We start from the raw sequence: 121,896 nt of genomic DNA on the forward strand, positions 1-121,896 counted from the left end.
TAAAGATGTATGAAAGACATACCGAAAAAATATGTCTTTCAGTGTTTAACTGGCTGTCTTTGGATTATGCATGCCTGAATAATGGCCATTCTTACTCCTCATCTCTCTGTTCACTGCTTGCTAATTTACATAGCAGGGGTCCCAGCAGGAGGGGGCGGGGTTGTAACACGACTCCTTCAGCAGAGCCAGGCTGAGAGAGGCTTTGACATGTAAGATGTTAGATGTTAGAATGCCAGATGTTAGAATGACCAGTTCATTTTATATCTATGAAAATATTCAGGTAGCTATGGGACATGTTTAGCTATAGGTCTGTGAAAATTGGTGTCGATTGTTGAAACATAAGTTACCATAAAAAAATGTTTGTTTGGAGTCTAGACAGATTTAACACAGGTTTTTGGATGAAAAAGGATTTTTTATAAATCATCTGTTACACTTTTAAGTCTGAAAAAAATATGGAAGGCAGCAAACACAGATCCCTACCGTTTTTAATTTTTTTGTGCTGATATTTGAAAGATAAGTTATGCAAAAAAATAGGTGTTTGCAGTTTTGCCTAAAAAGACGTTTTCGGACCTTTTTGGATGAAATGATGTCTAAAAGTTCACCTGTAACTTCAATCATTCTGAATTTTTTTAGGAAGCAGTAGCAAATAAATGCCTATGAAAGTTGAATTCTTGGTGCTGATAACCTAAACAGAATTTATGCTAAAAATCTTTGTTCAGTCCAAAATTGTATAGGAAAAAAAGAGGTATGAAGTTTCTCATAGACCCTATTGTGTTACATATCAAAGCTGGAGGTTATTAAAGGCATCTAATTCTGAAATCTCAGCTTCCTGAGACAAACGGCTGATTTATAATAAATTTCTATTATTTGGGTGCACATAATCGACCACTTCCTGTTACGCAGGCACCGTCAGGTGTACACCCATGAAACTTCAGATTATGAGAGAGGACCCTTCTGAGTATCTCCAGTTTTAATTTCATGCACATCGGACAAAGCAAAGAGAAAATACAGGGCAGAATGTGCCCCATACAATAACTAGGTGGCGCTATAGAGCTCGTCCAAAGTTGTCATATCCATGGGTTCAGAATGGAAGCTTCATCATATCCATTGAAATTCAGTGAGATTGGACAAGGAATGGGCACATGAGAGCAACATTTGTGTGCATGGCGAGACGCCCAACTTTGCCGCTCTGTCAAGACCACACCCCTGCGTTGAAAGATATGTTTTTTATCAGAGTAAACTTCAATGGTTTTTCAACAGGTGGACGTCATTTTGAGGTGTGTCGGCTCATCCTACTTGGAGCAGTGATGCTCCAAGTAAAACATGTCATTTCCTGTTGTCAGCAGGTGGCGCTACACCTTTTCCGTATTCTTCCACTCCAGATGTGTTCAGAGTCAGACTACAATCATGCATACCAATTTGGGATCAAATTGGATTATGCATGGCTGAGTAATGGCCATTTTTCTTTTCATGGCGTGATTTCGAAACGCCTTCGAATTTTGACGTGCCGCCACGGTCACAAACGACCATAAAAACTTAAAAGCTTCGCAATTTAACATCAGACATGTGTCTAGTTTACAAAACCAAAGTTTGGAGTCATTGTTCACAAATCTCTAGGAGGAGTTCGTTCTAGAACGAGGCCTGCAAATGACCAAAACACAGCAAAAATGACATATTGACATCAATATAGCAGACTTCCTGTGCAACTGACAGCTTGGTCCCAAGAGACTTTTTTGTAGGTTTCCATCTGATGAACATGTCCTGTAAATATCAAGCTTGTATGTTAAAGAACATGGCGGGGCTCGCGAAAACAAACATTGTAGGTGGCGCTATTGAGTCATTTTTGTGCACCCATGCGAGAGCTGTATATCTAAGGTGGAGATATGTAAGAGACATCTCATTCTGAAATCTCAGCCTCGTGATACAAACGGTTGATTTTTTATGAATTTTTAATTATCTGACTGCAACGCAATCAACCACTTCCTGTTTGGCGGTGGCTTGCGCAAGCACCGTCAGGTGTACGCCCATGAAACTTTAAACAATGAGAGAAGACCCTTGTGAGTATCTCCTGTTGTAATTTTATGAACGTCTGACAAAGCACAGAGAAAAGATAGGTCAAAATGTGACAAAAAATGTATTTGTTTATATCTAGGTGGCGCTATGGAGCTCGTCCAAGATTGTCATATCCATGGTTTCAGAATGGAAGCATCATCATCTCCATTGAATTTAAGTGAGATCGGACAAGGAATGTGCACGTGAGAGCAACTTTTGTGTGCATGGCGAGACGCCCAACTTCGCCGCTCTGTCACGACCACACCCCCGCATTGAAAGTTATGGCTTTTTGTCAGAGTAAACTTCAATGGCTTTTTAACAGGTGGATATCATTTTGAGGTGTGTCGGCTCATCCTACTTGGAGCAGTGATGCTCCAAGTCAAACATGTCATTTCCTCTTGCCAGCAGGTGGCGCTACACCTGTTCCGGATTCTTCCACTGCAGATGTGTTCAGAGTCAGACTGCAATCATGCACATAAATTTTGGATCAAATTGGATTATGCATGGCTGAATAATGGCCATTTTTCTTTTCATGGCGTGTTTTCAAAATGACCTCGAATTTTGACGCGCCGCCACGGTCACAAACAACCGTAAAAACTTAAAAGCTTCGCAATTTAACATCGGACATGGGTCTAGTTTACAAAACCAAAGTTTGGAGTCATTATTCATAAATCTCTAGGAGGAGTTCGTTCTAGAACGAGACCTGCAAATGTCCAAAATGCAGCAAAAATGACATATTGACATCAATATAGCAGACTTCCTGTGCAACTGACAGCTTGGTCCCAGGAGACGTTTTTGTAGGTTTCCATCTGATGGACATTCCTTGAAAAAATCAAGCTTGTATGTCAAAGCATGTGGCGGGGCTCGCCAAAACAAATTTTGTAGGTGGCGCTATCGAGCCATTTTTGTGCACCCATGTCAGTCTCCCATAAAATATAAAATTTTTCGCGACTCCTGATGTGTGTGCGAAATTTGGTGAGTTTTGGGGTATGTTAAAGGCCTCAAAAAGGCGACTGTTCCGTCGGAAGAAAAATAATAATAATAATAATCCGAGTAAATACAATAGGGTCCTTGCACTACGTGCTCGGGCCCTAATAATAAACATTCGAATTACAATAGGGTCCTTGCACTCCGTGCTCGGGCCCTAATTAGAGGAAAAGCTCATACCGCAGGGAAAGACCCTGTTTTCTGCCTGCAGCTTCAATTATAAACATGCATCTCAATGAATCAGAGAATCACCAAAGGTTTGTTTGCATCAAAGTAAACCAGTAAACATTTTGTTTATTTTAATAATTTATATCATGCAGACTGATGTATCATTTCTTTCATTTTTTAATGATAACTTTTAGAAAATTAATCAAAAACAAACTAAAATGAATGCCTAAAAAATAATAGTTAAAAACTGAAGGCTAGGGGTGACACAGATGTTAGAAAATGGCTCTGAAGATCCCTGTGCCTAGAACTCCTCATCCATCTGGAATTGTTGGCAACAATCAAACAGAACAGGTCATGGCTAAAGAAGCTGGCTGTTCACAGAGTGCTGCACCCAAGACCAAACAATGAAAAGCTGAATGGAAACAAGTAACAGATACACCCACAGCCTTAAGAGGATTTAGAAACACAAACCAGAATCACAGCTCTGGAGTTAGAGCGTCAGGAGCCTTCTTACACAGATGACTGAATGCAGGACGTGGAATGTTGGACCAGTGACATCGAAGGGATGACATAGGATAAGTACAAAGTGGATTGGACTATATTTTATTCTTAATTTAGGAATTATAAAAAAGAAGGTTTCAAATTCTGGAAGACAAAGGAAAGGACATGGAGTTTAAGTCTCAAAATCCAGAATAACTTTTTCTAGTCAATGGGGGTTTAGTACATTGTTTCATAAGATCCAAGTTCAGAGTAGTATTACAGAAGACATCTGCTTTTGTCACATGCACCTATATGAGGGGTTGACCCACACAGCTACTGTGAGTTTTTGGGTTGTTTGGGCCGGTGGAGAGTTGTAGGTGTATGGAAGCGTTTCTGTAGCACAATTAAAAATAAAAGTCAAAACAAGAAATGCTTTTTCATTTTTAAAATGAAGCTGCATTTTTTGACTTTAAAAAGCAATCCACCAAAATGCTTTTTCTTTTTCTTCTTCAACATCGCTTATTCTGTCACTTAATTAAAATGATAAAGAAAATGGTATTTAACATTTCATTTTCAAAAAGTTTTCTGGTAAATGTGTAGCAAAATTTATTTAGAAATATCTAATTTGACAATTAAATGGATTAACAAAAATGCTTTTTCATTTTAAAAATGGAACTGACATCAAATGACTCAAAATAAAAATAAAAATTCAATCCTTCAAAGTGCTTTTTCATTTCTACTTAAAAAACGCTTATTCTGTGTCATAATTAAAATGAAAATGCAAAGAGGGGATCGCATTTTCATTTTAACATCCACCCTGCGCTTCCCCGTGAACCGCCACCTTAACGTGGTGGGGGAGTTTGAGAGCTCGGGTGATCCCAGGAGCTAAGCTGTCTGGGGCTTAAGCCCCTGGTAGGGTCTCCCATGGCAGACAGGTCCTGGGTGACGAGCCAGACAAAGAGCGGTTCAGAAACCCCTGATGAAAAGAAACAACGAGGACCCGATTACGTCGCCCGGATTGGCGTCACCGGGGCCCCACTCTGGAGCCAGGCCCAGGGTTGGGGCTCGCAGGCGAGCGCCTGGTGGCCGGGGCTCTTCCCACGGGCCCCGGTCGGGCACAGCCCGAAGGAGCGACGTGGGACCACTCTCCCATGGGCCCACCACCCGTAGGAGACCTCAAAAGGGGCCGGTGCAATGTGGTTTGGGTGGCAGTCGAGGGCGGGTGCCTCGGCGGCCCAAACCCCGATCATGGAACCTGGCTTTTGGGACATGGAATGTCACCTCTCTGGGAGGGAAGGAGCCTGAGCTGGTGCGAGAGGTTGAGAGATACCGTCTAGATATAGTCGGGCTCACCTCCACACATAGCCTGGGCTCTGAAACTCAGTCCTTAGAGAGGGGTTGGACTCTCTACCACTCTGGAGTTGCCCAAGGTGAGAGGCGGCGGGCTGGCGTGGGCTTACTCGTGAGCCCCCAGCTCAGCCGCCAAGTGTTGGAGTTCACCCCGGTGGACGAGAGGGTCATGTCCCTCCGCCTCCGGGTGGGGGACAGGTCTCTAACTGTGGTTTCGGCTTACGGGCCGAACAGCAGTTCGGAGTACCAGGCCTTCTTGGTGTCTCTCGAAGGGGTACTGGAAAGTGCCCCAACGGGGGACTCCATTGTCTTCCTGGGGGACTTCAATGCCCACGTGGGCAATGACAGTGGCACCTGGAGGGGTGTGATTGGTGGAACGCCCCCCCTGATCTGAACCCGAGTGGTGTTTTGTTATTGGACTTCTGTGCTCGTCATAGTTTGTCCATAACGAACACCATGTTCGAGCACAAGGGTGTCCATCAGTACACCTGGCATCAGGACGCCCTAGGCAGGAGGTCAATGATCGACTTTGTAGTTGTTTCAGGTGACCTTCGGCCCTGTGTCTTGGACACTCGGGTGAAGAGAGGGGCGGAGCTGTCCACCGATCACTACCTGGTGGTGAGTTGGATTCGCTGGCGGGGAAGGAGGCCGGAAAGACTTGGAAGACCCAAACGTACTGTGAGGGTCTGCTGGGAACGTCTGGCTGAGCCCTCCGTCAGGGAAGTCTTTAACTCCCACATCCGGGAGAACTTCAAACAGGTACCGGGGGAGGTTGGGGACATTGAGTCCGAGTGGACCATGTTTTCCACCTCCATTGTCTCTGCTGCTGCTCGGAGCTGTGGTCGCAAGGTCTCTGGTGCCTGTCGCGGCGGTAACCCCAGAACCCGGTGGTGGACACCGGAAGTAAGGGATGCCGTCAAGCTGAAGAAGGAGTCCTACCAGGCCTGGCTGGCCTGCGGGACTCCAGAGGCAGCTGACAGGTACCGGCAGTCTAAGCGAGCTGCGGCCCGGACTGTTGCGGAGGCGAAAACTCGGTCCTGGGAGGAGTTCGGTGAGGCCATGGAGAAGGACTATCGGTTGGCCTCAAAGAGATTCTGGCAAACCATCCGACGACTCAGGAGGGGAAAGCAGTTCTCCACAGCACCGTTTTCAGTGCAGGTGGGGAGCTGTTGACTTCGACTGGGGACATTGTCGGGCGGTGGAAGGAGTACTTCGAGGATCTCCTCAATCCCACTGACACGCCTTCTTTTGAAGAAGTGGAGAATGAGGATTTTGGGGTGGGGCTGTCCATTACCCGGGCTGAAGTCACTGAGGTAGTCAACGAGCTCCTCGGTGGCAAGGCCCCGGGGGTGGATGAAGTCCGCCCTGAGCACCTCAAGTCTCTGGATGCTGTGGGAGTGTCTTGGCTGACACGTCTCTGCAGCATCGCGTGGCGGTCGGGAACCGTACCACTGGACTGGCAGACAGGGGTGGTGGTTCCCCTCTTTAAGAAGGGGGACCGGAGGGTGTGTTCCAACCATAGGGGAATTACACTCCTCAGCCTCCCTGGGAAAGTCTATGCCAGGGTACTAGAGAGGAGAGTCCGTCCGATAGTCGAACCTCGGATCCAGGAACAACAGTGTGGTTTCCGTCCTGGTCGTGGAACAGTGGACCAGCTCTACACCCTATCTAGGGTGCTGGAGGGTTTGTGGGAGTTCGCTCATCCAGTCCATATGTGTTTTGTGGATTTGGAGAAGGCGTTCGACCGCGTCCCCCGTGGCATCCTGTGGGGGGTGCTCTGGGAGTATGGGGTCCGGGGAGCCTTACTGAGGGCTGTCCGGTCTCTGTATGACCGGAGTAGGAGCTTGGTCCGCATAGCCGGCAGTAAGTCAGACCTGTTCCCGGTCCACGTTGGACTCCGGCAGGGCTGCCCTCTATCACCGGTTCTGTTCATAGTTTTTATGGACAGAATTTCTAGGCGCAGCCAGGGGCCGGAAGGGATCTGGTTTGGGGACCACAGGATTTCCTCTCTGCTTTTTGCAGATGATGTTGTCCTGTTGGCTTCATCGAACCGGGACCTCCAGCGTGCATTGGGGCGGTTTGCGGCCGAGTGTGAAGCGGCTGGGATGAGGGTCAGCACCGCTAAATCTGAGGCCATGGTCCTTGACCGGAGAAAGGTAGTTTGCCATCTCTCGGTCGGTGGAGTGTCCTTGCCCCAGGTGGAGGAGTTTAAATATCTTGGGGTCTTGTTCACGAGTGAGGGAAGATCGGAGCGTGAGATTGACAGGCGGATCGGAGCAGCGTCCGTAGTTATGCGGTCGCTCTATCGGTCCGTCGTGGTGAAGAGAGAGCTGAGCCGAAAAGCAAAGCTCTCAATTTACCGGTCGATCTACGTTCCAGTACTCACCTATGGTCATGAGCTATGGGTCATGACCGAAAGAACGAGGTCCCGAATACAAGCGGCTGAAATGAGCTTCCTCCGCAGGGTGGCTGGGCGCTCCCTTAGAGATAGGGTGAGAAGCTCGGTCACCCGCGGAGAGCTCGGAGTAGAACCGCTTCTCCTCCACATCGAAAGGAGCCAGTTGAGGTGGCTCGGGCATCTAGTTCGGATGCCTCCTGGACGCCTCCCTGGAGAGGTGTTCCGGGCATGTCCCACTGGGCGGAGGCCCCGGGGAAGACCCAGGACACGCTGGAGAGACTACGTCTCTCGGTTGGCCTGGGAACGTCTCGGGGTCCCCCCAGAGGAGCTGGAGGAAGTGGCTGGGGTGAGGGAAGTCTGGGCATCTCTGCTCAGTCTGCTGCCCCCGCGACCCGGTCCCGGATAAGCGGAGGAAGATGGATGGATGGATGGATGGATGGATGGATGGCATCCACCCTGCGAACAATGTCGCATATTTCAATTTGACTTAGCATTTCCACAGGGGAGGCGGGGCGATGACGTCAGTGCTGTCTCCGTGTGTCCGGCTGTCAACAGACACAGACATGTCTACGATCAGCTTTGTGCTAGTGGCAGGGGAGATGGCTTTGTGACGTTTGTGCTCTCCTGATGATTGTACACAGCCTTTATTTTGTCTTGACACCACTGGAAACACAAATTCATGTTGGTTTAGTTTTCAGGTCTGCGTAGCACTAGCAGCACTTCCGCCTTCGGCGATCCGGCTGCCGGCTTGAAGATAAAGCTAGTCGTCCAGGGGGAAGTTTCGACGAACCGCGGTGCGTCCAAAGGAGGACCACAGAAGGCTGCTACGTAGTCCTGAGAAGCTGTGTACAACCATCAAAACCCTCTTCTCTGCCGCTAACACAAAGCTACACTGCTCCTAGCGTGTCTGTTAGCAGCCAGACACACGGAGAAAGCACTGAGGTCATCGCCCTGCCTCCCCTGCATGATCATATCCACCTGTAGGGCAGTTTTGACAAAGGCATTAGGGGGATTTAGTGTGTGTAATATCTGGTTTAAAGACCCTACTTGATTGGTTGGCTATAAATTTATCCGACTTAAACCTCTAGAACACATGTGTCAAACTCAAGGCCCGCGGGCCAAATGTGGCCCGCCATGTCATTTTATGTGGCCCGCGAGTAGGGCTGTGATGATGACATCATCACCACACTTTATTTTTTTGTTTGTTTTTTTGTTGAAAGATCAGCATATGGTGCTTGATTGAACTATAATGAACACATTAAACACGTTCATCTTTGCTGATAATTTCCTTTTTCTGCTAGTCATGTGTTCCTTCTTTCTTTCAAACTGTTCTCTCCTTTTCTTCCACCGCGCCTGTCACTGTCTCTTGTCGGCGCGCTCTCAATGCCTCTGCTGCACGTGGCGAGCGCCTCCCTTTACACACAGCCGCGCGCTTTCAGAAGGACACATCCTCATTCTACAACAGAAGTTTCCTCTCCTGAGGAAATACAAAAAATTTACTGTGTTTTGATTATTAATTTCCATTGTATTCATTTCCATTACAAGCTGCGTGCGTTCTTAAGTGCGCGACACGGCCGCCCGCCGGAGGATTTTGTGTTGGGGGGGGGGGTTTATTACTGTTCTCAGTCACTCTGTAACACCAAACATGAGCGGGCGCTGTTAGATTTCAATGAATATCACTACATGTTTTGTTTGGGAACTATTTTTTGCAGCGTAACGTTACGTGTCTGAATAAATAAAGGCGGAGCCTCCTGCCCCGCGTTCTTCATGGGTGTCAAGCTTCAGGGCTACCGGAAAGGTGACAGTGTCTGCAGTCTGCTTATTACTGGGCAATAAATAATATTCTGAGAAGATGTTTGTACCAGAGAGCACAGGTGAAACTCGCGTGCAGCTAGAGAGCGGTCCGCTACAAAAGATTCAACACGCACCCCCAACACACGTGTTTGCGCTCCCTCCTCCCAGTCCTACACACTACGCAGTGCGCTCACACACACAGTCAATCTACAACACCTATATAGTTAGTTCATTAGTTAGATAGGTAGTAGTTAGTTGTTACCGTTATTTGTTAATAAAGAATACTACGTTGTAATTGTATTTATTTCTTATGCGGCCGCCGGGGGATTTTGTGTTTTTCTTTTTTTGGGGGGAGGGGGGTCTGCGGTTAACCGCGATACCGCGCCCCCTGGTGGTTCATCACCGCGGTGATAAATAAATCCGACACGTCACAGCTCATATCTAGGGGGAATTGGACTTGAAATATCAGATTGGGCAACTAAACATTAGGACTTAAACACTGTCCATATAACCTAACCTGACAGAATCAAATGTAAACGGATTTATGCTAAAGTAACAAGCAAACATATGTTATCTATGCATCAGTAATTGTCACTTTAAAAAGTTAAAATAAATAAACAATGAGTTATTTAACATTAAGGAGTAGTTACATTTATTTTTCATTACATTTAGTTACATGTAGAACTTATATCTGGCCCTTCGAGGACAGCCACTATGTTGATGTGGCCCTCAGTTAAAATGAGTTTGACACCCCTGCTCTAGAAGAAGCTATGGAACAATATGGACAAGTTTGGTGCATTTTAAAACGGTTTAGATTGGTCCAAGCAAATCAGGGGAACGTTTCTACTCAAAGTTGGACCGTCACGTTGCATGAGGGGTAAAGCTAACAACGACGTATCATCCAGCAGTTCATTTCTTTTCTGCTTGACTTTTGTTTCTTTGTATACACAAGTCATTTAATGTTGCTTAAGAGGAGATTGTAGGTGGCGAAGAAGAATACAGTCTCTTTCTTGGAGTTTTCTTTTGTCGTTATGCCTTCAGCCAATCAATAGGTCACAACATTAGCTCTGCCCTATCAGTCTGTTTTTTTTTTTTTTGGCCTACAAACTGTCATGATCGAACTCTATGGAGACCCAGATGCTGGAACCCGGAAGAAACTCAGGAGACGAGGCAGAGTCAGAAGTTTTAATCTGAGAGGGGATGAGAGTCGTGGACGAAGAGGAGCGCCGAGGACGGCGTACACAGCCTGTGACGAGGTGGAGCGCGGAGGACGGCGAGCACAGCTTTGAGCGAGAGGTGGAGCCGAGGACGGCGTAGAAGGCCTGTGATGAGGTGGACCGCCGAGGACGGCGAGCACAGCTTGGAGCGTGAGGTGGAGCCGAGGACGGCGAAACAGGAACAAGTCGAGGAACCAGCGTGACCAGTGGTGAGAAGACCTGAAGGCATGAGACAAGGGTAAGTACAAGGCTTCGAATTTGCTAGAGCAAAGCAACTAGACCTGAGGCCAGACGTAAGCACCGGAGTGAGTATAACGGACTGGTGTAGTATTCTGTGATGGATCTCCTTAGGAAGGTCTGCCAGGTGATGAGATGATGCAGGTCAGCTGGTTCCAATGAAGGAGCAGGGAGGGGAGGGGTAGCAGCCGGAGGCACCGTGACACAAACAACGAAAAGCCCCAAAATTGTATTATTTGGTCCAGCTTAATTGGTCAATTTTATAATGAAAATCTCAAAATACCGGACTGGACTGGTGGAAACAAAGTATAAAAGAGCTAAAGGTTTCGACAGAGACAACTAATTGGATCCACAGACTGACTGCCAGTAATTCATGCTCAGGGAGGCCTATCAAGGTCCTAGGTTATAGGTCAGACTTTTTAGTTCAGCAACATTTCTGTTTTAAACAACTTTTTAAAACAGAAACATTCATATTTTCTGGAATACACTGTACAGAGTTAAGGATTTTCATTTGTAGGATATGTATGTTTGCCCTTTTTGTTTACTGCTTTTTGCTGCCCATTATTTAAGTCAAAGTGAGGCATACAGCTTTAGCTTTTCAGGGCAAGACTAAAGAAAATGCTATTTTTGCAGAATTTTACAATGATGGAATGTGGTTTAGGGGGTCCCATTACTCACCTAAAGGAGGGAAATGAATCAGGGCATTTAACCTGCGCTTGCTTTGCTCTGCATTGCTGTGGGTGTAGACAGAACAATCCCCTAAAAACAGTCTGATCTTCACCTGGTGACTGTAGGGGTTCTGATGACATCATGCTCCCGCCCAGATGTAAAGCAGGAAGACACCACAGCATTGTCCTTCACTTAGAATGAATCCCCAAAATGTGCTAAGAACACCCCCCCCCCACCCCCATTCTGCTTCTTACGGGAGGCTTTCTCTGTGAACATCGACGATTCTGACACCGAATTGAGTTTATATTGGATCCTTTAGGTTGAGCTGCAGGATTTACGGTTTGGGAAAATCACATCCCTGCTGGTCAGGGGAGGAGGAAGAGGAGGGGGGGGGTCCAGCTGCAAACATCAGCGGTGTCACGGTGTTAAAAGCGCTCTAACTGACGATTCCTCACAATTAATTGGCTGATAATGAGGCTAGTTATGATGTAATCTCTGTCCCTACCTCTCTCCTGCGCGCAGACAGCCCCCTCCCTCTCTTTGCTGTTTCCCCACCTCTTTCTCTGTCTTTCTCTCCTATTCTAACCAACATGGCCGCTAAGTCGGATGGAGCAGCGGTGTCTGTGGAGGATGACAACACGCCCAGGAGCCTCTCGGAGCCGGGGAACCCCGCCGCCCGGCCCCGCTGCAGCGCCACGGGCGGGAAGCCCTACACGCTGCTGGACTGCTGCTGGGTGCTCTGCGCCCTGCTCGTCTTCTTCTCCGACGGCGCCACAGACCTGTGGCTGGCCGCCGACTACTACCTGAGAGGCGACTACTGGTGGTTCGGCTTGACGCTGGTCTTTGTCGTGGTGCCGTCCGCCGTCGTGCAGGTGCTGAGTTTCAGGTGGTTCATGTATGACTACACGGAGCACGGCGCCGCGGACGGATCCGCGAGCGGCAGCGGTGGCTGCGCGGCGGTGGCGGCGGGCGGTTCGGCGACAGCGGGCGACAACGCGTTCAGCACCAAGGACAGCGACCAGCGCGGAGCGAGCGCGGCAGCGGGAAACGCTGCGAATGTTACCCCGGTGTACACGTCCTCCACCCTCCCTGCCACGGCTGGGAGGGTCGGCACCCCCCGGAGGTGCTGCACCATCTGCATGTGGGTGTTTCAAACGGTGCTCCACGTCCTCCAGCTGGGGCAGGTCTGGAGGTAAGAACCGCTGGGGTGGTGAAGGGAACTAGGGGGGCGTGCTTGTGTCTAATTGCGCGTGTGTGCGCACCTGTCGGTTTAAATGAGGTGCACGTGTGAGCGCAACATTCCCAGCGCTGCTTTGCTCTGCTGCTGAGGAAAGCTGCGAGTGCACTGCACGCATGTGCAGGGATCTCCATGTGTGTCTTATGCGCCTTTGCGCAACATGCTTCCAAAAAACTTGCCTTCTCTTATTTTGAAAATATTGACACATGCTTATAAAGACAAGAAGAATCCCCTTTCACAGTAAAACTAGTCAGAGTTTTTGTGGAAACTTTGGAAACATTCCGGTGGATTGAGCTGCGCCTTCTGAGGAAGTCTGGACCATCTGAACTCAGTTCTTGTAATCCTTCTTCTGGGCGCCTCCACATGTCATGCTCCTAAAATGTTGGTGGGAGTTGCTATCATGGCTTCTTTAAGCCTCACTGCTCCTCTCCTTCATCTGCCTGTCAGGTTAGCTGCTTTAAAACTGAGACTATGTGACAACAGTACTTTGGATAAATGAGCTGCAGTTTTAGCAATAAATAAATGCCCGACCAGTTTAAAGTTCTACTTAATTCAAGCATTTTCACTATTTTGTGTTTCCATCCATCCATCCATCCATCCATCCATCTTTTAAACCTGCTATATCTGATTGCATTTTATTTGTTCTAACCTTGCTTTTTTTTCAAATTTCAGTTTTGCAGTGTAACATTTTCTCCATTTACAGACTACTGTTACACTTCGGTGTTGTTTTTTGTTGTTAGATATTAGTTAAAATGCTTTATTCTTTCTCCAACCAGCATTTGGATCATTTGTCTACAAGACATTTTGTTATAGGGAGCCGGTTTAGCTCATGCTGGTTTGCGGCGCCTTCCGTCCGTGAAACCAGGGTTTAAATCCGGGCTGCTCCCTGTTCCCCTCTCTACTTCTGTGCCGGTCCCAAGCCCGGTTGCTTTGAGAAGGTTGCATCAGGAAGGGCATCCGGCGTGAAACAATGCCAAGTTTACCACGCGACTTGTTCGCTGTGGCAACCCCTGATGGGAAAAGCCGAAAGAGAAAGAAGAAGAAGTCTACAAGACATTTTGTTAAAAGTCCTCTGTACAGATATGTGTTGTTCAGACTATTGTTTGAAACAAAACGTGGGGCTCAATTCACGGCTACTTTTATAACAAAGGATGTTTCTGCCACACCTAAAAAATCTCCACCCACCAGCTGATCTGAGCCTCTCAGCATTTATGAGAATAATTAAAGTACTGAAGATCTCTAAAGTGCCTGTAGAGCTAATTAGGTGTAGAGTTATGGAAGATAATTACTGTTTTTAAAATCAATTTATACAAAAGTAACACCAAAAATCTTTCATATATGTATTTACTGCATGTGCATGTGTATATTTTGTGTGTGTTTGTAGTTATGTTAGGCTTCTGGTGTTCTGTGCTGGTGTCATAAAGACAGATCTGCTGGTCTCCAGAATTTGAGTAAACCAAGTCTAGTGATAAATGGCTGAACAAGTTCAGGCTTTTCTGAATAATTTATTTCAGGATTTACCATACCTGAGGATAATTTGAAAGTGTTTTAATAAATAAAAAAAACTTCTGTCTTAAAGTAACAGCACCAAACCAAATACAAGGCATTAAAACAACACTATAATTCTCATTACTGACAGAATTATTATATAGCCTTTGAGTTTGGCCGGAAGCACAGCCCTCTTTTAATTAAACTGGCTGGTATTGCAACAAAATAACAACAAAAAAAGACCTGATTTCAAATATAAATAAATTCTAGATATGATTTATTTGCTTTTTCCCTAAAGCTCTGCTTTCTAGCTTAACATTAACCATGTCATTACCGCACAATCCCACACAATTTGTATGCTTTCTGAAAAAAAAAGAAAGAATTGACCTTTTGTTCAATTTAATATACATGTGTCATTTTTCTGTTTGTTTTTTCCTCATTTTTTGTGGGATTTAGAGAACAAAAACATTTGGAGCAGCGGCTTCATAAAACCAGTGGTTTGGATAACTTAATCTTTTAAAGCCTTACCTGCTGATTGGTTTCTTTAATAAGGTCATCTTGCATTTTTTACGTAAGATTTTGGTCACATTAACTCCTGGCATATGACTTCCTTGATAGATATATTTATAATCTAGTTACAAAATAATTTTTTTAACCAAGTAGAATTTCCTACAGTTTTTTTAGATCATTTTGCTTGTTTGAATTTTAACAGACCAAGTTATTCTTTATTTTTATCTTTTATAGTCAACTATCAGTTGATTTTGTCATACTGGATTCTTTAATGTTTAACTCATGCCCAGCTTTGGCCTGGTTTGATGCTTCATCGTATCAGACATGATCACTTGACCTAATGACCCTGAATGGAATGAAGAAGGTTTAGGAATTGCGTACGGGGACTTAGCAGTTTGGGGGCCCAAATGTGGCCCTTAGTGTTGGGGGCCCCAGGCAATCGCCTACCTTTGCCACCCCTGAGTACAAGAGTGACCATGGAGGTTTGCTGCAGGTGCTGCTGCATTTCTGTGAAAATGGAAGAAAAAACACCAGAGAAATCAAAAGAGGTTTCCATTACGTCACCTCATTCTGATACAGAGAATCACAAGAGTGTAATCACATATAGAGTCAGAAATGAACTGCTTTAATGAGCAACAATAGGCTGCTGAGAGCTGCAGAATGAGCAGCTTTTAATGTGGAACTTTCTGCTGGGAGACTTGGGCTCAGATGCACTCCAGTTTAAATCTGATTACAGTTTCACACAGCTGCTCGGCGTGGAGGTGACCTGAAGAATTCCAATTTATTTCCCTTCGGTGCTGCCCTGAGGTGTGCTCCTGTTAGTTCAGATCAGGAAATGTGGAATGAATTTCAAGTTCTGTGATTGCTCACAGAAAGACGGTTGCATCAACAGTCAATATTTTTAATTGGCTGCACTAAGACAATTTGGTTTCAGCACCAAAACACCAGACTACAACCAATATATACTGACATTACAGAAATGAGTTGAAGAATCATTAGTCCTCAAAGAGTAATGACCGACCTCATGCATTAAAACTAGAAGTAATAATACATGTAAATACCTTGTGACAACTGGCGACCTGTTCAGGGCATCCCCTGCTTTCGCCCACAAGTGGCCGGGATAGGCTCTGCCAGCCCCGTGACCCAGAAAGGGAACAAACGGAAGAAGATGAATGAATGGAATAATAATTGATACTTTATTTATCCCACAATGGGGAAATTCTTCTCCGCATTTTGGCCCATTCCCTGGGGGGAGCGGTGAGCTGCGGACTGGCAGCGCTCGGGGGCGACAGCTGGCTGGGGAGGGCAGGGATCGATCTGCCAACCCTTCAGTTATTGGACGACCTGCTCTACCGCCTGAGCTAAACTGCTGCCCATTAGGTCAATCAAGTTATTCATAAAGTGTTCAGGGTAAATATCTGGAAATTTAAAATCCTTATTTTCTGAAATGGAGACGGTCTTCACATTATATTTGTCTAGAATTTAAAAGTTATACAACTTGAGACTCAGCTTGGACTTGTTATTATAGATTTGAAACTTGACCCAGACTTGTAGCCAGGCATTTGAGATATGGCTTTGTCTAACAATCAGAGACTTGGGACATGATTTAATATTGTAGCCAGGGATTTGAAACTAGACGTGGACTCGTGACCAACAGTTTGAGATTTGATTAGGAATTGTAGCCATGGACTTGAGACCTGACTCTGTCTAACAACCAAAGACTTGAAACTTGACTCAATGTTGTAGCCACAGATTTAAGACTTGATCTGGACGTGCAACCAGTGATTCCAGAGATGACTTGGTCTATCAACCAGAGGTTTAAGACATGACTTGGCTTTGTACCCAGAGACCTGAGACTTGACTTTGACTAGGTACGAGAGATTTTAAATTTAACTTTGACTTGTTAATACAGATTTGAATCGTGACTTGGACTTATAGCAAGTGATTTTCAGATGTGACTTGGACTTGCAGCAAGGGATTTGAAACACAACTTGGACTTGTAGCCAGCGATTTGAGATTTGACTTGGACTTGCAGCCTAGAATTTGAGACACGATTTGAACTTGAAGCCATAGATTTCAGATGTGACTTGGGCATATGGCTATTGACTGTTGAAGAGAATTGGACTGAGCGACTCTTCCCCCTAGCGCTATAAATAGAGAGTACCTGCTGGTTCAAAGAAGCCAAAGTCTGGTAGACTTTTATTGATAAATAAACAGTTATCACTCAGTAATTATATTTGTCAGAGTAAATGTTTTACTCTGATACCTTTTTTTTTAACATGTTCTCACTAATCCTATTTCCCCCCCCCATGATATTACTTCTATATCGCAATTTATTTAGGTTATAAACTGGCCAATAAGATGTCTCCATAAAAGCATTTAATGCCTGCTGACCCCTTCCTTGAACACTTTTAACTTCTGATTGACAGATTCTTCTGAGCCCGCTTTTAGTGGAAGGGTGTGGACTCCAAACTGATTGATGACAGTAGCTGCCATAGAAACGTAGATTCAGACCGAGTCGGACCAATCACTCCTTACTAACTTCACCTGGCTCCAAACGGTGGCGTCTGTATCTTTGAAAAATGGCGACTAAATTGGTTTCATTTTGTTGGAGCCAGAAGACATTTTCTGTGGGTGATGTCACACTCACTCAGTCCAGTTTTCTTATACAGCCAGGGATTTGAGGAGTGACTTGGACTTGTAGACAGGGAATTGACATGTGACCTGGTCTAACAAGAGGCTTAAGACTTGACTGGGACTTTGACCTGATTTGAGACGTGTCTCAGACTGTGGACAGTGGCGTGATACTTGACTTGGACATGAACTTGTCATTTATCTGCCATAACCCCTCATAAAGGGCTGTGCTACATTTGGCTGTGACTGGTATAAAACTTATTATTATTATTAGTTTATTGGGTTAGTGTTCATTTTCTCTAATGACTTGGAACTGCTGTTGCACAAAAACAACACAAACTCCAACAAAAAATATCTGAAATTCGCAGATTCGTGTCAATGCGACCTGCCGCAGCACATTGACATCCAATTTGTGTTCCTAAAATGCCTCTTTTTCCTTTCTTTTGTCTTCAACCAGTCACAATGTGATTTTACGGATCATCAAGTCCTGATGAAGTTCTCCCACATTTTTGATACGTTTGGACTCTCGGAAAGTAAACGAAGAGCAGTTGAAAATAACATTAAAACACTTGAGGCAGGTTTATGACTATTTAGTATAGACATTTTTATAGAGGATTTGGGGCAAATTATTATCCCATTTTATACTCTTTTTGATATTTCACTTCTCATGAGGACACTGTTGTATATCTTCATTCAAAACAAAATAAACTACAATGATTTTGATCTTTGAAGGTCATGAGAATCATCCTAAACATTTCTTATATTAAACAAACTACTTTGCTGCAGATTCATATTCTGGCACACTGAGTGTCTTATGTGGAAGTTCTGCCAGGTACAAGGAACTTTTTTAACTGTACTAACATTCTTGAAGGGACAGTAACCGCTGTGCATGACTAATTTAGTCAAGAGACAATAGTAACATTATTGAAGTAGTTTTTTCGTTGGTTCCATTCTGTGGCAGTTTGAGCTTTTTTAATTGTTGCTGCAGCTTCATGAGTCTCTGAAACTTATAAAAACTTTTTTATTGAAATTTTAAATGAAAGATACCAACTACCTCTTACCAAAAGTATGATGGTATTAGAATACATAAAATATCCTATTGATGAAAATATTTTATGTGGGCAAATTGCAACAGCTATAACCATTTTTTTTTTTGTCATTTGTGTGTGTTTTTCTATCATATGTAGCTGAAGTTGTATCTGCACTTAACCTGACCAAACTTCATAAAGTCTTTCCTACAGTATGAATAAAATGACCCACTGTCATCTGCTTTGATATCTTTTCTGTTTAGACCCGAGTCTCTTCAGTTGCATCTCATTCCTCTCATCCTATGCTGTATCCATCTATTTTCTTAACCCACTATATCCCTTCCGGGGTCATGGGGTAACTGGAGCCTGTCCTGGCTACTGATGGGTGAAGGCAGGGCCACACAAACACTCCCGCACACACACACTCACACATGCACAACTAGGGATGCTTTAGAGTAACTAATCATGAAGCAATCATGAAGACATGAAGCATGTTTTTGGACTGTGGGAGTAACACGGATTGCCAAGAGAACAGAATGAATGGTGAGAACATGCAAACTCCACAGAAAGGTCCCAGCCAGGATATGAACAAGGGCCTTCCCACTGCGCTAACTGCTACACCACCGTGCAGCCCTTCCAACGCTGTATTTCGTATGTAAATGCACATTGATTGTTGTTAATAATAGACTGCAAGATAACCAGGCTGGATCATCTAAGATAGCACAAGGGTTAAAATGAATGAAGTACAAAGTTGCCGTCCAGAAATTCTCGTTAATGTGAGTGCAAACATTAACTTGTGGAAAAACGGCTTAACCCTTGTGCTATCTTAGATGACCCCACCCTTGCATTGATGTGTTCTCCCTACCATGACAAAGGTGGAAAGATTTCATGTTATCCATGGACACCAGTGAAGATCACAAATCATTGAAGAAAAAAGGTTCAGAGCACTGTCTAGTGGGTCTAAATGACCCAACTCCCAATGTTAAAGTGCCTAGGATAGCACAAGGGTTTAGTAGCGAGTGATGCTAAACGTTTCTGATTTATGGTCTACTTTTGGAATCAAGACAATGGAAAAACAAACAAACAAAAAATTAGAGTGTTTTTGTGTGATAAAAAAAATATTTTAAGTATTAAAAATGAGAATACCCCAATATGTTCTGTTTTTTGGCAACAGCAAGGTGTGAAGAAAACAAACCTGTAGGCGTACATTATTGGATATTTCAAAGCAGTGCCAGCCGTTTTTAAAGACCTAGTCCAATAAAAAATTTGTCCTTAACTTGTTCTTGAGGCATTTTTCTAATGATGGAGGACATAAAAAAGAAATGCAATTTTGAGAATATTGCATGAATTCATCATGAATGAAGATCAGAGGAAAAGTGGTTGTAGGTCTGACGTGGATGCCACAATTGGCAGACCACAAGCTCCCCTCCACTGTTATGCATCCACTTGTAGACAAGTAGAGCCATGTACGTCTTTGTTTTCCTCGTCTGAGCTGGAATCTGGATCTAAACTGTACGGCTGGATAGCTCCAATGTTTACAATTTTTGTTGCACCCATAATGTTAGCTTGGGGGGCAGTAAGCTAGCAGGTGAGAGTGTGTGAGGGCATGCTTACTCTGCGGCAACAGCCCCGCCCACAACTCAGAGGTGAATTTTTAATGAACGCCTGTCGCTCTGCATAAAATATGTCCTAGAAAACGACAGAGCTTTTTTTTTATTTTGGCTTAAAAAAGCACAATCATAACTTAAAGACCACTGGAAACACTTTAAAAATAGCTCAAAAGATGATCGGAGTGGGACTTAAACCCTTGTTTTGCTTTATTTGATTTTTCCAATTTTGCTATTATTTGTGGATAGTAATATTATGCCAATGTGGCAAATTTTTTTCCAGATTATAGTTCCATCACATCCTTGCCAAGTAGAACTACATTAAAGAAGTTTGGTTTTGAGCTCTGTTATGTTCTTTTGAATCCCTAAAAAAACAAAACAAAAAATAACAACCTGTGCTCTCAATCAGACTTGGCCTGATTTTGCTTGGGTTTTACATGATTGCAGGTTCCGTTCCTGCCTTTCCCGTCCATGCGTCGAAATGTCTTTGGGCAAGACACTGAACCCCACGTTGCTCCTGATGGTTATAGGTTGGCGCCAGTGTTTGGTAGCAGAGCCATCAACAGTATGTGAATATGTGAGTGAGTGTTTTGGGGATTCTGAGATAGTAGTAAGTTGCTAAGTCCCTAATAAATATTTAAAAATATACAACTTGAATAAGACACAATTGGGCTGAACCTTTTCAAGAAAGACAACGGGCAGACTCATGGATGATGGGCGGCAAACAGACTGGCCAGGTACCACCACTAATCTTGTTATGCGTGCAGTGGTCGGATAACCAGCAAGCTCCATTTTTATTTAGGTAAATCCAATTGGTTCTTGTATGTGGTTGAGCAGATCAATCATGTCTTGCAGAGAAGAGGATTGAATGAGTTCCAAACTGACATTCAGTTCAGGTGGCCAGACTGCTGTCCATGTGTTTCCAGCCAAGGCAAATAATCAGACCGAATGGCGAAATGGCAGCATCAATACGGCTCAATACGCTGAATCATTCAAATGTGTTTATGTGTGTGGGGGAGGGGGGCTTGTCTTTCTGTTCATTCACGAATACAGTGACTCAGAGTAATTATTGTGCTTACTCTTCATTTAGATTTCAGGGTCTGTCAATCAAAAGCAACTCTGCATAATGAGTCATTGGAAGAGTGTCAGAAAAATGAAAGATGCTTGAAAGTCCACCTGTCAGATCGTTTCCTCCAATAATCCATGACCCTGTGTTACACCTTTATGACAGCATGCAGCTAAGCCAGTTTTACACTTGAAATTGAAAAGGCCATGTAGTTTTATACAAGATAAATGTAACTAATGTCTTATAGCATCAGAATAAAACACAGTCAGATGAATGTGCCCTGTTTGACTTTTTACATAAAGAACTCCTGCATTCAGGTTCCCCATCTCAAGTTAAAACCCAACAAGTGTTTGCTGAGAGATTATAAGAACCTTAATTGAATGGAGGCTTTGAAGTTGGGAGAAAGTAAAATCACACTTCTTCATAATTATAAATATGTATTTAACAACATTTGACCATTTTTAGGCCTTGTCACACCCACAATGTGCATTTTGCGATTTTCCCATACATGACATTGTGGTCTTTTGTGTTAGAAATGTGATAAACATAATTCCTTGCGGTTTCCTTGTATCCGTCATTCATCGATGCGCACAGTGTTCTTTGAGGACTTCTGGCCGACGGGTATCTGGATTTGGTTTTGAGGTGTTTCAAATTTTTAGTCAGTTGAGAATTACGCAGTTTATGCATATTTTACGTAATTCTAATTGTGTGGGATTTTGGCGAGGTGCATATACACAAATTTGTGTATTTCCACGTATGTCTAACAGACCTTTGGCGCATGTACAACCAATGTATAACTTTTATATTGTATATACGGCGCACATATCACGTTAAAGATATGTAATTTAAGCACAAATTACTAATGAATTGCATATAAACAGCGCAATAATCACACTTGGTTCATGCAGGATTGAGGTATGGTGTGACGGGCAACTCAACAGATCCTTCATTCCTCAAGCATTAAATCCATTCTATTCATCCTATGAATACACAATTCTGTACAAGATCACAAAGAACACCCAAAGGTGAGAAGTGCTGGTGCTCATTCCTCCCCAGCATGATAACCAAATGGTCCAGCTCCAGCATCTTCTGAATCGGAAGTGGAGAAGACAGAGATTCATCTGGGTAAGGCCATGAATCAAACATAGAGTCAATTGTTCTTTGCGTGGTTTATTCACACTTTGTGGTTTTAAAGTGGTTCATTCGTGATATGTCAGTGAAAGTTTTACGTACAGACCACGACTTTTCTCACTTTTTCCAGGTATATTCACGTCAGACAAATTTTCATCCGTGCATTATGTGCAAAAGGTACATAGTGGCTATGTGACATGGCCTTTATATATGTCATTTTTGTTTAGCAAAATAAAAACTTAGCTTCATGTTTTTCTTTATGTTTACACAAAACCAAACTAGTGTTATTTTCAGAGCTCTACCACACACCAAACTGCAGATGACAGCACTGGTTCTTTAGCTTTAACTGGAGCTGGCATAACATGCTGACAGTAGCATTAGCAAAAAATAAATAAATAAAAGTTTTTCCGTGCAGGGGATCACAGATTTAAGAGACACATTGATTTTCACTGGAACTCAGAGGTTGACTTAGCAGGCAGGTGATTATGTTATACTAAAATTCTATTCTTAAATAGAATTAAATTCTACCATTTTATATGCCTGACACGTTTACAGTTTTGTGTATAGATATGTGAACATTCCAAAAATACAGAGAACAAACAAGTCAACTTTTATTTTATTTAGTTCTAAAGCTGTATCTATGAGATATACTGTATGTAAAACTAATTATGCTTGCTAACATCTGCACATTGTCTGATAAAGCTATTGTATTTGTAATCATGCCTCTGTACTGGCCCACCTTAATCTGCCTAGAGAGCTAAACAAAAAGTATGTTGGTTGGGCCCCCGTCAGCATCAACAAAGATTCATAATCACCAAAACGTTTTAGAAGCCATTAAACATCCACAGAAATATTAAATTCATAAATATGTACTATGTGCATTCTACCCAAATGTAATCAGTCAACTGGAGCCGCAGTGTGATAAAACACAAAGCAGGCCAGGAACAGAATAGTAAATTCTTCTCAGAGGAAGTGTTGTGCTCAATGAAAACAGACAAAAAAATACAGACGCATAGAGTGAGGATACTTTTACAATTGATCAACAGAAAAACAGTGGTCAGCTCTATTAAATGTATCTGTTGTCCATTTTCCATATAAATGTTTACAAGTCCACTTCCATTAAGTTCAATGCAAACCAAGTTCAAAGAGTAATCCAGGCAGGATTCCACAGAACCGACATGCAGAGGTGAAAGTGTATATACCTCCTACCGCCCCAGTCCAAGGTTGCTGAGTCGCAGCTTTTGCAATTTGAGTTGGGCCTTCAGTCAAGGTCTAGCAGCTTGAAACCTGTTAAACCCTGGCCGGTTCCCTGTTGCAAATTACACGCGCTTAGCACAGCCCTGCCGTGCTCATGAAGAGACGTGGCGACTGCTCGCGTGGTTTTCGTAAGCAAAAGTCACTATGCCCCTTAATAAGAAGCGTCACACAGGACAGCTTTTTTTTCTCACAGTAAAAGTGCAGATACTTAATTGAATTGTCTCAGCAACAAAGGCCGGTACTGTATGTCCCCGATGGACCTCCTGCTGTCTGCTTGAAAAGTTACAGCCCACTTCAGCAGGAGATTGAAGGTACAATGGTTTTCCTTCAAGTAGTGGATGGAGAAGTGCAGGATGTCCTTGGCCCTTCAAACCTACTGCTCATTAGTCGTCCTCAACCATCACATAAAGAAATAAATAAAACGGCAGTTAGCTCGAGATTATATCTAAACATTTCTTGCTATAAAGCTTGGTTGTGATTTAGTTTGTGCTATTACCTTCCTGACTACTTTCACCAAGCCAAGCACTTTTTTTTATTGTAATTTACCAAACATATTGACTTATCTATTTTTATACTAATAAGAACAGAAGTATCACCATGTGTGTAAAGTTTAGTATAGTTTAATAGCAAAATCAGCTTCAGCTCCTATGGGAAGGTTTTAGGGTGTGGGAGTTCCTTTATTAAAATGCTCGATGGTTGGTCCAGAAGCCCATTTGTAAGCTTATATTCTGATGTTGTCAAAGGAGGCTGTGTGGCTCACGAGTCTTGAGGTGCCCAGTTGGGTTGATGTCAGGACTCTCTGCAAGCCAAACAATTCATTCCACACCCAACTCCCTATTGTACTTTGTCTTTGCTGAAGCTGAGGCAGTATACTTGACATTTACTTTTTATAAACTATCTATGTTTTGTAAACTTAAAATATTCCAATTTACTCTGAAGAAGTATTCTGTTAGTAGACTTCCTATACTGCATGGTCTATGGTATACTTGCTATACTTATACTCAAGCATACTTCATAAAATAAACTTCATTCCCAAACTGTTTACTACTTTTTGCGTAGGATGTCTCTGTGTAGTTTTGTAGTTTGTAGTTGTGAAAACAACGTTCATCTTCCAGACTTTTTATTGTAAAGTCTTGGATTTGGGTAAGTAAACGAGCTGAAGCTCAACCCTCCCAGCTACAGAGAAAAACATGTCTATTTGTGTTGTATTTGAATGTTAGATGCTTGTTTCCAGCAGGTGGCAGGCGGCAGGTGAAAGAATGCGATGAATTTCAAAATGTTCTTCCAGAAGAATTTCTATTCCCTTGAGCCTTAGTGCAACCAGGTTTCTGTAAAATTCAGTCAAATTTAGCAAAGCTATTGATTGTAAATAAAAATATGCCTGGGGGGAAGTTTTGATGACCCGCAGCCATCTCTAGGTCCACCTGTCTCCCTCATGTTCTGGTTCTGTGTTTACTCCTGTCTGCTGGTCTCTCACAGCGTGCTGAATAATTCACCACAGGCCTTGAGGGAGCTGTCAATCACATTTGCGGTGTATGTTTGTGAATAGCTGTAGCCTTTCCCGCAAGATCCTCCTGTCATTCGATCTCTCCCCGTCACTTATGCTCTTTCTTTAAATCTCTGCATTCAATTCTGCCAGTTAGCCTGTAATAGTCTTACAGGTGGCTCAGGGTGGGAGCATGTTGCATGGTGTGGATCGAATTTAAAAAGCCTGCATACTAACCAATGTTACATCTGCTTCATCTTTGAAAACTGTTCAATTGTCACTGTTTGTGTGCTGCATGTAGGACAGCACATGCTCAGTGTGAGCATGCTCAGAGAGCACTGTGATGCATGATCTGAGCATGAGCCTTTCAGCTTTGTATGTGCTTGTACTGCTACTGCACAATGTGACCATGTGTAGAAAAATAGACCAGACTCAAGCACACACATACATGCATGCATATGCACACACCCACACACATCCACACTGATATAATAAAAGACAACCAACCAAACATAAAAAAACAACCTAAATTTCATCAAAATGATGGATTTCCAAACAGTACCACACATATTATCCTTAGTCTGGGTCTGCCTTGCTGTTAGGGGTTATAGATGGATCACCCTAAAGAAAAAGAAACGCAGATGCTGTGGATTTTATCAAAAACTTGAAGGCAAAAACTTGACCTACAACTATTAATGTCTGGTGAAGTGTGAGGGAAAAGAACACATGTATGTATATATATATATATATATATATATATATATATATATATATATATATATATATATATATATATATATATATATATATATATATATATATATATATATATATATATATATATATATATATATATATATATATATATATAAACAAAAAAAAAAAAAACGCCCGTCTCACCCTCCGCGGGTGGTTTTCTGCTCCAAACTCGGGTCCTCTACCAGAGGCCTGGGAGCTTGAGGGTCCTGCGCAGTATCTTAGCTGTTCCTAGCACTGCGCTTTTCTGGACTGAGAGGTCTGAGGTCTTTCCAGGTATCTGTTGTAGCCACTCCTCCAGCTTGGGGGTTACTGCCCCGAGTGCTCCAATTACCACAGGCACCACTGTCACCTTCACTTTCCATGCTTTCTCCAGTTCTTCTCTGAGTCACTGGTATTTCTCCAGTTTCTCATGTTCCTTCTTCCTGATGTTCCCATCGCTTGGCACTGCCACATCCACCACAACGGCTTTCCTCTGTTCTTTATCCACCACTACAATGTCTGGTTGGTTCGCCATTACCATCCTATGAGTCTGGATCTGGAAGTCCCACAGGATCTTTGCCCTCTCATTCTCTACCACCTTCGGAGGTGTTTCCCATTTTGATCTTGGGGTTTCCAGTTCATATTCTGCACACATGTTCCTGTATATTATTCCAGCCACTTGATTGTGGGGCTCCATGTATGCTTTCCCTGCCAGCATCTTACATCCTGCAGTTATGTGCTGGATTGTTTCAGGGGCCTCTTTGCACAGCCTACACCTTGGGTCTTGTCTGGTGTGGTAGATCTGAGCCTCTATTGCTCTGGTGCTCAGGGCTTGTTCCTGGGCTGCCAGGATGAGCGCTTCGGTGCTGTCCTGTAGGCCAGCCCTTTCTAGCCATTGGTAGGACTTCTTGATATCAGCCACTTCAGTTATGGTCCGGTGGTACATCCCATGCAGGGGTTTGTCCTCCCATGAGGATCTGTCCTCCAGCACTGTATCCTCTGCTCTCCATTGCCTGAGACATTCACTGAGCACACTGTCAGTTGGGGCCTTGAGCTTGATGTACTCATGCATCTTGGATGTTTCATCCTGGATAGTGGCTTCTACGCTCACTAGTCCTCGGCCTCCTTCCTTGTGGCTAGCATACAGTCTCAGGGTGCTGGATTTGGGATGGAACCCTCCATGCATGGTGAGGAGCTTTCGTGTTTTAACATCCGTGGTCTGTATCTCTTCCTTTGGCCATCTTATTATTCCTGCAGGGTATCTGATAACTGGCAGTGCGTAGCTGTTAATTGCCCGGGTCTTATTTTTGCCATTGAGCTGGCTTCTCAGGACTTGCCTTACTCGTTGGAGGTATTTAGCTGTTGCAGCTTTCCTTGTTGCCTGCTCTAGATTGCCATTTGCCTGTGGAATTCCAAGGTACTTGTAATTGTCCTCGATGTCTGCTATTGTTCCTTCTGGGAGTGAGACCCCTCCTGTGTGGACTACCTTGCCTCTCTTTGTCACCATCCGGCTGCATTTCTCGAGCCCGAATGACATCCCAATGTCAGTACTGTATATCCTGGTGGTGTGGATCAGGGAGTCAATGTCACGCTCGCTCTTAGCATATAGCTTGATGTCATCCATGTAGAGGGGGTGACTGATGTTGGCCCCATTTCTGAGTCGGTATAATATATATATGCAAAATATATATATATATTATACATGGTCAGTATATTGGTCAGACTAGGGTAGGCATTTGAAACTGATTACAAAGTCAGAAGACTACGGCAAGTTAGAAGCACCAAAAACTTTTGACATGAAGAAGCTAATGTCTGCAGACATAACATCGAAGAGAATTATAAACTCTGTTTAAACCCTGAAGAACGGCTCTTAATCAGCAGAAGACTGAATACCAACCTTGGTCATTCGACAGAATATGGACCCTTTTTTATTTTATTTCACAGCATTACCTTATTATAAAAAAATACAAATAAAACAGAATGCTTAATCAATTATTGAAAATGGTTAAATTGATTGATTTCTAATGATATTACTTCATGTGCTCCAAAAATTGAAAAATGGATTCATGATTTTCCCTAATGTAATTTTGCACCTATTTTAACTTTGATACTTGAGCATTTATTGCTATGACGATTTTTGAAACAGTTTCCTTTAGCAATCAACATTAAATTATGTATGAATAGGTATTTACTCTGTATTAAGTAATAAGGTAGGCAAGACAGAAAAACAAGGAACAAACTATTAAAAATAAAAGGAAACATTGATGTTGATAGTAAAATTTGATAGAGATACAGGGATGTCCATCATAGAGCCACTTGAAGGACAGCGATCTTTCCCACTGTCTTCTGTTGTGATGAACTTTGGAATGTGTTGTTATGTTATGTAAGAGAAAGTGTCAGCAGCTACCTTCATTCTCTGTCTCTTAAACCCTCAAATCAAGTCAGAAATCTAGGGGTAATCATGGACTCTGACCTGAACTTTAACAGCCATATCAAGTCAGTAACATCAGCGGCATTTTACCATCTGAAAAACATTGCCAAAATCAAAAACATAATCTCAAAGCGAGACCTGGAGATACTTATTCATGCATTTGTCTCCAGTAGGTTAGACTAGTGTAACGGCCTGCTCACCGGCCTCTCCAAACGAGCTGTAAAACAGCTTCAGTACATCCAGAATGCTGCTGCTCGAGTCCTGACTAGAACCAGGAAGTATGATCACATTAGTCCTGTGCTCAGGTCTTTGCACTGGCTCCCTGTACCTCAAAGAATAGACTTCAAAGCAGCTCTGCTTGTGTACAAGTCTCTCCATGGCCGCGCACCAAAGTACATCTCTGACATGTTAGTGCCATATGAACCATCTCGTACTCTGAGGACCTCAGGGGCCGGCCTCCTGTTGATTCCCAGAGTCAGAACTACACAAGGGGAATCAGCGTTTCAATATTCTGCAGCTAAAATCTGGAACAGCCTCCCTGAAGGCGTAAGACAGGCCTCTTCTGTGCTCATGTTCAAATCTAGACTTAAAACATTTCTGTTTAGCCGTGTATATGACTGAAAGGTCCTATCTGCACTTTTCTTTCCTTTCCTTCCTTTATTTTTAAATCAATTTTCAAAATTTTTTTCTTTTCTTTTCTTTTAAAGTAAATTTTACGTTGATTATTTCTATGATGTATTGTGATTTTAATGCATTTTTCTGTTTTGTGAAGCACCTTGAATTACTTTGTGTACGAATTGTGCTATACAAATAAACTTGCCTTGCCTTGCCTTGCCTATGTTATGGTGGAATATTATGTCCACCTGCTGTTGTTATTCTAACCAACTAGCGCAATAATATATATAGGACCGGAACTTTCTTTTTAGGTTTCCACCATCACTTTGTAACGGACACCCAGCAGCCGTTAGAATCGAGTATTCATATGAACATATTTTGATAGTTGATGATAGTTGTAACAAAGAAAATATATAGGACAACAGAGCTTTATAGCAGCAAAGACATCTTTTCCTGTGCAGAGCTGGACAAGTAAAGTGAACGTAAAGACAAAGCAGTACGGAAAAGCATGGAGTTTCTTACTCCTTCAGTTGTATTTATTAAAAATGTAATTTCATATGTTCTGTTAAAGAAAAGCACTTCAATAGAGAAAAAGTGTTTTATTAGCTAAACCAAATTTGGGTTCTAATTTGGGATAAAAAAAATTGAGATGTGCTCATTTTATGTGGAAAAATGTTGTGTTAGCCCTCTATCAGTGAACATTGAAAGAGGCCTGATGAATACCCTCAGTTGCTGTGATGATTCCTAAACTCTTTCCTTCAGCTGACACAGTTTGCTGGGAGGAGCTCGTGCAAAAAGGCTCCGATTGTGGACTCTGTGAACTCTCATTCCAACTCTCCTGCAGGGTCTGGACAAAAATGCCACGCTAACGAGCTTCGCGGCTCCACTTGTCATTTTGAGTGAGTGTTGTTAGTAAATTGTGACTCAGAATACCTAAAATTACGAGGCGCTGCGGCACAAATGAGGCACCGCTTGTTTCTCTGGCCGGGAAGAGAGTTGTCGACAAAAAACGTAGGGACGTCATTTTGAACGCCGACGGTTTGTTATTCAGAATATGCTCTCAAGCAATGATGTCGCTGCACGTGTTGGTTTTATCATGTTTACCGGCCTCATAACCAGATCATGCTCAGAATATATTCAAATTTCAGTGTGCATATACATTTACAACTTAATAAAACTTTTTCTAAAGGAATCAAGAGTAAAAGCTGATACCAAGTAATGCTTTTAACAAATATTTAATCGCCTGATTATATCAGGGAGGACCCACCTCTATACCTCATTCAGGTTTTTGTGAACACTAAGCAGAGTAGAATAATGTTTAAAAAGAAAAGTACATAGGCAGAATCTGATCAAACTGTTTTATTAAAATCAAAGCCCATTTAGATGTCACACATGTGAAATTTGTTCTTCACATTTCACCCATCCCTTTGGGAAAACAGTAAGCAGCTGTCACACCAGGACCATTTGGTGGTTGATCCCATCATAATGCTTAGTGTCAAGCAGGGAGTGTTTGGAAGACTGAACTGTGGATTCAAACCAAAAATAACAGTCTGGGGATGGACACTTTACCACATAGCCACTGGGCAGATTTTTCATTTGAAACAATTTTTTTTTGCAATGATGGAACCTGAGTGGAGCTGATGCACCAAATAACATTCAGAGACAGTTATTTTTTTAGATTTTAGGACTGGAAAGTCAATTAAAGTAGTCGTGTTGCTCAAGGTCAACCCTGGAAAAACCCATCCTGTTTCTGACTTGAGGGAAAAACAGGTATTCAAAGATTTTGATTTGATTTGAAATGGTTTATTTCAAGCAATCAAATAGAAACACACAAAAGCAATACAATCATCAGTTATACATTCATACAGTAACTAATCAAACTTAGGATAATTAGGCATATTAATAAATATTGCTTGAAAGGGAGTGGAAGGAAGCAAATTTACATAATCACACCCCGTTATACTGTAACCATTTTATCATTATCCGGTTCCTAGCTTTTATCAGACAGAATTAAGAATCATACAGTATTAATAAAGCACATGACAAAGATGAATTACTTAATTGTGATGTAAAAATAACTATTTTAGAAATCAACATGGCAAATGCAGATCAGTTATATTAAATATATGCAGATTATGTTACTTATAAAAGTCATTCATAAATAAAAAAAAAAATACTATATCCGTAAAATAGACAAAACACTGTTTCAGAGATTTTCATAGCAAAATTTCATCAAGCACCAAAAGTTAAAAACATATGCAAAATTATGCTACATTAGGAAAGATTTTTGAATCAATTTATCAATTTTTGGAGCAAGTGAAGTAATATTCATTAAACGTTGATCAATTTAAACATTTTCAATAAGTGATTAATCATTTTTTTTACATTTTTAAAAAAAAAATTTAATAAAGTAATGCTGTAGGGGAAGAGTAAAAAGGGTCCATAACTGTCGATTGTCCAAGGTTGGTATTTCTTCTTTTACTGATAACAGCCGTTCTTCTGGGTTCAAAACAGAGTTAATAGTTCTCTTCGATGTTATGTCTGCAGACATTAGATTCAGGTCCATATCCTTCTTCAGCTGATATCAGCGGCGGTGAAAGTTGAGGTCAAGTTATCTGCAGGTCAAAAACTCTCTGCTGAGAATCAGGTTACGTCAGACATTCAGAGAAAGCGATGAATCAAGGCGTCATATTTCTTGAAATGATTTGGCTCTTTGATTTATTACTGCATGTTGTTTCAGACGACCGTGACCAAACACTTCTCCAAGTCCTTCATGGTGTTCACAACCAGAACCTTGGCCCGGTCCTCTGGACCGAGCGGTTTGGCGTAAATCCTACAGCCTTTAACCCAAGTGTTCTCAATCTGCTTACGCTTCCTGAGAAGCCTGGGGTGTTTGGCGATTTCAGCATTCCTTCTGGTCAGATGGTCGTTCAGATAAACAGTAGATCCTTTCAGATTCTTCTTTTGGTTCATCAGAGCTAGCTTGTGTTTGTGATTCATAAACCTGATGAGGATCGCTGGTTTATCCGTCTCCTTTCTCCTGGGGTGGCAGGTCTCGATGGTGTTGAGATCCAGGGAAATCCCTTTAGACGTGAGAAATGTTTCCACTTAGCGTTCCAGAGACTCTCCACTGCTCTCCGTTTCAGAACTGCTAGCGATGCTAGCGCTATTAGCATTAGCAATGATAGCTCCAGCTGTAGTACGCTTTGCCCGAAGTTTGATCGGTACTCCAGTGAGAATGACATTATTCATCCTTACTTGTTGTTCCACATCGTCAAGTCTTTTCTCCAGAATGTCGACCCGGTTTTCTCGTTGCTCGTTTTGAGCCCGAAATCTTCGGAACTCTTCCATTAGCTCGATCAGTGGAGCTAGCTTAGCGGACACTTGTTCCATAAAGAGATACAGCGTAGCTTTGATATCATCAAGAATCTTTTTGAGGTCGTCGTATTCCTGGCTTTTCTTGGGGGCCATGGTCAGCTCTCTTTTTGGAGAAAATAAACTTTTTAAGTCATTTGAAGATAGTTGTATAGGCGCCGTGAGCTGCTACGCGTCCGTTGTAACTTGGAACCGGAAACTTAAATTGTCAACGCAAATCATTTTTGATAATGAGTCAAATAGGGGCTACATGGTGGTTTAGTGATTCATATCCTGTCTGGGTCTTGGGTTTTCTTTGCTTCCTCCTATAACCCAAAGCATGCTTTTGTGGTCAATTATGACTCTAAATTGTCCCTTAGCTGTGAATGTGTGTGGTCCTACAATAGACTGGCAACCCTTCCAGTGTCTTCCTCGCCTTTCCCCACATAGGTAGGCTCAAGTAGCCTCATGACCCCGAATAGGAATAAAGCAGTTTGGAAATGGATGAATACTTGTCAAGCTGACTTTAGGACTTTTTTTTTTCCAATTAGGAAACAAATGATGTGTGTTTAAGGTGCATTAAGTCCACATAGCTGTGATCCTTTGAACTGCTTCCTGCCTCAGACTCCTCTCATGTAAATCCAGCCTCCTGAAGAGTGAAGCCTTTCTGTTTGCTCTGAGCTGCTGTAATGACCCACATTCCCCTCAGGGATGAAGACAGTTCATCTTCTCTTATGGCCTCTTTGCTCTAATTTACTTCTTCTCTCAGAGTATTTTAATGTGGTTTTTTGATGTTTAAAACTTACTTCAGGTCTCTTGGACAACAGTAGTATGTAATTAAAAAAATAAAAGACGATGGTGTTTTTATTGCGAGTGCTTCGATGGACGTTCTGATCAATGGTTGACAAAAGCCGTCTATTTGTAGCTGACTTTCAGATAAGACTTTGGTCTTTGGGTCTTATAGGCAAATCCCTGGATGAACATCATGTCTACAGCAGCAAAGCACGTCTTATTCCAACCGGAAGTTACTTTAAGGGGTAATACAGTTATTGAATGATGTTGGCGTGAAGCATAAATTCTCTGCAGCTGTCATGAACTGGGAATCAGCTATATTTGTGTTCATCTGTAAATATCTTCACCCCAGCTGTGAAGAAAGCCTGGCTATATAACAGAAGGAGTTGCCCCTTACACATTATTGTCAAGGGACGAGACCCCATTCGTGGTCTCTTGCAGTCTATTCTGGTTGAAATGTGGGGTCAGTCTGATTATGATAAAAACTCTCGCGTGACTTCAAAGAAAATGAAAGTGACTGAACTGTAAAATCTGTGTAAAGTAATGACTGTTTCATGTTGAAATGTTGGTCCATCAGGCTTGTTTGGAAATATCTCACTTCTGAAATCATAAAATCCATCCATCCATCCATCCATCCATCCATCCATCCATCCATCCATCCATCCATCCATCCATCCATCCATCCATCCATCCATCCATCCATCCCAGAATCCCTCTATTTTTCTAGTCAATAACCTCTCAGCCCTACCCTTATTGATTGATTGAAATCTTTTTACTTTCAAACACTAAAATAAATAAACATACTAAACAGACAGTGATAAAAAGGAGTGGGTGGAACAAAATCATATTATTTTCCACTGCTGATCTTATATTTAATGTATACATTTTTACACATTAAACATATAATCATTTTTCACATAAACACAAAAGAATAAAACAAAATAACAAAGGTCAGTTTATAATCTATGAACTGTCCCATTGTTGGAATTAATGTTATGATAAAGTTAAACTACGTATTCACAATGAAATTATAAATTAAAAAAGAAACAAACACGTTTTTTCATCCTATATGTGGCAGCATTATAAATAAGACATTGTTTGTTTTAAACCCCCTTTTGTTAGATTGTTATTGCTTTCAAAAGTTGAAAAGTGTAACCAATTTGAAAATTTTGCAAAGAAACAGCTCCATCTGTGAACATCAGCACATCTCTGCATGAGTTTTCCAACTGCTGTAGGTATGTGACATCTTTCTGTCTTCAGATCTGGCACTATAGAAGTTGTTTGTACATGCAGTGGTTGCAAATGGTGCTAAAAACATGCTTACTGAATTATGACCTTTTGGATGATTAAAAACAGACTCTCCTAAAGTTACTGTTTTAGGTAGTTTTCACTCTTTGAATGTTGGCATTAACAATTAAGGGCTTCATAGAGCTTTATAAAGTTAAAAGTCCCACTCAGATTGTCTTTTGATCTAGTTTAAAATGATTCCTATTGGTCTTTTAATTATGATCGTGCTGTTTTTAGTCAACAAACCAAAAAAACAACAAACCTGTTGTTTTCTTGGCCATAGTTTCTGCAGAGTGGCAGTAGTTCAATAGAAATTCTCCTCTAAGTTGTGGGTGGGACTGTTGGTGCTGAGTAAGCCCGCCCCCGTTCTTTATACTCCCTCCAGCTAGCTTTCAGCCCTTCACAACCTCAACCTAACATTAGCTGTGCAACAAAAATGGCGAGCAATATTGGAGCTATCCAGCTGTACAGTTTTGATCCAGATTCCAGTTCAGACAAGGAAAACAAACAAGTTCATGGAACAAAAGTGGATGCATCAGAATGGAGCTGCATAGTGGATGTTGCAAGAACACTAAATACCATATTAATCTTAAATATGAAAATGTTACATAAAAATCCAGAATATTTACCAATTTACCGAAAATGTACATTTTCTAAATTAAGGAATAAAAGGAAGAAAAATATGATTTTATGGTGTATTCCCATTAGTGTTACTTTAAACGATTCCTTATCTGACTGAATATAAGGCAAACTTTTTATGTCTGTAAGTTACAGGGACTTTAAAGTCTTGAAGCTGCAGAACAAGCATGGCTCTTGTTGTTACAGTAAATTAGTTACACCAGGCTTCCAGGGCCATTTGAGAGAATGTGGATCCGTTTTTATTGGTGAAAAAGCTCATCTGAACTGCAGCAGTATTGTTCATGTGGATGGATATTTATGCATTAAGTTCAGATATGGCCTCCAAGCATTTTCTTCCTTTCTTTGCCTGTTTCCTGTTTTGAAGGATTTATTAGTTACCTATCAACATGGATGTTCCTTAGCTGGTTTCGGAGGGGGTTAATGACCTAAGGCTCATGACTGATCAATAAAGGGACCAATGGAGGAACCAATAGATCAATGGGTGCTTATGCAAATCAATAGATGTTGTAATCTGGGGCAGAACATGGACTCGGGCCTGCCCGGGTTTGTTGGTTTATCTCTGTGTGCGCTTCACTGGCGCATGTTATTAGCATGCACCCTGCAGGTGTGTACACAAACACACATGGGCATGGACGCGCACACTCAGGCAGACACACAATCTTTTACACAAACACTTTTAGACACGTTCTTCTGGAGTGTGTGAACTTTCTGTTGGAGGCCCAGAGGAGAAGTTGTACCGCTGTGGATTCTAGTTTTCTCTCTCTGAGCTGTTTAGCTCGCACACACTCCCATTTGTCTCTCTTGATTTTCCTCTTTTCCACCTTGTGTATGTGTATGTGTGTGTGTTTCTGGCCCAGTGAAGGAATGTGTGCTTCCGGAGAAAAATCCTGCTAACCTGAGGGCAAAGGCCAACTCACTACACAGGGACTATTTCAGGGTTTCTGTGAATAATTCGGGACGTATCAAACAGCTTTTGATATTTTCTCTTTTAAAAGTGTCTTCTTAAAAGTCACACTACTTACATTTTGTGCATATTGCACAGATGAAAATTGGTCATACGTGACTATACGTGGAAAAGTGAGAAAAGTGGTGGTCTCTACGTGAAATTTTCACAGATGTATCATGAATGAACCACGTGAAAAACCATGGAAGAAGTAAGAATAAACCACGCAAAGAACACGTGAATTAACATGAACCTATCCGTGATTATTATGCTGTTTATACGGAGTTCATTAGCGATTTTTGCGTCAATTTTTGCATCAATTTTATACGCGATAGAAAAGTTATACATCGGTGGTACCTGCGGGAAAAATGTGTTACTCCCTCGTGGAATGGTTGTGAAAAGCCTCAAATTTACGTATACCTCTCGCAAAAAATCATGCACAGTTGTGTTAGATTTATGTAATACTTCTATTTAAACTACGTGAAATACATATAAACTGTGTGATTGTTAACCAACCCAAAATTTTGAAAAACTCAAAACCAAATTCACCTAAAGATCCGTCAGCTGAAACCCTCAACGGACATCTGCGCGCATCAACGAATGATGATCGCAAAACAGATGTGTGAGTTATGTATATAACGCATGTATCACAAAAGACCTAAATTTAATCCGTGGAAAATGTGCAAAATGTACGTAGTGGCTGTGTGTCATGTTCTTAAAACAGAACGTTTCCCCCATGATGCTCAAAAGTGAACCTTTATGATAAATTGTGATTTTAGCCAAAATACCCTAATTGTGAGGAAAGAAATTAGTCTAAAGCAACATTTTCTTTAGACTTGATTCCCTACATCATGTGGAATCTGTAGAGAGCTTTTATAGGGTTTGTTTTTCCACTTTTATGATAAAATCAGGTTTATTTTAGGCTGTTATTGTTAAACTAAGAGTCTGAAGCTAAAAAGGGAAAATGCTAAACACTTAGTTGCCTCCTGGAGTTTTAGGTTCTGCTGCATAGGCCTTCCTCCCATGTGTTTTAGCTCTTTATCTGTAAATAAATACTGTGTAAAAGCCAGTCATCTACTGCTGCAAAGTGCTTGTTTCAAAAATATTTTTTTAAGCAAATTAAGATTTGTATAAATTACCGAGCTGATATTATATGTTAACATTCTCTAAAGCTTTTTTTTCCTTTTTTTTTTTCCTTTTCTTTTAACTTGTCCTGTCCAACAGCTGGGCAGACAGATGAGAGCTGAGGGCCTCTTGTGTTGGACATATTTTACTTTAACAATAGGGGTTATTAATCTTACAAACCAAAGGTATGTCTGAATAAACCCCTTTTGTAATTGAGGCCAAACTTTATTAATTTCAACCATGTTTGAAAATCTTGGGTGTTGGACCGGACGGAAAAGGAAAGAAGGGAAGAAGAGGGGGGGGGGGGGGGGGGGGTAATAATAGGAGGGGAGGGGGGATAAGACCATGAAGCAGCATAAAGCAACAAGTTTACTGGTTGTTTATCGTTACGGTAAGGTTCAAATGTAGTACAAAAAGGGCGGGGCCAGTCCACACACACACCCAAACGTTACCAACACACCTGCTAGCCGCAAAAATGTCCACCTGTCGACATGTACACAAAACAGATAGTGTTCACACGCACACCCATGCCTTAAAACCAACTAGTGTGAAATATTTCAGTCATTAAACCATGCAAACTGTTCTGCAAAGGTGAGCTAACACCTGTGCTCAGGTGAGTGTTTATGTTCTTCTAAAATGGATGGTGGAACGTGAAAAGAAGGAGGGAGAGTGCCCAGCCATCCCCACCCCAAGACCCCCACCGCAGCAGCAGCGGCAGCCGGAATCCCCCCAACGCCACACGGGAACAGGCAGGGAACAACCGCCCCCCGGGCGACCAAGACCGCCCACCCAGGCCAGGGCCAGCAGGACCGCCGCGAGGCCCCCAGAGCCAGAGAGCAGGGAGGCACGGAGGGAGAAAGAGCGCCGCCCCAGCCCAACCAGGAGAGCAGCCCCCCCTCCGCGCCGGGAGAGCCCAACGCAGGGCCCCACCAGAGAAGGACGCCCACAGCCCCAGACGAGCACCCCATCACCACCCAGGATTTCCGGGCATCCCCCCGCCCCAACCCCAGGTACGAGCCAGGACCCCCCAAGGGAGACCCACTCCACACTCCAGGCAGCCACCCACCCGGCCCACGGTTGGTCCAGGGAGGAGCAAGGCAGGGGCCCGCCGCCCCCGCCCAGGAGGGGGGACCCCCGGAGAAAAAAGGGGGCCCACAAGGGGTGTTGTAAATATGGCCCGACCAGGCTCGGCCACTGTTGGAAGTTTGGCGGGGCCCAGCACTCAGGGGCAAGGACCAGGACCCACCCCCCAGGGACACGAACACCCCCGGCCCAGGTGTAATGTAAATCCCCCCACCGCGCGGAGAGAGAACCGCCGGGCCCAGGAAGCCGGCACCCAGGGGACACGGGGCCCGCACCCCCCACCAGGGAAGGGGTAGGGGACAGATAGTCCTAGGTTCCACCTTCCGTGCAAAATGTGTGTGCTTGTATGTGTGCTTGAGAGGGTGTGTGTGTGCATGTGTGTGTGTTTATGTTGGAATGTATATATTGAGGGGGGAGGGGTGTGTGTACTAAGGGGGGTGCAGTTAAAATTGGCGGGTGGGGCACTAAGGGGACATCTCCTGATTAGTCACAGTGATGTCCCCTCACCTTCCCCACCAAGGGGCCCTGAATGTCTAAGGTACGGTTAAAATTGGCGGGTAGGGTGCTAGGAGGACATCTGCTGCTTGCTGGCAGTGATGTCCAAGCACCCCCCCCCCCCTACCAAGGACCCTACATGTCTAAGGTGCAAATAAAACCGAAAGAGGGGGGGCCCACTCCATACGGCAACGATAGGAGGGGGGGCACTGCCAAGTAGCCCCCCCCCCAAGGCGCATCGCAGACTAAACCCCCCACCCCCTCACCCTAATATGAGGTTATATGAGGAAGGGGGTGAGTTGGGGACAGCTGGTAGACTGTCCCCCGGTGGTCAAACAGCTGTCCCCCAGCCCCCCCCCCCCCCCAGCAAAGGGGCCTGGCATCAAATGTATTTTAGGGCTGAACGATAAGAGGAAAACTTGCTATTTGTGATATTAGTGATCGATATTGCAATGACGATATAACTTGTGATCCATGAGCAAATAGCAAAAAAACTAAACACACCATTTCCATTTCACTGTAACAGTTTAATTTAAAAAAGACTCAATATAACTTTAATCCAGAGGACCCTCGTCTACATAGGAAGCAAGCATCTAAAAGAAAAGGGCTTCATCCGATTGGTCAAATGCATATTTGATTTGATTTGTTAAATACTTCAAACTGCCATACGAAGGTTTTGGCACCTTTAAGGTTTCCATTTATCGCAATTTATATGTATGTATTTTGCATAAAATTCCTTTTTGCAACAGATTATGCATACATGTATGAACAATTATATAAATATATATATATATTGATTTATTTTTGAATGATGATATTTTGTTTTGGCATGCATGCATGCAAACATTTAAGGCCCAATGGTGGCAGGTACTAAACGGAGAACAACAGCTTCTAGTCACAGTTTCAGTCCTCTCATTTACTGGGTAATTGCACAACACTCGTCTGTTTTTTTGTTTGTTTCTTCTTTTTTTGTAAGTGCAGCAGACCAAGAATAAATAGACTACTGAAGCATGAACTCCTATTAGCCCACTTAAACTAATTTGCATAGGAGTCTACCATTTTGACTCAACAGTTTTTGAGCCGCTTGGTTTTGACGGCCGACGCTGCCTTATGGAGGAGCTTTTGTGACAAGAGTTCATCCAGTTTTTCATGTCTACTTCAATCAGAAAATTGGATGTGATTATAAGTGCTTAAACTTGCCTCGACCTCTTTATTAGATGACTCAGCTGCTTTATCTCACTGCGGACATGCAGCTTCTAAAGAAAAACCAGGTATCATAAAAAGGTTTCTCAAGCAAATGTTAGAAGGACACATGGGCAAAAATAGAAAACACCTTTTTTTGAGGTTTGTTTCTTTCTTCTACCTGAAAATTAAAATGTTTCAACACACAGGACAATACACATTATCTAAAACGTATAAAGCAGGTGAGCTCCTCGTGATTATGAGTTTACGGTGGCCCTGAAGGGCAAAAAGCTTCAACAAACCAGTCAATGCAAAAATATAAAGATCACAATGAAAAAAGGATTTGATTTGTAGAAAACAAAACAAAATTCCTGAAACTGAAATGTAAACTAAAAAAACACAATTCCAGATAAAGTGAAACAAAAAGGGGAAACATTTTAAAAACATAGCTAATTTCCAGAAATCTAAATGAAATCAAACAGGAAACAGGAAGTTATTATGGGACATCACTGTTTGGATGATGACGTTTGTTCACCTTTTCAACCAGAAGATATGGCGATATCTTCTGATATCCACTCCCACTGCAAACGTTTGGTGATTGATAAATGGAGTCTGTACCACAGTTCAGGCAAAACATTCTTCTGCTTCTCTCTTCTTCAAAACTTAAACCTCATCACCCAAACAGTGATGCGCCTCTTACTTTGTTATTTTATTTTATTATTCTATTAATTTCTTATTTTTTTAATGTTTTTTTTTGTTTTGTTTTCTGGAAATTACTTTTGTATTCTGATAATCTTTTTTATTTTGGTTCCTGGAATGTTGATATTTAAAATGTAATGAGATTTATTTTTATTATATCCTTTGCTTTTTAAATTGTCACTGTAATCTTTAATATATTTTTGCACTGAGTGATTTGGACTTCTGGGCCACCGTATGATTTCTGATGAAAAGCAGACCAACAGCAGAGATTATCTGGAGAAGACGTCTTTTTTCATCCCTCTTGTTTTTCTGACCTTGGTGACTTTTTAACATGTGGTGGTGATCTTTATACTATCTGTCTTTTCTCTGGTGGCATTTTGCTGTATTTTTAAGTATTTTACATAAAGCAGCTCTTTATCTTGTGTTGGGTGTGGGGTAGACTCTCTGTTATTTTGCCTACAAGTGACATCAATGCTTTTATTTTCCAATGGCCATTGAATAGCATAGACAGAGGTTATTTGCTAGGTTATACAGTGGGCCTGCTGTATGTCTAATAGAAAACATTAAGGGGAAACCTGTTCACATTGGAAACAATCTGCATTCATTTTTAATCTTCTCCAGCCTTTATGCACATCTATGTATTTTTCATTCCCTCAAACAGGAACATAATGAGAGGTGCTTTACACTTCATTTTCGGAGTATAGTATTCATCACTCTGTCTCTGGAGGAGCTCGGATCCAGCCTGTATGCCCCGGGTTAAACATGGACATATGCTTCTCTATTCTCATCTCATTTGCGCTGTATGAACAGAGAACAGCTGCTGAATAAATGAGCACACTGGAATGTTGAATAGTGGGGCTGATAACGCTGCCTCCATCTCAATAATGGTGGTCGGCCTCTAACATTTGAGCAGCAACTATTTGAAATGGCACTTTTTTTAACCACATTTTGGTTTAATAAATTTAATATTTAGGCAACAATATTGTGAGACCAAATGTGTGTTGCAACTCCACAAAATAATTGACAAGGGTTTTTTTGGCTTTCAGTATGCCATAACGTACTTTTATTCATTTAAAGACAGTCTGATTTTTGTTTTTATAAGTACATTTCACCCGCTTTAATTCATCACTAGTACTTAATACTCATCTTCCTCGTTTTAATAAGTAATGCCAGTATGACTGCTTGAAATTTATTTTACTAGATAAATTTCTTCTGAAAGTGCAAATTATACATGGTTTATTTCTTCATTTTGCATTTTTTGCCTGCTGCGACTTATACTCCGAAGTGACGTCTAGTGCAGGAAATACTGCAGTTATGTTGCGATGGATTTTATTTCTTTTTACCAACATAATCTTGTTTGCATCTGTGGTTTTCAACTGTTACTCTCAGAACTACATCGATATTTCAATACATATCTATATCCTTTACATCCATCACCAAGAGTCTCATAACTGGACGAGTGGATTTTCAATACAAGGAGAAATAAAACCGACAATTTAGATAATTCAAATGCATTTTTGGGGCTTTAAAATCATTTCAGTGCGGATACATCTACTATCTTAAACATTTTTTTAAAAACATTTGCTCCAGACCAGTTGAGTGACTTCCTTGTCCTTTCTTTGGTTGGTTATGTTTTGCATCCTGAGTGTGCTTGATGGCTAATTGGATAAAAGTTTGTGGTGACTCTTATAGAAGCAGCGTCAGTGTTCAGATGTGGATCACCAACCTTCAAACCCTTCTATTAAAACATCAGAAACTCTGCAGTCTGAGCGGAGCTCAGCTCTCTGCCTGCTACATTCTATTGTTTTGCCTTTTAACAAGTTTTGCCTTCCCTTCCTGTCAATCAGGCCGCCTGTAGATTTTAAATCCTGACATGCAGACAATAACATCAGATCTGACATTTTCATTCTGCCTCTGCCTCTCTGTGTGTCACTCTGTCTGTCTTTTTCACCTCTTCCTCACTCTTCTCCTCCTCATCTTTTCTCTTTGCGCCCTCATGCTTTGTGTTTCAGTTGTTGCAGGTGAAAGAAGAGTGACACTTCTGCAGTTGACTGACAAAATGCCACTTTTGAGGCGTCTGCTTGTGGGACTTTGTGTTGGTGCAGCTTTTGCACACGAAAAGACAGACGCAATAATGTGTGAATGCGTCACCAGGGAAGGCGTGTGTTTGTCGCTCTGCGTTTGAGGGCGAACTCAAACTGATAAATGCATTTACCGATAAATGCTCCTATTTATCGATATAAAGGAAAAGAGCGGTTTACTCCCCTTTTTTCTCCTTTCTCCAGTCTGAAAAGCAAAAAGCAGAATAAGAGAGGTGATCCCTGGGTGTTTTGTTTTTACATACATCACTTTATTACCAAACTGAAGAAAACCACAGCAGCTAAAGGCAGATAAAGAACGAACAATTGGACAAAGAGAGAGGACAAGGAAGAAAATGAGACATGAAAAGGAGGGAAAGAGGCCTCGACAGAGAACTTAACCTCTTTTTGACTCCTTCCAATGAACATGCACTCCTGTCTCTTTCCCTCTGAGGGGATTTACAGGAGGATGGCATTAAGGTTTAAGAGATATTTGGACGAGGGAACATGAGGTGTGTGGGCTGGGGAGGGAGTGGGGTTGATCAATTCTCCCATGCAAATGCATTTAGGTTTCTATAGTATTATTACTTTCTAATACGGACATATTTCATCCAAACCATTGTTGCTGTAATATACAAAGTAAAAAAGGAGTTGCTGTATGGGGGGGTTCTAAAAAGTGTTTTTTTGTCATTTAAAAAGTATTTTTTTAACTGTCACTTTTCCCTACACAGTGGGGGTTTTACAAAGTCCTAGAGCCTTAGTCATAACTGCCAAAATGGTAAACCAAACCAAGTGAGTAAAGATCTCTTCAGTCATTGACTAGGAACTATGAGGGCGGGTCAAAACAACAAGATAAACTCAGATGTGCTGCACTTTGCTATCCTTATCGGGACAGTTAACCTATTAAAACTTTATATGTCGATAACCAGTTTTGAACGTCGGCAACAAACTTTGTACTTGTCACTTTTTATTTTTTAACTTGTCCTGTCCAAAAGCTGGGCAAACAGATGAGAGCTGAAGGCTTCTTGTTTTGGACATATTTTACTGTTACAACATGGAGTTAGGAATCTTCTGACACACCAGAGGTATATTTGAATAAACCCCTTTTGTAATTTAGACTAAACTTTATTCATCTTAATCTTAACAGTTTTTTGTTGGACCGAATGAGAAAGAAAAGGAGGGAAGAAGAGAGAGGGATGTTGGGGGATGGGGTGGTGGTGTATAGGGTGATTTAAGAACAGGGTGGGTGAAACCATGAAGCTGCATAAAGCAAAGTTACTGGATGTTTATAATCACTACGGTCAGGTTTAGAAGTAATACAAATCTAAAAGGGGCGGGCCCTGTCCACACACACACTCAAATGTATCTATTTACTTCCAAAAATGTTCACATGCAGACAACATACAAATTGTTTTCTTGTTTCTTTCTTTCAATGAGACGCCCCTTGTGTGCTTTAACTCAGAGGATGCTAGCAACTGGAGTGATGAGCTGCAGTTGTTCCACTCCGATAGTATTTAGGCATAGGGATGTCAGAGCAAACCGAAGCTCAGTCGGAATAAAAACGAATCGAGATCACCTCAAAGTATAGGTCCAAAAGCTGGTTCCTGTTTCCTGGACTAGGGTCCCCTTAGGTGTATTCAGACAGGTATTATTCTCTGAATTATCTTTCCGGATCGGGGGAAACAAACTCTGGTTCACTTAAAGTGGAACAAATGAGTCCAGTCTAAATACACCCTTAGATTTCTAATCGCCAAGCAGTTATCTGGAAAAGCAAAACAGTTATTCCCTTTATTGATAAAGTTTCAGGGGATGAATATTCTCTTGCATAAAAAAAACAAAATATTATAATTGAAAGTGTTCATTCATTCATTCATTCATTTTCTTAACCGTTTTATCCCTTTCGAGGTCACGGGGCTGCTAATTGAAAGTGTTGTCTAATGTAATGTTATTTTAACAAAACACACTTCTTATCACTGAACTTTTTTGTGAACACATACCTTTCTTTAAAGCATCCACTCTTAATTAAAGCCGTAATGTTTATCTCTAGTCATGGTGATTTATTTTACAACTTGGATATTTTTTAAGAAATTAACTTGGTTCAAATGAAAAATGTTTTTTCCGTGTACAACAGAGGAGTAAAAACTGAAACTAGTGATAAACAATAAAACATTTTAAGATTTTTTTAATGTCATGCATAGAAAAAACATGAAATACGTGCAAAGTTTTTCACTATTGTGTGTTCTTACAGATCAGTGTGTTGTAATTGTGAGTCTTTGTTAGTATCAAGACAAGGACCACCAAGTTAGTGTGTGTTTGTATTAGCTGACGTTAGTGTGAACAAATGCTAGAAATTACCAGCGTACCTGAATGCAGCAATAGCGAGCTCTATTAATGAAAGCTCATTAGTGCAGAAATTCGATGTAGGCCCTGGTGCACCTCATATGACTGTTAAATCTGCAAGAAAGTCAGAGTTAAATGTTTGAACGTAAATGTTTGTGGTAGCCAATTGTAGGTGGGGGGGCACTTAAAAGTCATGCTTGTGAGTTTAAACCCCTTTGTCAGAGATGGTAAACAATGCCTCACCTGCCAAAAGGGTTTTTCTCACGTCAGTGCACCTCAGAACCCCACATGCTCCGAACAAATTTTATAAAACACATTTCAGGCAGGACCTTCTCAGTGTGAGGCAAGAGCGCCAACCACTGCGCCACCACACAGCCAAATAATGGCTTCATTGACCAAATTTTGAATGTTGCTTTATGTGAAACTAGTCATCTAGTGTAGTTAGTTCATGTATCATCGTGAGTTCGCCTCTGCAGCAGCTCCTCTGTACTTGCTGCACTTCAGCTGGAAGGCTGGTGCATCATGGAAAGCAGGAATGCTAACACAGCTGCTCCTCTGGAGAGTTGCTGTTTCATGGGGCCAGCAGCAGCAGGTATCGACCCCTCAAACATGAGTCTGTCATGGCGTGTGACTTGACATAGGTGCGGTCAGTGGGTGCATGAAACCACCAGGCTAGGCCACAGCTCAAACAGAACCAAGCCTGCTCTGAGCAGGCGTCTATTTGAACTCCTGGTTCCAATGCAGATCTGGCACGGAGACACAGCTGATTAGCTCTGCCTTTAAAATAAAACATGCTACTCATTTGCATTTCCTAACATTCCACGTCAAAGAAAAATCTCATTACAGTTTGTGCTTCATAATCAAAGTGTCACACAGTATTTCCAACCATGCAGCACCTGCTGCGTTTAAGAACCGAACATGTCACATCCTGAAGCTGTAGCTTCCAAAAGGGGCGGCATGGAGCAGTTCCTTTGATTTCCTGCCTCAGCAGCTGTTGGTTTTAAGTGAACCCTGCTGTGAGGGCACACTGAAAGGGGGGAAAAAGCCATCGCTGCCTTTTCTTTCACTGCTTATGCCTGACTGCCGGGACCTCCATTCGGCAGAGTTGGTGGAAAATGACGATGAAGTAGAGGAGATAAAAATGACAGTTGATGTGAAAAAGAGGAAGGAAAAGGAATATAAATAAAGGAAATGGTAGAAAAAATAGAATTAACTTAGATGAACCTTAAAAGATAAAAAAAACAGAAGCATCGAGGGTCAGAGAACCAGGCAGATAACAAGGTGATCGGAGCAGAAAAATAAAATGGCCCAATTTCCCCTAATCCCTTGCAGCTTTAAGTGCTCACAGAGTAACACAAGCCAATGCGACTTGGGAGACATCGCTGCAGGTCACAATGGTCTCATTTCTCCCTTCTTGTCTGCTCACTTTGAGCTATGATATTCCAACAGCAGGAAGGCTAAGCCTGCAGCCTGTACTGAGGGCAACAAAAACCCACAGGATCAAGGTTGCAGGTTAAAATCCTCTGAGATAAGCAGTGACTGTTGGCAAGGAAGAAAGCAAAAACAACGGTGAACCTAACCCCACGTCAGCGCTGTCTGATGGATCACCCAACCTTGGCAGGAACAGGCTTCTCTGTTCATACTGTGACACAACGAGGAAGACTCTGGAGGGAAGATTTTACCTCGCTGGTGATTTGCTCAAGAGGTAATGACTCAGCTCCTAAGCTGTTCTGTTATTACGCCAAATATATGATTTCTTAAACCTCCTATGCAGTGAAATGATTTTACTGAAAGGTCAGATCCTGGAAAAATAATGCTTTTCTGTTGGTACCTCACAACAACATTAATCATCTCATGAAATGAAACCACCACAATTTCAAGAAGGACATTTATTTTAGAGTCCTCTTTAAGAAACGGACCAAATCTTTGCAGGAACAGGAACCTATTGGACACACATTTAAATAAAGTGTCTATTCTGAATTGATTGTGTATTTTATTAAAGGACACATGGAATATGGCAGTTTTATGGTTTTCTTTCCACACAAAGGTGAAGAAAATACTATTTTTCTATGTGAGATGTGACGGAAAATTAGAAATCGTGATAGAAAAGTCTGGAGCAAAAACAGCAGAGAAAAAGGAGGGAAACTGAGTTTATGGAGAAACTGAGGAGAAAAGGGAGGGATGAAAGAGATGATGAAGGGAGGAATTGGAAAAGCTAGATGTTAGTAAGAGGTTTCATCTCAGTAGAGGGATGGATCGAGTATGTGAAGGTTCAAACCTTTGTGGAGGATTTTACTAACCTAACACAAGACTTGTAAGATGACTTTTTTTCCCCTTGTTGTCCTTCACTAAGTAAAATTTGAATCTACTCCACTTTGACACTTGAGCATCACCACAATTTATCTATTCTGTTTGTAAACACTTGATAGACTAAGACAAGTCCACGGAAACTTGTACCAGAATTTTAAAGAAATGTGCTGTAAAGATTCATTCATGTGTTATCTGTGCTCTTTCTGTTTCTAAGTGGGGTCTCAGAGTTTTCTGGAAATTACCCAGCTGTCTTTAGTAAAGGTGGTGTACACCCTGCACAGGTTGCTTTAAACAGCCATGTGTCTAAAATCATGTTAAAACTGTACATCTCTTAAATCTGCCTCAAAATGCCGTAGACTTTGCATCAGGGCAAGTGGGTAACTCTGTCAATAGCTGTGTCTCCATGACACATATGCACAAAACTGTATTAAGACTCTAGAAATGAAAACAAAAAAAAACACAATTTCCATTAAATCATGATTATGTGACTAAACATGAACCAACTCACTCGATAAGTCATTCATTCAAAACATGGCGACGGATGTGAACAATACTTTAATTTACAGCAGATACATTCAGATTTCTGCCCCGGCACTATAGCGCTCATCATCATCCATCAAAGGAGACGTCGGCGTCTTCTTCAGGCCGTGGAGCGGCGAGCTCCTTACATGTGGCAGCGGCTGCGGATGAAGCCATTTTGGGAAATGGTGGTTGGTGATTTTACAGAAGAGTTTCAGATCCAACAGTTCCACATGACACGCTCAACTTTTCTTGAGCTGTATGATGCTGTGGGACGTCTCGTGGCGCTCGCTGTCCAGTGCCCGAGGCCACCAGTTCCTACCGAGAAACGCATTGTCATCGCTATCTGACCCATTTAGGTTGAAAAAAAAGTCTTGCAATTGTAGTTTTGTGAAATATGTCAATTTTAAAACGCCTCTAAAACCACCCCCTCCTAGCAAAAAAAACTTTTTTGGGATAAATACGATTTTTCTTAAAATTGTCGTATTATAATTAGGTACATTTATCATCCCAAATTCAATTTGCACAATTTTATAGTAGAAGCAGCTAGTCTGTGTGAAGTCACCATTCCAGCCTCCACTTGCCTCCACTTAGGGCCTGAGTACTCAGAGTAATTCCTAAAGTTATGCAGGAAGTAAAGTATTGCTTCGTGTCGTAACACAGTAGAGTACAGATAATCAAGTTCTAGTAGTGTTTTACCTGCACAGATGTTTGGACATTTTAACATTAGACAATGTGTATGAGTTTAAAGTATGATGAACTTCTATAGTGTTAAGAAGTTTATCAAAGATTACTATTGATCTAAAAACAGGACACTGGTTACAAAATACTAACTTGCACAACAATCTTAAAATACTGCATATTGATTCATCCAGTTTTACTTGAAACCTTCCACAGGATGAAACAGGAAGGCTTCAGTTGAATGCTATACAATTACATTATCTTATACGTTTTAGGTCCTCCAAAGTTCTCCACAGTGTGTTTCTTAGTCACATTTCAAACACGATGGGATTTGCCTTTAAAATCTCACTCAAGGGAAAGCTTTAGAAAAAAAACTGAGTGCTGAGTGTCCTGCCCAAGGACGCATTAACACGTGGTGCCACTCTTTCAGTTGAAAATGAACGTCTTGACTCAGATTTAACAGCTTCGATACAAAGAGCGCACCTGTAAACGTGACATACAAACCAAGAGCCCCGTAGAAATGTGTTAAAGTTGAAATCTTATCTGTAAATCAAAAGCTTTGTGCTTTTCCATTTGTCTTGTTTTAAGAGATGAAAAAATAGTGTCCAGAATGCAATCCCTCGGACGTCGAGCTGCTGATCTGTCATTCATCCTGAGGAATTCGTCCCACTTTGCTGTGTTAAAGATTTCTGCAGAGAGGCTGAGGCACGAATGCACACATGCACATCAAGGAGTGGAGGGGAGGAGTGACTGTCAGGGACAAGGATGGATGGAACAATAAAAATCAATACAAGCACATGAGTGTGAGTGCATATGAAATAAGTGTTGCCTCAGTGCGACTGTGTGACAGATGGAGACTGAAAAGTGAAGCAAAAATGTGCAGAAGAGTCTAATTTAATTCTTCGACCACAGTTTATGTTCTGGGAATGCATCCAGAGAGCTCCTTCTCCCTCTTTTGTTCTTCTTTCTGTCCTTCTCTCACTCAAACATCCAAAGACACACTCAGACATGTGAATGGCTGATAGCAAACCACCATTTCTCGGTCAAGAACCACAGCCTCCAACGTGCTAATTATCATTTCAGCTGCTTCACGCTCAACTGTGAACTGCTCCGAGATAAGGTGAAGATCCTGGTTTAATCTCTGCAGAAAGCAGAGATAACATTTCAGGGTCCCCACACACAGACCCCCTGGCTGTGCCTTGAACAGGGCTGGCCAACCCTGGTACACAAGCCCCACAACCCTGCCTGTTTTCCAGTGATTTTAGGGCTCGCCAACAATCTGGCAACCTGTCCAAATGTGCCCCGCCTTCACCAAACGGTCCCACTGTATCCCACTGTATCCCTTTTCGGTATCCCGAAAAGGGATACAGTGGGGCAAGAAGATGGATGCTGTCATTATGTCTCTCATAGTATAGGTATACCTATAAGATGAAAACTACAGGACTCTCTCATTTTTTAGGTGGGGGAACTTGCAGAATTGGTAGCTGACTGAATACTTTTTTGCACCACTGTAGAGGGAAATGTCAGGTGCAATTACTTCTTTTTTTATAATTCAAGTTTAATATTCAAAATATTCTTAATCTTTTTAAATGTTCTACATTTCTTCACATTAAGATTGGTAACATGCAAAGTTTGCAGAATTTCTGTTTTTTTTAAACCAGAGTAGGAAGGAATGTAGTGAATGGGACAACTGCAATGACCGATTACATTTTGTTCATTTTATTACGCATTTCAATCCCCTTATAACTCATGAATGTTCTCTAAGCAATGCATCCCATGAGCTCTGTGGAAACGCTGTCCACCCCAGGAAAAATGTCATGGATAAACTAATGGCCACCCGAAATGTTACCAGATGTTTTTCAAAACTTGTGGTTGACATCAGCCTGTAGGGACATGGTGTAATGACCTCCTACTTCAGCAGCTAAAACAATTGCCTCCTGGGAGAAAATGTAATTTATTAGGTGCAACTAATGATCTATGAGTAAGTGCATAGCTTTCATGGCACCAAGGCTCAATAAGTTGCTGGAGGCTGTGTGTAGATTGGAAACACCTGTGTAGAAAGATACATGCATGTTTCAAACTCTAACCTGATGTACATGTTAGTGCTAGCTGAATGGCCTGTAGTAAGACGGCTAAGCATTCAAGTAGTCCTAGTACTTTTATATTTTGTATTACTGCTATTAATCTAGGAATTCTTTTTAAATCAACAAGAGGAAGAAACATTTGTTGAAATGTGTTTTTTTCAAAGGAGAAGATTTGAAACACAAAGTCAACCTGGATGATGCCTTTTAAGTTAACTTGATATCCAAAAGGCCACTGCAAGACATTTTTTATTATATATTTAGTTATTCAGCAGACACTTTTATTTAAACTACTAACAAATGAGAAACAAAAGAAGCAACAATTCAAGTCAGGCTCACACAGTGTGGTAAATCACCAAAAAACATCTTAGTCAATACTTTTTCTGAGTCTCAAGAGTTGCAACATAATTCAGTTCTCAGCCTTTCCTTGACCATTGCCAGCGATGCTGCTGTAAATGCTGAGACGAACGGGAGATTCCACCATTGTGGGATCAAAGAGCTGAAAAGTTTGGCTTCTGAGTACGACATGCCCAAACAGAACGTGTTGCTGTTTGTCTATTTGTGAAAGGGTTTCCCTAGAGGTCTTCACAAATCCCTTTTAGCAGGACCAAGTCAAGCCTGAACGCTTTGCTTTTAAGTTCAAGCCCACAGAAAGTTTTTTGTTTTTGTTTTTTTTTAAATAACAATTTGTGATGGAACTAGTTTTAAAACTTTGTGTTGACACAAAAAAAGGGAATTGGTGTTTCTGCATTCACACGAAATAAACTCTGTGAAGAAAGCTTTTATTTTGAAACCTGACTGATGTTCTGGAACTAAAAATGAATTAAAAAATAAATAAACTTTGTTCACAAGTTTCAAGTTCTTGAGTTTCAGTAGAACCTAAGTGCAGCTCAAGTCTCAAATTCCAGTCCCCATCTCCAGTCTCTCCATGAAGGTCAAACTACATTGTTAAGCTCAGCAGTCCAATATTAACCTTAGCAGTAACAGTAATTACTATATTTGAAAAAAGAACAGGTGTAGGTGCCATGAATTAAGTGTGGTCTTTCTTATGGTGAATTAATATAGATTTGTTTTGATTATAGGTCATTGATTAGGGTAATCAGCTGGTGGGTCACATGTTTGTGGGCGGGGACATTAATTGACTTTAACTCACCTGTGGTTTTTCCCTGTGTAAGATGTAAGGGGGGGGGGGGTGCTGCTGGGTTGCCGTATTTTTTGTTCACCGCTTTATACGATTTGCACGCTATATACATTTTTTCTTGATTCCTTGTTTTTTCTCTTTTTTGATCACAATATAATAAGTGGATTTAATTACCTTCATTTTTCATTATTAACACTTCAAAACACAAACTTCTTTATGCTCTACGGTTTTTTGAGTGCGTCATTCAATACCTGAACCCACCCAGCACCAGCCTCTCAGCGACTGTTTGGTTTTGAGCAATTGAAGTCGCTACATTTTTGTCAACAAAAAAAGGCCAAAAAACACAGATATAAGAGATAGAAAAATGGAGCTGAGATTTGGAGAAACAAAGGAGGATTCAGTTACATGGACATCGGAGAAAGTTTAACCCTTGTGCTATCTTAGATGAGCCCACCCTTACATTGACGTGTTCTCCCTACCATGACAAAGGTGGATAAAGGTGGAAAGATTTCATGTAATCCATGGACACCAGTGAAGATCACAGATCATTGAAGAAAAAAGGTTCAGAGCACTGACTAGTGGGTCTAGATGACCCAACTCCCAACGTTAACGTGCCTAAAATAGCACAAGGGTTACGGAGGAGCTGCTATCAAAGCGAAGTACAGCCAGGTAAGACCACCTGTGGATGTGCGCATGGAAGCTGTGCCAGTGGAAGGATTGCAGTTCAAGTGTTTGAAGATTGGGAGCAATCGTCTGGCTCGTGACTAAAGAAGGAGCTTTAGTTCTGCACAAAACGTTCCGATGCTGAGTGACTTTTTGCTGAGTGACGCAATGCTGTGACGTGTGGAGTCCTCTATTGGGGAAGTTGGTGCTCCGCTATTTTTGTTCCAAATATGGATATTATTTGGATAAAGTTTATTTTGCTTCCGTGACGACAAGATCCAAAGGGGGCTATAGAATGAAATATCCCATAATCACGCTGATGCTGCATGTTTTGAAATGAACAAACATTGAATGAAATTAATGACTGAAGGACTGATTAAAATGGAGCGTGATTAAAGACTGATTAAACCCACGCCCAAGGCGTTGGCAAATAAAACTGAAAAGCTTCAACATGAACAAAAAATAGCAGTTGGTAAAATGAAATCACTTATACCAGAAATTAAATCACTTATGAAGACAAAAGAAAATGTTTCACACGTCCAATCATGTTTCAAGAAATTAAATCCATTTTGTGTAACTGCTATTGCCTCACATGCTGTTTTGATGCTTTTATTCATGGAGGATGAGCAAAACAAGCAAAATGAGGGGTTTGACAGCATCATAACATACACTAATGCGTTTAAAGAAGATGTTGAAAGATGGTTGAATGGGTCTGAAGACTTGCAACAAAATGGACGCCTCCATTTGGTTCAATCAGTTCCAGCTGTAAAAGATGAAGAAATGCTTCAATATCTAAAAGAGGATGGTCCACAAATAAATGTCACTGCATCTCTGCTCAGTACAGAAGACATGCAAGACGACAGTGTGTCAAACATGGAAAATAAAACGCCAGACCTTCTGGGAGAAGGTCTGTTGTTTCTTCTACTTCGTCTGCATGTCTGAAAACAGAAGCTGACCTGGCAGCGTTAATGGCAAGCTACTAAAGGAAAAACATGAACTGGAAGAACAAGATGAATATCTGAAGAGGAAGAAGGAGCAACTTAAAATGGATGAAGACATTGCAGCACATGTGGCTAAATTGAATGTGTTACGATCTCAAAGTGTCAAAAGGTCAAAGAAGTCAACTAAATATTCTGATGGAATGGATTCTTACTTGGAAAAAGAAACAGCAAAAGAAATGGTTCTCAATGTTGATGCAAATTCATTTATTCCACAACCATTACTAAAACAAAGAGATACTAAACAAGAACCCTTGGATGAAGGAACAAGGCCTAAAAGGAAATCTCTACCGCTATATATTGACTATGAACCCCACTATGAACCCAGACAATATTCAGAGAACCACAACAATAATGAAAAGGCACAATACAGAAGCCCTTTGAATGCAGAATCAGAGTCAAGAGATGAACATTACAACAATGTGCAGGGACTTATGAGAAAGCAGAATAAAAAAAACAACGCTCTTGATTTGACAGCAATGCCTCTCATCATTATCAAAGAAAGAAATACCAATTTTTGATGGAGACCCATTAAACTATAATGCACTTATGAAAGCTTTTGAAAATGGTGTGGAAATAAATTCGAACGATTACAGTGATCAACTGTATTTCCTGGAGCAGTACACCAGGGATCACGCAAAAATAAATGGTGAAAAGCTGTCAACATATTACTCCAGACAGGGGCTATATTAAAGCTAAAGCACTAACTAAGGGAGCATTTTGGAAATGAACATCAAGTTGCATCTGCATAGATGGAAAAAGCTCTTACATGGTTGCCAATTAAGACAGAAGACCTCAAATCACTCCAAGACTACAGTCTTTTCCTTAGAACCTGTTCTATTGCCATGGAAGGAGTGGACGATTTGCGTGAGCTAAATATGCCGGCCAACATGCTAACCATTGTGAAGATGATGCCTTCCAAATTCAGAGATAATTTCTACCTACAAGATTTCATGAGAATCTAATCTCAGCTGTTTCCTTTTATATTGTGATTAAACTAACAGAAAATATTACTTCTGGCAATTTGTTTAGGTGTTACCCTAACTTGCAATTTTGATATTTGTAGTCTCTCTGATTTTTATTTTAGTCAATATTCGGGACTCACAAGTGAAGGCTCAACTTACTCTGCTTTACAAGGACAGGTCTTAGAATTAATGTAAAAACAGTGAAAATTCATCTTGTTTCATAGCATGGGAATGCATTTGGAGGATCTAATGGTACAAATGTGCACTGCTGTCCAGGAAAGATAAAGGTCACACCAATAAATAGAAAAGCAGGGATTTCACAGGAACAAGAGCAGACAGGTTAATCAAAGGTGAATGGGAGCAACATGATGATAGACATAATAATACAGGAAAGATTAAAGTTGCTCTCAAATATATTCAGAAAAAGAACATTTTTTTTAAAGACTTCTGTTTGATTGACACTCAGTAAAAACAGAGCATAACTGGTCTTGAAAAACCACAAAAAAAGCTTAATTTTTATTTTTTCTTGAAGAAAAAGAAAAGCAGAATAATTGTCCAGAAGAAACTAGTCAGTCATCCCACCTCCTGGTTGTACTGTTTCCCCTTTATAAAGGCACTCTGATGTCTCATAATTAAATTCAAAGACTTTTGGCCTTATTGTGAGAATGTGCAGTGTCTGATTGGGATGTTTCGATGAAAGTGGTGGACACACATGTTTGTGTTTGTTGTGTTTGTGTCATGTTTTGACAAACAGGTAAAACTGGTGAAGTGTCAGACAGTTGATGTCCTCATTAAAATAGATAGATAATAGCTATATCACACGCAAGAATCCAGTTGGTATGTAATCTCACGTCCCCATTGAGAGACAGAAACGCAGACAGAGCTGACAGGCAGTGTCAGTGAGATTTTACTGTGAGGAGGCTGATCTGCATGAGCTCAAGGTTCACTGCTCTTTCATGCCTGTCATGTTTAAGAAATGTCAACATATTTTACCAAACCGTATCAATTACAAGTTTCTGGTACATTTGAATATTTTTAAAGCGCAAACTCATTATTGCTTCAACTGACACACTATCCTTACATTTCCCCAATCCTGTTAAATACTTACTTTAGAGACAAGGGTAATTATGTTGCTTAACCCTTTAACACCAGAGCTTTAGATCCAATGTTTAAATTGGACTACCGTAACTCTCCAACCATTAATTAACAGACTTCAAAGTTCATCTTTTAACATTACCATTCAGGGAGCACCACAGCCAATTAGCTATTCAGTTTGGCAGAGATCTTTGTGTTGGATGCCCTGACATAACCCTGTGTTTTATCCGGGTTGACGACCGGCACAGGGAGACCCAGACTTAGCCCCTTTGTGGCTACATAGTTAGGCAGTAGCATGAAGGGTGTTGCCTAAGCACCCACACTGGGAAACAAACCAGGATTTCCCATGTGCCAAACAACTGGGCAACCGGCCTTTGCCCTACAGTAGAAAAGATTGGCTCCAGCATCTCTGAACCTTCCAGGAATAGAACAGAAATAGAAGATGAATAGATAGTCCAAAATTCTTGGAAAAACACCAATGTAGAGATGTATGTCTGAGCTCCACAATGACTGCAACAGCTGCTTTGATAAATATTAAAGGCTTCAAGTTTCAAGTGTGCTCTGAAAGCAAAGGCTTAGAACCTACAAAATCTATTAAATTACCGCCAAGAATTCCAGGGATGCAAAAGAAAGGTCAAGCATTTGAAGAGATTGAAGTTGTTTCCCCAGTAATAAAAATAAAATAAGTTTGAATAGAACAAATCCTATGATAATAAACCTATTATAGCATTGAGTGTGATTCATCATCATTGAATAGTCTCATGTATGTGTGTGGGAATAGGAGCAATTCAATATATGTTAAAATCCTAAACTGTAAATATTTAGCCAAGCGGTGGTTGGAGTAAACATCAGGGTCTCAATCTATCTCTACCAATGTGTTTAGATCTTTCCCGATCAACTTCTTTACCTCTTGCATCCAAACCTTCAGCTACCGTGTGGCATAAAAAGCGATGAGAATCTATCTGAGTGAATTATGAAGGTTATTCACACAAACAGAAGTGTTCCATTGCAACCATTTGAACTGTCTCCCATGAATTGATTTCTTTTTTCTGACAGTTTTATATGAGGGGCCGTATAAGACATTATTTATTCTGAACCATTCACATTCATACATTCTTGCTCTCACAGTCATATATACTCTCTTTCGCATACATATATTCTCTTACGCATCCATATATTCTCTCTCTCACATTCATACATTCTTGCTCTCACAGTCATATATACTCTCTTTCGCATGCATATATTCTCACTTGCACATCCATATATTCTCTCTCTCGCATGCATATATATTACTTTACACATACATACATTCTCACTCTCATTGTCACTCTTAAAAAAGAATGTATGTATGTGAAAGACAAGTATATATGAACGTGTGAGGAAGAGTTTATATGTGTGTGTGAGAGAGGAGTATGCATGAAACGGAAGTGAGTTTGCATGAAAAGGAAGGCACTTTGAATGAAAAGGAAGGCACTTTGCATGAAACGGAAGGCAGATGATTTCTCGTGCTCTGATTGGACGAGAGGCCGCCACCTCCCATTTTGAACAGACGCTAACACGAACCAATAAGAAGGCCATCGGAACCTTAAGAAATATTTTATCTTCACCTCAAGTGGTCACAAATCTGTCTGCATCTCTAGAGACACAAAGGAATGTCTCAAATACCAATAATGGTAATAGAAGTGCCACCGAAACAGAAAATCCGTATCCACCTTATTCCTAGCCCCCATGAGCCTTTGCGTGAATTATGGGCGACACTTCCTGTAGACGCTGGAACACGCATTTACATTAAAACAAATTCCTCTTGTTTTCGATCCATAACTACATATAAATGTGGGAAAACCAGCTGTCATTTCTTAAAAAAGGCAACGGTGAGGTGGAGATGAAATATTTCTTAAGGTTCCGATGGCTGCAGGACCCCCGTGGCTACTTCTTGCCGGTTCGTTTTTTTTAAAAAATAAACTTTATTAACAATATCTTGCACAAACAAAATACCAAACACAAAACTCCACTGTGTGCAAAATACAATCTTCACGTTCGCCATGAGAATGAACAAAAAAACATAATGATAACCATGTAAAACAGGTTATGCAAAAAGAAAACAAAAATAATAAGGCAAAGGAATCTGTTAAAGTTTCAGGAGAGACCATGTTTCAACTGTTCTGACAGCTTTTTTGTTAGTGGAAGATTTAATACTGTTCACATACAAAACCATTTCTTTCTGAAAAACATAAAACACGGTTTTTTTGTTGGCATATTTACACTTGTGTATAAAGTATTTAGCCATAATTATAAGTAAATTAACTACATATATTTTTTCTGCATTAAGTCTTTCTTGTGTAAAATATCCAAAAATAATATGCTCGTAAAATAATCTATAATCTTCACATAGATGAGTTCTTATAAAATGTATCACATCTTTCCAAAATAGTTGAGTGAAAGAGCAAAACCAAAAAAGATGAGGCACAGTTTCTGGTGAGGAATGACAGAATGAACAGTTTATGTCCAGATCTTTTTTAAACTTAGTAAAGAAATGTTTCACTGGATAAAATTTGTGAAGAATTTTGAAAGAAATTTCTCTGATTTTATTGGTGATGAAATATTTTTGTGGCAGGGTCCAAACCTTTTCCCACTGAATTCTACATCCAAAGCTGTTCCAGTATGAGATAACATACGGTTTTGTGGCAATCTCATTTTGAAACAGAGAACGGATACTTTGATTATTCCTGCTAGCTGAAAAACATACCTTTCCACACCACAAGTCTGTTAATTTGGGATTTCTTGCTGGTTCATGTTAGCGTCTGCACTGTAATCCCTAGCGAGTTGACTGAACTTAAAAATTATTGTGTAACAGATTACGCAACAGTTAAGTTATATTATTAAAACTTTTAAGTTAACATTTATTAAAATTCATATTGTCAGTTGGCTTACATTTGTATTATTTCATATAAAAAATATTAAGATTCCTCAACTTATAAAAGAGATTATTTACTTAAAGTTTTTAATATTTTCCAACTAAAAAAACGCTTTAACTAACTATATTTTTATATTACTTAACTCATAAAATATGTAAAATTCACTCAAATGCTTTATAAATTCTTTAACTCATTAAATGTGTAGCATTGAAAATATTTAAAATTCTTCAGCTTAAAATGTATTCTAAACAGAGATATTGATACTGCCCCACTACATTTTAAAGGCTAACATTGATAAAAACCAACAAACGTGAAGGCCACACAATAGTGATTGCATAATACACTTTTTTAATTGCTCTTTAAAAAAAAGCACAAATATCAAGAGGATGAAGAAACAATAAGTGCAATAAAACTGCATTATAAGAGTGCCACACAACATATTGACAAAAAGAGTTGGTTTTGTAATGTACGGCAGAAAAAGCAAATGATCACAACAAAACACATTAGTTACATAACACTTAAACCAACAAATAGTCCATTCTGGAAGACCCACTCAACGAAACATTCTTCAGCGTCAATAAATGTCCTTTCAGTGGTTTGCTGTCCTCAAGGCTCAAGACAGCATTCTGAATAAATATGAAGGCAAGTTCAAGTTTTTTGGGGTGCTGTAGGTCCAGAGCATAGATGTCCCCGAAGAGTTAGAAGAGATTAGTCAGCCAGATGTGTGGGACCACTGACGGCAGCATCAGGAGCGTCACCACGACAACTGAGAAGATACCCACAGCGGTGTCTGTGAGGTCTGGTATTCTGGAAAATACAAAACAAAAAACACAGATGAGTTCAGACCCTCAAAGATATTCATCACACTAATGTCCAAAACTGACATTCCTGCCATCTGTCAATGGGAATCTTTTCATGCTAACATTCTGTTAGCTTTTAATCAACTGGCTATGATGTTTTAAGGACCAACTCCAATTAAAATTGTGTTTTTAAAAAGTTCTTTAGCATTTTTCTGAAGGAGGACATTTATAAAATAATTTAAGACTAAAGCTTCATTTTTCTTTATTCAAATAATGATGGATCAGGAGCAGAAAAGGTAAACGAAACTCCACTCCTTCCGATCAGGAGTCCCTGATGTTCGCCTTTCATCTTCCGTCTCATTTTTAAAACCATTTAAAAATATCACTCAGTTTACAAACTACAAACAATTGCCCTATTTATTATGTCACTCAATAAAATCTCAATCAATATTAAAGGATTAGTGAAAACCATTGACAGGGAGTCGTGTGCACTTACTGTACAGGTCTTGAAGAAGTTGGAGGCATCTTCATGCAGATAAACAGGAAGTGCAAGGAGGACAAGTGCCCGTCTCATGTTCACGTCACGCTGGTCCTAAAAGAATAAAAAGAAATATACATTACTATTGAAGCAAATGAAGGGCAAACACTTCCAATATTTATTTAAGGAACTTTAAGAAATAAAAAAATGATATCTTTTCTAGATGTCTATTTCTAGTAAGAGGACAATACAGTGTTTATGTCATGATCCACTTCAGTTCAAAGACCCAAAGTCATTTTTAAGGCAAGTTACACCGTGGCTTCTTACAGCTGTTTACAAATGATTTGTTATCCGTTTTTGAATTATGCACATTAGAAATTCACCTGGAGGTCATAAATCCTAACCAAGCTGGCCAGTTCCTGTCTGTTTTGGTGGACTTGGTCTCAGAAAAGGGCAGCTTTAAGTTACACAAACATGTAAAAACTGCACAATTTCCTCTGACTGCATCTACTCTACATAAATCCGTTTAAGATCTTGACAGATGAGTTTTCATGGTTTCAAATGATGGAATGGTGCTAATGCAACATCATTTTATTATTGTAATATACTGTCATAAAGACATGACAATATTCCAAAGTGTCTCCACATACATGGCAGTGGAAACACTTTGGAATATTGGCTATGTAGTACTGCAGTATTATATGTAGTACTGCATAGTGCCAAAGTAACAGAACACAACTTGCACCTCCATTCCATTGTGCCACCTTCAGCCTGCAATCTAAATATGTTTAGTTAAATTGTAAATAATTTCAGCTCTATTTAGACCTTTGGCTAGTTAAAATGTGCATAAATGTTTCCATGCTGCCGTATAAATCTAATAATGGTAATAGTTTAGGATGAATGTATTAAATAAGTATAAAACTCACCCACTGACAGGTCTTTTCTGGTGAAATGGTGACTTTCTGGTGAACTTTCTGAAGTTCAGTATCTGAAAAAGTCCAAAAGAGATTTTTCAATGTTAAAAAATGTTTCAATTATATTCTGATCAAAAAACATTTATTGCACTACACAACCTATTGCATTTTTTGTTTTTTTTAAATAGCTCTAGACAAATAACTGAGACAGGTTACCTCGCTGGCCTTGACGTCTACCTGGAGGTGAAACACTGAACACTCTGTAGTTCGGTACCTGAACACAACACGAGCACGTTGATTAATTTATTTTTACAAAAACCTTTTTTATAACGGAGATCACTGATTTATAAAAGCTTAAAGCTGCATTCAAAACCCAATGCTTCCATGTAGCAACCAGGCTTAAAACTGTTGGCGGTAGCTCCTCCCACACAACCGTTAGAGGCTTTGAGTGACATTTTTGGACAAATGTCCAGCAGCAAACTTTAGCCACAGACAGAGGCCTCCAACGCAAATTTCACACGCGGATCACGTTTAGTGTGATTGCAGCATAACAGATCATTTCTACCTCTGAAAAAAAAAAACCTCATCACTGTCGTAACTTACGGGCAGAAATGCATTTTGGGTTTGGCTCGCCATACGTCTGCTAATATGACAAACTAATCATGTATGCATTGCCACATTAAGCTCTAAAACAATCGTAACACACATATGTTTAAACAACAGTAAACCACATTTACGGTAGTATAAGAGCATTTTTAAAGCATTCATTCAAAATAAACCATGAACGATACTTACCAAATTAAATCAGGGCTGAAGACAAGACGGCACCATCAGCGATGAGGCGGATGAATAAAAAAACCCGAGGTTGGGGCGTCTTGAAGCGGGACGAAATCGCAACGCTTTGCAGAAAAATAAAATGCTCGACTTTCAATTTCAAACGTCGCATACTCGCATTCGGCAAATCCAACATGGCCACCTGAGCTAACGTAGAGAAAACGAAAGACCCTCCCACCAGTACGTGATGACGTCATGACGCTACTTCAGGGATCTTAAAATTTTTGAGTGCTAGATACAAATAAGCTTTAAAATATTTAGCACTGTTAAGTTAAATTTGAAAAAATCTTGATAGAGCTTAATACTTTATAGTTGAATCAACTACAAAATGACATTTAAGTTGTGTAACCTTAATAGTTATGAGTCAGTACAAGTGATAGGGTTTAGAGTGTGTTCAAAATGGGAGGTGGCGGCCTCTCGTCCAATCAGAGCACGAGAAATCATCTGCCTTCCGTTTCATGCAAAGTGCCTTCCTTTTCATTCAAAGTGCCTTCCTTTTCATGCAAACTCACTTCCGTTTCATGCATACTCCTCTCTCACACACACATATAAACTCTTCCTCACACGTTCATATATACTTGTCTTTCACATACATACATTCTTTTTTAAGAGTGACAATGAGAGTGAGAATGTATGTATGTGTAAAGTAATATATATGCATGCGAGAGAGAGAATATATGGATGTGCAAGTGAGAATATATGAATGCGTAAGAGAATATATATGCATGCGAGAGAGAGAATATATGGATGTGCAAGTGAGAATATATGTATGCGAAAGAGAGTATATATGACTGTGAGAGCAAGAATGTTTGAATGTGAGAGAGAGAATATATGGATGCGTAAGAGAATATATGTATGCGAAAGAGAGTATATATGACTGTGAGAGCAAGAATGTATGAATGTGAATGGTTCAGAATAAATAATGTCTTATACGGCCCCTCATAGTTTTATGTGTTTATTTTTAAATTGATCAAAAAGCTAGAACCACATGTGTTGGCACTGTCACAGCAGTACAACACACACACACACACACACACACACACACACACACACACACACACACACCATCATTCTGGCCTATTCAGAGTGTGTATTCCTCATTAAAGTCATTCAGAGTAAGTTTAATGAATGGACAGGCAGCTGTGACAGTGACAAGAGGTTGCTTCAGCTTGTTCACTTACCCCTGTGCTTGTGTGCTGTCAATGTGGATGTGTGTGTGTGTGTCGTATGTACCCCAGTCGAGTGTCCTATGCACCAGTGTAAATGGAGGTGTGTGGAGGGAGAGCCCAGCAGACAATCTTCTTTTTTCCGATCACATTCCTCCACATCTGTCACATGTCTTCTTTTCCCGGCAATATCATTTCTTTCTTTATTTTTTTTCAGCACAACCCTGTCCCTGTCATTTCACCTCTCAACTCTTGTTTTTCATGTTCTTATCCCTCATTGTATTATTTTTTTCATCTCATTATAGAAACCAAATTTTTCAACCTTGACAAAAGTTTATTAACATGCAGCAGTGATTTAACCAGTTTTAATGCAATATCTGTGAAGAAGATGCACAATGAGTTTGTGTTTTCCTCTGCGAGAGCTGCCTGTTAAAAAGCTACACACCCGTCAGCAAAAATGTTCAGGAACCAGGATGCTGATGCTGAAAAACTGTAGGGAAGTTTAAAATACCTTCAGAACCTTAAACAATCCTAGCAAAGCTTACGACTACATTAGTTGAACAAACAGTAGGAATGCCATCACTTACTGACATGCCTTAAACATTTTTTTATGTATATGGTGTATTACTTATAGAAACTGCATGACAACAAAAAAAAAAGTGATAATGCTTTATTAGATGAGTCAATATTTTTCAATTCAATTCAACTTTATTTGTATAGCCCGAAGTCACAACAGCAGTCGCGTTGATGGGCTTCGTATAGGTAATTGAAAAAGTAAAATATAAAATCAAAAGGGTCATGAATACATAGAATTCAATAGGAAAATACTAAATTGAACCAACTAAACAGACTAAACTAAACTGGACATCCCTGCCCTTAGACCCCCCTTCGCTGTAAGGAAAAACTCCTAAAAAAAAACATATTCTGGAAAAAACAGAGAAACCTCAGGGGTGCCCACATGAAGGACGGATCCTCCCCCAGGACGGACAGGCGATGTACCAGAACTCTTAGAGAAGAATTAACTTATCAAACTCTACAACTACATATTTAAAGTCCAGCAGACGAGCTTCATCCAGATGGAATTGGGGGGACAGTCAGGGGCGCGAGTCCAGCCGGAAACAGGATCCACAGCCAGGTGTAGGAGCAGGAGCAGAGACGAGGTACCTGGTCAGGTACAGAGCAGAGACGAGCCAGAGGTAGGATCCACAGCCAGGTGTAGAAGCAGTAGTAGAGAAAGGCGAGCCAGAGACGAGGTAGATGGTCCAACTGGAATCTGGAAGCACTCCCATTCACCCGGAGGTGAGCAGTCCTGCATTTTTGGAGCGAAGTGTACTTTTTGGATGGTGAGGCACTGAGGTCTTTGATATAGGATGGGGCCATACCATGTAAGGCCTTATAGGTTAACAGGAGGATCTTGAATTTGATTCTAGAATCAACTGGGAGCCAATGGAGCGAAACCAACACAGGAGTGATGTGATCTCTTCTGCTAGTTCCTGCTAACAATCTAGCTGCTGCGTTCTGAACAAGCTGGAGACTTCTTGAGGAACTCTTAGGACACGCTGCTAACAAGGAGTTACAGTAATCCAGCCTCGACGTAACAAATGCATGGATGAGTTTTCAGCATCACTCTTAGAAAGTATATTTCTGATCTTAGCAATATTCCGCAGGTGAAAAAAGGCAGTTCTACACGCCTGAGATATGTGAGCCTTAAATGATAAATCCTGGTCAAATAAAACCCCAAGGCTTCTAACTGTGGAATTGGGGGCTATACTTACACCATCCAGGGAGACTATCTGAGCAGACAGAGCATCTCTGAGGTTTTTAGGACCTAGTATAATGACCTCAGTTTTTTCTGGGTTCAAGAGGAGGTAATTAATTGTCATCCAGGTCTTGATGTCTCTGGTCCAGGCATTCAGTTTCTCTATATTGTCATTCTGGTCAGGTTTTATGGATAAATACAACTGCGTATCGTCGGCATAACATTATATTTCCTAGGGGTAGCATATAAAGCATAAACAGGATGGGTCCAAAACTGAGCCCTGTGGGACTCCATTGTTAACTCGAGTGTACTGAGAGGAATGTCCATTTACATTAATGAACTGGTACCTATCGGATAAATAGGATTTAAACCACTGGAGGGCCGATCCTCTGATCCCTATGTCATGCTCTAATCTTTGGAGTAAAATACCGTGGTCGATAGTGTCAAAGGCTGCACTGAGGTCCAACAGGACCAGAATAGAAAGTAGTCCCTTTTCTGAGGCCAATAACAAGTCATTAGAGACTCTAACTAGTGAAGTTTCAGTGCTGTGGTGGGGTCTAAACCCCGACTGAAAAGTCTTCAAAGTGGCCGTTGTCCTGTAGGTGGCAGTGAAGCTTCCTAACTACAACTTCTTCTAGGATTTTAGAAATAAAGGGCAGGTTTGATATCGGTCTATAGTTGGCCAAGTTGCATGATCTAAATTGGCCTTTTTTAGAAGAAGTTTAACAACTGCATATTTAAAAGACTGTGGCACGTAACCCGTTTCCAGAGAGGTATTTATCATTGTTAATATGGGATCATTAATTAGGTGAAAGGTTTTTTTAAAAAGTCTAGTGGGAATTGGGTCTAACAGACAAGTTGAGGATTTGGAGGACGTAATAATAGATTCTATTTCCACTTGATCCAGAATAGTGAAGCGAGGTTTCTTTGGATGCCTTCACTTCTACCGCTTCAGCCTACTCTGGGGTGATAGTAGGAATAACTAGATTTAACGTATGTCTAATATATAAAAATGTAAGAAAATAATCAGAGCTGAGAGAAACAGGAACATGTGGTTCTACTGAGCTCTGACTGCGAGTTAATTTAGCAATAGTGCTAAAAAGAAATCTTGGATTATTTCCATTCTCTGATATTAAGATTGAATAGTACTGGCTTCTAGCTCTACGCAGAGCTTTTTTAAAATAATTTAATAGGCAATGTTTCCAGATATTCAGAGACGGCTCTGAACCGGAGCGGCGCCATTCTCTTTTCAACTTACGGGTTTCTTGTTTAAGAGAATGAGTTTCAGCGTTAAACCACTGTGAAACTCAGTTTTGTCTAATGAACTTAGGTTATTGGGGGGCAACAACATGGAGTGTACTCCTAAGGACTTGTGAGGCATCATTAACAAACTGGTCATTTATACTAGGACTGATGCTATGGGAGCTGGACTCAGAGTATTTTCTCAGAATATCACAAAGTACTGGCTGAACTGTGAGTTTAAACTCAGACACAGAACGGTCAGTTAAGGCTCTTCTAAGTTGTTTCTTATTCACTGGGGCAGTAGCATGTTCTAATGTAAACTGGAAGGTAATCAGAAAGTGATCAGAAATGATGGGGTTATGAAGAAGGACACTCAGATGGCTAATCTCTATACCATGGGTTAAAACCAGGTCCAGGGTGTGCTTATGACAGTGAGTGGGTTCATTTACATTTTTGGTCAAACCAACATCATCTAGTAAAGCTGCAAAAACATTTCCTAGACAGTCACTGGGGTCATCAACATGAATATTAAAATCCCCTATTATTATAGTTTGATCAGAATCTAAAATAGTAGTCGATAGGACTCAGTTAAAAATTCTGAATACGGGCCGGGGGGGCAATACATAATTATGAATAAAACAGGTTTTCGAGTCTTCCTGTTTGGGTGATTTATAGACAACATGAGGCTTTCAAAGGAGTTATAAACATTTTTAACTGTAGGGCTGAGAAGTAAGCTAGACTGTGATATTACTGCCGAACCACCTCCTTTCCCTGAAATCCTGGATTTCTGATGGTTAGCATAAGTGGGGGGGGGGTTGCTTCATTCAATCTAACACAGTCATCCTGTTGGAGTCAAGTTTCTGTTAAGGCTAGAAGACTAAGATTGTTATCATTGATTAACTCATTGACTAAGAGGGACTTAGAGGAAATGGATCGAATTTTTAATAAACCGCATTTAACTACATCATAATTTTGCTTGTGGGTACTGCTGTCTGTCACTTTAAGGTTTTTGTCATGCGCTCCTTTCACATAAGTTAAAGCTAGGAACTGCTTGACTCTCCCTGCATGGGTTTTTCACCAGCACTAACCCTAAGGGAGGCTCAGAGGGGCGTTTTTCACACCTGCTCTGCGCACGGGTCTCGTCTTTAGGTTGTCAGGTTGACCGACTAAGGCTAGCATAAATGTTCTTAGAAAGAAGAGCGGCACCATCTCTCTGCATGAGACCGGGCTTCCCCCAAAACGCGCTCCAATTATCCACAAAACCAACGCCGTTTTCTGGGCACCATCTAGAAAGCCAGCGGTTAAATGATGAAATGCGGCTGTACATTTCATCACTGACTAAGTTCGGCAGGGGACCAGAGAAAATTACAGTGTCGGACATCGTCTTAGCCAGTTTACACACCGAAGTTACGTTTAACTTAACCACCTCTGATTGTCTCCGTCGGGCATCATTACCGCCTGCGTGAATCACGACTCGACGGAACCTGGACTTAGTCTGAGCTAACATCCTAAGGTCCCCCTCGATGTCATCAACTCTGGCCCCCGGATAACACCTGACTGTAGCCGCTGGGAGCTCCGCGTTTCTCACTATAGAAGAGCCGATAACCAGAGTTGAGAGTTCAGCAGGTGTGTCGCTAAGGGGGGAGAACCTATTACTAACGTGGAGTCTCGGGTGCCCTGAGTTTTTGCGTTTAGCACTATGTTTCCTCCCAACCGATACAAACCCCTGTGTATTTCTCGGCTGCTGGGAAGGCGCTGGGGTGCTAACTAACTTAGCCCTGGTAGCGCGGCCCGTGATACGAGTAACGACCTGGCCAGCCGGCTTAGCTTCCACTGTGCGGAGCCGTGCTTCTAACTGCTCCAGCCTGGCCTCCAAGTCTAACACAAGACTAAACTTAACACACCTACCGCTTCTTCTTCACTAAAGGAGGCAGGATCCTCACTAAACATATGGCACAAGGGGCAGGAGAAAGGGGGAAAGGTGGAAGGAGTGGTGGCCATGCTAGGTTCTAAGCTAAGGCTAGCGATGTTTAGCTAAAGAGAAGTGGTTTATTTAGCAAACTGAGAATAAAGTGGACAGCAAGCGGTTTAACAGTAGTGTATTCGCTACTAAAAAGTGCTAGATGTGAAAGTGAATTTTAAACCAAAAAACACTTAAATTAAGCAATAGTAGTCAGGCTAATGCCACACAAGAGAACAACAGTCAAACACGACCAGCACTGAATTACGCTCACCCGGAAATGACTTCACAGGAAAGGATCCTTCCCGATGATTCTTCTGTAGGAATGTTGATATTTAAATTCCCAGCAGATGACTTAAGTGTCAGTTCTGATTATCACCAGTGAAGGATCCACACAACAAATTGTGAGGTAATTCTATATTCAATTTTATTTTTTTAACTACATTTGAACTGCTGCTCTGAAAGCTTTGCACATAGCAAGTCATTTTCTTTTTTAATGTTAAAAATACTGCATTTATATTTTAAGACTAAACCCCTTCACGCCGTACGTCACTAATTTGCAATGCACCATTAAATCCAGGACTCAACTTTTTTTTATGATAGGAAAACATTCTGGCATGAAGGGGTTAATATAATATAAAAGAGAAACCCGAAAATGGACAGGATGTGCTGAAAATGGTGTGTTTGAGTTGTGTGGATTCAGATTTGGTGGGTGGAAGGGGTTTGTTTATGATTTACAACTGATTAAATCACATTAAAACATTGTGCACCCCTCAGAGATGAAGCATATGCAAATGTCTGACACCAACTGACCAGTTTGACCGCTGGTTCCAAGTCAGAGACCCCCCACTCAGGCCCTGACAGTATGTTATTACAGACAGGCAGAGCTGTTGAAACCCAAATTAAATAGAACTATGAAACTTTATCCAAGTGACTAAATCAAGTTTGGTCATGATAAATGAACGCTTCATTGTTACCCTTTTAAAGTTATTAGACTTTCAGAAACTTTGCATAGACAACATCCCAGATGGCGCTGTGTGGCGAACCATCTGGCGAGTCCCTGTAAATAAGCAGCCTGCCATCACATTGTTGCAGCATTTTTAGTAACATGAACCCAGAAAATGTTGATTCATGACAATCAAATGCCAGCAAGACGACGGGCCAAACCAAAGAGGACATTTTGGTGGCATTTGGGTCAGTTTAGCCTCTGTTCTTTCTCATTTATGTCCTTAAACATCACTCCTTATTGTTGTAGTTTTGTTAAAGCATTCTGTCACTTTTAGTGTGGTGTTTAATAGTAAAAAAAAAACAATAATGTAAAAGTACAAAGCTGTATAGAAATAAAATTGCAAAAATACATCACAATTATAAAGTTGAATAAAATAAAATAATTTAAAATACTAAGCTTCTTGTATCAATTAACATTGTGAAGTACATGCAAGTTTGAGGCTCAAGCACAGTGGGTGAGTGCAGGTGACATGCAGAGACCTTTATGCCTACTGTTGCTTAGTTTCCATAGCGACTGCTTCAGGAAATTTTATCCAACTTGCTGCATACTGCAAAGACATTTGTCTTTGTTTGAACTCTTTCCAGTGTCATATCAGGAAATGTGGATTTACTATTTGAAGCACATCTCGTTTACAGAGCTTATTTCGATGCTGTCTTATCACTGTAAAAAAATGGTTGTTGTATTACAAAATAAATATTTCAGGAAGAGGACGCAGGATCCATGACTGTTTGAAAACTGCTGTGTTCCTAAACATACACTGCCTCTACACTGGTTTTCACATTTTAATGATTTAGATTTTGCAGAATTTTCTTTAAAAATGGGATTTCTGGACTGCATAATTGTAGATTTTGCTGTGAAGGCCACCTCATTTGGATTTAGCCTCATGTGAGAAACTTGTTTGCATTTTTTATGGTCAGGATTACAGAAAAGGACTTCTGCTCAACAAATAAGAGAAAAAGCATTCTCCTTTTCCTTCTTTTCCCATTCTGGCCAAAAATGCTACGCTGCATTTTTCAAGTAATACAACTGCTACCTCAACACTCTGTCATCAGAAATAAACATTAAGAGTTTGAATGGTTGTTAATGCTGGGACTAGCATTCATACCTATTTCAAACAGCACAGTGTGACTATTTAGCCCAGTTTAGAATCTGGTTTAACTGTGTTTTCTTCCAAGCCATCACTCATGAAATTACCCTTTTAAAAGTCTGTCAGGGCTATTAGCTACAGTGAAGCACTAGATGGAAGCAGTCTCTTTCTTTTTCACACACATGTATGTGTGCGATAAAGTTACTGGGCAGCAACAACTGCTCTGTACTACTGCACCTGAAAAGAATGATCTCTGTGGAGCGGAATGGTGGCTGTGTATCATGCCAAAGCTGTTAGCCTGCAGCACACTAATAATAACATGAAATGTACGTAGCTATAGCCCTGTTTTGATAATTGCATTACTAAAATGGACATTTAATGGTCTGTTTCTCATGTTCTTTTGAATCAGCTAGTTCCCTTATTTGAACCTGCTTGTATAAGACAGTGTAAGTGGCCCAATCCTGGTGAACTATTAAAGAAAACACAGGCATTCCCAATGGACAGTCCCTGTTGGCACATGACCTGTTAGTTTGTGTTGGACTTCAAGTCCCACTTCAACTATATATTTTTTCTATTGTAAAATCATTCCCAGTGGTCTTTTTAATTATGATTATGCAATTTTTTAGCAAAAACCTGTGTCGCTTTTTTAAGTCAAATTTCTGGCAGAACAGTAGGAGCTCTAGGTTGACCTCTAGGTTGTGGGCGGGGACTGTTGGTGCGGAAGTAACCCTGCATTTATATCCTAGCATTCCTTTGTGGATAGCAGCTCACAAGAAAGAAAATGAAGACACACATGGATCTATTTGTTTTCAAGTGAAGGATTTAGAATTAGAGCAGAGCAGGAAGCTTGTGGCACACCCATGGCAGTTTCTGCGTCACAAACCCGCAGGTTTTTATCTACTCCTGATCCATCATGATTTGAACAAAGAAATACTCGGAAACACAGTTTTAATCTAAAATGCTTTTATATGTATTCTCTTCATCACAGGATAAATGACAAGAACATGTTAAAAACACCATAAAACACGATTTTTACTAGACTGGGTCTTTAAATGAATTAATTTTTCAATTTGCGAGATGAGTTGTTCTTGAAGCTATTACTTTGGCGAAATTGATGGGAAAAAAACACATTTGTTGAGCTGAATCAACCCTAAACTGTCAGTCACACACGCCTTTATTTCTCTGCATCTTTAATCTCAAATATAGAATAAAATTAGCCAAAGTATCACGTTTATGCTGTTTTACACTGATGTTAATGTAAACTGATTTGTTTGTAATAAACCACTTAGGTTACCTGGTAAAGGGACCTGCGTCCAGCTGCTTTAGATTTTAAAACCCGTGTCAAGGAAAAGTTTCCTCCTGAAAAAAAGAACAGGAATAGTCATTTATTTATATATATACATGTTCACCAACAGGCCAAAACCCGTTAATGGGTGAAGAATAGACTAAACTATGAGTTCTGAAGTGTTGGTTGTTCTTCAGATGCCCTGCAATGTAGTTAAAGAAAATTGGAAAACTGGATTTTTTTTGCTTTTTTTTTAAATTGTGAATCAACAGCTTTGGAAACAATTTCTGTTTCAGTTAGATTCAAGACAACTGTTGATCTCACCACATAAATTGTCTTTTTCTCAGCCTTGCTACATGATAAACGTCTCACATCTCTGGACTGCATTTGAACTAAACAGCTTTGTAACATTTGGTCAGTGGGTTAAATGCGTCTGTATGAGAACGTTTGTTTTGAATGATGCTGAACACACTGAATTAAATGGACAGTCTGACCTTCAGGCACACCTTAAAAAGTTAATGTTCTCATTTTACTCTTGCTCTCACACACATTCTTATTACACTGTTCAACTAAATGCAAATGTGCGATAACAGCTTGGTTATAGAAGACTGATTGACTTTCAGGTGCACCCACTCCATATTTGAGTCCCTGTGTATGAATGCTGACTTTAAACATTTAAATTTGTGTATTTATGCCTAACTCAATATTCTTGTTGGTTCTTGGGTATTTCCAAAGATCTACAGATTGGAAATGAAAGGGAGGTGATCAGCAGTGAACACGCTCAGACTGCAGCTCATGGCTGTGCTTCCTTAGGTTCTTGTGTAACCATGGCAGCAGCATTACTTTTAATGCATGTTGAAACACTAATTGCTTCTTCTAGCTGATCTTTTTATTTTCTTCATGAAGGTAAATAGATGTAATTTAATTTAATTGCAATGTTCTTGTTTTACGTTGATGGAGAATAGTTCAGTTAATTGGTCTGGTTCATGATGACATCACCAAACTATTACCTTTCTAATGCTGCACTCAAGCCGGATGGGATTCGCCATCAGGGGCGTCACGTTTCAATCTTAACTCAATGTACAGACACAATCTGAGGTCCTAGAACACGATTTGGGTGTCGGGCGGAATCAGGGCCTTAGTTTTGGGTAAGTGGCGTTTTCAGTGACTCAGTGATTGAGTCCACTATGACGACACCCGTAGTCCGGACGGACCTCGTTTATTAGCTCCTGCTTCATGGACTCTTTGACAGGCTGGAAACCTGTCCAGGGTGTACCCGCCTTCACCCAACAGTAACCGGGACAGTCTCAAGCGACTCAGCATTGCGAGCAGAGGAAGAGGACTAAGTGAAAACTGCTCTGGGTCTGGCAGTCGGATCCTGAGCAGTGGTACTGGTTGTGCTTACCCGGGGGCGGTTGGCTGCCTGGTGCCGTCATAGGGGCCGCGATTGCTTCAGCTCCATGGGCTTATGATTTTTATCTTATTTTTATTGAGAAAACCCAATGCAAAAAAAAAAAACCCAGTCTTATTTTTACATTTCCCCTCTTGTGTTAATGCTCAAACTGGACCAATGGCAGACTGAAGTAACGTTAAGAGCGGCCGTAAACCAAGTGCAGTGCTCGCTGCAGGAGTGAAGCGCACCAGGAGAGACTCTGAAGAATCTGGTGAACCCAGACAGCGACGTTCTTGCCAGCGCCTCTGTAGAGCTCTCCAAAATACATAAACCTAAGTAACTCGCTCCACATCATCCATGTTCTCCATGATGTGGCAACAAGAAAAGTCCAGAAAAACGTTGGCGGTTGCCCCCCGGCTGGGGCGTCAAGGCATTGAACAGTAAATTTGATGCGCATCAAAACGGAGGTGACAGACCTGAACTTGACACGTGACGTGAATCACGTCGGGTGTGAATGCAGCATAAGGCTTGTGCCTAAAAGTTCATAGATATAGAACCCTTCTCCTAAACCCTCTTCACAGATTTGCTTGAACTACAATCTGCCAATTGAGATGCAGTCATGCGATGACTCACTCATTGACTCCTTTACTTCTGAAACAGATGCTTACTTAGCCTTTCAGACTCCAGAGCCGTCTGCTACTACATATTTCCTTTTTTTGCAAACAACTAACAAACTATATGTTGCTATACTTGATCAAAGTCTTTGCAGAACCTTCTAGAACCCATCGACAATCAGCAGGATAATATTATGTTGACATTTACGTTAGCGCATAGCTGCCAGCACTTGAAAAAAACAACATTGACGTATAACTTTAAAAAGTCATGCAAAAACAATAAGTCAGTACTTCTGTGCTTCAGAGTGCACTCACGTGAAAAAAAGCGTTTCTCCTCGTGCTGTGGCAGAGGGATCGCCAGCCCGAAGTCGCTATACAGACGCTATACGGCTACTCCTTAGGTTGCATTCAGAATGGACACAATTGGTTCGCTAAAACTGAACCACAGTTTTTTCCCCCAGATAAAAAGGAAACAAATTTTCAGTCTGAATACACCCAAGCGGACCCTGGTCCTTTACCAGGAACCGCTCTGGGACCCATCTTTGGAGGTGGTTTCTGTTCATTTTCAATCGGACTGAGCTTCGGTTTGCTCTGAGTTTCCTCAGTCTGAATACAATTCGTCCTCGGAGTGGAACTGAACCAAAACAGCCACCGTGGACAGTAGTCACATGATCTAAACACAGTCAGAATGTAGCAACAGATGAGCAGCAGACAAATGTAAAGGAACAATTGTCGTGTCATCAAAGAGGAGAAAAGGGAAACTGTTTACATGTTACAGTGTTTAATTTAACACCACAAAAAACTTTCTTACATGCTTTTCTGTGTCTCGTTACGCGGCAAGCGCTACTGTGACGTCACCCTAAAGGCTACCTTGTAGTACTTAACAGAATTCTCTTAAAAAAAATGCCATAACTGCAATAGTTTCGCACGGTAGTGCAGTGGTTAGCGCTCTTGCCTCACAGCAAGAAGGACCCCGGTTCAAGTTCCAGCTGGGGAACCTGAAACAGAACATCAATGGGGGACCTTTCTGTGTGGAGTTTGCATGTTCTCCCTGTGCATGCCTGGGCTTTCTCCGGGGACTCCAGCTTCCTCCCACTGTCCAAAAACATGCTTCATAGTCAGGTCACTGCAAATTGTCCATAGGTGTGAATGTGGGTGTGCATAGGTGTGTGACCCTGCCACAGACTGGCAACCTGTCTATGACATCCCCTGCCTTTGCCCACAGGCTCCAGCAGCCCTGTGGGATAAACGGAAGAAGGTGAATGAACGATGAATGAATGAATGAACAATACCATAACATCACAATGATGAGACGCAGCAACTTATTGAAATGTGATTGGATGAATTCAGACTAATGTGGTTTTGTTTTCTAGCTTTGGTTTGAATTAAGAAAGGCCGCTTGACAGCATTCTGAATAACAGAGGATTGAAAAAAAAGTAATATCTCTTCACAAACTTTAAAAATGAGTGAAATTATGCCATTTAGTGGTAACACCAGGTATTCCAAAGGGTCCCTGTGTTTTACTTTCTGTGGGAAACTGATCCAAATGGCTCTTTGGATGGTAAAGGTTGTCGACCCCCCGGTCAGACAATAGGTGCTGATTGACAATACGCAAAAGAAAAAAACACTTTAAACTTTTCAGAAAGTCATAGAATTAATAAGGTAAAGGGGATAAAGGTAAAATATAACGTAAGAAATAATGTCTGTCTAAAAATTTTCCACAACAATATACAGTTAATGTATGTAGCTTCAGTTGTGGTTTAACAGAATCCAAACATTAACAGCTGTCTTTGAAAAGTGATCTTTAGTTTACGCTTTTATTTTTCTAGTGTGATTCCCTCATGTTTAAGAACATTTCAACATATTAAACCTTTTGCCGTCTTTGAGAACAGATTTCTTTACCCATTTTGCCAAACTTTTGATAAGGAATAGTCTTTTTTTGTGTTAGAATGACTGACGTATTTGTTTAAAAAATCTTCATCAATCAGCCATCAGAACCAATTAACCTCAATCTGTGAGAATTAGCTGCTGCAAAGATGGACAAAATGCCAAAAGAAAAAAGAAAAGCAGCAGTGGTTCAACGCTCCTATGGACCTCTGAAGTTTTTTGACAGATAGAAACAAAAAGTTCATTTCATTTATGCATTAAACAAAAGTGTATATAAGATTTAATTTCAACTGATGTTAAAAGTTCAAAGTTTATCCATTATCTATACTTTGTGGACACTTTAAGATTTATTCTTAAAATTATAATTAAGGGACGTTTTTGGACACTTTATTCATTTTATTAGGTCTTACAAACTTTAGAACCACTTCTTGAATCCGATGATCTCTGCCACCCTAACGGTTGTTTGCATGTAGAATGGCTTTAAAACCACTCTAAATGTCTTAGTCACATACCCCCGTGCAGGGGTTGACCCGCATGGGTGCTGCAAGTTTTTGGAGGGTCGTGGATTGGACTGCCTGCAGACCCATTCTAACAGGACCACAGGACTATCCATTCAGTTTCTATTCCCACTTATTCTCATGTTGTGGGGGTCATGGTGATGTTGGAGTCTGTCAGGGAAAGGTGGGGTAGACCTGCAGCAGTAGCATTGGGCAGTTTTCCAATCCAACACAGGGCAACACGGGACTGTTCTGTTGGGATTGTAACCCGTGCAGCCTTATACCTGTGCGGGTGCTGCAGGTTTTAGGGTTGTCCGGGCCCATGGAAGGTCATAGAAAAGAGTGTCAGCATCTTAAAAGGAGCGTATGTGTGTCTTGCAGTTCCCTTAAGGCTCATGGGGCAACCTTAAGGGCAGTCATGAAAATGGAACGTACCATTGTCCCGCGTCTAATAAGTTTACCATTAAGTATTTGCAAGTAAATGTACTGTAAATTACATGCACTTATGGCGTACAAGTGCTCTACTGGATGCCACACTCTAGTTATTAGTAATATTCGCACACTGGCTTCTCACTGGCCATGTGCAAATGCAGCACACATGAGGTGTGCAGGTGATATGTAAGTGCCCACACATTGCCCTCACATACTACACATTTCTAGCCAGCAGCAGCATGGAGCGTTCACTTGTCAAGTGAACAGCACTAATAGCCCCCTTGGGGAGGTTTGAAAAATTTGTACGACAAGCCTGCGTCTCACCTACTTCCCCCTTACTTACCCTTGCGTGTGTTCAAAAATGACAGTTGAAAATAAAATGATCATTTATATTCATTAATATTCAAATCAAAATCTCGGGAAGAGATCTGAAGAGTCAGAAACTGGAAAAAAAACAACACAAAAGAAAGAGCGAAAGAAGAGCTAAATTTGTTTCCGAGCATCCGTCTCTTTCTGTCTTTCTTTCTTCTCGTCCCTATGATTTATTACTCTCTTCAGATAATAAATATCTCCCCCCGTTCACCCATCCATCCGTCCTCCTCTCTCTCTTTCATTGGGATCCTTCCATAAATAGTGATTGATCAGCTGTAGCAGCTCACCGATCATCTCCTCAGCTCCTCTTTTTCTTCATTCATCCCTTCATTGCTTTTTCTTTTCTCCTTCATTACCTTTTTTCTTCTTCCCATAAATCCTCCCAGTATCCCTCTCCTCCTGCTCCTCTGTTCTGCTTCACCTCATCTTACCTTTCTTTATCACTTTCTTTCTTTGCACGAATGTTTCTTCAGTTCACAGCTTTCTCTGCAGGTGGGATCTGTTTGTTGTTGTTTCCCATATTTTTGCAGGAAATGCTCCTCTTTTTATTGGTTATTTTCTCAAAGTCAGATTTTAATTTGAACCTTTTGATTATTTTTATTGTTTGCCTTCTTTTGCAGTCTCACCCTTATTTCAATTTTTCTAGGTTTTCGTCATTTTGTTTTATTTCTCCTTTTCATATTGTTCCTCCTTTGTCTTTCATTCATCTTAAGCTCCTCACATTTCTTTGTTTAAAGACCCACTCTGATGAAAATTATGTTTTAATGTCTTCTTGTAGCATTTTTCTCATGATGGAGCACATGCGGATATGAAGAAAGTCTCATTTCTGAGAATGTCTTTTTCAAATCTTTGTGAATCAGGAGCAGACAAAAAAAGGCTGTTTGAAAAAACTTGAGGCATTCATGTAGAAGCAACAACTGACAGACTACAAGCTCCCTTGCAGACAAATAGACCCATGAACGTCTTTGTTTTCTTCATCTGAGCTGGAATCTGGCTCCAAACTGTACGGCTGACAGCCCCAATATTGCACACCGTTTTTTCTTGCACTAGTAATATTAGGTTGGCGGTTTAAGGGGCTGTAAGCAAGTGGGAGGGCATGTAAACAAAGGGATCATGGGAAATGAGTGTAGGCTTACTCCATGCCAACACTCTCATCCACAATTCAGATGTAACATTTCTAATGCACTACTGCTGCTCTGCAGAAACTATTACGACAGGATTTGGGATTTTCCCCCAAAAAAGCATTAACATAAAAAAAGACCATTGGGACTTAATTTTTTAATTCTTTTACATTTTCCTCTGCATTCTCTTATTTTCTATCCCGTCCTCCACATGCTTGTCTCTCCCCCCTCCCCCATTACCCTCTTTCAAACTCCTCCACCGTCCTCCCTTCTCCTCTTGTTTGGTTTCTTCTCGTCCTTGTTTTCACCTTGAAAATGTTGCTCAGCGGAATTTTCTGCAGCTCCTGAATGATGAAAATGGAACTGAGAGACTGAGCGGCGTGGAGATAAAAGATCAGGCTTCAGCCCTCCAGTTAAATGATAACATCCCCCGTTTCACACATGCGCACAATTTCCAATTAAACACTTGAGTGCTCGAGCGATCCTATCTGTTTAGCAGCTTGGCAGCTTTTTTGGCCGCAGTAATCGATGATCTATCACTTTGTTTTTGTCACTTTCTTCCTTTTTATCTTTGCTTTAGACATCCATCCTTTTTCGGACTTTTTGTCATGTGTAACCTCATAAACATGAGCCACTAGTTTCTTGCAAATTTCCCTCCTTTCCCTTTTCAGTTTCACCTTCTCCTCCTCTTACTCTTTTTTCCCTCCTTTTGCTGCCTTTTTCCATTCTTCTTTGCCAATAATCTCACTTCCTCCTCTCTCTGCTCTGCGTTTCTCAGTGTGACAGTCTAAGTAGGTCGGTGTTGACAGCTGAGCTTCGTGCAGACAGCGAGGAGACGTTATTTCTGCCCTGTGTGGGTTTCCAAACATTTGCTCGTGGCTCATCCTGCCCGCACTCCACGCTCACAGCCGCTGCACGGCCACATCAGAATCACAGCACGCCGGGAAGCGGGCATCAGGTCCAAACTTGTTAGTGGTCCTTGGCCCCACATCAGTGAGACTCACGTCTTGACATGTATGCAAAATGTTGCAAAGCCCTGACAGGCTTTGTCAGGCCTGTGCAGAGCTGCAGTCATCTTCCTGGGCTACCAACATCAGAATCAACTGTCAGCTGCTTCATGAATGGAGGTCAGCTCACAGGACATTACCATTAAATTGGTGCGATTACAGCGTTTCAGTCAGCAGATGTGCTAAAGCTTTTGCGGCGGCTACCTTCCCCAATCAAACAGAAAAGAATGGCAGAAAACAAAGTCACATCATGGATATTTATTCTGAGGACAGCTAATGTTCACATGTGGAAATCAGAGATAAATGCAGATACTTTAAAGCCTGTTCAGCTGCTTCTTAAATTTTGCACAGAAAGTCTAAAAAGGACAACATAAAATTTATAAAAAACAATTGTAAACTATAGGATCTAATCAAAAAATTATAGTCCTTCAGATATGTGTAAAACAAAGAAAAATAAATAAAAACTGCATACTGGAAAGCTAACTTGAATTTGTGCTAAAAAAAGATACTAACCACCATGGAATAAAATCACACAGCACAAGCTGCAGAAAAGCTTTGCCCTTTGATTCCTTACAAACTTAATAAAGGATTATTTTTAAGTTGTGACAAGAACCTGGCTACAGCTAGCACCAGCAAGTTATTGAACAGAAAAAAAAAATATTATTATTTTTTTTCTTATTTTATAGCTAAGCTCAGCTCTGAATTTGGTTTTGCTGTCTCAAACCAGTCTGTTCCAGAAACAAGCTTTTGCCCCTGAGAGGAAGCAATGTCTTTTTCTTCACTTGAAATGAAATTGAACATCAAAGAAGACTAAATTTGGGAATTATTATTTAACTGCAGTGTGAGTGAAGTATCCATAAAGGTGTTAATCATCCAGATCTACCAGTGGGTTTTATGATATCTAAATGCTGCATGGTTTTCAGGCCTTTTTTCCCAAAGGAGAACTAATGTCTACAGAGACGACTACAGCAAGAAAAAAATATTCATAGTCTGGTACATGAGAAGGCTCAGATGACACAGATTTATCAAAGTGTGCCAAAACGTGTCCAGGAAAGTCTCTATTTGCTTTTAAAACCTCTAAAATTGCTCTGCATGCAAATGACGCAATTTTTACTATAAAAATATTAAAAACAAGGTTTAGAAAACGCCTAAATTTGCTTAACATTCATACCTAATCCCACAAATCTATGCTAATCTCAAAGCATCTGTCATACTTGAACAATGTCTATTTTATGTGTTGTTTTATGTTTCATTATTTTGGGTGTGGCAATCCGGGGGAGGGGGGGGGGGTATCCTGTGAACTGTATAAGTTTATTTGTTTTAAGGCAAGTAAAGTACTTTGTGTTCCTGTTATATAAAAAGTACCTTATAAATAAAGTTTGATTTTAATTTAATGGTTTGATTTACAACAGAGGGGCACTGTCATTTTTTTTTTCATTTTTTAAAGAAGTTTTAAAAAGAATTTCATGGACAAATTATATTTTGCAGTAAACATCTGATTTGATATCTCATAAGAATAAACCAATTTTACTTAATTTCTTGAAAAATACTTACGGTATCTTGCGCTTTTCTGCCTTCATAAATACAGTCACCCGTGAACACACAACTCCCCACACACTGATGGAGGCAGAACTGCCATGCAAGGCACTTACCAGACTACCAGGAGGGGTTCAGTGTCTTGCCTAAGGACAATTTGACACATGGGCAAGGAGAACGGGAACAAAACCTACGTAATGTTAGAGGTCAATTGTTTTTAATAATGAGAAATCTGGATTTTTAAGAGGCAGAACTTGTGGGATTTTGCTTTTGTACTCTTTAAATAACAATAGACATATATTAACAATATAATGTAATGTTAAAGATCCACTCAAATGAAATTGGTGTTTTTGGTGTCATCTTAACATTGCATTTTCAGAGTATTTTTTTAGTCAAATCATTGTGAATCAGGAGCAGACAAAAACATGCAGTTTGAAAAAGAAGTTTGTAGTTGTCACCTCTCAACTATGTTGTGCGTCTACGAGCACACAGCTCCGCTCCATTCCAATGCATCCACTTGCAGACAAATAGATTGGCTTTCTTCATCTGAGCTGGCAACTGGCTCAAAACGGAAAAGCTGGACAGTCACAATATAGCTCGCCATTTTGTTACACTGCTATTGTTAGGTTGGGGTTGTGAGGGGCTGTAAGCTAGCAGGACAGAGTGTAAACAACGAGATAACGGGAAATGAGGAAATGCTTTTCATCGCAAGTGGTCCCACCTAGGGTTGTGCCGATGGACGATACCATCGTCCATCGTGATGGGTGACTGACATCACGATGGGGAGTCACCATCGTGATGCCATGCCCCCGCCACGCTGCGAGTCGACACCATAAGCCGCGGTTACATGTGCAAAATAACTTGATCGGATCAATGTGTGGTCAATGGGCCCAGAAAAACGTTTTCAGTTTATAAAAAAACGTTCACTTGGGTCACACTATCGGTCGGAATAAATCATTCGCACATGCGCAGTAGTATACCAGAAAAGAACATTAGTTACGCCCAGCGGCTACATACATAGATACGTTAGCTCGGTAATATACCAGATTATCTCCTAAATGTGCTTTTATTAATGTTACGGCTATTATGAAGCGCCTGTTCGCTCATCATTTTAATCCGTGTGGTCAGCGCTTTTTCTGTTGATGAACGGAGCCGGAAAGTATCCCGTGTTAACTTATTATCAGTATGCTAACACAGGCTAACAACATTAGCTTGGGTGAACATAAATCCATCCGGGATAGGCTGCATCTTGGCTGCACGTAAATATGTGGGAATAACACCAGCCTTTATTTGTCGGGACACGACAAAACAACACAAAAATCCAGGTGATTGTTTGAATGGTTTCTAAGGACTGAGCGCCATTTCTGCCACACACCGCCCCAAAGCTGCTGTATGACCTGTCGGTCCGACCGAGCTCCGCCCGGGACACACACTTTTACCGAGACACCCGGTTTGAGTTCGGTAGCTCGTTCACATAGAGCTGCGGGACGGATCACAGTCCTTAGTCTCCCACACGTGACAAAGCATCTTTCCGTCAAACTCAAAGTTATGAGTCCGTCTGCTCTGCTCAGACGCGGTCGCTCCACCGGGCCACCTGACTGATTAATTAAGTGCAGGAGCAGACTACTTCTTTTCTATTTTGTTTGTTTTTGTTTTGTTAAAGTCACTTCCCTCAGTTTATACTGGATCATCGCGGATGATTCATTAGTTGAGAAATAAAATAAATAAAGTAGTTAAGTAAAATAACAAATAATAATTATATAAAAACGAAAAATTACCCCCCCCCTCCCCGACGATGCCATCGTCCATCCCGATGGTTGACTGCAAACATCGTCAACTGCCAATTTAGGGGACATTGCCCAACCCTAGTCCCACCAACAACTGAGAGGGGGATTTCTCATGAACTCCTGCCGCTCCGCAGAAATTATGTAAGAGAAAACGACAGTTTTTTTAACTTTACCTAGACTGGAGATGACTGACGTGTGACTTTAAGAAATATGCGGCATAAAAAAATAGTAACAAATAAAATGAATGGCCCTGGGAATATTTCGGGCAGGCAACTCGAGCAGTGCGTTTACCTGGTGACTCCTCCCCGCGGGCGGTTCAGTCTAATTAACTCACCTGTTCAGCGTCCCACTTAATTTCCAGATGTGCGGTACTATCCCTCTTCTTCCATTTCCGCGAGCTCTGCGTTCATCACCAGTTCTCCATGCCCGCTCTTCTCCTTCTCGCTTATGTTAGCGGTATGATGTCTTCCCCCCGTTCTTCTTCTGACCAGATGGTCCCCCTTCTTCTGATGCGGGGGTGTCCGTCTTCCACGCGTCAGCCCTCCTTTCAGCTGCTCAGACAATGTCCTGCAGTGTTCTGTCGTCAGTGGCGCTCCATCGGGAGATGTCAGGGCCTTCCTGAAAGCCGTGATCACAGGAATCTCTATGGTGAGTGTGCCATGCTGCCCTCTTCCTCTGTGTTTTTACGTGTTGAGGCTTTTCCATGTTGCGGCTCTTCCTGGTTCTGCTCGAACCGGTCATCGGTGACGTCACGCCCCTAAGGACCCTGGGAATTGCAGTTCCTGCTCTTGAAAATAATGATGCGCACCTCATTCGGATTCTGCTGTGTGGCTCTGCGTCGTCTGGTTCCCGTCTTGGGGATTGTGGTTTTTTTCTGTGGTTATTCAGGCTGGCGGTCCTCGCAAGGATGGGTTTCTCACGCTGGCTGAATTCATGACTTTTGCCGTTTCTTCTCTGCGGGTTGTGTTGTTTACCCTTTTGTTATTTAGGAGCTGGATGTGAATTTGGCCATCATTTCAGTGCTGGCTTTGTTATGGCAGCTCTCTGTTCTTGTTTCTTTTTCCGTTAAGGCTGCTATGTACATTCCATAGTTTAACCAGCGTTTGGGTTGGTCAGTTGTTGGACCTGTCCCTCATCTGTGGACATTGTTTGTCTTGGACTCTTTTATGCAGCATCTATGGATCCTTTTCTCATTTTAATTCACTTGGTCCAGAAAAGGCTTGTGTCATCACAACTGCATGCTCAGCCGTCTGGTTCTGCTCCGCCCTTCCTCCATGATTATTTCCACCAGACGCAATGCATGGACGGGAAGGGTTGACATCATAGGTGCTTTTGCTGTTCTGCCTCTCCCTCCCTCCCAGTGGCATCTTTTGGCATTCGGTGGCCTTCATATAAATCGCAAATTTATCGTTATCACTATTTCAAGCTGTGCATGAGATATTGAACTTCCTCATCTATGAATGTCCCTGGATACCCTTCCAATCGCCTGCTCCTTGATGGTCTTCTAAAGATGCTTCCCTCCGGAAATTACAAAAGGTTACCTCTCTCTTTTTACCATTGGTGCATATAAAAATTTGGTGCTAAGAATACGTGCAGGTTTCATATCTCACTATGTCGATTCTCTGTTGGATTCTGTGCTTTCGATGGCTTTCTAAGGGGACGTGAATGCACAAATAGAACCTTCTCTTTAACTCACTACTTGATTTCACTTTCTCCGATTTGTTGTTTAAAGCACATTTTTTCCCTTTATCTCAAGCATTCTAAAACTGACCGGTTCTGCTAAGATACATATATTCTAAGATACATATATTCATTGCCAAGACTAATACTGCTTTTGCCTTTTATCCATGTATCATTTCCTGAGCCTGCGACCCCCTACTCTCTGGTCAGAAATTCCGTTTCTGGTGGATGGCGTAAAACACCCTAAACAAGGAGTTGGCTGACTTCCAAGTTCCACAGTCTCTACATGCCCTGCAACCTCCCTGCAGATCGCGCCCCCTGCACTCCTTGAATTGGTGCCACAACGACTGCACTCCACGTACCTATTTCTGCACTGAAAGTGATGGGGCGACTTAAAGACATCCGACTTAAATTGACCAATATATTAGCAGCACAAAGGAAAATAATCTCTTGTATTATGGATGTTTGAATACTATATTACGCCAGGTGGAAGCCTCAAATGTAGTGTGTTACTTTAGCTTGTATTAACATGTCAGATGGAAGTGTCGAAATTTGGATGTTAAGCTCACATCTTAGTATGCCAGATGGAAGTGTCGAATTTATGGATTTTTTGTTAATCGTCCTACAGGTCTTGGTTCATGGCAGTTTCAATTTATAGTTCCCCTGCAGCGTCTTTTTGGACGGATTGACTCCCGTTCCCCCTTTCTTTTTGCTCTATCTAGATAGTGCGTTCCCTTCGTGGCGCTGTACTCGAACGGGAGCGGCCCAGCGGTCAAGGGTGCCAGGTCACACATAGCAGTCATACTTGTAAGTCTGGAATGGAATGGAATGGCTCCGAAACACACTTCATCTGATGCAAATAATACTGATTTCAACATTCACATTCTCTTCAAACTCTTGCTGATCTCCCTTTTGGTTTGAGGAGTAGTTTAAGACCCAATATTTTCTATGGCAAACTTTGTTTTATGTATCTGAACTGAGTCTTATGCCAAACTAAAAGAAATAAATCTTCTTTGGATCTCCCCAAATAAATCTTCTTTACTGCATGAGTTGTTTGACTGGAATTAACGACCCTGGGAGTATTTCTGGAAGGCAACTCGAGCAGAGCATTTAGCTGGTTACTCCTCCCTGCGGGCTCACCTGTTTTTTGATTTGATTTGATTTGAAATGGTTTATTTCAAGCAATCAAATAGGAATAATACACAAACAGTACCATCATCAGTTATACATTAATACAATAACTAATCAAACTTAGAATAATTAGACATGTAAAGCAGTAGCCTAAATGAGTCAGCAGGGGGTGCTATTGTGGTGCATGAGCTCTCTGAGTTCAGGTTTGTTTTCTATTTTATCCCTCGCGGGACACCGTATTTGGAGTTCTTGACTACTCTGTGTGGCGCGAATTCCCTCAGTGTTCGTTTATGGTTTGGAAGGTAAGCACTCTAGATTGCACCCTCTGCATCTTAGTTAAATAACTTGACCATAAGCAATTGTTATGAGGTTTATGCAAAAATATATTTGTGTTGAGATGTTCAGTTGCCACCTGAAAGTTTTTTTTTTGGAGTTTATTTCATTGTTTAATATGAGCTTGTCAGCTTTTTATTGTAAGCTATGTAGTTAGCTATGCACTTTATTTCTATGTTTAGCAGCTAATGAAACACAGCACTTAGTTGTTTTTTTTTAGTTCTGTTTAATGCCTTATTTTAAATTTGCATCTACAGTTTTGTAAATGACCAACTGAGACTGAGTGTTCGTTTATGGTTTGGAAGGTGGAATTGTCAGCATCAATACCAAATAAACGGCGCGGTCTGAGCCACGACCTTGATTACCGTGTGTCCGACTCCTGCCTCACTGGGTACCCCTAATCAACTACAAATAACACAACGCAGAGTCTTCGGGGTAGAGAGGTGTGGATCCTGCACGGAGTGGGTTACAGACATATTAATAAATATTACTTGAAAGGGAGTGGAAGGAAGGGAACTTAAATCATCCCAGCCCTGTTCTACCGTAACCATTTTATAACATGATTTATCATCATCCGGTTCCTAGCTTTTATCAGACAGAATTAAGAAACCTGAAATATCAATAAAGCACATGACAAAGATGAATTACTTAAATTATTTTGTAAAAAATAACTTTTAGAAATCAACATGGGAGATGAAGATCAGTTATCCAAAATATATGCAAATTATGTTACTTACAAAAGTCATTGATATGATTAAAAAATTATACTATATCAGTAAAATAGACATAACACTGTTTCAGAAATTTTCATAACAAAATTTTATCAAGTATCAAAAGTTAAAAATATGTGCAAAAGTATGTTACATTAGGAAAAATCATGAGTCAACTTATCAATTTTTTGGAGCAAGTGAAGTAATATCATTGAAAGCCAATCAATTTAACCATTTTCAATAATTGATTAATCATTTGTTTTATTATTTTTTTGTATTTTTTATTTATTTTTTTATAATAAAGTAATGCTGTAAGGGAAAATAAAAAGGGTCCATAAACTATCGAATGACCAAGGTTGGTATATTTTCTTCTGCTGATTAACAGCCGTTCTTCTGGGTATGAACAGAGTTTATAGTTATTTCACTGTTATGTCTGCAGACATTAGATTATGGTCCATATCCTTCTTCAGCTTATATTAGCGGCGCTGAAAGTTGAGGTCAAGTTGTCTGCCGGTCAAAACTTTGCTGAGAATCAGGTCATTTCAGACTTTTGGAGAAAGCGATGAATCCATGCGTCTTATTACTTGAAATGATTTGGCTCTTTGATTTATTACTGTATGTTGGTTCAGACGTCCGTGATCAAACTCTTCTCAAAGTCCTTCATGGTGTTAATAACCAGAACCTTGGACCGTCCGGTGGACCGAGTGGTTTGATGTAAATCCTGCAGCCTTTAACCCAAGTGTTCTCAATCTGCTTACGCTTCCTGAGAAGCCTGGCATGTTTGGCGGTTTCAGCATTCCTTCTGGTCAGATGGTCGTTCAGATAAACAGCAGATCCCTTCAGGTTCTTCCTTTGGTTCATCAGAGCTAGCTTTTGTTTTTGATACACAAACCTGATGAGGATCGCTGGTTTATCCGTCTCCTTTCTCCTGGGGTGGCAGGTCTCGATGGTGTTGAGATCCAGGGAAATCCCTTTAGACGTGAGAAATGTTTCCACTTAGCGTTCCAGAGACTCTCCACTGCTCTCCGTTTCAGAACTGCTAGCAATGCTAGCGCTAATAGCATTAGCAATTCTTACTCCAGCTGCATTTAGCTATAGCCGAGGTTTGATCGGTACTCCAGTGAGAATGACATGATTCATCCTTGCTTGTTGTTCCACAACGCCCAGTTGTCGACCCGGTTTTCTCATTGCTCGTTTTGAGCTCGGAATCTTTGGAAGTCCTCCATTAGCTCCAAAAGCGGAGTTAGCTTAGCGGTCACTTGTTCCATAAAAGGATACAACGCAGCTTGGATATCATCAAGAGTCTTTTAAAGGCCTTCGTAGTCAAGGTTTTTCTTAGGGGCCATGGTCAGCTCTCTATTTTTGGAGAAAATCAACTTTTAAGTCATTTGAAGATAGTTGTATAGCCGCCGTCAGCTACACGCGTCCGTGCTGTAACCCGGAACCGGAAACTCCCATTTAACACTCCCACTGTTCAGCGTCCTACTTAAGTTCCAGGTGTGCGGTCTAATCGCTTCTTCCATTTCCGCGAGCTCTGCGTTCGTCACCCCACCCTCCTCCCCGGCTTCCACCTGTGAGCTCTGTTAGGGGTAGTTTAATACCTAAAGTTTTCAATAGAGATCTTTGTTTTATGTATCTGAGTGGAGACTTATGCCAAACTAAAAGAAATATAGAAATAAATCTTCTTTACTGCATGAGTTGTCTGACTGAAATAATAACATGCGACACAGATACCATCACCACTGAGCTGGTAGATCCCTTCACACATGGTGTCTTCATTTAAAAGTAAGAATTGAACATATGAGAGTGGCCGAACCCTGAGGGGTTTGTTTTGTATGCTTGTGTTTGTTTTACTCCATCTGAGCAGTGTATCTGAGGGGTTTGGTGTAAATACTTCTGCCTGTGTGTGTTTGTGTGCATATGCACACGCATGTGTGTCTGTGTGAGTGGAGCAGAGCCTAAGGCTGTATTCAATATGTTTAATTTTGAGCTTTTTGACAGCTGCATTATTCACAGACTAGCAGGAGGCTGACTGTTCTAACCTCCATCCACCCACTGTGTGTGTGTGTGTGTGGGGGGGGGCTTTTTTTTCTCTGCCGGGGAGGAAACTTCTTGTGCTCCTCCGTGAGTCTGACATACAGTGGTAACAGATGCCTCCAGGCCTCCATGTTGCCCAGAGCTTTTCAAATATTCCCATCCAGAAAAGTGCTTCGTGAATCAGTTTATTGGTATAAACAAATTGTCTGCCTTCTAGCCTTCTATAAGTGACAGTGCGGTTAATAGCCACCCGAGCCATTTCCCCGTTGATAGTCCTTATTCCTACATTATTTTTGATTTCAGCTCAGTTCTTACTGTTCCTACTCCATAAGAAGACACCCAGAGCTATATGGCTCTACATGCTTTTCCCAGGGAAGTAAGAGGGTATATGTATCTGCCTGAGCTTTGTTGAAGAAAACTTTAGTAGTTTAACCAGGGGGAGTACCTGAGCTACGACCCAGAAAAAATATTAAAGTTTTGTGTTGCCACAAAGTTGGAGGGTTTTTACATGACTGGGCCTTTTCGCATAATTTCAGGCAAATGGCCAGAAGTGTCTAATGCCAAAGTAATGGATCAATGTGGAAGGTTTGCTGTCATAATGTAAATAAAAAGGACTGGATTTTTATAGATTAAGTCTCTCATTATGAGTCACCAAAGAAAACAATAGTGCACAAGAAAGAAGGGAATGTAACACGGGACAAATCACTGTCAAACATCCTGATCAAAGAACAAATGGTTAACCCTTTTTATACCGAAGCTTTAGCTCCAGTGTTTACCTTTTTTTGTAACTCTTTAATTGTTCACGCAGTTCATGCAATTCCACCGGATTCTGAAGTGGAGAAAAGCAGCTTTGTGCTGGCATGCAACACTTGACAGTAGTGAAATGCGTACTCAATCCATGTAAATCAGCTGATTCTTTTACTGTGAAAGGTGGCTTTATGCAGCGCATTAGCAGCTCCTCTCCCCATCAGAATCAGCTGATTCATGTTGAGCCAGACCAGGGGTTTGCAAGCTTCAACACTAAAAGACCCATTTGGTCCAGTGTCTTACAGACCAACACCCAGCGAGAGCCACAAAGCTCCACTTTAGTGTCTAGGAAATGAAACTTTATTTTGGCCGTGTTTCGGTGGCCATTAACCCAGTCATTTATAAAAGCAGCTTTTAAATATTTACAGAAATTTAGTTATAAAGAGGTTATATTTTTCTATAATAAATTTAACTTTAACTTTTGACAGCAGCACACACAAGTTGCTTTCAAGATAAAACGCTTCCTGTGTTAAATAAGATCCTGCTGCTACTGCATTATTTAGTTGAATCAAAAAGGAAAGAAAAACTCAAACACAGGCAAGTTATGACTTTCATCCTTTTTCTCCTTTTATCATTGAATATAAACAAAATTGATGTAGAATAAAATTTTTATCTTATCAAAAATCTGGTGGCTATATGTCAGTGGAATTTAATGCTTGAAGAACTTGCCTTTGAGCAGCATCTAGACACTGTTGTGGAGCAGCAGATAAGAATATGCATTTTAAACCTGCACTTTGCTCTGTTATTTAAAATGTTAAATAATTTAACATAGATTACATAACTTAAAAAACTAAAACAAATTAACCAATACTAAAAATCCCTTTTTATGTAAATGATCAGCATTTTTCATCAAAGCCAAAGAGCCACAATGGAGGCTTGGAAGAGCCACATGTGTCTTCAGAGCCTCAGGCTGCAGACCGGCTGTAAACGGTCAAGGAGTTATGATGTGTCAAGAGCATGTATTCTTTAAATGTTGCTGATGTCATCTTTGGTGTTAAAGGGTTATAATAAAGCAAAAAATATATATAGATAGATAGATGATTTGCAGCTATTTGTCTATGTTAAAAAAATAAACCTAGCAAATAAAGACATTTACTATTTCACTTTGAATTCAGTTTACACTAGAGATGACAGCTGCTTGGGAGATAACTGCAATGAGTCCTCGTGACCACCATGGAGCAAAGAAAAACATCCAGAAATGCAGAGCATCCAGTCATCCTCCAATTCCGCTCTATCACAGGGTTGCTGGATTGTATCCCAGCTACTGCTGGGAGAAGGCAGGTTACACCTTGGACAGGTTACCAGCCTGTTGCGAGGTGACTTGGACGCCACTGAAGCCTAAATACGGAATAGAAATTCTTAAAAGATGGGAAAAAATAAAAATACAGATGGAGATGGAGTGGGGGGACACAATAACGGCTGTCTCCTCTTGATTTATCCAGTGGTTACTGATCCAGAGGAACCATCAGGAGTAAACTCTGTATACTACTTAGTCCATACTAAAACCGAGGCAGTGTAGTAGAAGTTTACTTGTTATATACTTATGTAACCAACTTCTTGGATCTTATATTTTGGGAGAGGTGTGTCCCTCCCGGGTTACCCTAGAGACCAGGGGGCGTGGCAAGTTCAGAGAGTATTGTGAATTTTGAGTTGAAGAAGACGAATAAAAGGAGTGGTGAGGGGATTCACTAAATGGTGGACTTGGTGTCCCGTGTCGTTTGTGGCTACAGAGTGACTGATTATTCAACCTTCCCCATCGCTCGGTTACACTACTTATTGCAGTCTAAAGATATATTCAGCTAGTATACTTCCTTAACTAAACATAAATGGTCTGTAGTATACTTGCTATACTCAAGCATGCTTAGTAAATTAGAAATTATTTGTACTCATTTCTGTTAAGGGATACTTGGTCCATGATCCAATTTCAAAATCTAAAATCAGGGAACCCACAAGTGGCCGGGATAGGCTCCGGCAGCCCCGTGACCCCGAAAGGGAAAAACGGTCAAGAAAATGAATGAATGAATGAATAAAATCAGGGAAAAAGACAAACACACACGAGGTGGACAGACATGGACTCAAGGTCAGGTCCAAACTAGGCCATGGGAGCAACTGGAGAGCAGACGGTTCAAGAGCAGGTGACACCGATGGCAGAGACTGAAAGACTGATGCTAAAGACATGACAGGCAGAGACTGGACTCATGACAAGCATATGAAAGCTTTTTTTTTTGTTGTTTTTTTATTGTAAACACTTACTTGGTTTGTTGAGATAATAAGACACTAAAGCACTTTCACAATTTCTTTGTTTGACAAAAAGCCGCCTCGGTATCACTTGAAAGAATCCCTCACAGCCACAACAGTCTGGCACCTCCTCCTCCTCTTCATGCTGCTCACTCACTGTTTTAGGGTGGCATCTTAGTCATCAGTCGGCATTCTTTGCAAGTCAGCCAACATGATTGTGTTGGTCACTCTGGCACAGTTATCCCTCCCAAGCTGCTTCCACATATGTTCAGTGAGCTTGGCTCAGGGGTAAGGGCAGGTATCTCCACCTCCACTCTCAGAATCATGATGTGGTCTCTGACAACCCCACGCTTTGTTGTTTATCTTGAAGGGCAGGGTTTGGATTCAACCTGTGTTGGCATTAGATGGTCACTGCTTAAGTAGTCTGCAATTAGTATTGTCAGGGTTGGGGGGCTGTGGTAGCATGAAGGACCCAAAATGCAGAGACGGGAGCACACAGTTCCAGGCCAAGGGTTTTTTTCAATCAACAAAAGGCGCTGGAGAGCAGGAAAACAAAACTACAACTAAACTTACTGTGGGTATAGCAGGAAACATGGACATGACAGTCAAGGAAGAGACGTTAGTGACGTTAATGGACCAGCACAATAGGAAGGGAGAGACGAGACTTAAATACAGACAGGGCAGACAAGACACAGGTGAACAAGATCAGGACAGATAGGGACAAGGAAGTAAAACTCAGAAACATGACAAAACAGAACACCTTTCAAAATAAAACAGGAAACAGAACCAAATATGACAGAGCAAGAAATAAAGCAAAAACCAAGACAAAAGAAACCCAAACCATGACAAGTATCTCTTTGAATTGAGATCACATCCAGTGATGACAACCTTCTTGTCACCCTTTACATCAGGCTACCAGCTGGATTTGTTTCTGCTCCTGATTAACAATGATTCGAATGAAAAAATACTCAGAAATGCAATATTAAGATGAATTTTCTTTATATATGTCCTCCTTCATCAGATACATGTTATAATAAAAACACCAAAGTCAATATTTTCATCAGAATGGGTCTTTTACAAACATGCTTCATTTGACCTTACATTTGTCTTACTTTATATGTACATATTTCAGAAAGTAATTGATGTTAAAGGCAAAATGGGATTATAATGAGTATAACTTTTTCTTTTTCTGCAATCCTAGAGAACATATTATTTTGAGTCATTTTTCTAACAATGGGATGCTTCACAGCTCATTTTACCTTTTTGTTTTAGACTTTTTTGTTCTTCGACCAACACCTGACAGGAATATTTCATTTGGCTCTTTAGCTGCTGAAAGCTGCTTTCTATTTACCAGCTGCAGACGCTCTGCCTGCCTTTGTTTTCACTGAAATACGGCTCAGAGCTGTTGCCAAAAAAAAAAAAAAAAAACAACAACAAGACACTTTGAGAGTGGCAAGAGAAAGCCACAGAAAAGAAAAGCAAACAATGAGACCAAACTTTCTTTTAAAACTTTGGCTGTAATTGTCTTCTGGTGCATCACACGACTGATCTGTCTCACACTAATCTCTCCCAAAAATAATTGCTTCAGCCTCTATGTATCTACGTGCTCTCGGATTCAACAGCCAAAGATTCCAAGATGTTCTATTTGTGCATACGGTAAAAGTGGAGCACCTTTTTAACAGTCAGAAAATCTTTAGCTTCTCATCTGCAGCCTGAAAATGAACCCAAACAAGGCTGCAGGCCTATGACCCGACTCTGACGCCAGCAAATGAAAGCCCCCCCATTCCGGGCTCCCATTGGAACAAGTCCACAGACACACCAGCGCTTGTGCAGTTTGCCCTTAGAAAGGAAAGTGAGAACCGGCTCATTTCATAAGAGATATCCGTCCGTGAAGTAAGCGTGCAACAGATGAAACCGCTGATAATGGGCGGGCTGCTCAAAGCTGACGAAGGTTAAAGGACTTCGCTTTGACAGCTGACAGATTTTCAGTGCACGCACACGTCTCCTCTGTGTTAGTGACTAATAGATCAGAGGCTTGTTAAAGGCCTGGTGCGAGAACCAATTCTTCCCCTCAGAGACTGTCAGTGGGAGTGGGTCAGAAGTCCACTCAGGGCTTTGATCAACTGCAGAGACGTGTTATTAATAAATACTCATTTTCCTTATTCTTTTTACTCTTGTGCTTCGTCCTGTCACTCTCCAGCAATCCTCTTCTCTTTAATGGACGATTTGGAGTAATGGCCCGCCAGTGATGCCATCTCCGTACTTATGAGAAGTGATGACAGCAGGACTCTGCAAATGTCCACACACTGATCAACCACTGAGCAGCAGCGACGGGGAGATGCAATGACAGTTAATGACTGTAATTTTGAGCACAGACATCATTACAAATAGAAAAACAATGGAGACGCTCACATTCTGAGAAAGCAAGCTCAAATGGCTTTCTAGAAGAAGCAAATGGCTTTTTTTTCTTGGATCCACATTCATGGAGCTTCAAACAATAGTGTCTGCAGAGCAGCTTTCCTTTTTTTTTCAGGTAAGGCTGTTAGAAACACAAAGGCAAGGGTCAGATTAAATTAGGTAAAGAAAGAGTCTATATTTACAGAAAAACACAGGAGAGCTACAGTAATTTATTTTCGGAAACTACAAAACATGTGGTATATATAATAATAATAATAATAATAATAATAATAATAATCAACTTTATTTATATAGCACTTAGAGATTACAAAGTTCTGTACAATTAATGTGAGACAAAATCAGTATTAAAAACAGTTTCCAGTATGGAGAAATAAAACCCAGCACATGAAATGATGATGGTGGTTAGAATCAATAAAAATCGATAAATCAGTAAAATCAATAAAATCAAATGTTTAAATTTAAGAACCAGTAAAATCATTAACAGCACACCTGTAGAGTCCTGTGTCCCATACAGAACAAAAACATTCAACATGTCTGGATGAGATGCTGAAACCGGTACATTTATTAGAGCGTTCCCCTGTCTGCTTCTTGACCCTGATTGTTAGAAATTGGGAAATTAGACAATCAGCAGTGTAAGTGAATTGTTTTGCACTTTTTGTGAGTTGTCTTTTTTTTTGTGTGAACATCCTGCGGGCATACTAGAGCACTTACATATCATGTACACACCCTGTATGTACAGCTATTGTGTACGGTCAGTAAGGAGTCGTGCACTCTCCTCACTAATGACTAAAATGTTGTGACAAAACATTGTGTAACTTACATCATTCTTGACGAATACGTCACAAGACACTTGCATTTACACAACAATGATACGCTCCATTTTCCTGACGTCCCTTAAGGGGGCGTACGAGCATCAAGGGGACTGCAAGACACACCTGCACTCCCCTTAAGATAAAGCCACAACTGTCTAGGACCCTCCATGGACCAGAACAACCCAAAAACCCACGGGGGTTGACCCGTGCGGGCGCAGGTCGCTAAGGCTTTGACGGTGCACAAATTGGAGCTCAGTGTTGATTAAATGTTGCAGTTCAAAGCAGAATGTTCCCACTCACATGCTGCATAAATAATCAGCAAACTACAATAAAAGCACTACAGATCTAAAAAACTTTAAAAGTTTGCACTTTTGTCGAGAAAAAGTTAAATTGTACCATTATACAGTGTTAATACTTTCTGACAAGTAAATAAATAAAAAACTACATAATTTTACAATCTTTATTTAGGACAGATTATTTGCTTAACTAGTTATACCGACTTAAGAAAATTCTATATTTGACATGATTGTTTGTCTTCTTTTTTTTTTGTTTTTAATGGACTTTTACTTTAAAAACATAAATTAGTTTATGATCAAGTAAAGTTTTGTGTTCTAGTGAGAATGCATTTTTACACAGCTACAAATTGAAGATCATCCCAGAAGAAGGACACGTTTTACCCCAACAAAGCCCAGACAAGGACATCAGTTTATGTAGAGGCTGTAATTATTGTGGATTGTGGTGACAGGAGGGAAATTATACAGGAGTGCTGCTTTCTTCCCCACCAGCAGTCTGATGAGATTCTCTTTATTCATGAGCACAACTGCTCACCTTCATCAAGTGGACTTTTCACAGCATACATATGAGCATGCACGGCACTGGGATTAAAACCTCAATCTTTACAAATCTTAGCTTCCAAATAGAAAACACTAAATCTTGTAATCGTTTTATGTAGCAACTGAAACTCAGATCTTCTGACATTTTGTTTTGTTTTTGGACCCAGCTCTTTAAAATACCTAAAAGTGTTCCCACATTTATCGCTGGAGTTACATTCTAAAAAGTAGCGGGCTGTAGGTGAAATCAGCAAACTAGGATTACAGATTACAGATTAAGATGGTAAAACTCGTCACTACATCCACTTCTCTCAGACAGACATGAACACTTTCACACTTTTCTCTGGTGGTTAAACTCTCAAAGTTCAAACCTTCGTAGAAACTAAAGTCCAGTATTATAGAATGAAAACAAAAATCGTCTCAGAACCGGATTACGAAAACTATGTAAAACTATGAAATGAATTAACTGAGTGGGGGTGGGATTATGTAAAGTTGCCTCTTCCCACTTCTGTTAAAGGCAATAAATCAAGCTCAACATGACTTTAGTCAATGATCACTAAATTTAAATAAGCAAATGTGACTGAAGTGTATCTTTGTTGTATTTTTTCTGTTCTTTTCATCGATACATTTCATCATTTATTTAAGAAGTTTGATAAATCTGTTTGAATTTTTATTGTAGTGACTACATTGCTTGAAATTAATCAATCAATCAATCAATCATGATCAAAGATTTGTGTCGATTTGACACTGTCAACATTTTGTACAGGAGACATAGCACAGAGGAGATTGATTGACAAGGTCTACAGCCAATCAGGATGCATAACACAGAGTGCTGTTAAACAAAAACAAAAAATGCAAAATGCGTTTTAAAGAAATCCACTGAACAGCAAGAGCCAGAAAGGTAAAAATAGTGAGAATAGTGAGAGACACTTAAGGTCAAAGTAGTAAACTATAGAAATAAAGGAAGATAAAAGCTTTAAGAAAGTTGAAGTCTCCACAAACAAAGACAGAATGACCAGAAAGACAATCTCTTGTAAAAGCTAAATACTTAAAGTGATACTAAAGACTTTCCTTTCCAGCCTTTTTGTACAGTTTTTATGTTTCCTTTTTTTGTATATAAAGCTGATTAAAATCGAATGTTAAGCAATTAAAATGCAAATGAGATAACACTTGAATCCACTTGTATAAAGTATTCAAGATATTTAAATCCTTGAAGAGTGTTTGGAAATTTAAGACAAGTTCCAGCTGTTGAGTTTCTTGCCCCTTTATGAGTGGAGGCTCTTTAGTCTTTCAGTGCTCAGAGCCATGTGGACAGACATCTTCACCTTCTTGGCGATTACAGGGCTGGGAAGAGCGTTTGTGCTGTGAGGACGTCACGCAGCAGCGAACAGCAACGCTGCATGTAACACTGCAGCTGATGGAATGACTTCCACCACATCTGCGGCTGAGGCTCCTCCCTGCAGAAACCTCCAGTCCTGTAGAATGAAGGATCAAAACAAACTCAAACTGCTCCTGCACTGATTTGAAAGTCTGCACACCTCCAACCTTTTTGCACTTCCTGCAGCTTTCTTCTGCCAGCTTCTATGCTTTTTCTGACTTTCACTGCAGGCTTTCCAGACTGAATCATTTCATTTTGTGTTGCACTGACTAACCTGAGTTTGAACTTCCTTCTGACAAAGTAGACCTTTGGCTCAAAAGGACTAGAATGGTCCGGTCTTCATTTCTCTAACCTAGACTATGTCAAACTCAGATAGTTATAGCACATCCTCATTGCTCAGAGCACGAATGATTCATTCAGTTGTTTTATTCTAAAAAAAAAATTTGAAACAAAAAAAAAGCCATGGGTGATTTTTCTACATTTAATCGCAGCAAAAATCAAATTACGGCTCATATATTTCCTGCTTTTTAATCCATACAAAAAGTGCATCTAAAATCCCTTGTTACAGATTTCTTCTAGCGGAAATATTTAATTATGAGCTTTCATCTCTGTCTCCTAATAAGACAAATGTTCACACCTTTATATCTAAACGTTGTTGTTTAACAACAATCTGATCTATTATAAAAGTGTTCCCAGTGGTCGTCTAATATTGATTGTGCTTTTTTAGACAAAATCTAAACATCTGCATCATTTTCTAAGGCTCAGCGGTGGTGCAGTGGTTTGCACTTTTGTTGAGAAGAAGGCTCCGGTTCAAGTCCGGGCTGGGGGGACCTGAAGCAGAACACCAAAGGGGGACCTTTCTGTGTGGAGTTTGCATGTTTTCCATGTGCATGTGTGGGTTTTCTCTGGCTTCCTCCCACCATCCAAACACATGCTTCATAGGTTTTTTGGTCACTCTAAATTGTCCCTAGGTGTGAGCTTGCATGGATTGTGGTCCTGCAACAGACTGGCGACCCGTCCAGGACGTTCCTTGCCTTCGCCCACGAGTGGATGGAATAGGCTCCAGCAGCCCAGTGACACCAAAAGGAACAAAAATGGGTTTAGAAAATAATTGAATAAAAATGAACGAATGAAACACTGCGACAGAGTGGCGACCTGTCCAGGGTGCCGCTTGCCTTCGCCCACAAGTGGCCGGGATAGACTCCTGCAGCCCCGTGAACCCAAAAGGGAATAAACGGAAGAAGATGATTGAATGAATGAATGAATAATGAATGAATAATGAATGAATGATGAATGAATGAATGAATGCATTGTTTTCTAGGACATTGTTTCTGCAGAGTTTCGGCAGGAGTTCATTAGAAATTCATCTCTGAGATGTGGGTGGGCACAGAGCAAGCCCGCCCCACTTCTCGTCATCCATCTGTGCAACAAAAAAGGCCAATAATATTGGAGCAATCCAGCCAGATACCAGATCAGACGAGGAAAACAAAGACGTCCATGGATCCAGTCAGCTATAAGTGGAGCGGAGCAGGGCGCATGTGGACTGCCAAATGTTTTTTCTAAATCACAACATTTTTGCCTCTGCTCCTACACCATTTGAGTAAAAGCAATCCTCAGAAATGCAATTTTAACCCTTTATAGGGCACTCAATGAAATACTCTAAAATTCAAAAATTCAACCTTCGAGTGTTATTGGAGAACATAACAAGACTTCATATCATTGGTGACATTTTTCAATTTTTTTTATTTTCATGTAGAAAATCAATGCCAATGAAGTTACCATATTTGATTACTTGCCCGTGAGTGGGAAAACAAATTCCAATAAGTATACATATATATATAAATATAAGAAAAACACATATTATGTATTTGAACATTTGAACATCACTTTTAGAACATAAAAGTGCTAACAACAAAAAGTGCTAATAACAAAAGTGTTGAATAGACCCTCACACAACTGTGTGTGAGGGTCTGGGAATGTCCTGGTTGTGGGTGGGTGGGGCGAAGTCGGGGTCTGACACATCATCATCTTGATCCTCATCATCATCATCATCACTAATGTCAAGGTGGACTGGCACAACATCAGTCTCCCTCCTCTTGCCATAAAAGATTGATGGAAGCTAAAAATTAAACACATGCAATAAAACAACTGTCATAACATCAGAAACTGACAAAAACCACTCTTTATCACTATTCATAAACTAAAAACGGTGTTTAAATTCTCCCTGAATCACTGTATAGTGATATAAAACATTTGGCAACATTAAAACATAATATTCTAAGTTGTATTTCTTTATTTGTAAAGGAAATGCACTAATATGGTTTGTTAGATGCGTAGGGCATTTGTCCAAAAACAGACAAAGTAAAATCTAGTTTTTAGTGAAAAGGGCGTATGATCAAATATGGTGCCTGCATTTTTCATGCCGTATTTTCACTCATTTCAATAAATTCTCCGCAAACAACTTATATGTCAACACTTAACACAACTATTCAACAATAAAATGTATGAGTCTCATCAACTTACCATGATTAGTTTTGACGATTCCTTTGAAAATGTCCAGTGAACTGAGCTGCAAAAGCAACTTTTTCTGATTTTGCAGAAAAAGGGAAATTTGATGTGACTCTGCTCTCTGCTGATTGGTCAAGTTGCACAATTGAGTAACCTATAATGTAGGATGATCTTTGCTGAGTCATGGGTAAAGATCCCATGACTCTTGAACTCACTGAGACGGGGGAAGGGCGTGATAAGTAACAGGTGCGGAAATGATCAAAAACAGTCACTTGCCCTATAAAGGGTTAAGCTTTAATTTTTCCGACTTCATCATAAAAATGCCATGAAAACAAGTTAAAATCACCAAAGTCAACATTTTCATCGCAGTGAGCCTTTATCATGCCTCCATCTTTGTCTTTCCTTACAATGAATCTTTTGAAACATAAAGAGGCAGCAGCATTTAAGCCATTTCTATATTACTATGTTTTTCTGTGTGTTAGAAAATCAAAAAAAAAATAAACTTAATGAGAATCCCAAAAATCTTAAAAGCAAATCATTGGTTTCAATTTAAGACACTTTAGTACTTGTTCAGAGTAAATTAGAAACCCACTGAACTGCTTTTGCAGCTGTTTCCTTCTTTATTGTCTTAATCAATGTTGTTGATCAGTAAAATAGAACAGAGGAATGTCTTTTAAGTGAGCACAAAGACTCTCTAATTAGCAGAACATCTCAGCTTTTAAACTTCTGCTTCTGCAGCTAAACTACAAATTACTGGCCTCAGTCTCAGTTTTTTTTTTTTTTTTTTTTTAGTGCTGATTGCCAGACTTCATCTCTCCACATTATAACATCCGTTCAAAGGAGATTTAGATGAAGTGTGCGCCGCAGTTTAATTACTTTTCATGCGAGCATTTCTTGTTGGGTTCATTCTTGGTTCACCATTGAACTTGGCGGCTTCCGTTTGCAAATGCTTTTGGTCTCATCAGTCCAGCACTAGGGCCCTCTTAGACAGAGAGAGCTGGAAGTGCAGGCAGAGAGGAGGAAAAGGGGAGGATTTCTACAGATTTGATAGATTGGAGGCCCGAGGCAGAGCACCTGAGGGAAGGAGGAAATAAATAGAGAGATGGGAAAACAAGAGATTGAGGGAATTGGATTGAGGCAGACTGAAAATGACAGACACCAAGAGGAGGAAGAAAGTAGACGGAGATAAAGATTAATTGAGAGAAAGAAACAGAGATAGTGCACTTTTACACCTGGGCTATTTGGTTCAAGTGAGTTTATGAAGAAGAGTGAAGGTTCATATAAACTTTGGTTTCTGCCACAGACATATTGACTGGATTGATCATCTCTAATTTCATCCATTGACTGGAGAAGTTCTGGAGGAGCATGCAGCATAGGCAGTTGCAGAAGCAAATGAAGTAACAAACATCAGAAAGGTTTGGTAACCAGGCTCTATACGTCTGATTTTGGAGATAAATTTAAGCCCTTTAAAAAGGGAGTGAACAGGAAAATAATTTCTTTCAAAACCAGCTCCTGCTGGTCACTTAGGAGAACTGCAACGTTTGATACATTCTACTAGAGCATGAATTTGAATAACTTTATATAAAAAAGAGGAAGCTGTCTCTATATACAGACTTTTAGTATGAAAGAGGTACTGGTCCCAACTGGTTTTGATTGGTAGGTGACTAGCTGTGACGTTTTTACCTTTGCGCTTTTGGCTGTCTCAGTCTGTTTTTTCTAATCTGTTAAATAAAAGTTTAGTAATTTTTGTCTAATCAAACTCACAGTGAGGGGTTTTGTTTATTGACTGTATGTGAGAACTGGACTGAGGGGCCCCTCCCCCCTGGCGTTCCGAACAAGAAGCCAAAATCCCATAGACTTTTGTTGAGAAAAAAACATCTATTACTCCGTCATTCTATTGGTTAGAATAACTATTCTTGCTCTCATACATTTCAAATATGTTTTTGCTAAATCTATTTTTCCTTAATGATATTCTTTTAACTATTCAATTTATAAAGTGACCAATCAGATGCCTCAATAAAAGCATATGGTCTCACGTCAAAGGTTTGAAGAATTTTTTTCCTTTATTTTTTTAAACTTGTCCTGTTCAACAGCTGAGCAGACAGATAAGAGCTGAAAGCCTCGTGTTGGACATATTTTACTGTTACAATGTTTGTGCAAAGGTGAGATAGCACCTGTGCTCGAGTGGATCTTTAAGTTCTTCTATAAAAAGGTTTGAAGAATTTGATTGACAGATCTTCCCAAATGGTAGGGTATTTGGCCTTGCAACACGCTCTCTCCTGATTGGTGAGTGTGGATGCCATAGAAACGGTGACACAGACCTACATGGTCCAATTACTGCCTCCCACATGGCGGTTTACCTGTTGTAAAAAATGGGGCAACTGAATTGACTTTATTTGATTGGAAGGGAGACATTTTCTATGGGTGACGTCACACTGACTAGGTCCAGTTATTTTATACAGGCAATGACTTTGTAGCAAACATTGAGACAAAAATGTTAAGAATATTTCATGAATGTATGAAATACAAGAACCAGCTCAGTGGCCTTGTGGTTAGTGTCCGCCCTGCAACTGGAAGGTTGAGGGTTCAGACCCAAGCTGAGTTGTACCAAAGACTTTAAAAATGGGACCCAGTGCATTAAGGGGTTTGATTGCGGGATTAAAACACCAAATGGTTCCCGGGCTGTGTCTGCAGCTCACCGCTCCATCAGGGTAGGGGTCAAATGTGGAGAACAAATTTCACAGACCTAGGTGTGTGACAGATAGTGGGACTTTAAATAGTGTATGAAACATTTCATGAATGTATGAGACTCTTCTTGAAATAAAATGAAGAATTTATGGTCTTTAGTCAAGTATTTTAACACTTGAACACTTGTTCGTCAGCCTTCAGGACCAAAACATTGATGAAATGTCATTTAGCTGGAGAGAAATGCAGCGTTTCCGCTCATTTTATTGATGCACAAACTCGTGGCTAAACTGGAGTAAAAGTCAAATCAGACCTGAACTCATCAGCGTTTGGATAAACCAGGAAACTGGAGAAAAACAAGGAGCAGCACCAAGAGGGGGAAAAAAGCGATGATGCAGACAGAGTGAAGGAGGGGTGAGGAGAGACACTCAGGGATTGAATGGGGGAGTGTCAGTGGTGCTTGGGCAGCAAGTTATTTGCAGAGCTACAGATTTTCGGACTGCCTCGTTGGCCTCCCCGCCTGCCCGTCACTCTGTTTGTGCATGAGAGCTTTTGTTGGCACGAGGCTGCATGAAGGTGTGTCGAGCATGCACACTTGCACTGGAGCTTATCTGTGTGTTGCAGGATTGGATGTTGTCCTATAGCTAGTGTGTGTGTGTGTGCGTACGCTGCCAGGTTATTTTTACCCCTCCATTTAAAATCTGCTTGAGGACGCAGAAGCGAAGGAAGTGAGCGTCGTCTCACTTTGCCTCACAGTGAGCATCCCTTCTCCTCCTCAACCCAGCAGTCCTTCATCTCCTCCACAGCAGTTTGCAACAATCTTCCTCCTTGATGATGCGTTTCTCCACTCTCCCATGAAGGGAAATATCAAACACATTTGTGAGGGAGCAGCTTCATAAATATATGTGTGTATGCATTATTTGTTCCTCGCCTCAATTTGTGTCAAGATGTTTTGCGACTCCGAATTCTGCCTGTTTGCCCCTGAGGTGTTTTTCTTTCCCGGAAGATGTTGAGGATTCCTTGTCCATTAAGAGATTTCATTTACTTATGTTTTTTTCCCTTCCTGTACCACTATGTTTATGCTGCTTGTTTCAAGCACATGCTGTTTTATTTGTATGGCCCAGAATTTGGCTTGCAGCGAAAGCCAGAAGATGTAATATCTGACTATCAAACTGTCTTCTAGTCACAAAAAAAAAGAAAATCTGTGAAAAATGAGCTCAGAAATGCAGGAATAACGAGGACAAAATCAACCATTTCTGTCCCTGAAGGTCTTTGTGCAGAAAACACTATAAATGTGTTTGTGATTAAAACTTAACCTGATTATTAGCGGGTTGCAGGGCATGGCCTGCACCATTGTCAAGTCAGCTGAAGCATGAATAATAGAAGAAGCAGCACAGTTGATGAATATGTAAGATTTGCAGAATTACTGAAAAAAATCTAGTTTTTAAACTTTAGACAAAAAGAAGGAAAACACTCTTTAGCATTTATTGTTTGTTTCTGTTCTTTATGTTGATACTAAATGCATTTTAACATTATGTTTTAAATTGAATACTCTATAGCACATGTGTGAAACTCAAGGCCCGCCATGTCCCTTCATGTGGCCCGCGAGAGCATAAAAGTTTTTAATTTCTTAAAATCATTTATTTTTTGTTGATTACATATTATTTCTGTGTAGCTACTGTTGTAATTATTCAATATTTATGTCTTATGTGTATGCAGACAAATTATTGTCATCAAACCATCAGTTGGATGCAAGACTGTGTGCAGCCTTTTTTGTAAAATGTTACACGTGTGATACATGTTCTTTTTAGCTCAGTTTTATGTTATCTTTCTTTATTCACTTGGACACTTTGATCCTTCATTAATGGAGTTATGTGGGTTTTAATAAACGGACAAAATTTAAAGGATATTTGCTATAGAGTAACAAGCAAACATATGTTTTCTATGCAACTGTAATTGTCATTTTAAAAAGTTATAATAAATAAATAATGAGGTATTTAACAGTAAGGAGTAGTTACTTTCATTTTTCATTACATTTAGTGACATGTATGTTATATCTGGCCCTTTGATGTGGCCCTCAGTGAAAATGAGTTTGACATCTCTGCTACATAGAAATACTCGTGTTTTTACAGCTCTGTTATTTTGAATTCATGCATTTTACTTGTATGTACATATCATACTATCAGTTACCTTGTTCTCTCTGTTATTCTGTGGATGATCCATCTCCAGCTGTAGGGTGTCTCTTTCTGCAAGAGGGCGTGGATAGGTAGAATATGGTGGTCATCTTCATTGGTGGATAATTACAGTTTATGGAGCCTCTAAATGTCTCCCTGTCGTTCCCAGGTACATCCACGCCCTCTACCTGGGCGCCCAGAGCCGCTGGCACAGCAACGGGCCCCGCCGCCACTTCCACTGGAGGCTGATGTTCGAGAGCGCTGACATCACCATGCTCCGCCTGCTGGAGGCCTTCCTGAAGTCAGCTCCACAGCTTGTTCTGCAGCTGAGCATCATGATCCACGGAAACGGCGTCCTTCCTCTGCAAGGTGCGGAAGCAGGGTCCTTGAACCAACTACGATATTCCCATCCACATTCGGGTTTTTCCTTATTTTACTGGATTCTTTTTTTTGTCTTGATGACTGCAGTGGTGAAGGATAAATTGCTGATTCTTTTTTATTTAGAGCATTAAAAATGAATTACTACAGTGAAGAGTTTTGTCCACATATAGGAAGTAGAATCACTTGATAGTTTAGATAGTTTACCATTGTTTAGATCTAAACAATGGTAAGAAGATAAACTCAATGACCATAGGCATCATCTGTGAAACATTTAACTTAGCAAGTTTACTTGTTCATTTGAATTTTTTGTTATATTTTACGACTGTATACAGTAGACCACATTATGTTCCTATTATTTGAATAATATTTTATTTATGAAAACTCTTTTTCATCAGTTGATGGTCACAAACTTGTATTGATATCTTATTTCTGAACATTTATTTTCCAAACATTTGTTGGGTATAAATTATTTATATGTGTTCCTCCCAACCATATTACCAAGGTTTATGGCTGGAATTTAGTTTTGTTTTAGTCTCATTTAAAAAGAAAAGACTGTTTGTTCAACTTTGAAATTTAAATGATAGTTAAAAAAAAGTACTTTGTTTTTAACAAACAAGTGTCTCTAAGGTGCATGAAGCAGCTAAACGGATGAACTAAGATGAAATTGTGCACATTTTAGCTATGGAAACTTTCTGTGCTCTTTAGCTACATTTACTATTTCTAATTTTGCTTTTTGCTCATCATGAGTTTGTTTTTTGTTCAGGTGAGGCCTTTTGATTGACAGTCCTTATCCCTATAACATCATTCAGTTTCTATATTTGCACACAAATCCATTTATTTGTAGTAAACAAACCTTGTATCCATCTTCTCGTGCTGGAATGCATTTCCTCCACAGGGCGGTTGGGCATTCCCTTAGAAATGGGTTGATGAACTTGCCCAACCGGGAGGAGCTCTGAGTAGAACCGCTGCTCCTCCAGATTGAAAGAAGCCAGCTGAGGTGGCATATTCTTCTTTTTTGGATGCCTCCTGGACTCCTGCCTGTGGAGGTATTCCAGGCATGTTCCAGGCGGAGACTCCGGGGGGACGACTCAGGACACGCTAGAGAGACTACGTCTCTCAGCTGGCTTGGGAGCACCAGTTCTTCTGGCAGAAATGGGGAAAGTTTCTGTGTGACCTATGACCCCAAAAAACAAACAAAAAACCCCCCCACAATTATTTAACCGTAAATCATTCCTCAGAAATCGGACAGATGCAGGATATCCGGGTAAACAAGGAATATTTATTTTCCTCATATCTCTAATGTGAGCAATGAAGTAGGCATTTTTCTTTTCCTCGTGACTGTGGCTGTGTTGGTGAGTGTCTCTGCTCCAGGCAGGTATCAGTAGAAGAGTCTGTGCTTTATTCATGCTTCCCTCACAAGAAGTAGACCAGGCTTTGATGAATAAAACAAAACACGCTCCCTCTACACTCTCATACACCTGGCACCAGAAGGAGAAGACAAGCAGTGAAAACATGGAGCTGACACCAAAAAACATGCACAGAACATAACAAGAAGTCCACAACAAAGCAGCTCACAGTACTTCCCAAAACAGTTCAATACTCAACTACCCTTCAGTTTTTGTGCTACAGCAGAAAAAGGAAATGCACACAATCTTCCCTGACATTTCCTTGTCTGTTCATGTTTTCCAGATCAGTTTGAGTTAACCCTTGTGTCCTAGTTAATTCCAGTACAACATGAGGCCTGCCTCAAAGAATGCTCTGTGGTGGATCATCATGTTGGGTTAAAGTGATCATGATAAGTCATTTTATGTTGACTTGCTGAGCTTTTCAAACACATTTCTAGACATTAGTTAACCTGTTGGCTTTTGCAGTACTTTAGCTAAAAAAGGAGATTTTTTACACTACAGTGCTCAGGACAAAAAAGCTGCTTTTATAGATTTTTCCCCCCCTCTTTCTTCACCAGAACCTCCACACTTGTTAAATATATCTTTATGTAGGTTTTCCACTTTATTTGACTTTAACAAGACACATTTAGAACCACAAAACTCTGGTCTTCTATCTTTTTCGCTAATCGTGGAATATGAAACAACATTTTTGCATTGTGTTTAGCAGATGCAGCTGCACTGATATCTTGAAATACAGCTCCTCCTCGCTGCTCTGGGTTTATATTTAACAAATAAATGGCTTTTAGCTGGACTTGGGCAGCTATATATGTAAATATATATATATATATATATATATATATATATATATATATATATATATATATATATATATATATATATATATATTTTTTTTTTTTTTTTTTTTTTTACAATAACAAGTATCTACAGTATCCTGTTGGTTCCCCAAAAGGAATGAAAACATTTGGAGCTCAGTTTCCGCTCTAATAAATCCCAAAGGTGATCTATGGGGTTTAAGTCAGTACTATGTCCAGGCCAGTCAAGGTCATTCACACCAGACTCTTTCATCCATGTCTTCATGGACCTTGCTTTGTGCTCTGGTGCACAGTCATGTTGGAAGAGGAAGGAGTCTTCTCCAAACTGTTCCCACAAGGTTGGGAGCTTGAAAATGTCCAAAATGTTTTAGTATCCTGAAGCATTCAGAGTTCCTTTCACTGGAACTTAAGCTGCGTTCACACCCAACGTGATTCGCGCACTTCTCCTTTGCCTTACCAAATATGTGTTCATAAGCTCGCCGGCGCGGCCGCGTGTGGGAGGGGCTGCCAGCTACTGTTTTTAGCCTGATAGCTACATGGAGCAGTGTCTGTGTTTATCTCATATACAATGCATGGAATAAAAAGATGATGAGAGATCAGGTTTATTTATAATAAAGGGCTCTACAAAAGCATCAGTAATCATGTCTTCATATTTGGGATTATCCCTTGTGCTATCATAGATGACCCCACCCTTACTTTGACGTGTTCTCCCTACCTTGACAAAGGTGGATAAAGGTGGAAAGATTACATGTAATCCATGGACACCAGTGAAGATCACAAATCATTGAAGAAAAAAGGTTCAGAGCACTGTCTAGTGGGTCTAGATGACCCAACTCCCAATGGTAAAGTGCCTAGGATAACACAAGGGTTACTCAGATTCTCCCCGTTCAGTGATCTTCACTCCTGCTGCTGTGTATGAAAGACGGCAGCTGTTTCCTTCTCTCTCTGACTGAGTTTAAATGCTTGCTGTCCTTCGTTAACCCAAGAGGGAAAGAATAAAAAGAAGAATAAAATCAGGGGACTTTTTTTGTTATTATTGTCTCCATGAAAATAAGAAAACTATCATAAAATTCAAGAGGCCTGAGCAGGCTCTTTTTCCTTCCAGCAGCAGCTCTTTGTCTAGCCGCCAGCTTGACTCCTCGAAGCTGCATAGCTAGATCAATCGCTCCAGCTCCTTCTGCTCTGCGACAGACTGTCTAGGTTGTACCTGCCAGAAGCCGGTATGGGTTCCTGAAAGCCCGCTGCCCCAAAAGAGATACAGGGGGTTAAGAAAATGAATGGAACTTCATAGGCACTATGGATCAATTCACTGTATTGGATGTGTTTTCTACTCGCTGTCACTGGCTGTTACTGAAACCGTTGCATGCTCAAGGTTGAGTCCCTGATTGGTCGCTGCTACATGGCAACCTCCCCAGAGTTTTTTTTTTTTTTTGTCATCTGGCCCGCTGAGGCCGCCACCCAATTCACACCGCACTGCTCAAGTCGCTCCGCTGCCAGGCGTTTGGGCCTCAGATTGCATCTGTACCATTGGCTTAACATTGAAGCTGGTTTGGTTGGAACTGGGAGTAAACCATTTTCTATGAACGACATCACACTCACTTACTCCAGTTCTCCTATACAGTCATTTATTGGGATGGATTAATGTTCAAACTCAAGTGAACTGTGCCCAGTCCATTTGGGAGCAGTGAGAACGTCTTTTCAGATGGTTTTCTGTTTGTTTGTTTGTTTGTCTGTCTGGATCAGAGTTTTCCCACTGTACACAAAGTTTGGACTAACATGGTAAATGAGCTCTGGCTCCTTTTAGAAAAGAAAAAAAGGTAGAAAAATATGAATAACCTTTGATTTGATTTGAAATGGTTTATTTCAAGCAATTAAGTAGAAATAATACACAACAGCAATATAAACATCAGTTATACATTCATACAGTAACTAAATATACTTAGGATAATTAGACATATTAATAAATATTGCTTGAAAGGGAGTGGAAGGAAGCGAACTTATATAATCCCACCCCGTTATACTATAACCATTTTATTACATGATTTATCAATATCCGGTTCCCGGTTTTTATCAGACAGAATTAAGAATCATAAGATATCGATAAAGCACATGACAAAGAGGGCATGGTCAGCTCTCTTTTTTGGGAAAAATCAACCTTTTAAGTAATTTGAAGATAGTTGTATTCGCAGAGAGGCACGCCACGCGTCCTGCCGTGTAACCCGGAACCGGAAAAAAAAGACCTCCTTTACCCCTTGAGGCTAACAGATTGAGATTAACCAACAACTGGATAAAAACGTTCGAAAAAGTAGATTGAAATAAAAAAAATTCTAGTTGTTTGACTTTTCATTAGGAAGTTAAGAACTGGTACTTCTGTTTTTTACTTAATATTTTGGATTATCACTTCACCTGTTATTTAAAATGCTGCCCCCATACATAATGAGGTTTATAATGTGCACAGCAGCACTTCACACAAAAATCTCTTTAATTAGTAATGGGACAAGGACTTTGCTAAAACGCATCCATGTTCCCTCATCTGAACTTTTGTACTTTTTTTTCTGTTTTACTCATTTAAATTTCACCTGCATGCCTTTTATTTATCATCTGCCAAATGAATGCTTTTTGGGAGACATAATTCTGTCCTTTTTTTGTTATTTTGAGACCGATCTTTCCACCAACCGGTTCCATCCCCTAAAATATGAAATGCAGTACGGTAACTAAAGTCAGCGGATTCTTCTCCATGGGGATGAACAATTATTTAGGACGTTTTTTTTTCCTAACCCACGTTGTTCTAAAGAACTACTTTTATCAAAAGCATAGAACACCATCCACAGCAGGCACGGAGGCTTTCTGGCTTTCATAACCTGTGAGTGAAATCAGAGAAGAGGCTAACCTACATCTCCTCTTTCATGTGGAACAGTTGGGGGTTCAAAGAAAACTTGAAAGCTCTAAGGAGACTTTTGATCCAATAACAAAATCAATCAGCAGATGAGGTGGTGATGTTGCAATTTCCTCTGCTGAGCTCCTCAGGCATTTCTCCATGTTAGCTTAACAGCTTTGACGATTCACAACACCGACTCACTTCAAGATCTGTAACGGTTTCGGTTTCTTTGTGTTTTGTTTCCTTGATTTCCTGTTTTATTTTGTAGTATTTCCTGTTTTGTTGTTGTTTCGAGTTTTACCTTGCCCCATCAGTCCTGAGTGTTTCCCCCTGTGTCTTGTTGCCTTGTATGGATTTAAGTCCTGTCTTTCCCTTCCTCCTGTGCTGGTCCATATTGTATTCTGGTCTTCCCCTGTTTCGAGCGTTTCTAGTGTTTCGAGTTTTGCCTGCCTGTTGCAGTGGTTTTGTTTTGTAGTTTCCAGTTTTGTTATTAAACCTCCATTCCCTGCATCCTCCTGCCTCCTCTCCTCTCTGTGCCTGGGTACTCCCTCTTCCTCTCCCCGTGACAAGATCAGTGTAATTAGTGAACCTGATGCTTAACCATCCTAAAGTAAAATCAAATATTTAATGGATTTTTTTTTAATGTGTAAATGTATATTAGGCGAAGCGTTCACATTTCTTTAAACTAATAAGATGTTTCAGGTGAACAAAAACGTTCTTAAAACGCATGACAGAAAGAAAAGGCTTTGTGGGAAAACTGAGCTTCATCAAAAATGTGTTTGTATTTAATTTTTTCTCTCCAAATAAATGTTTTAGGTTGTGAAGTTTGCCTCCATCCTCAAATTGTTTGGTGTTGTATGACTGTAGATACTAGAGTTCCATTTAGGAATAAGAGCTTGCTGCTTCTTCTCCTCCATTATCCCCTTCATTTGTCTTTTTTTCTTTCTTTCTCTCCAGGCCTGTCGGCTTCCGCCTCCCTGGTTTCACTGGCCTGGATGATCGCCTCCTACCAGAAGGTTCTCCGGGACTCTCGTGACGACAAGCTCCCCATGTCCTACAAGGCTGTGATCGCTCAGATGCTGTGGCACTTCTTCACCATTGGGGCGAGGACTGTAGCCTTCGCCCTATTTGCCTCCGTCTTCCAGCTCTACTTTGGCATTTTCATCGTCAGCCACTGGTGCGCCACTGAATGCAAAGTTTTTGCGCCCTAAGCTAAAATCAGTCCCAGTTTATTCCTAGTAAAAACTTATTTTCATACATTAAACAATTTCTTTTGAATAACATTAAAAGTTCTCTTTAAAATCTAATTTTATTTAAAAATTACAATATTTTTTTATTTATTTATAAAAATAAAGCAAACAAATTATAACTCCACAAATGACAGGAACCTATCACTGCTTTGGGAAAAAACTTAGATTGTGTCCGAATTCCTTCACTACTGACTACTTAGTGCACTAAAGCGCGTTTGCTATTTTATGGAGCTGTCTGAATCTACAATTCCAACAATGACCAGTGCCCTAGAAACTTCACAGAAGTCTCAAACCAGTGAGCATCAATGTTCACTAGGTGAATATAGACCACAATGCATTGCGTGTGAAAAAATATGTTTTGATTTATTTTTATAAACCATCCATGTTTTTAAGTCCTTCAGGACAAAATGGTTTCATAAGCAGTCTTTATAAATAATTAATTTTTATTAGGTTTTTAGTTCAGGAAATCTGTGATGTCATATTTTCTGTTTAAAAAAGAAAAGTAGTAAGCATTAAGTCCTTATTGCTGTTAAAATCCAGGGAACTAGATAGCCCTGTACTATCGTTTTTTAGTAGTTAGGGAGGGAGGGAACTCGGACATAGTCTTAGTTTCAAATTATCAAACATTTTTTTTGACTACATTTTTTTAATTATTGTTTTGCTATTTCATAATTTTAATAGGTGGATGAAAGTATATTAAGTGATTCAGCTCATTGACATTATATTATTTTGCGCTCCATAAGAAAAACCTAAAAAAATGAATAAAAAAATGACAGTATGCCTTATAGATGAAGTCATTCCATTTGTGGTTTTTCAAGTCAACTTTTTGAACACATGATATGGAACACAGCGCATAATGTTGGTCTGTTTTTTATGTGTTGCAGACAAAGTTGGGTGTTATTGTAAATACATGTATGTTAAACGAACGTTTAGCATTGAGACTGTTTTTTTTTGTTTTTTTTTAACAACAAGGCTGGGAGTTAGAATTTTCCCAGTAATGTTTGTTTTAGTGGCATCAGTCTGTCTAGCTCTACAGATAATGTGAATGGGCTAATGCTTATATAGGTGTTTTATAGACGACATAAGTTTGAAAATAGAGGGTGCGTCTTATAGTACAGAAAATAGAGTAAGATGAATAGGGGAAACACAACAAATGAATACATGGTTTTGTCATTGTTCTTTTCTTTAGATACCAACAGTGTTTCTTTACTGTTGGATATGAAAATGAAATAAATAGAAATAAACAGGTGGACCTAAAGGGATTACTGAAACTAAATATATTAATTCAGATAAATCTGTTTTGAAAGCTCCTCTCAGCAGATTATCTGTGATAATATTTGGTTTTGACTGTCACATCTTTTTCATAAATGTCCCACTCTCCAGTGTGACTTATCTCATGGACTATAGTTGAATGTTTTGTGGTTTCAATAGGTGTCAGACATGGTATAAAATGTCAGAATTAGCCATGAAAAGGACAGTTTTCCTCTATAGTTCCTCAAAAGGCACAAAAAAAGGGCTCACCATTTTATTGCATGCTATTTATTAGGATTTTTTTACAACAATATTCAGAGCTGAGAGTGAGAGAAAGATAAAGATATTGACTTTATTGCTTGTCATGTGTCACATGAACGATCAACAGTTTGGTATGGTGTCAATTCAGCGCCTAAAGAATTGCGCAACAAAACAGTAAAACCGCGCATCAAAACCCCAAATCTGCGAATCAAAATGCATTAATTGAGAACCAAAACCTGTAATTTGCAACCAAAAGCTATAACCCAAAGCACAATCATATTTCTCAGTTGTCGATTTGTTTTCTCGCCATTTTGAAATCCTGTTTTTGAGTTGCAGTTTTATTTTGAAATCTTCTTTTTGAGTTGCGCTTTTAATTTTGAGGTTTTGATTCTAAAACCTGTCGACACATAAAAACAGCGACACGTCAGTCAAGGGGAGGGGAGGCGGGATAACCCCGACATCCAGAAGCTCATTGGCTACCGAATAACACAGAGTGTTCTGACATCTTTTTTCACTAGCAGCTACTGGTGGAGCTCCTCATCTGACTGTGCTGGCATCCCTACATAAAGTACACGTTTGATCGTTTAATATAGTAAAATATAAAAAAAACATGAAAAACTCACCTTTGAAACTGGTATGTTGACGTAAGACTCTGTGTTAGTTGGTTGCCAATTAGTTTCTGGATGTCGGGGATGTCCCGCCTCCTTTTTCCTTGACTGACGTGTCGCTGTTTTTACGTAGGTTGTAGAATCAAAACCGCAAAAAATAAAAGCGCAACTCAAAAAGACGATTTCAAAATAAAACTGCAACTCAAAAACAGGATTTCAGAATGGCTTTGGGTTATAGCTTTTGGTTGCAAATTATAGGTTTTGGTTCTCAACTTATGCATTTTGATTCGCAGATTTGGGGTTTTGATGCGCGGTTTTACTGTTTTGATGCGCAATTCTTTAGGCGCTGAATTGACACTATAGTTTGGATTATAAGGTGTAGTACCATCAATTAATGGTCTATTTTCGAACTTATGACATATAGTATATAAGGCACTTTAAGTGAGACAAAAGAGTCAGTTTTTCAGTTCACAGTAATTCTAGAACTAGTTTGTAATGTGCTACACGTTAGCCGTGCTAGCGTATTTACAATACCTGAAACTCTTTACCCAACCGAGTTTGCAAGAACAGACTGATACAGCTACAACAAATGTTACTGTTACTATACTAACCCATCAAACGTGTTTGTTAGTAACACAAAAAGAAAACAAAGTCCAGCACCACTGTGCATGTCAGTAACAACACCCAACCTTGTTTACACACGTAAAAAAAAAAAAAAAGACTGACATTTTGACAGAGCATTTTATACCTCTCAAAATCATTATGACAGTGTGGAGTTATTCCATATAAACTGGTCTAGATTTTAAAAGCCCACTGTCCTTATATGAAAAAAATTATGGTTTTTAAGTGTGCATTGTCGTGCGGGTAGTTAGGTCTGTACATGCAGAGTTGTGTAGAGCTTGGCTTTGTTTCTTCACAGCAATACAATGCATTACATTAGTTTTTTTGCGTTGTGAGAATACAGAGCTATTTATCAGTATGTTACCCAGCAATAGACCAGTCTGGATTGATCACTGCTTGGATAGGCCCATTTTGAAAAAAACAAAAACAAACAGATATTGTTCCAACAATGGTATTTCAGAGCAAAAAGGCTTTTCAGCTTTTCAAACATATACGTTGACATTGTAAAGTTGCTGACACTATACTAGCAATGTTCTTTGTTGCTTTCTAGGTGTGTCATGACCTTCTGGATTATCCAGGGTGAGACAGACTTCTGCATGTCTAAGTGGGAGGAGATCATCTACAACATGGTCGTGGGTATCATCTACATCTTCTGCTGGTTCAACGTCAAGGAGGGCCCCAGCCGTTTCCGCATGGCGCTCTACTACTCTGTGACGCTGGCTGAGAATGTGGCTCTGACAGCTGCCTGGTACACCTACCGTGGCCCGCAAACCACAGACTCATCCGCCCTGGTGGTGGTTTGTCTGGTGGCCTGCAGCTTTGCCCTCGGGACCTTCTTCATGTTGGTGTACTACTGTTGGTTGCACCCAGATGGGCCTGTTTTAGGCTCCCAGTGGGGAGGATGTGTGGATGAGGGTGTGGTGGGTGCAGGAGGGGTGGTCGGAGTGATTGACGCTTGCCTTACTCCATCCCAAGGTTCCCAAACAGACATGGTCATCACCAGTCCTCCAAGGACTCTGCCCAGGACTAAAGACACAGGGGAACCAGTTCCTGGGGAGAGGGAGAGAGACAGGGACAGCTGTCTGCCTGTCTTCCAGGTGAGGCCCTCCCCTTCCGCCTCTCCTGCTCTCCTTCATAGGAACTCCTCCTTATCCCGCGCACAGGAGGGGCCTGTAATTAGGATTGATCTACCAAGAAAGCGATACCCAGCCTGGGATGCACACTTTATCGATCGGCGTCTCCGCAAAACCATTCTCCTTCTGGAGAACACATCAGCTGTCAGCCCGCGCATACAGTACAGGAGTAGCATGATGGGCAGCAAAGAAGTATTAGAATACGAGACGACTGTTTAGGCCAACTGAGGCTCTCAAACTTCAAAATGCAGTCTGAGACCAAGGCTTAGACTGGGATTGGTCCTCTTTGTAGGACTGCCTACACCAGGAGATGCATGAAAGGAAGACAGTGCATCAATCAGGAGAGGAGTTTGTTAGAAGCTAACTGAAAAATGTGATGTGCAATCTGGGACCAAGAGGGGTTAAGGAGTACGTAGCAAAATGAGCCATGGGAAGCTTCAGGAGGAACACTGGACTGTGTTCGTCTCCATTTGTTTATAATGACTTGGAGAAGAGATTTTCAGTCTCACAGCTGGGACCAACAAGCGCAAGATTTGCTTTCCTCCAGGATGGCCACTTCAACATCTAAGACGTCATGGAAGAGTTGAAGTCATGGAGAATGCAGAGAGAGTCCTCTGCATGATTTTAAGCCTCGGAACCCAAAGACACAACAGACTTGTGTAACATAATAAAAGAGTTGTTGCTGGTAGATGCATGGGATGTGCAAATATTTTGGTTTGTGGAAAAAAGACAAAAAAAATGGAAACTCGTTGATAACAAAGTCACAAGGGTGATTTGTCAATCAAAGATGTCAAGGCATCTTACTTTAGACAATTTAGTTTGCAAGACAGAAATTTCTGTAGCTCCAAATCACAAATTCATTGAGGAGTTGACAAGCACAGTGACCTTGAAAGAACAGATAAAAGATGAATGTGCTCTTCATCCTGCCATCCCATAATGCTTTCTGAAATTTGGGAAACTCTCACAAACGTGTGGAAGTTGTCCTATAAGTCTTCATTTTACTCCAGTCTCATTGGATTCATTGATTTTTAACGAGGTGTAGGCCCAGAAGGTCTATAAGATGTCCACTTGAGAAAAAATCATCTGTGTTCCAAAAGCAGCCAGAGAAAAATTCGCACTTATGTACCGTAACACCCAACCCAGGAAAGAAAGAAAAAAAATGGCGAGTTGATTTCGAGATGTCAACGTGCGTCTTTTATGATGGCCGCCAACAACATGGATGCTGTTCCTCTCCACGACCAGATCTGTTGTGTCTGTTTTAAATAACTACAGATGTCAAATACTGTATAAGCTCTTATAATAAGCAGTAGTTAGGTAATGAATGCCTTTTGAGAGACAAATCGTCATTTACCCTTAGTATAAATATTGTCCACTGTTTAGAGAACTCACGTAGGACAGAAAGGAAATTAGGAGTAATGTTTACCCTGCTGTGAAAGGTTGTTTTTTTTGTCTGGGTTCATCAGTTGAAAATTCAAAAGCTGTGAAAAAAGAGGTAAAACACGGCAAATATCTGTTTTAATTCAAAAAGACATATAGTAGATGGCTCCCTAAAAAGTGTCAGAATGAATCCTCCACAGCTTTTTTTCAGATGTTGCTGAGATTTCAGTTTCCTCCCTGTGGCAGTGAAGGTATTTAGCATAAACACTGTCAGCTCCATAGACTGTATATTATAAGTGGATGTGGCCACTGAACACGAGTTGTAAAAGCCAATGAGGAAGTGCCTTAAAGTGCTATAACAGGATAAGGTTACCAAGGATTGGCATCAAACTGTTTTCTTAACATGCAATTGGGGAGAGTTTCTGTTTTTGAAATACCAACATTTCTAAATCACTGAAACATTTTCTAAAATTTTATTGCCATGAGGTTTTTTTTTAAAAGGATCCCAAAAAGTTGCAATAGAAGAAGTATTTTTTTATGTTAAACACCAGTTACTGCTTAAAAAATGATGTTACAGTGGTTTAATCCATTTCTTCTATGCAGTTTGTGTTTTTGCTACTCTGTGGTGTTTAACCTCTAACCTTTTTTCTAAATTTTGTCTTTTGAGCATCCATTCTTTTCTCCAATTTGATCCAACAATATTTCTATGTCTATCTATGGTCACTCATCTTTTTGCCCAGGGATTGTCTCGTAAAACATTACTGAAGTTGCCAAAAGAGCGACACAGCAAATCCCTTTAGCTTCTGTTACAAACACCAACAGTCGACTGATGGAGAGACCGACTTCACAGGTCATAGAGTACAAACAGTTCATTTGAAGACTTAATTCATTTTAATGATCAGTAGGGGGGCTAAAGAAAGAACAGCTAAAAAAAAAAAACACTCATGAAAGTTAACATCTTAGTGTTTCACAACAGGTTTTTTTTTTCTTGATGCTTTTCTTTGAAGTTTTAATCAAAGACCTTCTTTTCCCTTATTAGTCTGCTCATGTATTTTCTTTTGGGTTTTTTTTCTCTTATTTTTAGGGAATTTGTGGGAAGTAGAGTGGCACAAATCTACTGCAGTGGACTAATAAAGGTTCTAGTTTAAAAAAGAATCAGAGAAAAATTCTACAATTAATGCTATGCATGGGGATCATAGAAAGTACATGTTTTACTTTATTTCAAAAGTACTTTAATGCTTGAATACAAATAAATGTTTACAGTGGGTGTTGTCAGTCAGTAAAAGTCAAATTGAGTGGAGACCCTGTGGAAAATCCTTGGTGTTAAATCATCTCAGAAGACTTGATGTGGACACTCAGTGATAATCTTTACAGTCTGAGGCAGTCAAAATCTCATGAATTAAAGCTACACTTTTCCCCCCAAAATCTTGATTAAGCGTGAACCCCCAAAAAACGATGGGTTATTTAGAATTCTCAAAAACTTTTTTTTCCTTTGACCTCCACTCTGAGTAAATGCTGGCTTAGCTTTGTCGTGGATTTGAACGTTTTAAGCATCTGAGCCCAACTGTGCTGAAGAACCACGATTCACCCGTGTGTAACTTCTCTCAGACCTGATTGCAGGTGTCGTTTTTTCACTCGCACCAAACAATAGGAGGTGATTGGCTTTCTAGTTGTCAGTTTACCATCAACCTTTTGTTAGTGTTTCATCAGTCAATAAACAGAAAGAAATACACCTAGAATCAAAGTCATCTTTCTGTGCTAAAAATCTGTCTCATATTTTCTATTGTTTTATGTCCTTAGAGCACGTTTTGGCACCATTTTTGGGTTGTGCTTTTAAGTTAACTGTTTTAGCAATGGAGATGTTGGCAGGAAAACACCTTCAACCATTTATGCGATCGACTTGAATCAAAGACTTTTCAAATCAGCTTTGCACCAATATTCAACATATTACTAAAGTGTTTTGACACGTTAGTAATAAAGTGTTGCATATCAGCACAACGCTGCTTTTCTGTGCTTCAGAATTCACTGGAATTGCATTACTTGTCTAAACGATTGGAAGAGTTATACTAGTTGAAAGAATGTCAACACTCCAATGTTAAAGGGTTAAGCAACTGGCGTTCAACCTCATCAATTTAGAGAACAGCGCCCAGATACATTTAACAATCAGATCAAATGCATTGGCTGCCACGAGTCCACTGAACTCTGCTCAGACCATGGACCTTGTTTGCCCCCAAATCATGACACAGAAACTGAAAACCAGACCAAGTGTTTTGTTTAAAGCTTTAGCTTCCCTGAGCAGAGAGATCGCAGCACCCAACAGACCAGACACACTGGGGCAGATTAACTGATATGTGTGCTCCCCTAGTCTCTGATTGTCTATGGCTGGGGAACATTTTATATTTTTTAAAATAGTATTTTAAAAATTGGCCTTCGAAATAATCTCTACTAATACAATATAAAGGTTTTTTGAGATGGTAGAAATGGGACATATAAATGTTTGGGTTTTTTTCTCTCTTTTGTGAGCAGGTTTCAAAAATGTGAAAACAAATATATGTCTCAGTCCAAGACATAATTTAAATGTTACTAGAGGGTCGAACTAGCAGTAACAACGCGTTCCTTCATGCATTGTAACAAACGAAAGACGCTAATGTTGGAAGTTACTGGGCGACAAACCACAGCACAAAAACACTCTGCCAAGGCACACTAAAAGTTTAAAAAATGGTTGATTCTAGTTGGTTATGAATGAAGCACTAATGTAGATTTGTAAATGGATTTTTTTCAGTTTGAGCAGGTTCTTTCTGCTACTATCTGGTGCCAAAAGCACCATGTGGTCAGAGTATCCAATGTGCTGTCAACTTTCATTTTTGCGGATGATGCACCTGTACACTCTGTGATGTTTAGAAGATAAGCCTGTGATTTCAAATGGTTCCAAAAAGCAGCTTATATACTTGCATTGAAGGAAACTATGGAGAAAAGGCTTCTCTTTCTCTTTGTTAGACATCTTATTTTGGCGGACAAGTCCTCCCTAATAATCTAAATTATTTTCATCTGTAGATGTACTTTCATTTTTATCTTTACTTTTGGGGATCACCTTACTTGTCACACCATGCAATGCCTTTTTGTTTTGTGCAGGCACCCAGACTGCTGTACTGTAGGAGTTTGTACTCATTCTTTCCTCATGTTCATAGGATTAAAGCAAGTATAAGATGGGTTCTGGCGCTAACTAACTAGCTGTGAGTGAACGCTCAACTGGGGGAGGGGTTTGTCTCTTCGCCATAAACAATACTGGTGATTCTGGACATTTATGAATCCAAGCTGATAAACAGGGGATGTTCCTGGTCCGGTTGGGCCAAAGTTGTGATCCTTGTGAGAGCTTGAGTCAGTGGTAACATTCACAGAAATGTTATGGTGCTGAAAACAAAGACTCTTATGTCGTGCATCATGCCGATCGTGATTGGGCAATGTACAGATGACTCATACATGAATCATCCAATCACTGGCCAAGGGAGGTTTTGTTTTCCCTGAATAGGTAATGAAACAGTTCTTTGTTGTTTTTGGGTAATAAATAGTTACTAGTGTTGCGCTGGTTATATATCGACTTGAACAAAAGCAGTAAAAGGATTTTAAAACTCAAATCATCTTTTACTATTGAGGTATTCATGTTTATTTATTTTTGTATTTGTTTTATATCTATGTATTGTTTACTCACTGGGTGGCCATGTCTTTGGTATGACTCTTATATTAAGATGTAAAAAGTGAAAATAGATTTTTTTTTTTTACTCATTCTATATATCTGTAAATATCAGAGTGATGCTAATCTAGAATGTGCGTGTCCGAGTATGTGTGCTTTGGTATGTAAGTATGTCTTGTATGTAAAGTATGTATGTACTATAAGGATGTGCTCTAAGATTTTTTTGTTTTTTTGTTTTTTTTTTTCAAAATGCTGCTTAAACATCCTCTGAATGAAGGAGCAGAAAAACAAACCAGTGGTTAAAATATCTATGATGATGTTAAAAAAAAATAGAAAATGAAAAAGCTGTGCTGATTACTGTAGATGGGATAAAAGCTGTAGTAAACATGGCTGAATGGCCTTCAAAATAAAGCGCGTCTGTATTTTGTTTTTCCTCTTTTATTTGTTTTGTCGGAGTGTAGCAGTTACTTAGCCAAAAGTAGTCTATTGATATTTACTGTGCCTAGGATAGCACAAGGGTTACAAGGAGGAGGGAGAGTACCCAGGCATCCCCACACCAAGACCCCCGCCGCGGCAGCAGTCAGGACCCCCCAACACCCGCAAGGTGGCAGATAGAGAACAACCGCTCGCCGGGCGATCACATCCGCCACCCAGGCCAGGGTCAGCAGGAACGCCACGGGGGTTCCCAAAGCCAGAGAGCATGGGGGGACAAAGAGTGCAAGCTAAAGCCCAACCGGGAGAGAAGTCCCCGCTACCAATGCAGGGCCCCGCCCCCGGAGAGGGCCCCCAGCCCCAGACGAGCAGCCCACCACCACCCAGGAGTTCTGGACATCCCCCCACCCCAACCCCTGGCATGAGCCAGGACCCCCCAAGGGAGACCCGTCCCAAGCTCCAGGCAACCACCCACCCAGCTCACAGTTGGTCCAAGAGAGAGCGAGGCAGGGGCCAAGCACCCCTGCCTAGGAGGAGGACACCCCGGGGGAAGAGGGGGTCCACAGGAAGTGTTGTAAACATGGCCTGACCAGTCTCACCCACAGCTGAAAATTTGGCGAGGCCCAGCACCCAGGGTAAAGGACCAGAACCCACACCACAGGGGCACGGACACCCCCAGGCTCAGATGTGATGTGATCCCCAGCTCTTGGTCTTGCCAGAGAACTCAGGGATCCCTCTCCATGTGTGGAGAGAGGGCTGCCGGGCCCAGCAAACTATTTTGTTTGCTTTTATGTTAAGCGCTTTGTGTTTTTAACCGGCGCTATACAAATAAATAAAGTTTGAGTTTGGGTTTAAAATTGGCGGGCAGGGCACTGAGAGGACATCTCCTGCAATCGGCATAACCCACCCATCTCGATCGGAAAAGACATTTTGTTCCGAATGAGTCGGATTGGGGCAGAGTATTCCGAATGGCATGTTTACATGACGCATTTTGATTCTGATCAGGCATTTGTTCTGATAACTTTTGTCCATATAGACGTAGCTATAGTTGTTAATGAACACTAGTTTGACTTATCTGGTTCAATAAAGGTTAAAATAAATGTTGTCAATGATATTTAGGCTGTTCTGCATTATCAGCTGACTGTCCCCAACAGTTATTGAGTGAATCGGCTTTAGCTAAAGAGGAGGATTTTTGTTTTTAGTTTGACATAGTAAAAAGAAGAATAGAAACAGTTCCCCTGACATACACAGGTTTTAACAGCACTCAAAAAAATAACTCATTGGATGAACTCAATTTAATTGTGGGCAGGATTTCCATCCAATAAATATGAGTAGCCCCAACTGAAAGAAAACAAACAAAAGTTTTCTCTCTTCGAAAAGTCGAAGGATTTGAAGGACCAAAAGTCACAGCAGGCAATAGACAAAAGAGCTGAACATTTTTTGAATGGTTAAAATAGGTGAAAAGTGTAGCCAAAAAAATGGCGGAGATACTATAAGAAGAATAAAAAAAGAGAAACAGGAAAAAAGTATTCAACCAATAAAAAAATAATCACCGAAGAAGGATTTTGCACGGATAAAAGGGAGTGCCTCAATTCCGTTGCAGCCACAGCACCTGCGCACAGCATGCCCCCTTAATTGAACTCATTTATTTTGGATCACTGGAGTTTATGGGTGAAACTATTAATACATTTTATGTTAGGTCAATTAAATGTAGATACATATTTTTAAATTAAATATATTTAAATAAAACAAACATGATTTCCTTGTGTGACATGAAAGAGGGGCTTGAATAATTTTTTTGAGTGTGGGACCTCTCCATCACTTTCAGTGCTTTTGACTCAAATTTATCTGCAATTTATTTAGCAGCACAGCATATCTGTGCATCACAAATATCTACTGATGTTTTCTTCTTCCAGACAATTTATTTTTTGTGAAAACCACAGTTTTTTTCCAAACAAAACACACATGATCAAAGAAATAAATGCACGTTCTTAAAGTAGATTTATCGGGGGGAAAAAATGATAGCGCTGAATTACAAATATATATGTTTACAATGAAATTTGTTTAAAATTTAAAGTACCTTTTTTCGAACTGATCTAAAAAAAAAAAATATTTCCATGTTCATTCTTTTTCCAAGAGGAGGCGCTGCTTTGGGGGTGTGCATTTCCCAGCATTCCCCCTGAGGCGCAGCACCACCATGGCTCACTCACTGACTTCCTTTGATCTCGCCATCTCTCCTTCAGCATCACTCCATCCTGAGGATTTGTTGTTTATTTGGTCGGAGTCTCCGGAGATCGGGCAAACCAGCAAGTCCCTCCTTCCTCCCACTTTCTGATCCAAACTCCAGCATTTTTTTCTTCTTGTATTTACATTAGATGTCTTTTACAAACAGAAGAAGGGGTTTAAAAGTCACATGTCTTTCATTTTTATCTTTGCTTTTTACTTCAATATGTCATCCTGCCCTGTTGTTTTCTCTTCTTTTCTCTGTTTCCTTGGTTGTTTGTCAGTTTTTGTAGCCTAGAAGAGTCTGATCAGAGATCTTTTAATCAGATTCCTCTTTCTTACTTTATTATCAGATCTTTATTTCTGTTTCCTTTGCTTTTGAGACTTTTTAAATCTTTTTTTATTTGACATTTTTTACAATTTTGTACCATTTTCCACCTGGAGTTAATAAATCGTTTCCCTCTGTGTGATACAAGTAAACCAAAATGTGCCCTCTCTCTTTTTTTTACTTATTCATGTCTGCATTTTTATTCCTGCCATGCTGTTTACTTCAGGGCCTTCCCATTGTTCACTTTCTTTTGTTTGTCTGTCTCCTCTTCTTGTTAATCCTCCTGCTTTAGTTTCTTTTTAAACTTTCCCCCGTAATTTGCTCTTTCCTCTCATCCTTTCCTTCACACTCTTTTCCT

The 121,896-nt window shown here is 40.6% G+C and overlaps 1 protein-coding gene and 2 long non-coding RNA genes across 4 annotated transcripts; 2 read left to right on the plus strand and 1 right to left on the minus strand.

Moving 5' to 3' along the window:
- Positions 1-11,362: 11,362 nt before the first annotated feature.
- Positions 11,363-118,966, plus strand: xkr7b (XK, Kell blood group complex subunit-related family, member 7b). Its single transcript, XM_023956980.2, has 4 exons — positions 11,363-12,544; positions 103,056-103,255; positions 109,321-109,540; positions 112,905-118,966. Exons 1-4 carry the CDS (start codon positions 11,943-11,945, stop codon positions 113,704-113,706), a joined length of 1,824 nt encoding a protein of 607 aa, XP_023812748.1. The 5' UTR covers positions 11,363-11,942; the 3' UTR covers positions 113,707-118,966.
- On the minus strand, positions 57,185-61,916 carry LOC144994015 (uncharacterized). Of its 2 annotated transcripts, XR_013657357.1 has the most exons (5): positions 60,953-61,916; positions 60,374-60,431; positions 60,170-60,231; positions 59,262-59,357; positions 57,185-58,772 (listed from the first exon to the last, which is right to left on the minus strand). It is a non-coding gene; the product is annotated as an uncharacterized LOC144994015 (long non-coding RNA). The 2 variants fall into 2 exon arrangements; XR_013657356.1 differs by having other exon boundaries at positions 60,374-61,908.
- On the plus strand, positions 81,751-84,650 carry LOC144994016 (uncharacterized). Its single transcript, XR_013657358.1, has 2 exons — positions 81,751-84,258; positions 84,595-84,650. It is a non-coding gene; the product is annotated as an uncharacterized LOC144994016 (long non-coding RNA).
- Positions 118,967-121,896: the final 2,930 nt, after the last annotated feature.

This window comes from Oryzias latipes, chromosome 7 (assembly GCF_053564925.1).
Source record: "Oryzias latipes strain Hd-rR chromosome 7, Olatipes_Hd-rR_3.1".
Taxonomy (NCBI): domain Eukaryota; kingdom Metazoa; phylum Chordata; class Actinopteri; order Beloniformes; family Adrianichthyidae; genus Oryzias; species Oryzias latipes.

Excerpts from the sequence above, each read along its gene's own strand:
- xkr7b (XM_023956980.2), top strand. The coding sequence starts at position 11,943 with ATGGCCGCTAAGTCGGATGGAGCAGCGGTGTCTGTGGAGGATGACAAC. Across the intron at positions 103,256-109,320 it reads CGGCGTCCTTCCTCTGCAAG|GCCTGTCGGCTTCCGCCTCC; the intron begins GTGCGGAAGCAG and ends CTTTCTCTCCAG. Across the intron at positions 109,541-112,904 it reads ATTTTCATCGTCAGCCACTG|GTGTGTCATGACCTTCTGGA; the intron begins GTGCGCCACTGA and ends GTTGCTTTCTAG.